The sequence below is a fragment of the Thalassophryne amazonica genome, chromosome 3, assembly GCF_902500255.1.
Source record: "Thalassophryne amazonica chromosome 3, fThaAma1.1, whole genome shotgun sequence".
In the NCBI taxonomy this organism is placed as follows: domain Eukaryota; kingdom Metazoa; phylum Chordata; class Actinopteri; order Batrachoidiformes; family Batrachoididae; genus Thalassophryne; species Thalassophryne amazonica.
This window is the reverse complement of record NC_047105.1, coordinates 123,920,122-124,060,185: the sequence shown is the minus strand read 5'-3', so window position 1 is coordinate 124,060,185 and position 140,064 is coordinate 123,920,122. Positions and strand designations below refer to the sequence as shown.

The following is a 140,064-nucleotide window of genomic DNA, read 5'->3' as shown; positions in this document are numbered from 1 at the left end:
ATATATATATATATATATATATATATATATAATTTTATTTATTTTTTTTTCCATCAGAGTAGAAACAGCGTAGCTTCACCTCCTATCTGACTGAACAAGAATTACTATCATTGCAGAACATTGTATTCAGAAAATCTCTCCTCATTTGGCTATGATGTAAAACTTGGCCTTATCCTGCATGTTGCCATCTGCCAAACGCTTCTTGGGTCTATGCAAACAAAAGTAAACATACAGAGAAATGCATGCAGAAGCAAATACACATAAACGGGCGTGGCAGAGGGCCGCCGAGTATGTTCACCCTGCATGATGACTGAAGCACTTTCTCTCCAAGCGCACATAGAGCCCTTGATCTGAACATTCTCATTTCTCCCCATATCTCCAACATAAAGACACATGCATGCACTCATACAGCTTACCCATCATACCACTGTAAGGATGTAGAGACTGTACTGTTGTCTGGGCCAAGTTGTTCCATCACCAAAAAAACAAGCTTGTCTATAATAACATGCTGCCATTATAGAGACATAGATCTGTAAAGATTTATACACTGAAGAATACTATACTGCCTATGAATGTATGTTAATACAGAATATATGCTGTGTACAAAACAAGTGTTGTCATGTTTCTTTCTAATGAATTTCTGATCTGAGTTTGTGTGTAATTGACAGAGGCATGGGGCAAAATGTCAAGGGTGCACTCACACACTAGGCACTCTGGACCACACTTCATTTGACCACTGTTAGCTCAGTTCTGGCCTGACTGTTATGTGTCGATGCGGGTTGAGGAGCGGACCTGCGTCAGACGGAACCCAGCGCTAAAAATAACCAGAAAGCGGTTCCAATAACAAAAACAATTGATTTATTTCACCCGCTAGTGCACAACAAAGTGTAAAAACTGAAATAGCGTCCTTCTGGTGGAGTGAAGGCTGGCACGCTCTCCAGCGCCCAAAAGGATCGAAGCCCGGCGCTCCTGGACCCACTACCACCGCCAAACACCCCCCAGGTGGACATGACAAACCGACTCTCTGCGAAGCATAGAAGAGGTGAGGTAAGTCAGCAGTTACAACTAATATCCTTCAAAAGACACACACTATCAGCAACACATTCAGGTCTGTATTTTTTTAACTTTATGCAAATGAGCAGCTTCTCACAACAGGTGGAGGATCACTCGTCCGCACGCCACAGCAGTGAGAAGCAAGCTGCACAATTCTCATCTCAAATTCAAGTATACTGCGTAACAAAATACCAAGTTACTATCAACAATTAGTCAAACACTTAATCACCTTTGATGTGTGCTGACAGCATGTGTCCCTCACCCTTCCTTGCTTCACGGGCTCGATGTGTCAAACCCAGGCGCGGTCCTCAGCGTCTCACAAACAAACATCACAAGGTCGAGTTCCCGGCAGTTCTGCTTGAATCACACATGACTTAAATGCAGAACGCCATCCAATTATCTGCTTCAGCTGAAAGTCTTTAGGTTGCATGTGAGCACCATTCACAGGTGCTGCACATGATGTTGATGAGGTGAAGGATTCTTCAGCCAGCACCTTTCTCCACAGACAAATCAGTTCTCATGCCACCTGGAGAGCAAAGAAAAGAAAAGAACACCAAAATATCCAGCCACACCCCCCAACACACAACAGTACCCCCCCTTTAACGGGAAGCCTCCCGGCGACCGAACAGACCAGGCCCGAGAACAGCACCTCCCTCCGGGGTCCTCGTCAGGAAGCAGACAGCACCACGCTCCCAAGGTCCACCACAGACAGCAGGACAGGGCACCGCAGCTGGAAGGCCGGCTGGCATCAACAAAAGCCCCAAGACATTCCCCAGTACAATCCAACACACAGGAAAAAACACAAAACCCACCCAAAACCTCCCCAGGGGACCGTCCCATCAAACCCCGGGAAGAAAAGAAAAACTCCCAAACACAAAAACCCAACACAGCCCCACAAACACAATACAAACATAAATGCATAAAAGAAAAATAACAAACAACCCCCCCAGAATGACCTACAGAGGCCCAACCCCCCCCCCAGAAGGCCTTTACCGCCAGTTCCAGGAGGAACAGCCAGAACCAGAATCCCACAAAGGTCCCCAGGTATACATAGAGCAAACGGCGCCCCCCAGAGGACCGTACCATCAACCCCAGGAGGTACCCACCCCACAACCCCGGAACCCCAGACCCGGCCACACTTGGCTAGTTGGCCCCAAGCCAATTCCCCTCCAGAGGACCGTCCCATCAACCCTGGAGGTGGAACCCGGAAGGAAACAGAACAAAATCAAAATTCAACCCCCGGAGGACTACCAAAAACAACCCCGGGGGGATATAAAACGACCATAAACCCTGTTACCCTCCCCGGCACCCCGAAAGACCCCAGGTCCCTCCCAGAGCCCTTCGGTGGCTCAATTTTGGCGAACGGCTCAAAACATTAAGCCGGGGAAGGGAACAGGAAAAAACCAACCCAGCCCCAACCCCAAGGCGCAGCGGAGAACCGGAAATACGTCCGGTGCCCCAACTCGACCATACCCCAGCCTTCCGGGAGGGGTGGAACTACCTAAATGGCGAACGGCAACAGATCGGCCCACCCCTCCGACTGAGGTATGTCTCCGCTGCACCACACCCCGGCAACACCAATGACGAACGGTACAAAGGCTCAACGAGGCTGGAGTGGAACCGGGCCCTAACCAAACCAAGAAAAACGCCCCTAACACCCCCCCCCCCCCCCCCCCCAGGTGCAGAGGTCTTCTGAGAACGCTCAGCGTGACCAACCTGCACCACCCCACAACCCACAAGACAAACGGTCTTGGGGCAAGTGAGGTTGGGGTTAGGGATGTAGGGAAATAAAAACAACAAAATAAAACGACCCAACAACCCAAACAGAAAATACCTAAAAACACATAAAATTAACAATTAAGTGAGCCCCAGACGGGCTTCTAACCGCCTAACATTCACTCCACCAGACACGCCTTTGACCTCCCCAAACAATTATAACCCTATTTAAAGAAAACAAAACATTAACCCGTACTAGATCTTTTTTTTTTTTTTTTATGTGTGTTTATTTTGCCTGTCCCGAACACCTGGAGATACGTCACCATTATTTTCTTGACGCTTATATGTCGGGCAATACAGTGATCTCGTTTGTCCGAGCTGCATGGGCTCGTCAGCAAGAGGAGCCAGAGGTCCCATCGGAGGAGCCTCAGTGGGGCGAAGAAGAGGCGGCCAGATCTGTGTCGGGAAAGCCCCGAGATGAAAAAACCCGCTCTGATGGGCGTCCTCTCTCGCGTCCACGCTCCCTCATCCGATCATCTAGACGAATCACCACGATATTAGCTCATCTAAATCGTCTGGCTCGTCACGGACTGCCAGCTCGTCTTTTTAATGACTCATTTAAACCCATCTACAAACACGCCCCGTAAAGCTGCGGCATTCCAACCTGACTGAGCAGAAAAAATCCGGAAGTCCACGGAATACTCCGCCGCACTCCACCTCCCCTGCCTGAGATTCAGCAACCGTTGAGCAACGGTATTCGTTTTCACCGGATGGTCAAAAACCAGTCGGAACTCCCGGGAGAAAGCCTTAAAGGATCCTAACAATGGCGAGTTGTTACTCCACAATGCTGTGACCCAAGCTAAGGCGTCACCTCGGAGCAAATTTGTCACATATGACACACGACTCCCATCAGAAGAGAAGGAAGCCGGTCGCTGAGCAAAAACCAGAGAACATTGCATCAAAAACGAAGCACAGGCTTCGACGTCTCCCGCATAAGGCTCCGGATGACAAATAATCGGTTCGGACGCCGAATCTCTGGGTGACGGAGTTATCTGCACCGGTATCGATGATGCCGCAGCTGGAGCAGCAGGAATCGGAACGGCTTGCGCTGCAAGCTCCGTAACACGGGCGTCTGTTTGTTTAATTTGGTTTGCGAGATGCTGTAATTGCTCCCATATTTCTCCAAGTGTTCTGAACTTTTTCGGCAAAAGGAAACCGCCTCTGCCGCTGGCTCCATTATGGAATGACCGGGAACTACTGTTATGTGTCGACGCGGGTTGAGGAGCGGACCTGCGTCAGATGGAACCCAGCGCTAAAAATAACCAGAAAGCGGTTCCAATAACAAAAACAATTGATTTATTTCACCCGCTAGTGCACAACAAAGTGTAAAAACTGAAATAGCGTCCTTCTGGTGGAGTGAAGGCTGGCACGCTCTCCAGCGCCCAAAGGATCGAAGCCGGCGCTCCTGGACCCACTACCACCGCCAACACCCCCCAGGTGGACACGACAAACCGAACTCTCTGCTAAGCATAGAAGAGGTGAGGTAAGTCAGCAGTTACAACTAATATCCTTCAAAAGACACACACTATCAGCAACACATTCAGGTCTGTATTTTTTTAACTTTATGCAAATGAGCAGCTTCTCACAACAGGTGGAGGATCACTCGTCCGCACGCCACAGCAGTGAGAAGCAAGCTGCACAATTCTCATCTCAAATTCAAGTATACTGCGTAACAAAATACCAAGTTACTATCAACAATTAGTCAAACCATTAATCACCTTTGATGTGTGCTGACAGCATGTGTCCCTCACCCTTCCTTGCTTCACGGGCTCGATGTGTCAAACCCAGGCGCGGTCCTCAGCGTCTCACAAACGAACATCACAAGGTCGAGTTCCCGGCAGTTCTGCTTGAATCACACATGACTTAAATGCAGAACGCCATCCAATTATCTGCTTCAGCTGAAAGTCTTTAAGGTTGTATGTGAGCACCATTCACAGGTGCTGCACATGATGTTGATGAGGGTGAAGGATTTTTCAGCCAGCACCTTCTCCACAGACAAATCAGTTCTCATGCCACCTGGAGAGCAAAGAAAAGAAAAGAACACCAAAATATCCAGCCACACCCCCCAACACACAACACTGACTTGCAGTGGTCTAGGGTGCATTACAACTGGACGCAGCCACATGTGTAATATTACACAATTTAATATGATTGTTACTACTTGGATAATACAGTCTTCAAATTCATTCAACAACAGTTCGGTAATGGTATTGATGAATGTAAATCGTGGTCAGCAAGCACAGCCACAAAGTATTTCCTCATCATCTGCTGCCTCCATAAAATCTTGTCAGCATGCAACATGATTGAATAATAAATCCCTTCATCTCATCTGGAATTTCTTTTGGCCTTAACCTCATGTGTTCCAACATGAAACCTTTGACCACATTTGAGCTTGTAAGATATTTTTGCTTGTAAAAATAAATATGTAATTTAAAAATTACATTTTTATATTTAGTCAGCTTGTCTTTGTTTTATGTTAAATTTACTTTAAATAATTTAAATTAAACCTAAACTAAATTTAGACAATGAGATACACATTCAAATGATAGTAATCAGGATAGGTTTAAATTTTTCGCTGCACTAATGGAATATTCAACTGAGACATACAAAATGATCAGTAAAGTCCTCCACGACCAATGCCCGTGTCATCTATATAGCCCTGCTGAGAGACATCAACAGATTTCAGTAAAATCTCCCATTTTCTATGTCTTTCAGCTGCATTTTTATGTAGCCAGCATGCACTGTGTGTGAGTGTGCAGTTTGTGTAAGGTAAAGTACGTGCTGAGGTCTTTTTCATCATCCTTTAAACACAATTTATGCACCATATATCTCCATGAACAGTAAATCACCCAGAGATAGACGTTTCTACTTCTTGCAGCAATAGGAACTAGGTAGTCTGGTTTTGCGAAGATCCAGAGAGGCTGCTCGGGTTTCACCAAGTGCCTGAGTGAGTTTGGGGTGAAGAGGGAACAGAGGCAGGAACACCGGGCTAGAACTGGGATTATAGCAAAATGCAGACCACATGGCACAAGCTTTTTCCCCTCATTCTGTCTCCATCAATATCTTAAACTCACCCCCTACCCCCACCCCATACCTCCCAGCTTTCTAGCTCTTCATGCAATAACTTGGACTTAGCTGGTTCCACTGTACTCCCCCTCAGCATAAAGTGTAACTCTAACCACTCTCTGCTTGCAATGGCAGGGATCTGTCCTTCATTAAGCGACTATGAGGGCCGAGATGAGGAGGGTGCCGGTGGCCACGCTGATTGGGAATGTCTGTGGGCTCGTGGGCTCAGTCTGTCAGTCAGCCAGATGTATAGTCAGTCTGTCAGAGAGCACTTTATGCCTCTTGTGGTTTGACTGGGTTGTGGTTAAGACAAGAGGCTGACAGTCAGGTTTAAAAACTTACTGTATGTGGGAGCCTGTAATTAAAACGCAACAAATATTGGATTTGGGTCGCTGATAGAAATGCTTTATGACTGACACTAAATCACCGATAATTACCATCAGTAGTAGGGATATTTCCAGGGCACAGCGCCCCCTAAAGACGAAGCACATTTACAAAACATGTACAGACTGACTAAAGTGAAGATGTCGCTTGTGTGAGTGATGAAATATCAGTGTTGAAAAAGAAGTTCTGCTTATATCCTACCTGATGATGGGCAGCCATCATTGACAGACGTGAGATGATACCCACTGCTACGTGTGCATTGCATTTAATCAATACTCCATATTAATGAGTACTGAAGTTGAGTCATATCTTCTTATATATAAAAGTCAGATGTATTTGGGTGTGTGGATATGAATGTAGGTACACAAACCCCCCTATGTTCCTCACGGAACCTGCCCCCCCCACCTCACACACTCACACACACATACACTTCCACAAACCCACCACAAACCCTATCCACCCACACATACATAACCCGCTCCCCCAGAGACCAACTAAACCCTAACCCAAACCCCACCACAACTCGCTCCCTTTCAGTCAACAGGATTGTAGGTTATCTGTCATGGTCACAGTTTAGACTCTGCTTAGACTTGGGTTGGCAATCTGGCTCAAGCCAGATTCAACCTGAACTACTTTCTAGCCAGATAGCATTTATACCTGTTTTTCTTATCTGGCTTATCCTACACGCACATCCAAACTCAATCTGTTTCAAGCCAAAAGAGATGTGTCGGAAAGTGAGTGTGTGTGTACGTATGTGTGTATAGATCAAAACATGGGAGCCCTGGTGTGAGTGACACGTGGAAGGGATTTGGCCGCCAGTTTTTCTTGGCAGAAGGCGTTGTAGAGAAAGGTTTTTTGCTGTCCTTGCTGTTGCAGCTGCACTGACTGCCACCACATTGGCTAGCCACATGTTGTGAAAGTGTAGGTACACGGACCCACAACAGGGGGCGTAATGAACGGACAATGGAGAAAGGTGAATAACAAGTTTTACTGTTGTGAAACGAGCACAACGAATACAACAATTAACAATTTGGGGTCGAATCCGCTGGTGTCGTGTGGGCGGGCTCGAAGGTAGGAGACGTCCGTCTCAGTCGAACCGGAACCACCCAGATCTCCTCTGCCACCGAACCCTGGAAATACTGGAACCGCCAAGTCCCGAATTCCCAGGTGGCCACTGCCTCCGCTCGTCGGATCCGGTACTGCTGGCGGGAGAGAGCAACAACACACAGGTGTGGATGCGACAGCACCCAGTAACGGAGAGGGGAAGAGCCGCCTCCACCTCTTGTCAATATATAGCAGGAAGGTGAGTACTTATCCAAGCAATTTAGCTATCAGTAGTCAGCAGTCCTGAAAAGGTTTAACAAGTTTTAGCTGGTTATTCAGTATATGAATGCAGAGAACGTTACCTCAGTCTTAAGGCGATATCTCGGCACTGAGGTGGAGACGCCGTCCTGATGATATACCCCCGGGCTGAGTGGAGTCAGCTGTGTCCAGTAATGGGTGACAGCTGTCACCCTGACTGCTCTCGTACGGCGGCGGCGCCCTCTGGTGCCTGGAGCCCGCACTCCAGGCAGGGCGCCCTCTGGTGGTGGTGGGCCAGCAGTACCTCCTCTTCAGCGGCCCACACAACACCACATTTATGTTCAGACCTCGGCGAATCAAGCTCAGATCTGACTTAACCCACCTCCGAGAGGTGGACAGAAAATAATCCATCTTAATCCAAATGGCACCGGTCAGATTCAGAATAAAACCTATCTGCATGTACAGTTGTATGCAAACATTTGGGCACCCCTGATGATTTTCATGATTTTTTTATAAATCATTGGTTGTTTGGATGAGCAACTTTAGTTAAATATATCATATAGCAGAAAAACAGTGATATTTGAGAAGTGAAATGAAGTTTATAGGATTTACAGAAAGTGTGCAATAATTCTTTAAACAAAATTAGGCAAGTGCATAAATTTGGGCACCCCAACAGAAAAAAATACATCAGTATTTAGTAGATCCTCTTTTTGCAGAAATAACAGCCCCTATATGCTTCCTATAGCTTCCATTGAGAGTCTGGATTCTGGTTGAAGGTATTTTGGACCATTCTTCTTTACAAAACATCTCAGGTTTGTTGGTTTCCGAGCATGGACATCCCGCTTAAAATCACACCACAGATTTTCAATAATATTCAGGTCTGGGGACTGAAATGGCCATTCCAGAACATTGTACTTGTTCCTCTGCATGAATGCCTTAGTAGATTTTGAGCAGTGTTTAGGGTTGTTGTCTTGTTGTAAGATCCAGCCCCGGCGCAATTTCAACTTTGTCACTGATTCTTCAACATTGTTCTCAAGAAACTGCTGATATTGACTGGAATCCATGTGACCCTCAACTTTAACAAGATTCCCAGTACCTGCACTGGCCACACAGCCCCACAGCATGATGCAACCACCTCCAAATTTTACTGCAGGTAGCAAGTGTTTTTTCTTGGAATACTGTGTTCTTTTTCAGCCATGTATATTATGTCCAAAGAACTCAATTTTAGTTTCATACACACACACACACATATATATATATATATATATATATATATATATATATATATATATATATATATATATATATATATATATATATATATATATATATGTTGCACTTGAAAGAACCCATCAAGCTTACACTGGCTGTGGGTTTGCTGCTGGATGTGTGGCTACTTAAACCCCCTTGTAAAAAACTTTTTTTTTAAGTTGGCACCTGCCACTGTGCTATTAAACTCAGTCACTTACACATCATTAAATTATCTTACTTTGGCAGACAGTGTTGTAAAACTAACATGAAACAAACTGTAAATTACGATCTATTGGCTACATCGCGTTTGTTGTCAATTTAACATCTGTTAAATTATCAGTGGAGTTTTGTGAAGCATCTTTCCGTCCTAAATCGAGTTGCCATCATTAGAATGAACAGAAATAGAGATTTAAAACTATATAAATTGATGGCTTATGCTGCTGCTGTGGGAGAGTGGAGAACAGTGTGCATATGGATTTGGAAAGTAAATAGTTTCTTCTCAGTGGTCACTGCATGTTCTGATCTTTAATCATGTCAAGGGAGAACTTAGAACATTAAGCTACTGTGCACCTAGAAAGTATTCACATCACGTCACTTTTTCCACATTTTGTTACGTTACAGCCTTATTCCAAAATGGATGAAATTAATTTTTCCCTAAAAACTCTACTCATAACACTGCATAATGACAACATGATAAAAGATTTTTTTTTTTTTCGCAAATTTATTTTAAAAAATAAAATAAAATGTGCATAGGCATTCACACCCTTTGTTCAACACTTTGTTGGTGCACCTTTGGCAGCAATTACAGCCTCACATCTTCTTGAACATGATGCCACAAGCTTGGTGCACCTATCTTTGGGCAGTTTTGCAGATTCCTATTTGCAGCACCTCTCAAGCTCCATCAGTTTAGATGGGGAGTGTCAGTGCACAGCCATTTTCAGATCTCTCCAGAGATGTTCAATCAGATTCACGTCTGGGCTCTGGCTGGGCCACTCAAGGACATTCACAGAGTTGTCCTGAAGCCACTCCTTTGATATTTTGGCTGTGTGTTTAGGGCCATTGTCCTGCTGAAAGATTAACTGTCACCCCAGTCTGAGGTCAAGAGCGCTCTGGAGCAGTTTTCAACCAGGATGTCTCTGTACATTGCTGCATTCATCTTTCCCTCAATCCTGACTAGTCTCCAGTTCCTGCTGCTGAAAAACATACCCACAGCATGATGCTGCCTCCACCATGCTTCACTGTATGGATGGTGTCTGGTTTCCTCCAAACATGTTTGTTTCTCATGGTCTGAGAATCCTTCAGGTGCCTTTTGGCAAACTCCAGGTAGGCTGCCATGTGCCTTTTACTAAGGAGTGGCTTCAGTCTGGACACGCTACCATACAGGCCTGATTGGTCGATTGCTGAAGAGATGGTTGTCCTTCTGGAAGGTTCTCTTCTTTCCACAGAGGAATGCTGGAGCTCTGACAGAGTGACCTTCAGTTTCTTGGTCACCTCCCTGACTAAGGCCTTTCTTCCCTGATCGCTCAGTTTAGATGGGCGTCCAGCTCTAGGAAGAGTCCTGGTGGATCCGAACTTCTCTCTTTTAAAGGATGATGGATGCCACTGTGCTCATAGGGACCTTCAAAGTAGCAGAAATGTTTCTGTACCCTTCCCCAGATTTGTGCCTCAACACAATCCTGTCTCAGAGGTCTACAGACAATTATTTTTACTACATGTTTGGTTTGTGCTCTGACAAGCACTGATAACTGTGGGACCTTATATGTAGACAAGCATGCCATGTACCTTTCCAAATCATGTCTACCCTGAATTTACCCGAGGTGGACTCCAATTAAGCTGTAGAAACATCTCAAGGTTAATCAGTGGAAACACGATGCACCTGAGCTCAATTTTAACTTCATGGCCAAGGCTGTGAATACTTATCTACATGTAATTCCTTAGTTTTTTTTTTTTTGTTTGTTTGTTTTTTTTAATAAATTTGCAAAAAAACAAAACAAGAACAAAAAAACAGCCTTTTCACATTGTCATTATGGTGTGTGATGTGTGTCAAATTTTGAAGTGGAAGAAAAATGAATTTCATCCATTTTGGAATAAGGCTGTAACGTAACAAAATGTGGAAAAAGTGACGTGCTGTGAATACTTTCTCGATGCACAGTAGCTTGATGTTCTAAGTTCTCCCTTGACATGATTAAAGATCAGAACATGCAGTGACCACTGAGAAGAAACTGTTTACATTCCAAATCCTTATTCAAAATGTTCTGCACTCTCCCACAGCAAACAGCATAAGCCATCTGAATGATAGTCAGTTGCCTTTCATCTGTCCACATACAGGTCTTTCAAATTATACCAGTTGGTGGCAGGATTTCCAGCTACTGAGGCCGTGTGCACTGGCTTCTTTCACATCATTTAAAAAAATATATATATATTTGCCACAGTGCACATTCAGTGCATCAACATATCATACGATCATGCAGGGGTCAAGAAAAAGAATGTTGATCATTTCATATTATTCTGCATTTACTCTATATTTTTTCTAGTATACCCATGATATTTGACCAATATTGGTTTGTTATTGCTGTCTCCTTTCTGTTGCACTTGAAAGAACCCATCAAGCTTACACTGGCTGTGGGTTTGCTGCTGGATGTGTGGCTACTTAAACTCCATGTAAAAAATTATTTTTTTTTTTTAAGTTGGCACCTGCCACTGTGCTATTAAACTCAGTCACCTACACATCATTAAATTATCTTACTTTGGCAGACAGTGTCGTAAAACTAACATGAAACAAACTGTATAAAGTATAAATTATGATCTATCAGCTATGCCGTGTTTGTTGTCAATTTAATATCTGTTAGTGTATCAGTGGAGGTTTGTGAAGCATCTTTCCATCCTAAATCAAGTCGCCATCATTAGGATGAATAGAAATAGAGATTTAAAATTATATGAATCAATTTTTTTTTCCATTATTTTAGTGAAAATAGCTGAACTGGTTTTCTTTGTTTTATATTTTTATCGTCAAAATGAACCCATAAGCTGCAGTAGGCTGTGAGTTGTTCAATTACACAAACTCCCTGTGCCTATGACAGCTGTGATCTTACTGTGGGCCTGTGTGGCGATGCTGTTTCTGTTTGCCATGTTCAGAGTCATTCACAGAATATTCTTTAATGATATAACTCTGGAACATAATTTAAAACCCATTTAGTGATGAAATGAAACCAATAAAGACATTCTATTGTAACTGCATTAAAGCTAAATGCCCACCAGGTGGAGATATTTCTCCATTTCAAGAACCTTGAGTGCAAGCTGCTGTGGGACACACCTATAAACCTGTTGCTTTCAGTCATATATATTATGCTGCATTCTTTCATGGTGTTGCATTTTGAAAACGGTCTTGTGTTTTGTGTATTCCAGCACTTGAATCCACTCCATACTGATCAAATTTCAGAGCTTCACTCTGATAGCAAATCATGTATCTTGACTGCCTTTGGCACACTACATTTGAACTTGAACCCCATGGTCAAGGTCAACCATGCAAATGTATTTAAAAAAAATACTTTTTGGATATCTTTTGCCTTCTCAGCACCAAATTTCTCTTCTAAAGCCTTAATTTGCATTGAACACCGATAACAAATCACTCATTCCAGCTCCCTTGAGCCAACTGCATTTGATCTAGAACCTTAGTGTCGAGGTCACTCATGACAACGAATGGAAAACTGATCCTTCCTTTATTATTTGGCCTTTTTCCACTCATTTTTCACTGTCCACTGCCCTGAAATAGGGGGAGCATTGAAATGGACTCCATGTGTCGGTCTGTGCTTATTTTTTTAATTTGCCACCATGGTGTATCAGCATAATAGGTGCCAGACCTCAGCCAAGTATTGGCTTGTTAACATTAAAAAAGCCATCATATTTTTCACTCACCTTAAATCCAGGCCCCAGGACCCTCTCCATGCCAAAGTCCTGAAAACCCAAAAATTGAGCTTAGAAAAGAGTCCCCTGTATCAGATGGTGTTGAGACTAACGGTTCCTCCACAAACACTTTCAACAACAACAACAACATTGCTGTCAAAGACCTGATCAGAGTCAATCAAATGATAACTCAATGTAAAGAAACCTATTCGGAGCACGGGAAGAAAGAAACCCAAAGTCAAAGTAGATTAAAATGTTATCTGGCCCTAAAAAAGAGTATGAACTGGTAGCATATATGTTTACTGTCAGAGATGGAAAGCAGAGACAAATTCTAACCAAGTACAGGTTGAGTGACCACAAATTACCAATCAAAAGAGGATGACACAAAAAAGAATCATAGCAACCAAAAGAAAACAGTATGTGGTCAATGTTTGACAGGCGAGGTGGAGACAGAGATGCACTTCCTCTTAAAATGTAGAGCATTCAGTGAAATTTTTACAAGTTTGGCTCCAAAAGTTCTAATTATGAAGAGCTAACTGACCTCTCAAAAATTTAAAAATATTCCTCGGAGAAGGAGACCAGGTAGATCTTGCAGCCTAATATGTATCAATATGCCATAACCTGAGGGACAGTGAAGCACACACACACACACACACACACACACACACACATACACAAAACCCTTCTATTTGTCCATTTTTAATCTTTTGATGTTAAGTGTTTATCCATGACTGCTCTGGAAATACAAGTATATATTTGTCATGTCAATGAAGCAATTTGAATTTATATTTGAGAGGGAGAAAATTTGTAATCAATTATGTTCAGCATGCATTTAAAACCAAGTTGGGTCACATTTAAAATGATCATTATATGAGTGATCGTAATGCTGTCAATACTTTGAGCTTTTACTCATATCTTTGGTGACCATCTGGCTCCAATTCACAGTCATGCTCATTTGAAGAAAATATGAATAAATATCTTTGTCAAACAGCAAAGCGTGCTGACGAATGACACAAACAACTGCCTAAATGGACGTCTGCTCCAGCGCGGTGCTGCAGCGCACAGCAGAGAAACCAAACATAAAGGATAAATGTCAGAGTGGGCGGGGTTTACACTGGACTCAGCCTTATTGCTGGACCACTTCAGGAAATGATTCATATACTAAAAACTCCACAACCAAACGTCTGAGTCTGTGCTGTTGTTCTTTCGTCTATGTTCCCATTTTGTTTACAACCCCAATTCCAATAAAGTTGGGACGTTGTGAAAAATGTAAATAAAAACAATAAAATGATTTGCAAATCCTCTTCAACCTATATTCAATTGAATACACCACAAAGACAAGATATTTAATGTTCAAACTGATAAACTTTATTGTTTTGTGCAAATATTTGCTCATTTTGGAATGGATGCCTGCAACACGTTTCAAAAAAGCTGGGACAGTGGTATGTTTACCACTGTGTTACATCACCTTTCCTTCTAACAACACTCAAGAAGCATTTGGGAACTGAGGACACTAACTGTTGAAGCTTTGGAGGTGGAATTCTTTCCCATTCTTGCTTGATGTATGACTTCAGTTGTGCAACAGTCCGGGGTCTCCGTTGTTGTATTTTGCGCTTCATAATGCGTCACACATTTTCAATGGGTGACAGGTCTGGACTGCAGGCAGACCAGTCTAGTACTCACACGCTTTTACTAGAAGCCACGCTGTTGTTTTCCTCTTTTGTCCAGAGGACATGACGTCCATGAGTTTCAAAAACAATTCAGGACGATTTACGACACCTGTGGCATTCACGTGCAGATCTAAGGACTCTCAGCTGGTGCCAATGAAGAAATGAAGAGCTGTATTTAAGCCAGCAGTGATCAGGGCTGAATTGCCGGAGAATACGACCATGTGACGATCGTTTGGGGACGCTGAGGGCCGCTCCAGATTCTGACATTGCGCCTGTGAAGGAGGACGAGGGTGAGAGGCAAACGCGGTCAGCACACATCAGAGGTGATTATTCTGCAAGGCTTATCTATAATTGTAATTTGGCGTTTTTGCGCAGCTATAATTAAATATTGGTGAAAATTGTCTGGTTTGCTCCTCACGGCTGTGGTGCGTGAATTGATTATCCTCCACTAGCTGTGAGCAGCAGCCCTTTTGAACTAAATCTGAAAGCAGACCTGAACGTGTAGCTGATAAGTGTGCCTCTAAATAATATTTCGTGGTAACAGTGTTGAATAACCTCACCTCTGTTCCTCCTTCACAGAGTACAGTCCTGGGAAAAGCCACCTGGGGGGGTGTCGGCGGAATTCCTGAGTCCAAAACGTTTGGGCTCCGATCTATTGAGATGCTGAGAAAGCGCGCCACCTCTTCACCTCACCTGTTTTGTTTAGTATTTCATGTACAGCACTAGGGGAAAAAAATAAAACTTGTTTCTTTTGGAACTGCTTCTGGTTATTTGACGCTGGGTTCAGTCAGACGCTGGATCGCTCCTCAATCCGCGTCCAAACCATAACAGAATTCTCCAGCCATTCCAGTATGGACCCAGCGGCAGAGGCAGTTCCTTTTCAGGAAAAAGTCCAGAAACACCTGGAAATGATTTGGGAGCAAGTAAAGCACCTTTTGATCCAAATTCAGCAGACAGATGCCCGTGTTACGGAGCTAGTAGCGCAGGCAGTTCCGCTTCCTGCGGTTGCAGCTCCGGTTCCATCGAGCCCGGTACAGATAAGTTCGCCGTCCAGAGATTCGGCTCCTGAACCGGTTATATGTCTTCTGGAACCTTATTCGGGAGATGTGGAGACTTGTGCTCCGTTTTTGATGCAGTGTTTTTTAGTTTTTGCTCAGCGACCGGCATCTTTCTCTTCTGAGAGCAGCCGTGTGTCATATGTTACAAATCTGCTGTGAGGGGACGCCCTGGCGTGGGTCACTGCGTTGTGGAGCAATAAATCATCACTGCTAGAATCTTTTGATGAATTTTCCCGTGAGTTCCGTTTGGTTTTTGATCATCCGGTAAAGACAAATACCGTGGTTCAACGATTGCTGAACCTCCGACAGGGGCGGCGAAGCGCAGCTGCTTATTCTGCAGATTTTCGAATTGTTTCTGCACAATCCGGTTGGAACGCTGCCGCTTTGAGGGGGGTGTTTGTAGACGGGTTGAATGATTCCCTGAAAGACGAGCTAGTAGTCTGTGACGAACCGAAGGATTTAAACGAGTTGATATCCTTGGTTATTCATCTAGATGATCGGATTAAGGAGCGTGGACAGGAGAGAGGGCGAACGTCCGAGCGGGGTTTTGTGTCTCGGGGCTTTCCCCGACACAGGTCTGGACCGCCTCTTCTTCGCTCCACTGAGACTCCTCTGACGGGACCTCTAGCTCCTCTAGTGGATGAGCCAATGCAACTCGGAAGGGTTAGAACAGCCATATTGCCCCGGTCAAACGAGTGTCAGGAGACATTACAGTAATATGGCTCCAGGTGTTTTTTGAGAATTATTTTGGATATAATAGGGGAAGTTTTTGTGAACTGATTTTTGTGTACAGCACTTGAGGCAGTTCTGGTGGAGTGAACAGGCTGGCTGATCGGAGTTCGCTTGGGCTCAGGTAAGCGTGGGTTTTTATTATTTATAGTTGTTTAATTTTTGTTAGTGGTGTGGGTCATTTTGTTTTGTTGGTTTTTATTTCCCTGTCCCCTAACCCCAACCTCACACACTTCTGACCGTTCGTCTTTAGTGTTGTGGGGTGGTGCAGGTTGGTTATGCTGGGCATCCCCAAGAAAACCTCTGCACCTGGGGGGGGGTTTTCAGGGCCCTTATTTAGGTTTGGTTAATTCCCAGTTCCACCCCAGCCTCGGTGAGCCTCTGACCATTCGCCATTGGCGTCACTGGGGTGTGGGGCAGTGGGCATATACTTCAGTCAGAGCGGTGGGGCCGATCAGAGCCGTACGCCTTTTCCGCTGTCCACCCCTCCCGGTAGACTGGAGTATAGTCGGAGGGACGACACCGGCCGTATTGCCGGTTTTCCCCTGCCTTTGGGGGTGGGGCTGGGTTACATTTTTCCTGTTGTCTTCCCCGGCTCAGTAGTCCTGAGCCGATTGCCACGACGTGTCTGCCGACAGACTCTGGGGCTGTTCCGGGGTCTTTCGGGGTGCTGGGGAGGTCAACGGGGCTTCCCGTTGTTTTTATTTGCCCCTGGGGTGGTTTTTTGGGGTCCCCTGGGGTTTGGGATTTTTATGTTGTTTATGTTTCCTCCTGTTTTCCACCTCTGGGGTTTGATGGAATGGTCCTCTGGGAGGGAGTTTGACTGTGGGGCCAACTGGCCGTGTTTGGCTGGGGTGGGGGTTTCTGGGTCGTGGGGGTGTCTCCTGGGGTTTGATGGGACGGGCCTCTGGGGGGCGTTTAGGCTCCCGTATATGTCTGGGGATTTCTGGATGGCCCCAGCCATGGTTGTTACTCCCGGAGTTGATGAGAATGTCCTCTGGGGGGAGTTGACCTCTACATGTTGGAGGGAGGGTGTTGCTTTTTTTTTTTTTTTACTGTAGCTTGTGTTATATTGTGTTGTGGGGCTTTGTTGGGTTTTTGGGGTTGTATGTTTTTCGTTTCTTCCTGGGGTTTGATGGGACGGTCCCCTGGGGAGGTGTTGGGGTGGGTGTTGTGTTTTTCTTTGTGTTTTCCCCGGTGTGCTTCCTGGGGTGGTTTGTGGTGTTCTCTGGGGGGGTGGGGGGGGGGGAATGATGGGGGTTTTTTTTCTATGTTTTTGTTTTTATGTTTGGTTGTGTTGGGACTCTTTTGGAGTTGTTTGGGGGGTGTTTTTGTTTTGATGCCAGCCGGCCTTCCAGCCGCATCTCCCGGCCCTGTTGCCTGCTGTGGACTCTGGGGGCGTCGTTGCTGTCCGCCTCCTGCTTTGGACCCCGATGAGAGGGGCTGTTTTTGGGTCAGGTCTGTGCGGTCGCCGGGAGGCTTCCCGTTGACGGGGGGGGTACTGTTGTGTGATGGGGGGCTTGGCTGGGCATTGTTTTGCTGTTTTTGTGTTTATTTTCCTCCCAGGTGGTTTGGGGCTGATCTCTGGGGAGAGTGTGCTGCAGAAGAGTCTCTCACCTCTGTTACAGTGATCTGCTGCACCTGTTGCACTCACGTGCGGCTCTCTATCAGGACGATCTACGACACCTGTGGCATTCACGTGCAGATCTAAGGACTCTCAGCTGGTGCCAATGAAGAAATGAAGAGCTGCATTTAAGCCAGCAGTGATCAGGGCTGAATTGCCGGAGAATACGACCATGTGACGATCGTTTGGGGACGCTGAGGGCCGCTCCAGATTCTGACATTGCGCCTGTGAAGGAGGACGAGGGTGAGAGGCAAACGCGGTCAGCACACATCAGAGGTGATTATTCTGCAAGGCTTATCTGTAATTGTAATTTGGCGTTTTGCGTAGCTATAATTAAATATTGGTGAAAATTGTCTGCTTTGCTCCTCAAGGCTGTGGCGCGTGGATTGATTATCCTCCACTAGCTGTGAGCAGCAGCCCTTTTGAACTAAATCCGAAAGCAGAGCTGAATGTGTAGCTGATAAGTGTGCCTCTAAATAATATTTTGTGGTAACAGTGTTGAATAACCTCATCTCTGTTCCTCCTTCACAGAGTACAGTCCTGGGAAAAGCCACCTGGGGGGGTGTCGGCGGAATTCCTGAGTCCAAAACGTTCAGGCTCTGATCTACTGAGACACTGAGAAAGTGCACCGCCTCTTCACCTCACCAGTTTTGTTTAGTATTTCATGTACAGCTCTAGGGGAAAAAAATAAAACTTGTTTCTTTTGGAACTGTTTCTGGTTATTTGACGCTGGGTTCAGTCAGACGCTGGATCGCTCCTCAATCCGCGTCCAAACTATAACAGTAGGGGAAAAACTACAGAGGATCTTCAGACAGCACAAAATCCCAGTTTACTTTAAACCGGTTAACACCTTGAGACAGAAATTAGTTCACCCTAAGGACAGGATCCCTAGTTACAAACAGAGCAATGTAGTGTATTCTATCAGATGTCAGGAAAACTGTAATGAACACTACATAGGTGAGACTAAGCAACCTTTACACAAAAGGCTATACCAGCACTGCAGAGAGGGCACAAATGGACCTCAGTCTGCAGTTCATCTCCACCTGAAAGACACTAACCACAGGTTTGAGGACAAGGAAGTTAAAATCTTAGCCAGAGAGAAGAAATGGTTTGAGAGAGGTGTCAAGGAAGCATTCTTTGTGAAACAGTTGAAACCCAACCTTAACCGGGGAGGGGGTCTGAGACACGCTTTGTCCCCTGTTTACAATGGGGTACTCAGGTCAAAGCAGTTTCAGTCTTTTGTTCATGGTAATGAGTCATTCACGTCATCAGGAGAGTCATCAAGGGAGCCATCAGGAGAGGCTTCCGTCCCATCATTAGGATGGACAGCTGCCCTGTCATTAGGAGGGTGCTAACTAGAGCACAATAGGTGCTAATTAGAGCTATTGTTTAGTCACTAGCCTATAGCAGTCAGCCTCTCAGTAGGAGGGGTCTGGTTAGGTTTAAAAAAAACTCCAGCTTGGCTTCTTCTGTTTTTTCTTCTCTACAAGAGTCAAGACAGAAGTCAGACTACCAGAGCAAGAATTTTAGCTGAGGAAGCTTCTGCGATTTGAAGCGAAACGTCCTCGCATCAAGCAACCCAGTCCAGTCAAAGATTCAAGCTTCTCTACTATGGAAACCACCTGGACAACTGAGAGCCTACATGGAAATTTGTTGGAAGAGAACATCCCTCTACACATGGACTCCCCAAAACTGACTGACCGTTTCATTGGACCTTACAGGATCATCAAGGTGATCAGCCTTTTCCCGCGGTGAAGCTCAAACTCCCTGCTTCACTGCGGATTCACCCAGTATTCCACGTCTCTCGCATCAAGCCGTATCACATCTCAGCCCTTTGCTCCCCTGGGCCGGTGCCGTCTCCTGCCCGGATCATCCACGGAGAACCAGCCTGGACTGTGAAGAAGCTCCTCGATGTTCGACTGAGGGGTCGGGGTTACCAATATCTGGTAGACTGGGAGGGATATGGCCCAGAAGAATGCTCCTGGGTGAAGTGGAGCTACATTCTGGACCCCACCCTCGTGGCGGACTTCTACCGGGAGCACCCTGACAAGCCGGGGTGGGCGCCAGGAGGCACCCATTGAGGGGGGGGTCCTGTTATGTGGGCTGCCGAAGAGGAGGTACTGCTGGCCCACCACCAGATGGCGCCCTGCCATACTGGCTCCTTTGGGCCTCTGGAGGGCGCACTGGCCTTTTGCTGGCACTCCTGGAGGCACACCTGGAGGCTGTCATCAGCTGTGGTCCATCATCATCACTCATACCATAAAAGCCTGGGAAGAACACCATAACTCTGCCGAGTTATCAGCTTACCTGACAAGTAAACCTACTCAGCCGTTTTGTGCCGTACGCACATTCATTGTTACTGAAGTCTTTGCAGTTGTGACTTATACTTGCAACTTGTAGCTGAGTTTGTGGGAAGTTTGGAGGAGTTGGGGTCTCCACTCCTCACTTCTAACTACTGAGTATAACATTTGACACTGCACGTCCTCCAGTTTTTCCTCTGCACTCTGGGAGTATCTGGACTATTCCTCCAAGAGGATAACTGTGAGTTGCTGACTGTTTGCTGGGTGTACCCACACCCACATTTAACCTTCTTCTGTTACTGCCAGCAGTACCGGTGCGACAGCTTTGTGCGGTGGCCACCAGGGGAACCAGGACTTGGCAGTTCTGGGGTGCTGCAGACCTCTGGCTGGTGGTGGAACCTCGTGGGTCCCGGCTCTTCTCTGGATAGGCGTCTCCTACGCTCGGGCCTGCCCACGTGTCACTTTGTGTTTGATTGGACTCAGCATAATTTGGTTCTGTGTTGCTCCTTTCATAATAAATTATTTGTTGGATATTCTATTGACCATTCATTTTACGCCCCCCCCCCTAACGTGGGTCCGTTCATTCACTTTCCTAACAGAGAGAGCCCTTTGATTTTACTCATCATGAGATTGTTTCCTGTGTGACATCTTGGTCATGACACACCTTTTTACAGGCCAGCAGTTGGGACTGAACTAGCTGATATTAATTTGCACTGACAAGGGGCAGGATTGCTTTCTAATTTCTGATAGATTTCATCTGGTGTCTTGGCTTTCCATGCTTTTTTGCACCTCCCTTTCTTCAGGTGTTCAATAATTTTTTCCTGTGTCATTTCAAATTATTACACATACTTTGTGAATATCTATGGTTTGATTTCTTTGTATATGTGTATCACTTAGGTTGTTACTAACATCTAGTGAAAATTTGGATAACTCTTCTGATCATTCTTTTCAGTCCTCTGGTACTGGCTGGTTTATGTTGAAATGATGTTCTTTCCACTGTCAGATTATGGCCGCAACAGTGTCACTGGAACATTCAGAAGTTTAGAAATCATTCTGTAACCAATGTCATCAATACGTTTTGCAACAATAAGGTTGCAAAGATCTTGAGAGAGCCCTTTGATTTTACTCATCATGAGATTGTTTCCTGTGTGACATCTTGGTCATGATACACCTTTTTACAGGCCAGCAGTTGGGACTGAACTAGCTGATGTTAATTTGCACTGACAAGGGGCAGGATTGCTTTCTAATTCCTGACAGATTTCATCTGGTGTCTTGGCTTTCCATGCTTTTTTGCACCTCCCTTTCTTCAGGTGTTCAATGCTTTTTTCCTGTGTCATTTCAAATTATTACACATACTTTGTGAATATCTATGGTTTGATTTCTTTGTATATGTGGATCACTTGGGTTGTTACTAACATCTAGTGAAAATTTCATGTCAATAACATGTTTATAAATGTATTTACTGAGAAAAATGTCGACATGCATAATACTTATTTTATCCATTGTATTGTATGGTTATGAGGTCAAAATATCAACCAGTGAACCTAAACACTTGCTCATCATTTTTATAATGCTCATTTGTCTTCTCGCCCATTCCTCGGATAAAAATAAAATATCTTGCCTTACCAGCTTGTTTTGAGGAGAGAGCTTAGCCTGGATTACCACAATGTGGGAAAAGCAATCTCCATTATTCAGTTCATAGTTTCTTCTCATTTCAGAATTCAGAAAAAAGTTTTGATCAGTCGGTGCAGGGGCAGAGAGCCTCACAATGCATATTTTCTATTCAACAGGGCATTGACAGTACTGTCGCTGAATTTTTTGTTCTGCATTTTCAAGTCGCTTTTGATACAAGTGTGTGCTAAATGAGTAAATGTAGATGTAATATAAATTCTGGCACAGATGTGTTATAATGTCCCGAAGAATTCAATCCATGTCTTGCAAGCTGCCATTTGCTCACTTGCATGCAGTCTGTATGGAGGACTTGCAGACATGATCTGAAAGGAATGTGAGATTCTTTTCTGATCAGACCCTGACAGGTGTCAGGGATTGCACTGGAGTAACCAACGTCCACAGGCTGATCCTCCTCCCACAATGTTGGACATTTCCAGTGTCTGGATTCTGCTGGAGGATGCCAGGTACTTACTGTGAATCCAGAAAGTATTCATAGCGCTGCACTTTTGCCACATACAACCCCTGGCAAAAATTATGGAATCACCGGCCTGAGAGGATGTTCATTGAGTTGTTTAATTTTGTAGAAAAAAAGCAGATCACAGACATGACACAAAACAAAAGTCATTTCAAATGGCAACTTTCTGGCTTTAAGAAACACTATAAGAAATCAGGAAAAAAAAAAAACTGTGGCAGTCAGTAACGGTTACTTTTTTAGACCAAGCACTTTTTAGACCAACAACTGAATGAACATCCTCCGAGGCCGGTGATTCCATAATTTTTGCCAGGGGTTGTATTGTTATGTTACAGCCTTATTCCGAAATGAATTAAATTCTTTTTTATTTTTTTCCTCACTGATGGGACCCCAAAATTACAATGTGAAATGCTTTTTGAAATGTTTGCAAATTTATTAAAACTAAAAAAATGTAAGAAATCACATGTACATACAGTTGCAGAAGTTTATTTATTTATTTATCCATTTATTGTGGCCATTTTTCAGAGAATATGAATGATAACACAAAACCATTTTTCCACCCATTCGCCCTATTGAGATATCCCATAATCCCTTGCATGCCAGAGAGTTGCTGCAGTCTAAACAACATAGAGAATCCACATGAAGACAATCGCAAATGAACATTATAGTACCAAAATGTACATTTTTTTATGGTTTTCATCATGTGATTGCTGCATAAGACCCTGAAAATTTGCTTTAGCAAATATTCCGTGTCTGCTATGTTTAATTTGAGTGGAATTTAATATAAACGCAAACTGAATTTCAGACATCTTATATATACAGTGGGGAAAATAAGTATTTGACCCCCTGTCAGTTTTGCAGGTTTTCCCACCTACAAAGAATGGAGAGGTCTGTAATTTTTTATCGTAGGTACACTTCAACTTCGCTTTCCCCCAGAACGACATGAACAAGAAGTGATCGTGGCTCACGACAAATCCCACTGAAAATAACAGAGAAACAACCTGAGCTTCTCGAATGTTTACATAAAACAAACACAGTAACAAGGTCTAAAAAACCCATATAATATATTCATGAGAATTTTAGGCACAAAATACAAAGAGTTTTATGTTGTGATGTTAATGCTGTTGTCCGTGTGCAGCAGTTAAAGTGCAGCCTGATCAGAGCATCTCAATTACTCAGTTACTGATATCACGCCAGTGTTGCCAGATGTACGATAATTATCGTATTTGTACGATAATTTTGCGCTCTGTACGATGTACGATCAATAATGGGAAAAAATCCAAAATGTACGATAATTTCAGTTGGTTGCCCAAACACGCATCTCTCTCTGACACCCAGGAATCATTTTGCAAGCGTTGCACTCAGGCGGCATCAAAGACACACCACACACAGCCGCTGCTGCTGGCCGGCCCGGCCATGGCGGGACAAAGTCATTTGAAAGCCCACCCCCTCTCCATACAAAGTAATGAGTTCCCAATTCTCGGCCCTGCCCCCGGGCCCTGCCCCTCCCTGGGCCCGAGACAACTGGCCTGTAATGTTGACTGTTTTGGCTGCACACGCGCACATACGTAGCTTAGCCCACGCCCACCCCCGTTACCATCACATCACTACACACAAAACTTTTGCAGCTAAGCGAGAAGAGAGAAACTGTCAACACAAAGAAAAGTTCCGAAATGAGTTCAGAAAATGAAGAGGAGGGTGAAAGTGGAGGAGAGAAGAGAAAGGCAGAATCTGAAGAGCAACGTCAAAGTAAGCATAGGCCACAGACATATCGGACAGAGTGGGAGAAAGATCCCAAATTTTCTGGATGGCTGAAACCTGTCCCAGGAAATGATGCTAAGGCATATTGCCGCTGTTGCAACCTTCAAATGGTAGCAGAGAGCACAGTTTTGAAAAACCACGAAAAGTCAAAGAAGCATTCAGAAAAAAAGAAACATCTTGCACCGTCTCAGAAGTCGATAGCATGCTGCCTACAAAAACCACCTGCAAAACCAAAATTAGATGAGGCTGTGAAGAGTGCCGAGATCAAACTTGCAGGCTTCATGGCAGAGCACAATGTGGCTATGAGAAATTCCGACCATTTGGTCTTAGTCTTGAAGGACATTTTCAAAGACTCACAAATTGCCCAAAACATGAACCTTGGATGCACGAAAGCGACTGCCATAACAAACCATGTGATTGGCGATTGTTATGCCGAGAGCCTTGCTGAAACTCTGAAAATGAAGAAATTTAGCGTTTTGATTGATGAGTCAACTGACATTGGCAATGTGAAAACACTGTGTGTCGTGGTGCGTTTTTTTGATGAGGGACCACAGAGAATACAGACAAGGTTTTGGAAACTGGTACAGCTCTTATCCAACACAGACGACCACAGACTCGCAAGAGACGGAGCCACTGCAGAACGACTATACACAGAGATGATCAAGTCATTCACGGATGCAGGTGTACCACTCGAAAACATTGTGGGCTTCGGGTCGGATGGCTGCAACACAATGATGGGGAAACATAACTCTGTCTCTAGCCGCCTCAGGAGTGATTTTCCAGGCATCACAGTGCAGCGTTGTGTGTGCCATTCGCTGCACCTTTGTGCAAATGAGGCATGCAAACAGCTCCCTCGCAGGTGTGAGGATTTAGCTAGAGACATTTATGGGTACTTCAGAAACAGCGCAAAACGCATCACACAGCTACGAGAGTTTCAAGACTTCTGCCAAATTCAGCCCCACAAAATGCTCAAGCCCGCACAGACTCGATGGCTGTCACTGAATGACGTGGTGAAACATGTGTCTTCGCAATGGGATGCTCTCCGCCTGTTCTTCACAGATCAGTGGCTTGAGGCCAGACTTACCTCTGTAGAGGCAATCTTCAATTCCCTAAATGACCCGTCTCTGCACCTTTTCTATTATTTCCTCGAGTGGGTGCTACCAAAATTCACAGACCTCAATCAGCACTTTCAGAGTGAAAAAGTGGTAATCACTTCATTGATGAGCAAAGTCTGTGAGACTTACAAAGATCTGTTGCTGACTTTCATGGACAGGGACTATGTGATGCGCACTCCACTGAAAGCCATATCAAAAATGGCCCAAAGGTCACACTTAGCTCAATGTACCTGGGCATTAAAGTAATGCAGCATATGCAGCAGGGAAACATTTCCCCAGCCAACCTGACAGACTCCTTTGTGTGCTGCCAGAATTTCCTTCAGATTGCCTGTGGGGAAATCAAGAAAAGATTCGATTTTGATGATGCCCTCTTAACCCACCTTGCATGCCTGTCTCCTGCCACTGCAAATGATGCAAACGCACGCACTCAGCATCCGTCTCTGCTCCCCCTCATGTAACAGGTGCCACACTTGATTGACACTTCAGAAACTGATCGTCTTCAAGCCATTGATGACCAGTGGAGAAGATTGCCCCTCGTGGGTTTGAGTGAAGATACGAAAGCAATGGATGTGGATGAATTTTGGAATCACGTCTCTAAGGTGGAGGATTTACAGGGGGTTGCCATATTCAGTGAACTGGGAAAGTTTGCCCTGGATGTGCTCGTCTTTCCCCACTCCAATGCATCATGCGAACGAGTTTTTACCAAAGTGAATCAAATCAAAACAAAACCACAAAATGTTTCTTTCTCTTTTTGCTCTGTATGCACCACTCTGCATTTAATCATTAGTGATTGATCTCTGCTCCCCTCCACATGTCTTTTTCCTGGTTCTCTCCCTCAGCCCCAACCAGTCCCAGCAGAAGACTGCCCCTCCCTGAGCCTGGTTCTGCTGGAGGTTTCTTCCTGTTAAAAGGGAGTTTTTCCTTCCCACTGTCGCCAAGTGTTTGCTCACAGGGGGTCGTTTTGACCGTTGGGGTTTTTCCGTAATTATTGTATGGCCTTGCCTTACAATATAAAGCGCCTTGGGGCAACTGTTTGTTGTGATTTGGCGCTATATAAATAAAATTGATTGAAATTGATTGATTGATTCAGAGTGTGTGAGGAATGCTGGTGGGTGTCACGCCTTTCAACCTATGAACACTATGCTGCGGTCCATGACTGCATCCAATCTCTACCGTGACAGAAATATTCCCCAACCAACAACATCTGCACAAGTGGCCATGGCACTAGACGACAACAGCGAACTCGAGGTTGAATTTGACTCTTTCTAGTCTGATAATTAACATGTTTGTGTCCCTTCACAGAAAAAAAAAAAAATCTTTCTACTGGTAGTGGATTTGCTTGTACATTTGCGTTCTTTTTGTGCCATAGTTTTCCCATTGCGACAGGGATACTGTAAATTACTGTTCAAAAATGTGACATAAAATTCTTTGGAAAAAAAAATAAAACGCTAAAATAGCTACGTTGTATGCGTTTTGTTTGTGTACGATAATTTCTCCCAATTTCTCCCAATTTTTTCCCAAGTTTTGGTATGATAGTTGCATATTTCCTTGGCAACACTGATCACTACACACACACACACAACTTTTGAGCCCATGTAAAAATACACTATCTCTGATGGAAGCCATAGAAGATCTACAACTTTTTGCTGACCTCTAATGTTTGTATATAGATGTATCTTCTTGTGTGTGTGTGTGTATGTGAGTGTCTCTCTTCTTTTCTTCTTTTGTTAAGTTACCAGTGCCTTGTAAACCACACTAGAATGTTTCAAATTGTTAAATGCCAAGATGGTTTGTACATTTAATCCTGTTGGAAAAGGAAAGGAAAGGGAAAAAAGCGCCCAACTTCAGTTACAACCAATCAGAATGCCGCTCTCGAGAACAATCCAATCAGAGTGAGGCTTACTAAGGGGGCTTTAGATTCGGCCAATAGTAAAAATGTAAAAATGCGTGTGTGTGTGTTTTGTTTTTTTTTTTATCTATTTCTCATGATAATACTGAGTGAGAACGTTATTGTGGCCTTGCTTTTTGTTCGTTTACTGTTTGTTATTGCATTTGTTGAAATAAAGTTTTGAGCATAGCAGCTAAGTGAAGAGAGAAACCGTCAACACGATAAAAAAGTTAAGTTCCTAAATGAGTTCAGAAAACGAAGAGGAGGGTGAAAGTGGAGGAGAGAAGAGAAAGGCAGAATCTGAAGAGCAACATAAAAAGAGATGTTGTGAATTACTGCTTAAAAATGCGACATAAAATTCTTTGGAAATTAAAAAAAAACGCTAAAATAGCTACGTTGTATGCTTTTTGTTTGTGTGCGATAATTTCTCCCAAAATACAATAATTTTGAGGTTTTGGTACGATAGTTTCATATTTCATATCTGGCAACAATGTATCACGCAGAGCGGCAAACTCTCTGAAGTTTTACAAGATTTTGCAGGATTTTAAACCTCAGTAGGGCAAATGGGTAGTGGTTGAGTGAAGCCACTGATTATCAAACAACTGTTTACTCTTTTTAAATCATAATGACAACAGAAACTACCCAAATGATTTACATACCCCTGTTCATAATATCGTGTGTTTCCCACTTTAACATCAATGACAGCTTGGAGTCTTTTATGGTAGTTGTGGACGAGGCTCTCTGATGGTAAAACTGCCACTGAATATGACTTGGATTTTATTTACATCAATTATGACGGATTGTTTGTTGCTGTGACGCCACTCTGAACTTCACACAGTTGTATACGCTTCTTTTATTTCTGTTTAGCACTCTTCTGGTTATTAATTGTATCTACTCTGAACGTTATTTAACAACAGTCCAGTTGTGAATCGCTAGCAGTTAGCATTTGCTAGCAGTTAGCATTCGCTAGCAGTTAACTTTCGCTAGCTAGGTTGACACCTCCCCTCTCCATTGTTACTTTTTATAGCTGTTTCTTTTCTACCCATTTAATAGTTTGTTTTTCAGTTGAACTGCTGTGAATTTTAAGTAATTTTTACTTCTGTGTAAAATCTTAGGAGCGGCTAGCATTTTCGCTAGTGGATAGCATTTTTGCTAGCGGTTAGCTTGCGTTATTGACCCTTGCGTTTGTGACCCTTGCGTTTGTGACCCTTCTCATCATTTTTTACACTCCTGTTAATTAACTGTTTAGTGTATTTTATAGCTGCTGCTTTTTTTTACCTGTTTAATACTTCTGTTAGTTTTTCAGTGTAACTGCTGTGAAATTTAATTAATTTATCTGCATCTGTGTGAGCCTTAGGAGTGGTTAGCTTATCCATTATTGGTTAGCTCATGTTTGCTTGGCTACATTTTTGAATTTCTTAGTGCACAAAGTATACTACTTATTATACTTCTTAGCTTATTATGCTTCTTAGCGCAGTGGAGTTAGATGTTACAGGCACTCCAGATGAGGTTAGTGTTGGGCCGGCTAGCGAGCTCATTAGCATCAGCTTAGAAACGCCGGCTGTGGAGGACGGCTTTCGGACTGTGACTAGGCGGAGGAAGCCCCGTAGGGCTTGGTGCCCGGTTGTGTTTAACTATGTGTGCAGTCACATAGTTATTCACGTTGGCACCAATGATATCAGGATGAAGCACTCAGAGGTCACAAAATGGGCATAGAGAGGACTTGTGACCTTGCCAGAAAGATGTGTCGGCATTAATTAATGGTCTCTGGTCCGCTCCCCTCCCTGGGTACTGATGAGGCATTTAGCAGGCTGACGCAGTGGCTGGCGCAGTTTTGTAGACAGCAAGGCTTCAGCTTTATTGATAACTGGCCTTCGTTCTGGGGCCACCATGGCTTGCTGATGCCAGATGGCCTCCACCCTACTGGGGAAGGTGCCGCCATCTTGTCTGCGAACATAGATAGAGCTCTACAGGGAGGGTAACATTAGGAATCTACAGCAGGCCACGGAGCAGGTGATTGGAGACCCTGCAAGGCTTATGACAAATGTGGGTGTGGAATCCATTTGCTTAGCGGGAAATTTAGTGCAGAAAATCCACTATGGTGATAGTGCAGTTTATTTGCCAGGGAGGGAATTTCAACAAGTTGAGACTGTGGCCTGCTTCCATAGTCGTGTCCATAAAAATCATAGAGGGATATGCTTTCCAAACTTAATACCATTACTATATTGGATGATGTTGAAATTGAGGATGGCCCAGTGGTTGTTCCAGCAATAGCAAAGATTTCGTGTCTGCTACCTACAACGCGCGTGGAATGTCTTAAACCCAAACCTACTTCTAGGCATCTTATATATGCTACTCTGGAACCACCCCTAAACCCAAACAGTTCAACTGTCAACCCCACTGAGGTCCTTAGACTGGGTCTCATTAACATAAGATCACTGTCCTCAAAATCATTGTTGATCAATGATCTAATTATTGATCATCACTTAGATATGATTGGGCTATGTGAAACCTGGCTTAAACCTACAGCTGTCCTCCCCTTAAATGAGGCCTGCCCACCAGCATATACATTTAGTCACGTCCCTCGTGATGCGAAGCAAGGCGGGGGTGTTGATCTTATTATAAATCTAGGTTTAGCTTATTAGCTGTTGGGGGTTACAGATATCACTCATCTGAGCATCTGATTCTCTGCTCTGCTCAGGATATTACACATTGCCAAGGTCAGAAGAATAAAAATCAGTCGTATTACTTTGTCACTGTATATAGGCCTTTGGTGCATTCATCTCTAACTTGTCAGCAAGTGTAGATAACATTCTGATCGTTGGTGACTTTCACATTCATATAAATAAGCCTTCTGATCCCCTCTGCAAATCATTTATGAAAATTGTGGATGCATTAGGATTTCGCCAAGTTTACAGTTTCGCTGCCGTGTTTAGTGGAACAACAACCTTATATATCACTATGGCGATGGATCAACTCCTCAACTAAGACTGAACTCGAAGCTAGACGGCCTGATGTCTTAGCTTCACATTTGACAAATACCCAGTCAGTAGACAGACTTGTGGATAGTTTAAACTCAGTGCTCAAAACTACACTCGACATGATTGCACCACCTGTGTTAAAACCGTGCTTCCCCCAAATCACAGTCACCTTGGTTCAATGATTATCTGCGTGACCTCAAGCATAAAGCAAGAGGTCTAGAACGGAAATGGCGTCGTTCAAAATTAGAAGTATTTCACCTTGCGTGGCGTGATGCTATCTTAGACTATAAGCATGCATTACTGGCTACAAAGCGGACTTACTACTCTGATTTGATCAAAAAAAACAAGCATAACTCAAAGGTTTTGTTCGAAATGGTGGCAACCACCTGTAGTTCACTCTCCTTTTACAGCACAAGATTTCCTGGATTACTTTGGAAAGAAAATAGAAGACATCAGGTTAAACATATCCCGGCATGCCTTAATCCAGCCACTACACCCTGCTATTGATGTGGGTGCCACTACTGAGGTATTACCTAGATTTACAGAATTTGACAGTATCTCACTAGGCATGCTGACAAAACTCGTTATGTCAACAAAAGCACAACCTGTTTATTTGATCCTATACCAGCAAAACTGTTTAAGGACCTGTGGCCCACTCTTGGGCCGACTGTGCTGGAAATGATTAATCTTTCTTTAACTTCTGGATCTGTTCCTAAATGTTTCAAATCTGCAGTGATTAAACCATTACTTAAGAAACCTAATCTTGACCCTAGTGTATTGACAAACTATCGGCCGATATCAAATCTATCATTTTTCTCTAAAATTCTGGAAAAAGTGGTGTCACGGCAGCTCGTAGACTATCTTACTGAGAATAATCTCTATGAGCCACTGCAGTCTGCTTTTAGAAAATATTCCACAGAGACGGCTCTCACTAAAGTGATGAATGATCTTCTGCTTACAATGGATTTGGACACCACTACGGTTCTGTTGCTGTTAGATCTCAGTGCTGCATTTGATACAGTTGATCATCATATTGTACTTGATGTTGTGTGGGCCGCTGAAGAGGAGGTACTGCTGGCCCACCACCACCAGATGGTGCCCTGCTTGGAGTGCGGGCTTCAAGCACGAGAGGGCGCCGGAGCCACTGGGAGTGACAGCTGTCACTCATCATCAGCACCAGCTGTCACTCATTCAACTCATCACCATCACCATAAAGGCCGGACTGCAACTCCACCTCCTCGCCGAGAAATCAGCTACCTTGGAGGTAATTCTCTGCTAAACCGAAAACACTGACTAATAGTCTGAACTTCTTTGCAGCCGTTTTCCTGTGGGTGTTGCCTTATCTGTGGGATTGGCGTTTGGTGTGATCAGCGACGGCTTCACTTCACACCCCAACCAGATAAGTGGTTAGACAGGAGCTGCACGAGTGTGTGACTGGAGGTGGAGGTGCTCCTTCCCAAAAGAACACAGACTGTGGGATTACTGAGTGTGCGTACTCACACTCACTTGTACTGTTTCTGTTCTCTGCCAGCAGTGCCAGGTCTGACAGCTGGAGACGGTGACCACCTGGGGACCCAGGACTTGGCGGCTCCGGTGTTCTTCAGATCCGTTGGCGGTGAGGGCCGTGTGGGATCTGGCTCGGTTCTGGACGGGTGTCTACTATCCTCAAGCCTGCCCACACGTCACCCAATGTAATTGACTGTAGTTCCAAACTGGTTGTTGTCTGTATTCCGTTGTGCACAATTTACAACATTAAATTGTTACTGTTTGGCTTATCCATTGCCCGTTCTTTCACGCCCCCTGTTGTGGGTCCGTGTTCCTACACTTTCACAACAGGATTTCTCAGCCAGCGTCATGGATCCCGAGGGGCGTCAACCATCGCTTGAACAGCCAATGGAAGAGCGAGGTGCACAGGCGCCAGCAGGAGGCCGTGTTAGGTGAGCTGCAGCACATCTTAACCGCTTTTACTGCTCGGTTGGACTTAGTTACCGAGCAGAGCGTTGTTCTCAATCGAAGGATGGATGCTCTCACCGCCCAGGTGGAAGCGCATGCTCAGGGCGCTGCTGCAGCACCTCCTCCTGCTGACCGAATGCCAGAAACAGACATTCCACTGGTCGTTCAACGAACCCCCCCACCTTCCCCTGAAGCATACATAAGCCCTCCAGAGCCATACGGAGGCTGTGTGGAGATGTGCACGGACTTCTTGATGCAGTGCTCGCTCGTCTTTTCACAGCGTACCGTCATGTACGCGTCAGACGTTAGCCGGGTGGCTTACGTTATAAATTTGCTTCGAGGAGAGGCACGCGCCTGGGCTACGGCACTCTGGGAGCAGAATTCACAGCTCCTAATGATTTACACTGAGTTTGTGAGGGAGTTCCGACAGGTGTTTGACCACCCTCATAGAGGCGAGACCGCTTCAAGCGTGCTGCTGTCGATAAGACAGGGGTGTCGGAGCGCAGCAAAGTATGCAGTTGACTTCCGCATCGCGGCAGCGCGAGCCGGCTGGAATGCTGTTGCTCTCCGTGCCGCCTTTGTAAACGGACTGTCTCTGGTCCTTAAGGAGCACCTGGTGGCGAAGGACGAGCCGCAGGATTTAGACGGACTTATCGACCTGGTTATACGGTTAGACAACCGATTAACAGAACACCGATGGGAGCGAGATGAAGGGCGTGGTCAGGCACAAGCCGTCCCTCTTCCTCCTGGGTCCGAAAGGGAGCCGTCTTCCCCACGCTCCACAGCCAGGGCACTCCATGTGACAACAGCTCCCCCTGCTGACGTTGCTATGGAAATGAGCAGGGCCAAAAGGCAATCAGATCAGAGACAAAGGAGGCTGATCTGTGGGGAGTGTTTTCTCTGCAGCTCAACCGAGCACACACAGAGAGAATGCCCCAAACGGTCAAAACAGCAGCACTCGTCCTTAGAGACTGGGCTAAGGGTGGGTCACAATACCCACGCGGGGAGACCCCGAAAATCTGCACGTATCCCAGTCACGATCCTGAGTGGGGATCTAACCCTTCACGCCCCAGCACTGGTGGACACGGGGTCGGAAGGGAATCTGCTGGATAGCAGATGGGCAAAGGAGGTTGGGCTCCCTCTAGTGGCCTTACCGTCACCATTGTCAGTGTGGGCACTAGATGGCACCCTTCTTCCACTAATCACACACCAGACACAGCCAGTGACATTGGTTGCATCTAGAAATCACAGGGAGGAGATTGTGTTTTATGTAACACCTTCTACCTCCAGAGTGATTTTGGGTTTTCCATGGGTGTTAAAACACAATCCCCGGATTGATTGGCCGTCTGGGGTTGTGGTTCAGTGGAGCGAAACCTGCCACCGGGAGTGTTTAGGATCCTCGGTTCCACCCGGTGTGACAGCTAAGGAGGAAGCTTTAGTTCCCTCAATCTGGCGGCGGTGCCAGCCGAGTACCATGACCTTGCTGACGTCTTCAGCAAAGATCTGGCACTCACGCTGCCCCCGCACCATCCGTACGATTGTGCCATTGATTTGATACCGGGCGCTGAGTACCCGTCCAGCAGGCTGTACAACCTCTCACGTCCGGAACGCGAATCAATGGAGACCTACATCCGGGACTCGTTAGCTGCCGGGTTGATCCGGAACTCCACCTCCCCGATGGGTGCTGTTTCTTTTTTGTGGGCAAGAAGGACGGCGGACTCCGAGTGGAAGACGGCATTTAACACCCCGTTAGGTCACTTTGAGTACCTGGTCATGCTGTTCGGCCTCACCAATGCTCCCGCGACGTTCCAAGCGTTGGTTAATGACGTCTTGCGGGACTTCCTGCATCGGTTTGTCTTCGTATAGGGAGGATTTATCAAGTCAGAATTGGTCAGATGTTTTTGTTGATGATGTTGACAGGTCATGTGATGCTTTCATTTCCATTTTTTCCAGTTTGTATAATAAACACTGTCCATTTGTTGACAAAATATATAGAAATCAATATAGCAACAAACCATGGATAACTAAGGGGCTTCAGAGGGCATGTAAAAAGAAAAACGTACTATATAAACAATTCATAAAACTACGAACTAAGGAAGCTGAAAGTAAGTATAAAACATATAAGAATAAGTTAATCAATATCATGAGACTCAGTAAAAAAATATATTATAATGAGTTACTTGTCAAAAATAGAAATAACATCAAAAACACATGGAACATATTAAATGAAATAGTAAAAAAGAATAGAGTAACTAGAGATTATCCTTCATTTTTTCAGAGTAACAACTACATCACGATTGATAACGACGAGTCTATTGCTGAACACTTTAATGAATACTTCGTTAATGTGGGTAAAAATCTTGCCAGTAAAATTGACTCATCAACTAATAACTTCTGGGTAAATAATTCAACGTTTAACAAATCTGTTTCAATGTTCATTGGTGGTACTCATGAAAGGGAAATACTTGATCTGGTTCATGGTTCAAAAAGTAAGAAATCGACTGATTTTAATAATTTAGGTATGGCTTTATTAAAAAAAAGTTATTGATTGTATAGTAAAACCGTTCAATTATATTTGCAATATGTCACTAAGTACTGGTAAATTTCCTTCTCAAATGAAAATAGCCAAAGTAATTCCTCTGTTTAAAACTGGTGACAAACACACATTTTCTAATTATAGACCTATATCACTCCAAAAGTTTGGAAAAAATATTTGCTAAAAGATTAAATGATTATTTACTGAAACATAACATCATTTGTGAAGAACAATATGGATTCAGAAGGTCTCAAACTACATCACATGCTTTGATGGACTTTGTGGAAAGTATAGCAACTGCAATTGACAATAAACAATACACAATAGGTGTTTTGTTTTGTTTTTTTGATTTACAGAAAGCGTTTGACACAATTAACCATGGAATACTATTAATTAAACTGCAGAAATATGGAATCAGAGGTCTGGCATATGAATGGATAGCTAGTTATTTACAAGGCAGATTTCAGTATGTTCAATTCAATAATACAAATTCTGAACTCAGGGATGTCACATGTGGGGTGCCGCAGGGCTCAGTGCTGGGTCCTTTGTTGTTTATAATCTATATAAATGATATAAGTTGGGTGTCGAGTTCACTGAGATGTGTCCTTTTTGCGGATGATACAACTGTGTTCTGTAGCGGTGAAAATCTTGAACAGCTTCTGGACATAGTGGAGAAAGAACTGGAAAAATTTAAGGTTTGGTTTGATGCTAATAAGTTGTCACTCAACCTTGGGAAAACTAAATGTATTATATTTGGAAATAAACAGGCACCCAAATGTAAAACTTTAACTATAAACAATAAGGAAATTGAGTTAGTAACAGAGAATAAATTTTTAGGTGTTATAATTGATAATAAACTTAGCTGGAAACCACATATAAATTATGTGAAATCAAAATTGTCAAAAACTATACCCATTTTGTATAAAGCCAAAGACCTACTGCCGCAAGAAGGGTTACTTTATATCATTCTCTGATGGTACCATATATGACATATTGTGTTGAGTCATGGGGAAACACTTACAAATCAAATACCAATCCAATATTCCTTTTGCAAAAACGAGCCATACGAATCATCTGCAATAAACAATATCGTGAACCAACTCATTCTCTATTTGTGTCTTTAAATTTATTAAAATTCATAGATTTGGTCGATTACATTACAATTCAAACTTTATTTCGAGCGAAAAACCAAGCCTTACCGAGACATGTCCAGAGTCTGTTCCGATTGAGGGAATCCAGATATAGTTTAAGAGGTTGTGCAATTTTTATGAAACCACCAGTAAGAACAAATGTAAACGGTTTTTGTGTGTCTGTGGTTGGGGTGAGGAAATGGAACAAATGTTCAACAGAGGTTAGAATGAGTAGTATTTTAGTAAGATTTAAGAAACTACTCAAAAAGAACATTATGTCTAAGTATCATAAAGAAGCAAATATAATTTGATTTATATGGAATTTTCAATTTATAAGTGGGACTTATTGTATATTTGAATGTGTGGGTATGTATATGCGTATGTAGATATATAGATATGGGTAGGTGTATATGTATATGTATATAAGTGACTGTGTATATGTATGTATATATTTATGTTTGTATGTTTTATACGTATGTATATAGGTATATATGGCACAGCCCAAGCAGAGGGTCACCCCCAAGAGCCTGGTCTGCTTGAGGTTTCTTCCTTATAGGGAGTTTTTCCTCACCACAGTTGCCTAGTGCTTGCTCTGGGGGTTGGTAAGGTTAGTCCTTACTGGCGTAAAGAGCCTTGATTCGACTTTCTTGTGATCTGGTACTATATAAATATAATTATAAGTGAATAGTATATTGATGTGTATGTCTGTGTCGACATGTAGTAGTGAATTTGTATTTATGTAAATATGACTGATTAGAATTGTTGGACTTGTACTAGCAGGGGTGGGCGCTAATAAGCTTTGCTTCAGCCCACACCCTTTCGGACTCACTAGTTTTGTCTGTGTTTGTTTGTGGAATTGTTCATTTTTTTCTATTTGAATATTTTGTGTGCCAAATAAAAAAACTTTGTCACTTTGTCACTTGTCACTTGTATATCTAGACGATATACTCATCTTTTCTCCGGATCCTGAGACCCATGTCAAGCATGTACGTCAGGTCCTACAGCGGTTGTTGGAGAACCGGCTGTTTGTGAAGGGCGAGAAGTGCGAGTTCCACCGCACTTCTTTGTCCTTCCTGGGGTTCATAATCTCCTCCAACTCCGTCGCCCCTGATCCGGCCAAGGTTGCGGCGGTGAGAGATTGGCCCCAACCAACAAACCGTAGGAAACTGCAACAGTTCCTCGGTTTTGCAAATTTCTACCAGAGGTTCATCAAGGGCTACAGTCAGGTAGTTAGCCCCCTGACAGCCCTGACCTCCACAAAAGTCCCCTTCACCTGGTCGGATCGGTGCGAAGCCGCGTTTAGGGAGTTGAAACGCCGGTTCTCGACTGCACCGGTTCTGGTGCAGCCCGATCCCAATCGTCAGTTTATAGTTGAAGTGGATGCCTCTGACTCAGGGATAGGAGCCGTGCTATCCCAGAGCGGGGAGTCTGACAAGGTTCTCCATCCATGTGCCTACTTTTCCCGCAGGTTGACCCCGGCTGAAAGGAACTATGACGTCGGCAATCGGGAACTTCTTGCGGTGAAGGAGGCTCTTGAGGAGTGGAGACACCTGTTGGAGGGAGCATCGGTACCATTTACGGTTTTCACGGACCATCGGAACCTGGAGTACATTCGGACCGCCAGGCGTCTGAACCCCAGGCAAGCCCGCTGGTCACTGTTCTTCAGGCGTTTTGACTTTCGGATCACTTACCACCCCGGGACAAAGAACCAACGATCTGACACCCTGTCCCGGGTGCATGAAGAGGAGGTCAAGACCGAGCTGTCAGACCCGACGGAAACCATCATCCACCCTCACCTGGGATGTGGAGAAGACCGTCCGGGAGGCCCTGACACGGAGCCCGGACCCGGGGACAGGTCCGAAGGACAAATTGTACGTCCCACCAGAGGCCAGGGCTGCGGTCCTAGACTTCTGTCACTGTTCCAAGCTCTCCTGTCATGCAGGGGTGCGAAGGACCGTGGCAGTGGTCCGGCAGCGCTTCTGGTGGGCGTCTATGGAAGCCGACGTCCAGGAGTATGTCCAGGCCTGCACCACCTGTGCCAGGGGCAAAGCCAACCACCACAAGGCCCAAGGCCTCCTCCAGCCTCTGCCCGTGCCTCATCGCCCCTGGTCTCACATCGGCCTGGACTTTGTCACGGGCCTCCCGCTGTCCCAGGGCATGACTACCGTCCTCATGATAGTGGACCGGTTCTCCAAGGCGGCCCACTTTGTGGCCCTCCTGAAGCTCCCGACGGCCCAGGAGACTGCAGACCTCCTGGTCCACCATGTCGTGCGTCTGCATGGGATTCCATCTGATATTGTCTCAGACTGTGGTCCTCAGTTCTCCTCTCAGGTCTGGAGGAGTTTCTGCAGGGAACTGGGGGCCACCGTGAGTCTCTCGTCCGGGTACCATCCTCAGACGAATGGACAGGCAGAGCGGGCAAACCAGGAATTGGAGCAGGCCCTCTGCTGCGTGACCTCCGCGCACCCGACGGCCTGGAGCAACCATCTGGCCTGGATCGAGTACGCTCATAATAGCCAAGTATCGTCTGCTACCAGCCTCTCCCCGTTTGAGGTATGTTTGGGATACCAGCCCCCATTGTTCCCGCCAGTGGAGGGAGAGGTCGGGGTGCCCTCGGTCCAGGCCCATCTGAGAAGGTGCCGTCGGGTGTGGCGTACCACCCGTTCTGCCCTGCTCAAAGCCCGGACGAGGGCCAAGAACCATGCAGACCACCGGCATGGCCCGGCCCCTACGTATCAGCCTGGGCAGGAGGTTTGGCTTTCCACAAAAGACATTCCCCTGCAAGTGGAATCCCAGAAATTAAAGGACAGATACATTGGACCATTCACCATACTCAAGATCCTCAGTCCAGCCGCAGTGAAGCTGAAGCTGCCAGCTTTGCTGCGGATCCACCTGGTTTTCCATGTGTCATGCATCAAACCTCACCACATTTCACCCCTCTGTACCCCCGGACCGGCGCCGCCTCCTGCCCGGATCATCGACGGGGAGCCGGCTTGGACCGTGCGCCGGCTCCTGGACGTCTGTCGGAAGGGCCGGGGGTTCCAGTATTTGGTGGACTGGGAGGGGTATGGACCCGAAGAACGCTCCTGGGTGAAGAGGAGCTTCATCCTGGACCCGGCCCTCCTGGCCGACTTCTACCGGCGGCACCCGGACAAGCCTGGTCGGGTGCCAGGAGGCGCCTGTTGAGGGGGGGGGGGGTCCTGTTGTGTGGGCCGCTGAAGAGGAGGTACTGCTGGCCCACCACCACCAGACCTGCTTGGAGTGCGGGCTTCAAGCGTGAGAGGGCGCCGGAGCCACTGGGAGTTACAGCTGTCACTCATCATCAGCACCAGCTGTCACTCATTCAACTCATCACCATCACCATAAAGGCCGGACTGCAATTCCACCTCCTCGCCGAGAAATCAGCTACCTTGGAGGTAATTCTCTGCTAAACCGAAAACACTGACTAATAGTCTGAACTTCTTTGCAGCCGTTTTCCTGTGGGTGTTGCCTTATCTGTGGGATTGGCGTTTGGTGTGATCAGCGACGGCTTCGCTTCACACCCCAACCAGATAAGTGGTTAGACAGGAGCTGTGTGACTGGAGGTGGAGGTGCTCCCTCCCAAAAGAACACAGACTGTGGGATTACTGAGTGTGCGTACTCACACTCACCTGTACTGTTTCTGTTCTCTGCCAGCAGTGCCAGGTCTGACAGCTGGAGACGGTGACCACCTGGGGACCCAGGACTTGGCGGCTCTGGTGTTCTTCAGATCCGTTGGCGGTGAGGGCCGTGTGGGATCCGGCTCGGTTCTGGACGGGCATCTCCTATCCTCAAGCCTGCCCACACGTCACCCAACGTAATTGACTGTAGTTCCAAACTGGTTGTTGTCTGTATTCCGTTGTGCACAATTTACAACATTAAATTGTTACTGTTTGGCTTATCCATTGCCCGTTCTTTTACGCCCCTGTTGTGGGTCCGTGTTCCTACACTTTCACAACACTTGATAGGCTAGAAAATAATTTTGGGATTACTGGGAGTGCCCTTGCATGGCTGACGTCATACTTGACCAGTCGTTCTCACTGTGTTTTGTACAGTAACACTACCTCTAACCATAGTGACATGAAATTTGGGGTTCCACAGGGGCTGTCTTAGGCTCCCTGCTTTTCTCGCTTATATAGCAACCCTTGGGCACATATTGCGGCGTTTTGAGATTATCTTTCACTGCTATGCAGATGATACTCAGTTATACATGCCAATAACTGCTGGTAATCTCGTTCACATAAAATCCTTTAGAAGATTGCCTTGCAGCAGTGAGAAGTTGGATGTCCAGAAACTTCCTACTTTTAAACTCTGATAAGACTGAAATGATGGTTCTTGGTCCAGTGAGACATCAGCATCAATTTGACCAGTTAACGCTCAGCCTTGGCTCGTGTGTCATACATCACACTGACAAAGTGAGGGACCTTGGGGTAATTTTTGATCCTTCGTTGTCCTTTGGCCTCCGCATTAGAAATATTACTAAGACTGCTTTCTTCCACCTGTGAAATATAGGGAAGATTTGTCCCATCCTGTCTATGGCTGATGCTGAGACCCTGATCCCTGCATTCATCTCTTCTATTGGACTACTGCAATGTTCTATTTTCTGGTTTACTGCAGTCTAGCATTAGGGGCCCTCCATTGGTTCAAAATGCTAGCAGCCAGACTTTTGACACGAAGCAGAAAGTTCAACCACATTACACCCATTTTGGCATCCCTTCACTGGCTTCCTGTCCCAGTGAGATCAGATTTTAAGGTTCTGCTACTAACCTATAAAATTATTCATGGACTGGCACCCTCCTACCTAGCTAACCTAATTAAACCTTACGTACTGGCCCGGGCTTTACGTTCTCAGGGTGCAGGACTACTTTGTGTCCCTAAGGTGAATAAGAAGTCTGCGGGTCACAGAACTTTCTCTTATCATGCCCCTGTTCTGTGGAATGATCTCCCTGCATCAATAAAACAGTCAGATTCTGTGGAGACTTTCAAGTCCAGACTTAAGACACACTTATTTCCCCTTTCATATGGCTAGCATACTGGTACAGTTTTGTTTTACGCTTTTTACTCTTTTAATTCATCTTATTAGTAATTGGAGCGGGTCGCGGCCATAACTTTACCTAAGTTCTGGGTCGTTTAGTGAAGTTTAGGGCTAGTGGCCGGCGATCACCTTAGTATTTCTCTGTTTTTCTTGTTGTTTAATGCTGACAAATTATACAGTATTTCTTGTCTTTCTGATGCCTGATTCTGTTTTTTCTCTCTGTTTAAGGTGCAGCTCCATCCAGAGATGGGAGTTGTGTTCGTGTTGGCGATCTTCCTGTCCTGTGCGCCAATAGCATTTCTTGTATATTCGTGTGAATTGTTCTGTAAATTGTTCTGTAATTTATGTTTTGTAGCATGGCCCAAGCACAGGGTCACCCCTTTGAGTCTGGTCTGCTTGAGGTTTCTTCCTCAGCGGGAGTTTTTCCTTTCCACTGTTGCTCTGGGGTTGGTAAGGTTAGACCTTACCTGTGTGAAGCGCTTTGAGGCAACTCTGTTGTGATATGGCGCTATAGAAATGAAAATAAATTGAAACTGAAATTGAAAATTATGAAGAAATACGAACAGCATGGCACTCTGTGGTAACTCTGCATGGAGCAGACAGTTCTCAAAAACTGCGTGACTGTGCAAGAAGGAGAAGAGTGAGGAAAGCCACCAAGACAACCCAGAAGAAGTTATAGGCTTACGTGGCTGTGAATAGAGAAATTGTGCACATTGAAACTTTAGCATTTTGCATCACCACTCTTAGTGTAGAGCGGAGAAGGATATTCTTTCACCACAACAGATCACATCTAGGCTAGCACCTCAGATTTACCTTCTGGCAAGTTGTAGCTTAGCTTTCAGATCTTCTTTTATGAAAATCCTCCTCTCTACCACTTCATCATGAAGCTGTATAACTGGTGATACAAAATGCAAAGCTTGCACTGTGCACATTTGAGGGATGAAAACCTGCTTCAGAGCACTCTTGATCTCATACTGGTGCGATGGTTCATCTTTCAGCAGAACAATGACCCTAAGCACACAACCAAGATATCAAAGGAGTGGCTTCATGACAACTCTGTGAATGTCCTTGAGTGGCTGAGCCAGAGCCCAGACCTGAATCTGATTGAACATCTCTGGAGAGATCTGAAAATGGCTGTGCACTGACACTCTGAATCCAATCTAATGGAGATTGAGAGGTGCTGCAAAGAGAAATGGACAACACTGCCCAAAGATAGGCTGCACCAGCTTGTGGCATCATATTCAAGAAAACGTGAGGCTGTAATTGTTGCCAAAGGTGCATAACAAATTACTGAGCAAAGGGTGTGAATATTTATTTTGCAAAATGAAAAAAAAAAACTTTTTTCATTTTGTCATTATGGGGAACTGTTTGTGGAATTTTGAGTGAAAAATAAATTTACTCCATCTTGGAATAAGGCTGTAACATAACAAAATGTGGAAAAAGTAAAGTGGTGTGAATACTTTGCAGAGGCACTGTATGAATGACCAAAACAGCTCAGGGTAGAGAATGTTCCAGTGTTATTGCAGCACACACTCCTATAGTGAGTGGAGATGCTGTTCTCCTAGAGCTGCAAGCCATCATTATTTCCATTGGGAGACAGGCATTATCCAGTCTGGCTGTGATTAATTATTTGTTATCACCTCTCTCTAAAGAAAATGGTGATAACCTGGATTTCAAATACTATACATTGCTCTCTGTGCCTGCATAATGGTTTCAGCTAACCCATTCTGATCATATACATGTGCAAATACATATAACATATCAGCAACTGGTGTTCTGAGCATGTTTTCCTTCAGATATGCAATTGTCTTCATCTTCATTTGATCAGAATGAAATGCATGTTCATAACATATCCAATCAATTCTATAAATGTACGAGTTGTATCTGTAATACCCCTGTCACACTAGGGCACAAAAAACCAACACACACACATTCCAGTAACTTGTGTGTTGGTGTTTACATATAACAAATCAGCCAATTAGTAATGAGCGGTGGCTAATTTTCCCATAATGCCTTTTGGCATCTGTGTATTAATGTTCAAACTTTCAGAATTAGTGCATTATTTTCAAATTAAAATATATGTGTTATATTTTCACTTTGTAAAAATGACAGAGTTGATATTAATCTAGATAAACTATCTGGATACATTTGCTCTATAAACCAAAACCATAAGTCAAACTTGCTTTGCTTCTCATGACTTCTGTCTCACATCTGGACCATTGTATGTTGAATTTAAATGACATTTGTTTTTTTGTTGCAGCCTGGCAGCTAGGTTCCTTCTACTGGGGTAGAGTTGAGCTCACTTCCTCACAGCTGCCTGACTGCTGCAAAATACATAGCAGACAGCAACCAACATGTATAATTTTAGGGTTTATAAATGTTTTTGACCGTTACTAACTATGCCAGCAAAAAACGTTAGCCAACTAAATTAGCGGAACTAAATTTAGCGGAAGCTAATTGGTCCACTGATGGTTTTTGGTGAAAAGCTAATCTGCTAACAAAAAAACTTATCTTTGCTAATTAGTGGATTAGCGGAATGGGCCCACCACTGATCCAGAGACAGTGGGTGCACAGACAGAGACAGAGAGAGGGAGCTTGCAGGGAGATGCTGCATTCACAGTCTCATGTGACAGGTCAGTCAATGCATGTTCTCCGGTCACATGAGCTTGTCTTTAAACTAAATGTAAAGATCCAAATAGTTTGCGCTATTCCTGACCAGTGTGCCAAAAGACATACAGGCCAGGGCATCGAAACATTCAACCATAAGAATCAGCTCATTTCCAGAGAGTGAGAGAAAGGGGTAAAAGAGGAAGGTGCATGCGCGGGGGCGGAATCCAATCCAGGAATTGTCTATTCACAGCACTTGGCCTGCCACAGTGCCTCCCTCAACCCGGTTGCTTTCCACCCAGACCTCGGGTGCCAGCATTGGGGGGTTTCGTGCTTTGTTGTTTTTGTTTTCATTTATTCTGTTTTTATTTTGTTTTGTGGGGGACCCCTAATTGCAAGAATCATTGGTGCTGGCTCTGTACCATGTTCTGGGTATTTGTACACGACTGTACATATGTCTGTCCCGTACGAATGCAGCTCAGATTTCCTGTGGGCACTCCAGTTTCCTCCAACTATCAAAAAAAAAACATGCACATAATAGTCTACACCCTTCTCTGCCCTTGACCAAGGCAGCATCTCCACATGTGGAGTTGGTCCCTAGCGGTGGATTGTGGCTGCCCAGTACTTGCAGTGTTTGGATTGTGGTAAAGTTGGTCTTCTTCATCCTCTCCTTCTTGGAGCTTTGCTAGTCCTCATTGAAAGCAAGAATGAATATTTGTGGTGCTTTTTTTATTTTACAGCCCTTGATGATTTTCTCAAAATTCCCATTTAATTCTTGTATTAATCAAGGTTAACTTTGGGCTTGTACTCTGTTCAGTGATGGGTAGGTGTGGGTCTTCCATAGGGTTGTTGCCACTTCACTGATGTAGTGACCCTTTCTTGGTAAGGTAAACTGTTTATTGAACCTTGACTTGGCAGACAATGGTGTGATCTTTGTGGGGTCAATATGTACACTTGATAAGCTGCATGAGTAGTTTGAACATCGAGTTCTGTAATTGTCTTGTATCTCAGCCAATCAGAAATATACCGGAGTGTGTCAAAATTGTCAAGAGACTCACTTTTCTCAGCAATGACATTCATGTCTCTTTTCTGGAAAAGAAAAGTCTGGGTGTTTGAGATCCTGGTGCTACCTGGACAGATGAGGTCTGGTATGAATATGTAGATGTTGGCCAAAGAGAAAGAGGACTACAACACCTACCTCAGCAGGTCTGATTGCACCATTGAGCAGCCAACCAAGAACAGTAAGATGTGACTCCAACAGAGATATGGAGACCTATGTCAACTTTTTGCCCAATGCCAGAGAATGAACAGCAGCAAAGTTGAGCAGCTAAGCAACGTTCCAGGATGAGGGAGTTAATCCACTGCCATTAAAAGATCACTTATAGAAACAGACAACTGCGCTACAATTGGAATCCACAGTAAGTGAATGAAAGCCAGAGGTTTCCAGAGAAAGTGTTGGTATGTATTTGTTAGTAAGAAGAAGAATTGAGTGAAGGACTTGGCCATGGTTTCCCAAGGAAAATTTATTTAAGCGTTCTTTTCAACATCACGATTGTTGAAACTCTTGTGGCAGCTGCTCTGTTCCCTCTCATTCATCGCTTCCTACACTAAGTTTGCATTTAAATGATTTCTTGTAATTGAAGCAATCATCAAAGCTGAGTGGAGCACTGAGAGGTTTGGTTGCTAACAGTGTCTTAATATGACCAAACTTATCCTTTCAGAAAAGTAGTTGATGAATGCTGGTGTGGTCTACCTTCACATTGACACATCTACACATGTACATCAGGTTACAGGTATTTGGGCACTCGGCTCCCTGTGTGGCAGTGTGTGTGAAGGGTTAATGGTGCAGGTCGGCTGATATTAATGCCACTCTCTTACAGAACCCAGTAGAAGGCTGTCTTTAACCCAGAGACCGGCCCTCCCAGGCTTCTCTCAAACTCCCAGATCTCTTCAGCATACTTCTCATATTAAAAGAAAACAAGTTACACAAATGAGACAGATGGTTCTTGTTTATGATGACAGTTGCAATTCTTTCTCCTCCAGCCCTCCTCCCCTCATCTCCTCTCTCAGCTTTCCTCTGGTGTATCTGCTGTTCTTTTCCGCTGAAGGTCCACACTGGGTAACAGGAGCAGAGCAGATGTGGTTCAAGCTTATGGGTGCTGAAAGCTGGACCCCGGAGCTCCATATCTCACGTGAGTACATATAAAACCAAAGGACCTTCTGACAATTCAAATTTAAATTCAGAACTGTTACTGTAGCCACTACAACTGGGGGTCTGGTCTTCCACACCAGTAGGTGGAGTTGTGAGTCACAGCAGAAGATGATGGGTCAAAGTGATGCAGAAAACATGGGCAGCACTTCTCCAGCTGTGTCCCAATTCAGAGTCAGCATAAACCTAAAGACTGTGTCCCACAAAACTCTTCAGGCTTCAGACTTCCAGAGACAGAGGAGGCCAAACCAACTGCTCTGAAATTAAACAATCTATGGATCTTTTTGTTTTGCATAATTCATTTTGTAGCCCCTACCCCCGTTGCCTCGCAACCTTGACAGCTGCACATTACAGGCTTGCTTAGCGGGTGTAACTTGAAGTTTGGCAAATGTTTTTCAGTACGTTTTTTTTTTCCCTGTCTGCATATATAGTAATGGTAAGTGCCACACTGGCAGAACCATTTATGAACATTAATACCCATATATGCAATTTAATCTTGCAAGACAGAAGGTATGTAGTGCGTGAGTGAATGTGGTGTGTGTGTGACCCCCATCCACCCTTCCCGATCAGCCTACAACATCCTACTCAAAGCCAACCGACAGCTTCTATCAGGAAGGGCTGACCACCAAAACAACACAAAGACAGACAAGAACGAGAGACAAGTGGTGAAGACAATAACTGTGACGTGAGACACTGAGGAGACGGGGCCCCAACCATATGACATACCATGACAAACAACCACACATGAACAAACAGTGACAGCAACAGTCTGTTGTCTAATTAGTGAGCATCCATACCCTAATCCAGAATACCGTAGTGTTAATCCTTTTAAGAGCACCCAAAAACCTAATTGTGGTGACAGCCACAAACACACGACCATTCACACACAGAGACCCAGATCACAGCTAAATATCCGATCACTACTGTGGCTGGTGTGTTGGGCCAAGACAAGAGTACAGGACCTTACTATATGACATGGACCACTCCGGCACATCAGAAGCCACGCGGCCGGCCGCGAGCACCGACGGAAGTGGGTCCAGGATGCAGGGCCCCGGGGGAACCAGGAGAAAAGGGGCAGCGGTAGGACACGGGGGCCAGGAAAGGCAGCCCCCGTAGCCACCAGACAGCACAGCAAACCAACAGGGGAGTGGCCCGACGGCACCGGAACGCAGCCCCCAACAACCCCCCCCCACGGGGTCACAGGGCGCTGCCCCAAACCCGAGAGAAGCACACAGGGCGCCGGCATGGGCCCACCAATAGGGGGAGCCCCAGATCCATGCCACCTGGGCCACGGCACCCGAGGGCGGGACCGAGCGGCGGCAAGGACAGGGAGCAAAGGAGCCACCGCAACCGAATCCAAAGCACAAGGTATGGAACACCGAGCCACACAAGGGTGGGGCCCAGTCCCCAGACAAGAGGCAAGGCCCGACCCCGGGGCCAGGAAGAGCACAAGGCCCCCCAACAGCCAGGCCCACCAGCGCAGCCAGCAGTGCAGTCTGAGAAGTGTGCTGCTGCTGAATTGGGACAAACCTTAGAATCAGGTTCGAACATCAGCCAAAAGTTGTACTGCCCTTGAGAAACAGCTGTTCATCCACGTGGACTACTGGTGGTTGGCTCTCACTGCGGTATTGCATCACTTCCTGTTCCGGAGCACAGCGGTGTTTTTCTGTATCTGTTAGCTGTTTAATCTGCGCAGTTAGATTGATCTAGTTATCTAGATTACGATTTGTTTCCCAGTGTAATCTTTACGTGCCTTAACTAAAGCACTCCTTCTGCTGAATCACCTCTAAATTATTTACACATTATTCACTTTGCGTGTTTTTAGGAATCCGCTAGCTTAGCGTAGCTACTAGCTCTTAGCCGATTTAACATGGCGGCTTCTCCTGTCTCTCCCGCACTTTTCTGCTCTGGGTGTGAAATGTTAGTTATTCCTCGGCCTCCTTTAGCAGTAACGGTACTTGTAATAAGTGTAGCTTATTCGTAGCTTGGAGGCCAGGCTGGGCGAATTGGAGACTCGGCTCCGCACCGTGGAAAATTCTACAGCTAGCCAGGCCCCTGTAGTCGGTGCGGACCAAGGTAGCTTAGCCGCCGTTAGTTACCCCCTGGCAGATCCCGAGCAGCCGGGGAAAGCAGGCTGACTGGGTGACTGTGAGGAGGAAGCGTAGCCCTAAACAGAAGCCCCCGTGTACACCACCAACCCGTTCACATCTCTAACCGTTTTTCCCCACTCGACGACACACCCCGCGAAGATCAAACTCTGGTATTGGCGACTCTGTTTTGCGAAATGTGAAGTTAGCGACACCAGCAACCATAGTCAATTGTCTTCCGGGGGCCAGAGCAGGCGACACTGAAGGAAATTTGAATCTGCTGGCTAAGGCTAAGCGTAAATTTGGTAAGATTGTAATTCACGTCGGCAGTAATGACACCCGGTTACGCCAGTCGGAGGTCACTAAAATTAACATTAAATCGGTGTGTAACTTTGCAAAAACAATGTCAGACTCTGTAGTTTTCTCTGGGCCCCTCCCCAATCAGACCGGGAGTGACATGTTTAGCCGCATGTTCTCCTTGAATTGCTGGCTGTCTGAGTGGTGTCCAAAAAATGAGGTGGGCTTCATAGATAATTGGCAAGCTTCTGGGGAAAACCTGGTCTTGTTAGGAGAGACGGCATCCATCCCACTTGGATGGAGCAGCTCTCATTTCTAGAAATCTGGCCAATTTTCTTAAATCCTCCAAACCGTGACTATCCAGGGTTGGGACCAGGAAGCAGAGTTGTAGTCTTACACACCTCTCTGCAGCTTCTCTCCCCCTGCCATCCCCTCATTACCCCATCCCCATAGAGACGGTGCCTGCTCCCAGACTACCAATAACCAGCAAAAATCTATTTAAGCATAAAAATTCAAAAAGAAAAAATAATATAGCACCTTCAACTGCACCACAGACTAAAACAGTTAAATGTGGTCTATTAAACATTAGGTCTCTCTCTTCTAAGTCCCTGTTGGTAAATGATATAATAATTGATCAACATATTGATTTATTCTGCCTTACAGAAACCTGGTTACAGCAGGATGAATATGTTAGTTTAAATGAGTCAACACCCCCAAGTCACACTAACTGTCAGAATGCTCGTAGCACGGGCCGGGGCGGAGGATTAGCAGCAATCTTCCATTCCAGCTTATTAATTAATCAAAAACCCAGACAGAGATTTAATTCATTTGAAAGCTTGACTCTTAGTCTTGTCCATCCAAATTGGAAGTCCCAAAAACCAGTTTTATTTGTTATTATCTATCGTCCACCTGGTCGTTACTGTGAGTTTCTCTGTGAATTTTCAGACCTTTTGTCTGACTTAGTGCTTAGCTCAGATAAGATAATTATAGTGGGCGATTTTAACATCCACACAGATGCTGAGAATGACAGCCTCAACACTGCATTAATCTATTATTAGACCTCTATTGGCTTTGCTCAAAAAGTAAATGAGTCCACCCACCACTTTAATCATATCTTAGATCTTGTTCTGACTTATGGTATGGAAATAGAAGACTTAACAGTATTCCCTGAAAACTCCCTTCTGTCTGATCATTTCTTAATAACATTTACATTTACTCTGATGGACTACCCAGCAGTGGGGAATAAGTTTCATTACACTAGAAGTCTTTCAGAAAGCGCTGTAACTAGGTTTAAGGATATGATTCCTTCTTTATGTTCTCTAATGCCATATACCAACACAGTGCAGAGTAGCTACCTAAACTCTGTAAGTGAGATAGAGTATCTCGTCAATAGTTTACATCCTCATTGAAGACAACTTTGGATGCTGTAGCTCCTCTAAAACAGAGAGCTTTAAATCAGAAGTGCCTGACTCCGTGGTATAACTCACAAACTCGTAGCTTAAAGCAGATAACCTGTAAGTTGGAGAGGAAATGGCGTCTCACTAATTTAGAAGATCTTCACTTAGCCTGGAAAAAGAGTCTGTTGCTCTATAAAAAAGCCCTCCGTAAAGCTAGGACATCTTTCTACTCATCACTAATTGAAGAAAATAAGAACAACCCCAGGTTTCTTTTCAGCACTGTAGCCAGGCTGACAAAGAGTCAGAGCTCTATTGAGCCGAGTATTCCTTTAACTTTAACTAGTAATGACTTCATGACTTTCTTTGCTAATAAAATTTTAACTATTAGAGAAAAAATTACTCATAACCATCCCAAAGACATATCATTATCTTTGGCTGCTTTCAGTGATGCCGGTATTTGGTTAGACTCTTTCTCTCCGATTGTTCTGTCTGAGTTAATTTCATTAGTTATTTCATCCAAACCATCAACATGTTTATTAGACCCCATTCCTACCAGGCTGCTCAAGGAAGCCCTACCATTATTTAATGCTTCGATCTTAAATATGATCAATCTATCTTTGTTAGTTGGCTATGTACCACAGGCTTTTAAGGTGGCAGTAATTAAACCATTACTTAAAAAGTCATCACTTGACCCAGCTATCTTAGCTAATTATAGGCCAATCTCCAACCTTCCTTTTCTCTCAAAAATTCTTGAAAGGGTAGTTGTAAAACAGCTAACTGATCATCTGCAGAGGAATGGTCTATTTGAAGAGTTTCAGTCAGGTTTTAGAATTCATCATAGTACAGAAACAGCATTAGTGAAGGTTACAAATGATCTTCTTATGGCCTCGGACAGTGGACTCATCTCTGTGCTTGTTCTGTTAGACCTCAGTGCTGCTTTTGATACTGTTGACCATAAAATTTTATTACAGAGATTAGAGCATGCCATAGGTATTAAAGGCACTGCGCTGCGGTGGTTTGAATCATATTTGTCTAATAGATTACAATTTGTTCATGTAAATGGGGAATCTTCTTCAAAGACTAAAGTTAATTATGGAGTTCCACAAGGTTCTGTGCTAGGACCAATTTTATTCACTTTATACATGCTTCCCTTAGGCAGTATTATTAGACGGTATTGCTTAAATTTCATTGTTACGCAGATGATACCCAGCTTTATCTATCCATGAAGCCAGAGGACACACACCAATTAGCTAAACTGCAGGATTGTCTTACAGACATAAAGACATGGATGACCTCTAATTTCCTGCTTTTAAACTCAGATAAAACTGAAGTTATTGTACTTGGCCCCACAAATCTTAGAAACATGGTGTCTAACCAGATCCTTACTCTGGATGGCATTACCCTGACCTCTAGTAATACTGTGAGAAATCTTGGAGTCATTTTTGATCAGGATATGTCACTCAAAGCGCATATTAAACAAATATGTAGGACTGCTTTTTTTGCATTTACGCAATATTTCTAAAATCAGAAAGGTCTTGTCTCAGAGTGATGCTGAAAAACTAATTCATGCATTTATTTCCTCTAGGCTGGACTATTGTAATCATTATTATCAGGTTGTCCTAAAAGTTCCCTAAAAAAGCCTTCAGTTAATTCAAATGCTGCAGCTAGAGTACTGACGGGGACTAGAAGGAGAGAGCATATCTCACCCCTCTTGGCCTCTCTTCGTTGGCTTCCTGTTAATTCTAGAATAATTTAAAATTCTTCTTCTTACTTATAAGGTTTTGAATAATCAGTCCATCTTATCTTATGGACCTCGTAGTACCATATCACCCCCAATAGAGCGCTTCGCTCTCAGACTGCAGGCTTACTTTGTAGTTCCTAGGGTTTTAAGAGTAGAATGGGAGGCAGAGCCTTCAGCTTTCAGGCTCCTCTCCTGTGGAACCAGCTCCCAATTCAGATCAGGGAGACAGACACCCTCTCTACTTTTAAGATTAGTCTTAAAACTTTCCTTTTGCTAAAGCTTATAGTTTAGGGGCTGGATCAGGTGACCCGAACCATCCCTTATTTATGCTGCTATAGAACGTAGACTGCTGGGGGGTTCCCATGATGCACTGTTTCTTTCTCTTTTTGCTCTGTATGCACCACTCTGCATTTAATCATTAGTGATCGATCTCTGCTCCCCTCCACAGCATGTCTTTTTCCTGGTTCTCTCCCTCAGCCCCAACCAGTCCCAGCAGAAGACTGCCCCTCCCTGAAGCCTGGTTCTGCTGGAGGTTTCTTCCTGTTAAAGGGAGTTTTTCCTTCCCACTGTAGCCAAGTGCTTGCTCACAGGGGGTCGTTTTGACCGTTGGGGTTTTACATAATTATTGTATGGCCTTGCCTTACAATATAAAGCGCCTTGGGGCAACTGTTTGTTGTGATTTGGCGCTATATAAAAAAAAATTGATTGATTGATTGGACACATACGAGGTCTCTTAGATAATAAACCGACCCTTTTATTTTTTTTTTAACTATATGGATTTGAATGACATGCGATTACACCAATCATGCTTGAACCCTCGTGCGCATGCGTGAGTTTTTTCACGCGTGTCGGTGACGTCATTCCCTGTGGGCAGGCCTTGAGTGAGATGTGGTCCCGCCCTCTCGGCTGAATTCCTTTGTTTCACACGCTGCTCGAGACGGCGCGCGTTGCTTTATCAAAATTTTTTCTGGACCTGTGAGGAATATCCGAGTGGACACTATTCGAGAAATTAAGCTGGTTTTCTGTGAAAAGTTTAACGGCTGATGAGAGATTATGGGGTGTTTCTGTCGGTGTAAGGACTTCCACGGAGCGGGACGTCCTGCAGCGCTTCCAGGCGCTGTCGTTGGCCTGTTTCGAGCTGAAAACATCCTAATTTAAGGCTTAATTCACCCAGGACATCGTGAGAGAACAGAGAAGATTCAGAAGAGGCCGGCATGAGGAATTTATGCGGACATTCCACTGTTTAAGGACATTTTTTTAATGAAAGACGTGCACGCCAATTCGCCGAGTTGTTTCCGTGACGACTCGGCAAATCTGTGTGCGCCGCGACAGGAAAAACACCTCCGTGTTGAAAACCATTTGTAGAATTCAGGCAGCTTTAATGGCTTTTCAACAAGTGAGTAACTGAGAAATTGTTAACAGCTTGGGCATGTTCCAACTTGCCCGTTAAGATTTCCAACGGAGGTGTTTTTCCTGCCGCGACCCCCCGCGTGCGGGTCAAATAATAAGGTCGGAGTACTTTTCTAATAGACCCTCGTATTGTTAACAACCAAAGTGGACTGGCACACTCATTTGAGTTTTTAAAAGATCACTTGTCTGATGGGCAGTGACCACTGTGGGGGACCCTGTCCATGAACAGATGGTCCAATAAAAGGCACATGAAGGGGCCAGAGGGTGTGTGTTTTCAAGAGAAACAAAAACCTTTAAATGCCATCACTATGGCCTGAATTTAACTTGTAGCTGTAGCTTGATGTGTGATGTCATCAGCCAGTTGTTGCTTCATGTTCTGATCCACTGGTACCTGTGCAGACTGCCTTGGTGCAGGTCAAAGACCAAGAAATACCAAGAAATCCACATGCACATATACAGTCCATGCAAAAACCATTCACAGCACTTCACTTTTTCCACATTTTGTTATACCTTATTCCAAAATGGAGTCAATTAATTGTTCCCCTCAAAATTCTACTCACAACACCCCACAATGACAACATGAAAAAGTTTTTTTATTTAATTTTTGCAAAAAAAAATTTTTAAAAATAAAAATACCTAAGAAATTGCATAAGAATTTGCACCCTTTGCTTAATACTTTGTTGATACACCTTTGGCAGCCTCAAGTCTTCTTGAATATGATGCCACAAGTTTGGCCACCTATCTTTGGGCAGTTTTGTCCATTCCTCTTTGCAGCACCTCTCAAGCTCCATTAGTTGGATGGGGAGCGTCAGTGCACAACCATTTACAGATCTTTCCAGGGATGTTCAGTCAGATTCAGGTCTGGGCTCTGGCTGGGCCACTCAAGGACATTTGCAGCATTGTCCTGAAGCCACTCTTTTGATACCTTGCCTGTGTGATTAGGGCAGTGGTTTCCAAGAGGGTGCAGGTTTTCTCTGCATCACTGACTCCAGCAATTGATTTCACTGATGAACATCACTTGAGATATGATGAGTTCATTAGTGAAATCACCTGCTGTCTTTGGACACCAATGGTTTAGGGTCATTGTCCTTCTGAAAGATGAACAGTCGCCCCAGTCTGAGGGCAAGAGCGCTCCGGAGCAGGTTTCATCCACAATGTCTCTGCATTCATCTTTCCCTCAATCCTGACTAGTCTCCCAGTTCCTGCCACTGAAAAATATCCCCACAGCATGATGCTGCCACCACCATGCCTCACTGTAGGGATGGTGCCTGGTTTCCTCCAAACATGATGCCTGGAATTCACACCAAAGAGTTTAATCTTTGTCTTATCAGACCAGAGAATTTTGTTGCTCATGGTCTGAGAGTCCTTCAGGTGCCTTTTGGCAAAGTCCAGATGTGCTGCCATGTGCCTTTTACTAAGGAGTGGTGTCTGTCTGGCTACTCTACCATACAGGCCTGATTCATTGGTGTAGAGATGGTAGTCCTTCTTGAAGGTTCTCCTCTCCAGAAAGGAATGCTGGAGCTCTGACAGAGTGGCCATTTGCTTCACACCTGCTCTCAGTGGGTGTTGGATGAGATTCATGGACAGGATTTCAAGGCACAGGAGGGGATTGGAGGGTGTCCAGTTTGGTGAACTCAAAATTACATTCTGTTCTTTGCGGATGATGTGGTTCTGTAAGTTCTGACAGTGACCACTGCAAGAATGTGCAGGAACCAGCCTGACAAGGCAAATATTGCCATAATCTGACACAATCTGGAGGAAAAAAGGCATGGTTAGCAGTGTCACAACGCATCTGGATCACCTTGTCCACACCTACATGATAGCATCCAAAGCGCATGTAGACAACAGGTAGATGACCTAATGTCCAAACATCTGGATGGCAAACACGGGACTGGAGTGCTGTGTTCCTCATGCGCACATGAGCTGATCCAGGTGCACTTGTTTTCCGCTTCAGCCATAAATAAATCTCTCTGCATCATATGATTGAATCTTGAGTGCTCCTTGATTCACCTGTCTCATTTTCTGCTGACATCATTAAAGAAATTCTGCAACAATGAGACATCGTGGAGCAATAATTAAATGTCTGAAATCAGAGACTGGGGCTTTTGTTGTTTGTTGTAATAGCCAGCATGAGCATATTCATGGGCTGTACGTCCTTTGTGCTCAGCCGTGATGCCCCAACAGATCCCAATATGTGCGTCTCTGTTAAGCATGGAGACATTTATTCCTAAAGATACAAGCACAAGGTAAACCATTAACTCTTTATAAAAGCCCACCATTTACAATGTTTTGTGTTTTGTTTTAATCCTCTATATGAGGAAGCTACAGCATCTCTAACAAGACTATAGATGGGTCAACTGCCATCTACTAGATGGCAGTATGAATAGCGCTGAATCACAACTTATCAAACAGAATTTTCTGCTTTGCAAATGCCTTTTTTTTTACAAATGAAAAAAATACATATTTTACAAATACACATTTATTTGTAAAAACCATCACACACATTACAGTAACTTGTGTGTTGGTTTTACATATAATGAATCAACCAATCAGTGATAAGCGGAGGCTCATTATCCCTTAATGACTTTTGGCACCAGTGTGTGTTAATATTCAAACCTTCAGAATTAGTGCATTATTTTAAAATTAAAAGATATGTGTTATATTTTCACTTTGTAAAAATGACAGAGTTGACATTAATGCAGTTAAACTATCTGGATTAATTTGGTTTATAAATCAAAACCATAAGTCAAACCTGCTTTCCTTTTCAGGAATTCTGCGTCACATCTGGACCATTGTATGACTCTTCCTTACAGCAGTGGGCAGGGTGCACAAAGACAGAGACGGTGACTCATTGGTTTTGGTGTTGGGTTTGTGATCATCTTTAATTCTAAACAGAAGCGTTGGTGGTGCTTAAACTCAAAACCAGCTTGTCAGGAGCTGAGAGTGTACCGGAGACAATACTCAAACTTAGCAGTTAGCGGTTAGCTGTAATGTCAGCTAAAGTTTTAAGTGGTTTATTGGTTTAGCTTTATAAAAGTTAACTTTTCAGTTAGTGGATTAGCGGTTATCACAGTGAACATTTTGGTTAACTGTGCCCACCACTGTATATATATGTGTGTGTGTGTGTGTGTGTGTGTGTGTGTGTGTGGTGTGTGTGTGTGTGTGTGGTGTGTGTGTGTGTGTGTGTGTGTGTGTGTGTGTGTGTGTGTGTGTGTGTGTGTGTGTGTGTGTGTGTGTGTAAGTGTGTATATATAAACACTCACTGGCCACTTTATGAGGTACACCTGTTTGCTTGTTAACATAAATAGCTAGTAAATAGATAGTCAATCACATGGGAGCAACTTAATGCATTTAGGCATCTAGACATGAAGAGGACGACTTGCTGAAGTTCAAACGGAGCATCAGAATGAGAAAGAAATGGGATTTAAGTGATGCTGAACGTGGCGTGGTTGTTGGTGCCAGGCAAGCTGGTCTGAGTATTTCAGAAGCTGCGGATCTACTGGGATTTTCATACACAACCATCTCTGGGGTTGACAGCCAACCAATGGACAGCATTAATGGACATATTTTGACTTATGAGTAACTTACAAGAAGCGTGTGTCAACAATCACATAACTTACCTACAACTTATGAGACATACGCTGGCATGCATCGAAAACATTGTGCATGCCCAAAATTTTTGAGGTACTCTGCGTATTACGCCGTGTATTGGCGTGCCTCAATGTGCTCTTAACTTTTACACAACTTACCCATATCTTATTAGACGTAAGCAAGCGTTAAGGTGTGACAGGGGTGTTAGGGTGAAAATGTATCCTTAAAAAAAGCCTCAAGGAACTTCTCATATGTTGAACTCTCAAGTTGTCACATTCAGTAAAATAAGCAAAATGAACAAGCTACTAGGCAAAAAGAAAAAATTTAGATGAAACAGATGAGTGAACAGAGACAGACATACCCTGCCGCCAGTCACATAAGCATGCGCAGGTCCAACTCCAAACAGAATTCTTACTTCACTCACATATCTTCAATCACTTACTCAAATTAAGGGTCACGGGGGGGTAGCTGGAGCCTATCCCAGCAGTCATAGGGTGCAAGGCGGGGTACACCCTGGACAGGACACCAGTCTGTCACATGGCCACATACAGACAAATACATTCACACCCGCACGCACACCTACGAACAATTTAAAGTTTCCGATCCATCTAACCTACGAGTTCTGTTAGAAAAGTATCCGACCTTATTATTATTTTTAAAAACCATATGAATTTGAATCACGTGTGATTGCGTCAGACAAGCTTGAACCCTCGTGCGCATGCGTGAGTTTTTTCATGCCTGTCGGTTACGTCATTCGCCTGTGAGCAGGCTTTGAGTGAGGTGTGGTCCACCTCTCTCATCTATTTTTTATTGCGAATAAATGTCTGAACGATTTGGAGCTTTGCTGCATCAATTTTTTTCCAGAAACTGTGAGAGACCTCCAGGTGGACACAGTTCGAAAAATTAATATGGCTTTCAGGGACGATTTTATGGGGATTAAACAGATTACTGGGTGTTACTGCCGCTTTAAGGACGGCCCACAACTGCTGAGAGCGCAGCGCACTCCCAGCCCCCATCAACAGGCTGACACCCCGCTGGAACAACCAGATCATTTCCAACGTGAAAGTTTTGTTGATCCGGGACCTCGTCTGACTTTCACAAAAAGGCAGAAGATGTGGACATCAGCACTTTTTCTGGCACATTCCACCATTACAGGAGTTATTTCATGGAAAGAAAAGCAGAGGGACACGCCATGGAGCCATTCATTACGCGGGACAAAACCACCTCGGTGTTGGTCTCTCAGGACAGCTTTCAGGTGGATTTCAGACGGATTCCGGTTGCTTTCCAGTCGTGTGAATAGCCGATTGTGATTGTGCATGAGCTGGACATGCCAGAACATGTCCTGTGAGGCTTCATCACGGCGTTGCTTTGCGCCGAGCGGCTGCACCGCGACACGCAGTGGAGCAGCTTCTCTACAAAAACTCCTGTAACAGTGAAATGTGCCGTTCATTTTTAAACTGGACACTGTCTTGATCCGGTATGTCATCTGACTAGCACAGGAATTGTGAAAAGACGTGGACATCAGCACTTTTTCCGGCACATTCCACCATTACAGGAGTTTTTTTCATGGAAAGAAAAGCAGAGGGACATGTTCTGGCATGTCCAGCTCATGCACAATCACAATCGGATATTCACACGACTGGAAAGCAACCGGAATCTGTCTGAAATCCACCTGAAAGCTGTCCTGAGAGACCAACACCGAGGTGGTTTTGTCCTGCGTAATAAACGGCTCCGTGGCACGTCCCTCCGCTTTTCTTTCCATGAAAAAACTCCTGTAACGGTGGAATGTGCCGGAAAAAGTGCTGATGTCCACATCTTCTGCCTTTTTGTGAAAGTCAGACGAGGTCCCAGATCAACAAAGCTTTCACGTTGGAAATGATCTGGTTGTTCCAGCGGGGTGTCAGCCTGTCGATGGGGGCTGGGAGCACCCCGCGCTCTCAGCAGTTGTGGGCCGTCCTTAAAGCGGCAGTAATACCCCGTAATCTGTTTAATCCCCATAAAATCGTCCCTGAAAGCCATATTAATTTTTCGAACGGTGTCCACCTGGAGGTCTCTCACAGTTTCTGGGAAAAAATTGATGCAGCAAAGATCCAAATCGTTCAGACATTTATTTGCAAAAAAATAGACGAGAGGGGTGGATCACACCTCACTCAAAGCCTGCTCACAGGCGAATGACGCAACCGACAGGCATGAAAGAACTCACGCATGCGCACGAGGGTTCAAGCTTGTCTGATGCAATCACACGTGATTCAAATCCATATGGTTTTTTAAAAAAAATAATAAGGTTGGATACTTTTCTAACAGACCTCGTACATGTCTTTGGATGTGGGAGCAAGCCGGAGCACCTGGAGGAAACCCACACACAAACACAGGGAAAACATGCAAACTTCACACAGAAGGGCCACAGGTGGGAATCGATTCCATGACCTTCTTGCTGTGAGGCAACAGTGTTAACCACTAACCCACCGTGCTGCCTGAATTCTGACTTGTAAATGTGTTTTAAATGTCGGAATTTTTAGCAGTGAGACAGTCACCAATAGAATAATGTATGATGCTGAGTTGTCACATGACTCATAAACATGCTTTTGCAGATATTTAAAATGTAATAACAGGGTGGACATTCAAGTAAAACCTTGTATTTGGTTAAACACATCTGAGATGTGGACAGACCAGGGAGGGGGACATTAAGAAGGAGTGAAAGTACACATTGTTGATGGGGGCTTTAGGGGCTGCAGCTGCTTATTACAGCTGTGTCTATCATCATGGAGATCTGAGATGAACTGCAGAGAACTTTCCCTTCCCACCTGGATACATGTGTGCATGCGGGTGAAAGTGGTGAACGTGTGTGTGTGTTACATGTATCTCTTGGATAAAGCAACCTGCCGTGTCCAAACAATCCTCCCAGTGACCAGTGGTGGTGTCACATGATGGAAGCTTAGACTGTCAAATACACAGTGGAAGCACCTAAAACACACAGCTACCTCACATTAGCGGGAACATGTGGATAGATTTTGATTAATTGTCTCTATATCAGCCAAGGACAGAATAGGCCAAAACAAAGGTATTCTTGTCATCTCTTTCATGTGAAACTCAAATGATGATGTGGGATAAAAAACTGCGCTGAGATTTTTAGCTTCATCACTATGATGAATGATATATGCATCCAACGACAATTTTAACTAATCCTGGTGTCTGTGGGCTTAGGGGCGTGCAATATGAAGAATTTCGATCATGAACAATTAAAATCTCTGACCAGTCTCCCTTCACAAAGAGATTGGCAGAAATACGCTGCAGTGCGTAGTGTTCTACACAGATAGGTCCACCCTTCTTATTAGCGTAACAGTCATCTAGTGGAAGTGTTAATATTATGCTATTAACTGTGTCAAGAGATGTAGCAAGAGGGTGGCAGAGCCATAACACAGGAGTAACATGGCAGCAACTTCAAACCAAAAATGGATGAGTGGAAAATGTACATTACATTATTCTGAAGAGACATAGACAGACAGGACAAAAGGCAGCAAACAGAACAACATAGCTGTGTTGTTGGTTTCAATATGACAGAGTGGGCTGTTTATGCTGTGTTTACACATAACAATGACAAGTCACGAATGCCATGAAGTACACATTCTTGGCCACTGATCATGAATATGATGATTTGAGGAAGAGGCGTCAGGTGTCCTCAGGAACTGCTGCAACCTGTTACCACGCATAATGATTACGATTAATGGCACGTGTTGTTGGCAAATTATCAGGAACCATTATGCATGGTCAAGAATAAGGATGGTCAAGAATAAGATTCTTGCTGCCTGCGATACGCTTACTGAGTCTGCGGGCTCGGTAAGCGCCGCAGCGGGTCACTCACACAGCCCCCCTGTCTGCTGTGCCGAGCTGCATCCAACTCCAGCAATAGGTCCAGAGACTACGCTCATTGTTTTGATGCGCAGCGCCCGCTGCATGGTCTTGGTAACCGCAGCCGCAGAGCTCCTTGGCCATGGCTTGGATTCTTTGTGGGTCCCGCATCCGTACCCCCGGAGGCAGTGAGCGAAGGGAGAGCACGCGCATTGTGTTCTGCGTGCATTTATCATTTATAGGTATATGATAAAATCGTTATCAAGTTGTTCACCAAATGAATATGGCTTTTTACACCCTTCAGAAAACCATACACCCTGAGGCTGAATCATTAACGAGTAAAATCTAAACTACATTCACTGAAATACAAATTTTTGCCTATGCAGGGGTCCATTTCAGCCACATTCTTTTGGCTGTCACTGAAAAAGTGGGTGTCACTGATGTGACAGAGGAGAAACATAAGTTTACCGCCAGGTACAAAAACAGTTTAGGTCTCTGTGACTAGTTCTTCTGGACACTGGGGAGTGAATTTATTAATAACTCCTTAGTTTAAGACTCTTTAAGCCATGAAGTGATTTATAATTGATGATGTGGTTGGATTGAGTGACAACTCATGTGTCATCACGTCGCCGTGTCGATTGTTTGTCATTTCGAGAATTTTATTACAAATATCTGTAATAATATGGCTTGTGGTTAAATGTCCAAGTGACTTATCTAAGACATCTGTGCTGTAGTAAGTAAAATGATCATGTGATTTAGCTTTGGACGCTAATGGCATCAGCCTTTTTAGCATTTTTAACTGGCTCGATCTGGCCCCATTAATCCATGATTACTCAGGAAATAAATGGGTCATAATTAATTTGTAATGCCCACACCAAAGCAAACCATTATGAGAATCGCCGCGTCCCCAAAAATGTGATTTAATAAAGAGCCAAACTGAGGTTAGCCTGTTAGCTTAGCTAGTTCAGACTCGAAGATAGCTTGCTTGACCTTCATTTGACCCACCCAGCTCATACACGGTGTCACCCATGCTTCACGTCTTTATCCAGATAAGGGTTGGGGATGACCAAGACAGAGTCAGCACTGCCAATATGGCAACACCCAAACCAGCAACGTTTGGGCTTCAAAACTGCTCTTCTGGGTCTCTATAGAAAACGTATGGGTGAAGTCACAGGTATGACCTGTCTGACACAGCGGCTGTGTGCTCCACGGGACACAACCATGTGGTCTGTGGGTGCAAGATGGAGTGTGAGGCATTGCAAGAGTCTGATTGGTTTATTTTGTGTTTGGCCAAACATGCCCTTGACTAATTGAGAGGATCAGTACAATCAGTTTGTGCTCGAGTTTGCCCTCACATGCAAATCGTGAAAATGAGCCAGAAACGTTACAAAGCCACTTTGAATTTTAGACCCAGCTCTCCAGATGGAGGACAGTGTGGGACCTGGTTAGTACTTGGATGGAAGACCTCTTTGGAACACCAGCGGCTGTGTGTGTTTCTCCAGGTAAAACTGGAGTTGCGTCAGGAAGGGCATCCGGGGTAAAACTAGTGCCAGCTATCCATGTGGATCTGGCTGACGACCCCGAACACAAAACAGGAGCAGCCAAATGGACAACAACTCCAGATCCTCAAGCTAGGGCTTTCAGACATTGTTGAAGATTTGATGCTCAATGTGTTTGCAGAACTGCAAGTAAAAAGAGTGTAAAGAATATCACAAAGTGAAATTGAAAAAAAAAAAGTAATGCAGCCCACTGAAGATGTTTAGGGAGGCTAGAGGGTGATTAAATCAGAGGACAAAAAACTGAGACTAATTTGTTCTACATGATGAAGACCAATGGCAGCCAGGTGGTGTCTCTGTAAATATCTGTGTGCGCACACACACACACACAAGCAGAGAGGAATGCCCTCAGTTCAGCCTGTGTGATAATTAATGACTATCAGCGTCTCTTTAGCAGAAGAAGGTGCTGACAGCGCTGTAGAAACACTGGGAATGTGAATGCCTCACAGGATGGATGAGGGTGGAGGAAGGCGGTGGGTGTCTGTCACTCAGTGATCCAGGTCATCAAATTTGCGATATCACCCGCATTTGATGCCATTTCACAAATTCCTGTGTGAACGATGTGTTAAAGTTACACAGATATCTGATTATTATTCATCAAACATAATAGCATACACACTCTCTCTCTCTACATATATATTCTTGTATCTCACGAGGGTTGGTTTACAAGTATAGGGCAGATTTATATATATATATATAACATTAAATATCGTCTTTGTGGTATATTCAATTGAATATAGGTTGAAGAGGATTTGCAAATCATTGTATTCTGTTTTTATTTACATTTTATACAACATCCCAACTTCATTGGAATTGGGGTTGTATATTACAAATATATGTATATATATACAGTAGTGTTCAGAATAATAGTAGTGCTATGTGACTAAAAAGATTAATCCAGGTTTTGAGTATATTTCTTATTGTTACATGGGAAACAAGGTACCAGTCGATTCAGTAGGTTCTCACAAATCTAACAAGACCAAGCATTTATGATATGCACACTCTTAAGGCTATGAAATTGGGCTATTAATAAAAAAAAAAGTAGAAAAGGGGGTGTTCACAATAATAGTAGCATCTGCTGTTGACGCTGCAAACTCAAAACTATTATGTTCAAACTACTTTTTTAGCAATCCTGTGAATCACTAAACTAGTATTGAGTTGTATAACCACAGTTTTTCATGATTTCTTCACATCTGCGAGGCATTGTTTTGTTGGGTTAGGGTTAGGGTTAACCCTTATGTGTAAACACAGCATTGCAGGTAATGGTTCAATTAGGATAATTCACTCGTTTTTCATAAAAAAAAAAAATACATGTTCAAACTTTTTTTAATGTTTCACCACTTTATTACATTCAAAAGTCCAACATATAAAACACAATAGTTTTACATAAGATTGAAACCTAACAGGGACATTTTAAGTAAAAAAATGTGGACCTTAACATACAGGCGGAATGCACTGGCCTGTTCAGACTCTAATTAAAGTGCCAGCCGCTACTACATAGCAAGTAAAGTGTGATGCTTGCTACCTAACCTGAGTAGCACGTGACCTGTAAAATAAGGGCTCCAGTCAGCAGGTCATGATTCTAATATATAATGCTGACTGTGTGTGTGTTCGTGCACATGCATTTTCACCCTAAGGGCCCCACTGACCTCCCCCCTTGGTGCCCCCAGTCACAGTACTTTCTGGCAAATTGTAGCTGAACTATCAGTCTTCTTTTTAAGAAAATTCTCCTCAACACCACTTCATCAGGAAGTTCAGATGATCGATGTGTTCAATTTCAAATCTGAGGCAAACATTTTTCTTCTTCTTCTAAGGTAGGTTAGAACTTTTTTGTGGTACACAGCACCAACTACTGTACAGGAGGGGGCTAGCAGTCAATATGTGTCACTGATTTCAAAATGCAGCTCTTTTCAACCAGACGTGTGGTGCTGTGACATCTCAACCATCTGTGTCCAATCAGATTTCAGGGGCGTCCAATATGCAACCTTGGCCTATAGCTCCACCCATGCCAGGAAGTGTTTGACATTTCCTGTTTCACTGTGGGGTCAAAATTTGGCACTTCCTGTTTCATTCTGAACTTGCCACCAAATTCCCAGGAGATTCCACTAGATGTCTGTCAATCCAGCAAGTGTTTGACATTTCCTGTTTCACCATGGACTCAAAATTTATCCCTTCATGTTTGGGACTCCCTGTACCATGAGTGAGCTTCACGCTGCTGTGTGTTGCTTCTATCATATAAGGTTGACCGTGTGTATGTGTGTTCGTGCAGGTGCACTTTCAACCTAAGGGCCCCAGTGACATCCCCTTTGGTGCCCCAGTCACTATACCAAGTTTGGTATTGATTACTTAATTACTGTGGCTGTGCATAGATATAAGGCTGACCGTGTGTATGTGTATTCGCACATGTGCGCTTTCAACCTAAGGATTCCCGTGACCTCCCCCTTGGTGCTCCCAGTCACCATACCAAGTTTGGTGTTGACTGCTTAATTTCTGTGGCTTGCCAGGATTGTCTCAAGGCACAAAGCTGGGGAAGGGTACAGAAACATTTGTGCTGCTTTGAAGGTCCCAATGAGAATAGTGACCTCCATCATCCATAAATGGAAGAAGCTCAGATCCACCACTCTTCCTACATCTGGCTGCGCTCTAAAGTGAGCATCCGGGGGAGAAAGCTATAGTCAGGGCCATGACCAAGAACCTGATGGTCACTCTGTCAGCATTCCAGCATTCCTGTATGGAGAGAGGACCTTCCAGAAGGGCAACCATTTCTTCAGAAATCCAACAATCAGGCCTGTATGGTAGAAAAGCCAGACGGACACCACTCCTTAGTAAAAGGCACATGGCTGCCCACCTGGAGTTTGCGAAAAGGCACCTGAAGGACTCTCAGACTATGAGAAACAAAATTCTCTAGTCTGATGAGACAAAGATTGAACTCTTTGGCGTGAATGCCAGGCATCATGTTATGAGGAAACCAGGCACCATCCCTACAGTGAGGCATGGTGGTGGCAGCATCATGCTGTGGGGATGTTTTTCAGTGGCAGGAACTGGGACACTAAGGATGAGGGAAAGATTAATGCAGCAATGTACAGAGACATCCTGGATGAAAACCTGCTCCAGAGCGCTCTTGACCTGAGACTGGGGTGATGGTTTGTCTTTCAGCAGGCCAGTGACCCCGAAACACCACAGCCAGGCAGTGTTGCCACAGTTGGTTTGAAAAAGTAATCCAATTACTGATTATGCCTTGAAAAAGTTAGTTTCTTTTTTGATTATTCAATTTTAAAAGTAACAGATGACTTGTTACTTTATTAACTTTAAGAAGCTGTCGACAACCCCCCTGCCACCTCACCATGAAAAATGATAACCAGTTTTGCCAATACTCACTTTATTGGAAGTGCATTTTTAACAGTAATGTAAACAATGTATGTCCTGACATTTTAATTGGAACTTTAATACTATTTCCTGAAAAAAAAAGTTTTTGTGAAACATGAAATAAAGTCAGTCTTTATTGACTTCAATGAACATAAATACTTGTTTTAGAAAAAGTAAAAGACAGTCTTTCTTAACCTCATATTTAACTGTTGTCAGCACTATAATGGCAAAACGTACGATTTACTACATTATTTATGAATGTAACAAATACATTCTTTCTGCCATTTTTCCAACATTTAAATTCTTTCTAAATATTTTAGTTGTTCAAATTATTATTATAAGTAGTAGTAGTACTTGTATCAAAAAATGTCTTCAAAAGTGGACCTTTGATCTCGGGGTGTTGTGGGGGACCACATCCCTCCCCCTTGATGCTTGTGGCGCCATATACAAGAAGACTTTGAAGCTGTAATTGCTGACAAAGGTGCATCAACAAAGCATTGAGCAAAGGGTGTGAATACTTATGCACACGTGATTTCTTAGGGTTTTTTTTAATTTATTTTAAGAAATTTGCAAAAAATATATTAAAAAATGTTATTATGGGGTTCTGTGAGTAAATTTTTGAGGGGAACAAAATGAATTTACTTTATTTTGGAATAAGGCTGTAACATAACAAAATGTGGAAAAAGTGAAGCACTGTGAATACTTCCTGGATGCACCGTACATTATATTCTCCCCACTTTCACCAGGGGTATGATGTGAAATGACCGTAGAAATATGCGGTGCACCATGCAAAAATCCTAGCTGGCATACGGACAGCTATCAGTCCACAGCCGACACATACAGGTACGGTTGCCACCTTTCAGAAATGAAAATAAAGGACGCCCACCACAGCTCCTCAGGGCTGTACCACAACCCAAGGAGTGGTATATTTAGTTTTGAAAAAAGCATGTAGTCATACTTAAAGTTTTAAGTGCTTTATTAACACGAAACTCCTAATGTTAAACTGTGCAGTCACTTAAGTGTGCAATAATAAACATAGATATTGAGGTAAACAGGCCAATAATTTTAATCTTTAAAGTGAGGACATTTTTACTTTAAGAGGAATTAAAAAAAAAATACTTGTTTGCCTGCAGTTTGCCTTGTACCCATTGCCACTAACACTGTCAAGCCAGGGGTCCGACACCTCCCACTCACATCTGTACATTTGCAAATGTTTTTGTTTCTTTGGATGTGGTGGAGTTTCTGGTGTAGACATGCCAAGCAACCCGGCAACCCATGACAGGACCAGAAAGGTGGGCACACGGAGATGCACACGTGACAGACAGTATCTCACGTCGGGCCCTCACTACAGGACCTGACACGAGGTATGGAGATACATTGGCAGCCCTTAATATTTCCTGTGTTTTATTTTGTTCATTATTCAGTTTTGATGAGTGTGTGAGGGACATTTATGAAAATACGGAACAATTTACATCCCATATTGATTCAATACGGAATGCAACAATTAACTGTCAAATAAAGGACAATTGTGTATTTTAAGGGACGGGTGGCAAACCTACATACAGTTGATGCTGAGAAACTGTTAATAGTGTGAAAACAATAAGTTATCAGACTGATGTGCACATCAGCAACACACTTATAAGCAATTAACACACCCACGTGTTTGCAGTTATGTGGGAGGACATAAAAGCACGCGCTAAGTGATGAGGAAAATGGTATTAACAATGTGTTAGCGTTGTTATAGGACATTGCAAATGGTGCAATCCGACGTGAGCGTATATTCAGGGAACACAAGGATTTACTTGCAAATGATGATAATTGACTCACATAAGCTGATTCTGATTACTAAGGCCAGTGTTACTGAAATTGCGTGCAGAACTGCGGCCGGCCCAGAGCGCAACACGACGAGGAGCCAGGGGTTGTCTGTGCCCACACAAGTGCTGACCATGCTGCACTTCCTGGCCACAGGGGCAATCCAGTGGTAGCTGGCGATTGGTCAGGACTGTGCCAGTCAATCTTGCACCGAGCCATACCAGCTGTGTGGAACGCAATCATCCAAATGTCATCCAGGTACATCACATTCCAACATTAAAGCGCAATTTGCAGTGAGAGCCGGTGTTGCAGACTGAACGGTCCGCCCCTAAAAATTGGTCCGCCATGCCTCCACTGCGCATGCGTCATTTCGGAGCTCAGCAGCTCATCTGAGACAGTCTCTTCACCCAAAGTGATCAAATGGATTAATGGGATTGTTAACCATCAGATGACAAAGTTAAACCCCTTAAATCATTCTAAAGTCAATTTTAAGCAGAAACGAGGCGATACTTGATGATGCTTTGAAATGACCAAAATGCAGTGAATGCATCAGCTAGCAGCTCGTGTATCTGTGGCGCTCTGCTTCCTCCGATTTTTTTATGATGAAATAATGCTGAATTTATATGGAAATGATTGTTGTACAAAAGTTTCAGATATCTGTTGCTGAGATAGATGATGACTGGAATGCACTTTTAGACAGAAATGAGGTGATAAGCGGTGAACCGCAGCTAACGATGCATGTGCAGTGAAGGCAGGGTGGACCGATTTTTAGGGAGAGCAGTTCGGTTGGCAACACTGGTTTCCCTAATGTAATTGGAGCTACATATTAGTATAAAGGGGCCATCACATGATCAGTTTGTTTTGGTTGATGGGTGGCTGTGTGGGTAAAATGTTTATTCATGTAATTGTTCTGAACAAAAAACCAGCACGGGCACATTTGGGCATGTGCACATTCAAACATGTTTTTCGTTACTATTAATGTGTTTTCTTTTTGTTGATGTTGAAATTAGAGCTGCAGATTCTTAACAGACTCCTGATTGTTTCCCTTGTTCAGTATTTGTCAATAAACATGTAAAGTTGTGAATGCCACAGATGGCCACGGCACAACTCATTTAGTTTAACTTACATGTGTGTGCGCTGCTTTGAGCTCACAATGGCTACGGCCTCTTTCACACACATTTTCACATTTCATGTTTATTCCATTTGCAAGAGTACCAAATAAACTATCCCTGCGTGTCTCCACGTCATGTCCAGTCATCTGTGCTTACACTTGGTATACATTCTTTTGTGTGCTCATCTTGACTGATATGACTGAATGGGGATTCCCAGCTCCCAAAGCCTACTTTGATGCATTTGCATATTAAAATAGGGGTGTGGAAAGGGAGGAACTTGGTGCACATGCATGTGCGCTCAATTCCACGTTGATTGGGGTGTACAAATGGAGTGTGCTTGGATCCATGCGTACGCACACTTTGATACATCTGAATTTCTTGGTCCTTAAGCCAGTTACTGGGTTTTGGCATAAGCCATATTTCAGTAGGAAATCTATGCAAGTCTTTGTACATGAGGCCCCAGATCATTATCTTGTCCATGGTCGTTTTGTAAAAATCAGTACCATGCAGAATTTTTTTTTTTTTAATAGCTCCAGTAAAAATAATGCCAAATATAATTATTTTGTAAATCAGTGATTCAACACCTCTGCAAGTGACTGGATCAGCCACTGAGGTTGCGTCTGTGGTCTTGCTGTACACGTAATTCCAAGTGGCAATTTTGGGCTTGACCAACATTTCTCAACATTGCACCCAGTGAATCAAAACTTAACATTCTCAAGAGATGTCTTCAGAATGCAAAATATGGAGAACCACACCCAACTTTTTCTGGGTCATGCTCAAAACTTCTCAATCTCAGTGCCCACCTTATTTATTTTCAACATATGCCAGTGTATGACTCATACCTCCCGCATATGCAGGACATACGTTGTAGAGAACTTATGCGATTGTTGACACTCACTCATCTTCAACTGGTTTTCCGGGTTCGGGTCGTGGGGCAACAGCTCCAGCGGGGGATCCCAGACTTCCCTTTCCCGTGGCACATTGGACCTGGTCAGCTTGCGGATCAGCAGCTCGGTGGATTTCTGGTAGTGGCGGATTTCTGAGCCACGGTGCCGCGCCTGTAACGGTGGGGTTTCTTCACACCGCCGGTAGCCAGAGCTCTCTTCCGAGCGGCTTTGGATTTAGATTTAAGGGCGGTCAACTTTGTTACATTGTCATTAAATTCGCTATCCGGTACAACATACGGATCCCCTGAACCAACTGCTACACATCGATCACAACAAACAGCTTCATCTCGAGGGTTTAAAGCCTCGTAATAAGCTTTCATTCTATTTTCTTTCACGCGCCACCCGCGTAGTAAATAAACGATGGAGACAGCAGTCATTATCTATTAAAGTACCCAAGTTTCCTGAAAGCAACATCATGTGAGGACTGATTGCTCTCCTGTCACTCACAATTCCACGCCCCTCTCAATCAAAGCCACGCCCTCCCATGCCAGAACGGGGCCAAAAGTTTGAAACTGAAAAAATAAGATCTGAAAGTGAAAAAAAAAAGATCTGAAGGTGAAAAAAAGAAATATGAATGAAAAAAAATGATAAAAAAAGAGAGCTGAATCAAAAATGTATTTAAACTGAAAAATATATATCTTACACATTTTTATTTTGATAATACTTTTTAAATGATTGTAAAATTCAAGAACATTGAATTTTCAGTTTCAAAATTTATTTTTTCAATCTTTATTTTCAGATTACAAAACTTTTGGCCTTGATTTAGCTCCATAGACATCTGCCTCTATTTTTGTGTAGCAGCTTCACTGTTCCACAAAGTAACGACACAAACAGGACCTCATATTTGGACAGATGCTGCCCCCTGCTGGCTCCATATCTCATGACGGGTACCATCTGCTAAAATGTGAAACACCCACCAGTGTTATAATGAAAGTTGAAGAAACACCCAACTCGCTCGCAGAGAACGCTGCCACATCAAATCAATTTTATTTATATAGCGCCAAATCACAACAGTTGCCCCAACGCACCTTATATTATAAGGCAAGGCCATGCAATAATTACGGAAAAACCCCAATGGTCAAAACGACCCCCTGTGAGCAAGCACTTGGCAACAGTGGGAAGGAAAAACTCCCTTTTAACAGGAAGAAACCTCCAGCAGAACCAGGCTCAGGGAGGGGCAGTCTTCTGCTGGGACTGGTTGGGGCTGAGGGAGAGAACCAGGAAAAAGACATGCTGTGGAGGGGAGCAGAGATCAATCACTAATGATTAAATGCAGAGTGGTGCATACAGAGCAAAAAGAGAAAGAAACAGTGCATCATGGGAACGCCACAGCAGTCTACGTCTATAGCAGCATAACTAAGGGATGGTTCAGGGTCACCTGATCCAGCCCTAACTATAAGCTTTAGCAAAAAGGAAAGTTTTAAGCCTAATCTTAAAAGTAGAGAGGGTGTCTGTCTCCCTGATCTGAATTGGGAGCTGGTTCCACAGGAGAGGAGCCTGAAAGCTGAAGGCTCTGCCTCCCATTCTACTTACAAACCCTAGGAACTACAAGTAAGCCTGCAGTCTGAGAGCAAAGCGCTCTATTGGGGTGATATGGTACTATGAGGTCCCTAACATAAGATGGGACCTGATTATTCAAAACCTTATAAGTAAGAAGAAGAATTTTAAATTCTATTCTAGAATTAACAGGAAGCCAATGAAGAGAGGCCAATATGGGTGAGATATGCTCTCCTTCTAGTCCCTGTTAGCACTCTAGCTGCAGCATTTTGAATTAACTGAAGGCTTTTCAGGGAACTTTTAGGACCTGATAATAATGAATTACAATAGTCCAGCCTAGAGGAAATAAATGCATGAATTAGTTTTTCAGCATCTCTGAGACCTTTCTAATTTTAGAGATATTGCGCAAATGCAAAAAAGCAGTCCTACATATTTGTTTAATATGCGCATTGAATGACATATCCTGATCAAAAATGACTCCAAGATTTCTCACAGTATTACTAGAGGTCAGGGTAATGCCATCCACAGTAAGGATCTGGTTAGACACCATGTTTCTAAGATTTGTGGGGCCAAGCACAATAACTTCAGTTTTATCTGAGTTTAAAAGCAGGAAATTAGAGGTCATCCATGTCTTTATGTCTGTAAGACAATCCTGCAGTTTAGCTAATTGGTGTGTGTCCTCTGGCTTCATGGATAGATAAAGCTGGGTATCATCTGCGTAACAATGAAAATTTAAGCAATGCCGTCTAATAACACTGCTTAAGGGAAACATGTATAAAGTGAATAAAATTGGTCCTAGCACAGAACCTTGTGGAACTCCATAATTAACCTTAGTCTGTGAAGAAGATTCCCCATTTACATGAACAAATTGTAATCTATTAGATAAATATGATTCAAACCACTGCAGTGCAGTGCCTTTAATACCGATGGCATGCTCTAATCTCTGTAATAAAATTTTATGGTCAACAGTATCAAAAGCAGCACTGAGGTCTAACAGAACAAGCACAGAGATGAGTCCACTGTCTGAGGCCATAAGAAGATCATTTGTAACCTTCACTAATGCTGTTTCTGTACTATGATGAATTCTAAAACCTGACAAACTCTTCAAATAGACCATTTCTCTGCAGATGATCAGTTAGCTGTTTTACAACTACCCTTTCAAGAATTTGAGAGAAAAGGTAGGTTGGAGATTGGCCTATAATTAGCTAAGATAGCTGGGTTAAGTGATGGCTTTTTAAGTAATGGTTTAATTACTGCCACCTTATAAGCCTGTGGTACATAGTCAACTAAAAAAGATAGATTGATCATATTCAAGATCGAAGCATTAATTAATGGTAGGGCTTCCTTGAGCAGCCTGGTAGGAATGGGGTCTAACAGACATGTTGATGGTTTGGAGGAAGTAACTAATGAAAATAACTCAGAACAATCGGAGAGAAAGAGTCTAACCAAATACCGGCATCACTGAAAGCAGCCAAAGATAACGATACATTTTTGGGATGGTTATGAGTAATTTTTTCTCAAATAGTTACAATTTTATTAGCAAAGAAAGTCATGAAGTCATTACTAGTTAAAGTTAATGGAATACTCAGCTCAATAGAGCTCTGACTCTTTGTCAGCCTGGCTACAGTGCTGAAAAGAAACCTGGGGTTGTTCTTATTTTCTTCAATTAGTGATGAGTAGTAAGATGTCCTAGCTTTACGGAGGGCTTTTTTATAGAGCAACAGACTCTTTTTCCAGGCTAAGTGAAGATCTTCTAAATTAGTGAGACGCCATTTCCTCTCCAACTTACGGGTTATCTGCTTTAAGCTGCGAGTTTGTGTTATACCACGGAGTCAGGCACTTCTGATTTAATGCTCTTTTTCAGAGGAGCTACAGCATCCAAAGTTGTCTTCAATACGGATGTAAAACTACTGACGAGATACTCTATCTCACAGAGTTTAGGTAGCTACTCTGCACTGTGTTGGTATATGGCATTAGAGAACATAAAGACGGAATCATATCCTTAAACCTAGTTACAGCGCTTTCCGAAAGACTTCTAGTGTAATGTAACTTATTCCCCACTGTTGGGTAGTCCATCAGAGTAAATTTAAATGTTATTAAGAAATGATAAGACACTAGGGAGTTTTCAGGGAATACTGTTAAGTCTTCAATTTCCATACCATAAGTCAGAACAAGATCTTTCATAACTTTCATATCTTTCTTTCACTATTTCATAACATTTCATAACTATTTAAGAACTCACAGTTGTGACAGTTTTGTGTCCAATTATTCTGTTAAACACTGGAACCAAATCATAATCATGAGAAGACATCAAAGGCAATTATGGTATTAAGTTTATTTAATTTTTTTAAGAATGCATATACAAAGAACAAAGACTTTAGAACAAAGCATTTTGTTTTTCACCAAAACAACAACAGGTTATAATAATTATACTGACTTGGGCTGGACTTCAACCCAACTAAGCCGCCAGTAAATAAAAACAGAACCAGCCAATCACGTACAACCCCTGGCGATAATTATGGAATCACCGGACTCAAGAGGATGTTCATTCAGTTGTTTAATTTTGTAGAAAAAAAATCAGATCACAGACATGACACAAAACTAAAGTCATTTCAAATGGCAACTTTCTGGCTTTAAGAAACACTATAAGAAATCAAGAAAAAAAGATTGTGGCAATCAGTAACGGTTACTTTTTTAGACCAAGCAGAGGAAACAAATATGGACTCAGTCAATTCTGAGGAATAAATTATGGAATCGGCCTGTAAATTTTCATCCCCAAAACTAACATCTGCATCAAACTAGATCTGCTCATTAGTCTGCATCTAAAAAGGAGTGATCACACCTTGGAGAGCTGTTGCACCAAGTGGACTGACATGAATCATGGCTCCAACACGAGAGATGTCAATTGAAACAAAGGAGAGGATTATCAAACTCTTAAAAGAGGGTAAATCATCACGCAATGTTGCAAAAGATGTTGGTTGTTCACAGCCAGCTATGTCTAAACTCTGGACCAAATACAAACATGGGAAGGTTGTTAAAGGCAAACATACTGGTAGACCAAGGAAGACATCAAAGCGTCAAGACAGAAAACATAAAGCAATATGTCTCAAAAATTGAAAAATGCACAACAAAACAAATGAGAAACGAATGGGAGGAAACTGGAGTCAACGTCTGTGACCGAACTGTAAGAAACCGCCTAAAGGAAATGGGATTTACATACAGAAAAGCTAAACGAAAGCCATCATTAACACCTAAACAGAAAAAAACAAGGTTACAATGGGCTAAGGAAAAGCAATCGTGGACTGTGGATGACTGGATGAAAGTCATATTCAGTGATGAATCTCGAATCTGCATTGGGCAAGGTGATGATGCTGGAACTTTTGTTTGGTGCCGTTCCAATGGGATTTATAAAGATGACTGCCTGAAGAGAACATGTAAATTTCCACAGTCATTGATGATATGGGGCTGCATGTCAGGTTAAGGCACTGGGGAGATGGCTGTCATTACATCATCAATAAATGCACAAGTTTACGTTGATATTTTGGACAATTGAAAGGATGTTTGGGGATGATGAAATCATTTTTCAAGATGATAATGCATCTTGCCATAGAACAAAAACTGTGAAAACATTCCTTGCAAAAAGACACATAGGGTCAATTTCATCGCATAGGGTCAATGTCAACGAGCAGATCTGATTTGATGCAGGTGTTAGTTTTGGGGATGAAAATTTACAGGGTGATTCCATAATTTATTCCTCAGAATTGAGTGATTCCATATTTTTTTCCTCTGATTGGTCTAAAAAAAGTAACCATTACTAACTGCCACAATCTTTTTTTCTTGATTTCTTACAGTGTTTCTTAAAGCCAGAAAGTTACCATTTGTAATGACTTTAGTTTTGTGTCATGTCTGTGATCTGCTTTTTTTCTACAAAATTAAACAACTGAATGAACATCCTCCGAGGCTGGTGAGTCCATAATTTTTGCCAGGGGTTGTACCATCTTCACCAAACAGTCTAAATGCCATTGGAGGTCATGTGTTTTTGTCACCAATTCAACAAAATCAAACAGATTTTTCTTGGTGGAACTGGATGGTCAGAGTTCAGATGAATTCCGACTTTGCGACATGAAATGAGTTCAACTATATATTTTTTAATATATTTTTATATATAACAACAACAACAACAACAAAAAAAGAAACAAAGAGCACAAAAAAATGGGGAAAAGATTTTGGTAAAAACCTCAGGAGCATACATCCAAGTTGTGTTTCAGCTGAGATCAGAGTTTCATGGGTTATCACTCAGAACAGAGACCAAGGCTTGTGTGCCCACGGCCTGAAACGACAGGATAGACTGAACAGGATGAAGACCCAACAACTCACAGAATTCTGGTGGAGCCAAAACACGTAACTACAAATAGAGCCGCCAGTGCACACCAACATCAGCTTTCAGGAGATGTCTGTGCTGCAGCTGTTCCAACCATGAGCTCAAACTGGGTCCTCCTTTAGCCTCCCTTGGTCCCTGACAATCCATGAACAATACCTGGCTTGTTTTGCTAACACTGTTTAAGTTCCCTGCGTTTACAAGGCCGATTCCTGACCTAGCACTACTGGATGCTTCAGCTCCTCAAGTCATGAACGTCTTCATCAAACAATTCGCGACAAGGTGGATTTATCATTTCCCCTGCGTTGGGCTGTGTTGCTGTGAAATTGTGTGTTCAGACCTCGACATTTTCCTCAGTGGTTGAGAGCGAGTCTTTGTGGAATGTGGAATAAATATCCCAGACGTGAGTTTGAGAAGCAAAGGGTTGCTGGCAAACAAAAACTAAACACTACTCTGTTAGCATTTCTTCTGGTAGTGCTGGGAAAACAGGCAACCGGTGTGCTCATCTGCAGAGGGATCAGAACCACTTGACACTGGCTGGGGTAAGCTAACTGACCCGGACGTCTGAAAGTTAAAACCGGCCTAAACCATGACTAGATTAAAGTGGATGTGATGTAATATCAATTCTACCTGTGTGTTAGTCTGGTATGTGGCTCCCTGTCTGAGCAGGTGCAACCTTGCCCGTTTATTCTGTCCCAAAGCAATGACGCTTCTTACTTATTGCAGAGAATTGTGTGAAACTTGGTAGGCTGTCTTCTGTCTCATTGCCCCCTATGGGGGACTACGCCATCACCACCCTTAGCAGAGTAAGGGAAAGGGTAGATGAAAAGGGTCGGGAAATGTGTGGATTTATGTGTGTAGATGTGTAAAAGTGTGTGCTTTGAAAAAGGGCGGAGCCTCTCATAGCAACATGCATTTGCGTTTCTTCTTGGGCTCTGGGGGCTCCAATGCAGCCAAGATCGCCTCGTCGAAGACGTTCTTTAGACCTTTCTGTGAAAACAAACAAACAAACACATTCAATGACAGGAACAAGGTGACAGACAAACTCACTAACGACACAAAACATGAGGTGCAAACTGAAAATAACAGTGTTGTGTTCTACAGGTGGTTAACAATCACAGTCCAAGTTAGGTTTTTTTGGACAGCAACAACAACAAACCAAACAACTTGAGCTGCTAGTGCACGTACAGGCGCTGGCTCCTTTGCTGTAACCTTTAAATATTAACTTCTTAATCTGACGTAGTTGTACTTCCCAGAACTGTCCAGCAGGTGGCAGACAGGTCTATAGTATAAAGTAACTGCTACACGTTAACCATCATCGAATCAGTTCCTTGTCATTAACTACCCTTTAAACATCAGTTAGTAAGCAATCCAGAAGATCAAAGGAAAACAAACAAGGAACCCATAAATAATGCAACTTCTACTTCTCCCCACTGTAACCCAAGTGTTGTTTATCAATCAAAACACAGCAATCCTACTTCCTTTGCGTTGCACTTTCAACACCAGATGGGATTGTTTTGAAATATTTGTTTCACTAACTAATCTACAATATTTGGCCTTTGAGATTGACAGACACGAGCAAGAGCATATGGAGTCATGAGGTTGCTGGATTGATACCACTGCATGTCTTTCAGGTCATGGTGCTTCCTGTCTTACTGTGTGGTTGTGAGACTTGGATGCTAAACAGTGACCAAAGGCAACAACTGGATGTCTTCAGTACTTTTTGGACCAGTCACCAGAGAACAGGGTTATGATGATAGTTGAAAATGTACAAAAGCACGCCCCCTGGCAGAAAAGCACTGTGAGGGCACCAACAAACACTCCATCCTTGCAACTCATTCGGTGGTAACCCATTAGATTGTGTGATCTGCAGTGTTTGTTTGCATGAAGAACGAGACATACCGTATGTGATGGCCGTCACAATCTGTGACCCAACAATGTAAGTTCTTTTTTAATTCAAGTGAGTAAATAAATAAACTACAGCGCAAACTTCAGTCAACACTAGTTTCTAATTCCACAAAAATTTTACTGTGGAAAAATTTGCATGCTCAAATCTCTGTTATGGCATAAATTGTCGCCGCAACGATATCTGCCAACATTCATGGCACCAGCACATAATGTCGCCAGCACATATCGTCCCCAGCGCCAATATATACCGACAATTAAGGCAAATATCGTCGCTGGCTGTCAGAGCAAGAAGTAAAACGTAAAGATTATGATGATTATGATATTGATCATCATGGTGATCATACTCGTATATACTACTCAAAGTCAAACCCTTTCACCCCCTCCCCCAAATGAATTTAATGGGTTATCATCATTCAGACTATTTAACATCTTTATTCACCCAAATAAATAATGAAGGACCTGATTTGTCGTGATGTGTAACTATGAATTGTTTTTTTCTCACTCTCTCGCTCTCTCTCTCTCACACACACACACACACACACACTACATCCGCTAAGGATGTAATAAAATCGCAGGCATTTATTTATTTATTTATTTGTATTCCCCCAAATAAATAATGAGGGACACCCACCCACACACACTTACTCACTCTCATTACTTCCATCAAGGACATAATAAAATTGTCAGCATTTATCAATTTATTTATCTGTGTTCCCCAAATAAATAATGAGGGACACACACACACACACTTGCTCGCTCTCATTACTTCCATCAAGGACATAATAAAATTGTTGGCATTTATCAATTTATTTGTCTGTATTTCCCAAATAAATAATGAGGGACACGCACACACACACACACACACGCTCGCTCTCATTACATCCACCAAGGACTCAATAAAATCATCAGCATTTATTTAATTATAAATGGACTGCATTTATATAGCACTTTTCCATCTGGATCAGATGCTCAAAGCGCTTTATAATAATGTCTCACATTCACGCTGATGTCAGGCTGCTGCCATGCAAGGCATCCCCTACACACCGGGAGCAACTAGGGCATTAAGGACCTTGCCCAAGGGCCCTTAGTGATTTTCTGATCAGGCTGGGATTCGAACTGAGGATCCTCTGGTCTCAAGCCCAACGCTTTAACCATCACCTCCCCCAATGGTCTGTATTCCCCCAAATAAAGGATGAAGGTCATGGTGTTTAACTATGAATCCTCTCTCTCTCTCTCTCTCTCTCATTACATCCGTCAAGCATGTAATAAAATCGTCTGCATTTATTGATTTATTTATTTGTACTCCCCCAAATAAATAATGGAGGACCTGTCTCATATCTGCTGTCAAGTCACATCATCATGAATGTTTCATTTTGAGTTTGTGATAAAGCATCAAAGTTGTCATTCACTTCGTTTTTGTTAGTTTTGGTTTTGTTTCAGTCTTTTATGCACTCTAGACTCACAGGCTTTCAGTGATGGGAGAAGTGCCAGCTCATTCATACATTTTTTCTCGACCATTGTGACTCGAAAAAGGTCACACTTTTTTCCTTCGTTCAGCTATGTGTGCCGTGTGATCAGGTCTTAACTTTGACTTGTTTTTTCCCTCCCACCCACCCACCCACCCACTCTACGTCCACCAAGGATGCAATAAAATCAATGGCATTTATTTATTTATCTGTATTCCCCCAAATAATGAAGGACATGATTTGTTGTGATGTTTAACTTTGAATTGTTTTTTCCTCTCTCTCTCTCACACACATACTCACTTGCTCACTCACTCAGTGGATATTTGATTTTTTTTAACATTTAAAAGCCCTTTTGATCTATATTTTGTATTATATTTTAGCCGCTTCTAACAATTTTTTTCCAAGATAAAAATTTGTGGAACTGGAAAGTAGTGGTGATGGAGGTTTGCGTTCTAGCATGGTGCTCTAGTTTGTACAGTAGTGTCTAGAATAATAGTAGTGCTATGTGACTAAAAAGATTAATCCAGGTTTTGAGTATATTTCTTATTGTTACATGGGAAACAAGGTACCAGTAGATTCAGTAGATTCTCACAAATCCAACAGACCAAGCATTCATGATATGCACACTCTTAAGGCTATGAAATTGGGCTATTAGTAAAAAAAAAGTAGAAAAGGGGGTGTTCACAATAATAGTAGTGTGGCATTCAGTCTGAGTTTGTTAATTTTATGGAACAAACAGGTGTGAATCAGGTGTCCCCTATTTAAGGATGAAGCCAGCACCTGTTGAACATGCTTTTCTCTTTGAAAGCCTGAGGAAAATGGGATGTTCAAGACATTGTTCAGAAGAACAGCGTAGTTTGATTAAAACGTTAACTGGAGAGGGGAAAACGTATACGCTGGTGCAAAAAATTATAGGCTGTTCATCTACAATGATCTCCAATGCTTTAAAATGGACAAAAAACCAGACGTGTGGAAGAAAACGGAAAACAACCATCAAAATGGATAGAAGAATAACCAGAATGGCAAAGGCTCACGCACTGATCAGCTCCAGGATGATCAAAGACAGTCTGGAGTTACCTGTAAGTGCTGTGACAGTTAGAAGATGCTTGTGTGAAGCTAATTTATTTGCAAGAATCCCCCGCAAAGTCCCGCTGTTAAATAAAAGACGTGCAGAAGAGGTTACAATTTGCCAAAGAACACATCAACTGGCCTAAAGAGAAATGAAGGAATATTTTGTGGACTGATGAGGGTAAAATTGTTCTTTTTGGGTCCAAGGGCCGCAGACAGTTTGTGAGATGACCCCAAACTCTGAATTCAAGCCACAGTTCACAGTGAAGACAGTGAAGCATGGTGGTGCAAGCATCATGATATGGGCATGTTTCTCCTACTATGGTGTTGGGCCTATATATCGCATACCAGGTATCATGGATCAGTTTGGATATGTCAAAATACTTGAAGAGGTCATGTTGCCTTATGCTGAAGAGGACATACCCTTGAAATGGGTGTTTCAACAAGACAATGACCCCAAGCATACTAGTAAACGAGCAAAATCTTGGTTCGAAACCAACAAAATTAATGCCTCGCAAATGTGAAGAAATCATGAAAAACTGTGGTTATACAACTAAATACTAGTTTAGTGATTCACAGGATTGCTAAAAAAGCAGTTTGGACATAATAGTTTTGAGTTTGTAGCATCAACAGCAGATGCTACTATTATTGTGAACACTCCCTTTTCTACTTTTTTTTTTACTAATAGCCCAATTTCATAGCCTTAAGAGTGTGCATATCATGAATGCTTGGTCTTATTGGATTTGTGATAATCTACTGAATCTAATGGTACCTTGTTTCCCATGTAACAATAAGAAATATACTCAAAACCTGGATTAATCTTTTTAGTCACATAGCACTACTATTATTCTGAACACTACTGTATTTTGGCTATCATCTGTGATAATGAACGTGCGGTTTAGTAAGGATGTACAAACCCAATAATCAAATAATGTAGAATTTAAGTAGCATCCGTGTTCACTTGTCACTTATCTCTTGTATCGCTGGGAATGGTTAGCGAAGGTAATGCAAGAATAGAGGTACGTGAATTTTAACAGTCCTTTGTGTCTGTCCTCAGCTGCAGATTCAATATGGATCCAAGCGAGCAGACAAGAGGATGAAAAGCTGGTGTGTCTTTTGCAACAGTAAAACACATACTCAGCAAGAGCCATCTTTACCAAAAGCATCATCTTTTGTTTAAAATAAGGTTCCTCTTGAACGGGTTTTGGCCAGTGTCATCAATGAACGCTTGCAGACAGACTTACCTGACATGCAGTGTGATAAAGTGCTTTATATCAAATAGCCGCAGATAGATATTTTGTCCACCACTGACACTTTCTCGTGCTTTCTTTTGCTGTGATCTCTTGCAAGAAAAACGAGCCCCAATGTCACCAAAACTGTGAAAAGGGTTTTTGCAGAGCATGGAGTACCAAAGATTGTTCAGTGTGACCATGGCTCTGAGTTCAAAGGAAAAGTGGCCAGACTTCTTCAACGGAGGGGCATAAAAGTCATCAGAAGCAGAGCACATCACCCACAGTCAGAGCGCAAATTTGAAAGGTCACATAGGTGAACAGCAAGATTCACTTCAAGATGATATGATAACACGAGAGCTTCCGCTGGGCCAGGAATCTCTTTGAGAGCCAAGAAGCTATCAACCATGTTCCTAAAGAAGTGCTTGGGAACAGGTCACCCACTAAAGTATATGCAAACAGAGGCAACGTCTCATTATGTCAAGAAGTCAGAGAAGCATTCCAATGTTCAAGCCAGTGCACGACGGAAGGGAAGTGAAGCAGTTCACAGCTTCTCAAAAACAGTGAACCCACAATCAACGTAGAGAAATGATCATTTTTCCAATACACACCCTCAAAAAAAAAAAAAAAAAAGCTGCTCCAGCTTTAACGCTAACTGAAGAACCAACAAGGTTCTTCAGTTTTTCACAGTTATGAATTTTTGAAAAAATTTGTTCAATGTTAAATACAGGGATTTTTTTTTTCCAATTTTCCAAGATTTTTCCTGACTTTGACCTTTGATCAGTTCTTGCCTATCAGGATATGAATCTTCATTCAAAATTTCATAATGATATCGTATAAAACACTGTGGGCTTCAGACCATTCACAAACAGACATACATACAAACAAACGGGCACAAAAACATCATCTCCTCCAACTTCGCTGACAGATGTAACTGACACTGATTCCCATATGTGATCAGTTTCTGCAAATACCTATGTTGACAAATTTCAAAATTGAAATGGTCTCAGATACCATGTTGTCATGTCTCAGGAGCCATTTTTATGGTCCCCGAGACAATGGGACATCATTAATTTTGAGGCCTGTTTGTGTGACATACCAGCAGTGACAACAACAAGCTTGTCATTCTGTGAACAACACATTTGGCTCAATCTGACTGGTTGCCTGAAAAGGTGCTGCACTGATGTCACAATGCCTTTCAGAAAAGTTCAGGGATTTTTCAACTTAAAGCCCTCAGTCAGGCAGTAGCAAAATCAAATCAATCAATCAATCAATTAATCAATAAAAAAATCGGCTTTTAAAAACAAAAAAGTAGTTGGTGCAGCAGCAAGAAAAAAATGCAACGTGCTCTGAAAACATTTTGCTGAGTGTGGCGGGCTTTTTTTCTTCCTGGAGGCAGCTGCATACACTCCATTCTCATGTCGAGAAACTGAAAGAAGATGCCATCACTCAGGGGAAAAAATTAAATATGACAACACTGGGCCATACAGAGCTTAGCAAACTGTTGCTGGCAAGAACAGCTGTTCAACCGTGGGTGGAGGAAACAGGAAATTACATCAGCAGCTGTGAAGCAGGAAGGAAGAAGAACAACAGGGTTCACAGGGGTGCACGTCACCTCCATCAACACTATTGTTCTGAGTGAGACTTGCTTCAATGTTCAGCAGGAGTTGGTTCACATTTCTTTACTCCCTTCTCATCTTCCACCTCACAATAAATGCTGCACACCTCACCATGAATGACTACAAACAACTAACAGTACGTATTCACTGACTGAATCTGAGGAAATTTTCAGTCTCTGTTGTACGCACACATAGCTGCTGTTTTGGAGGAATACAAATGTATGATGAAGAACAGACACATGCAACTGCATGTCATCGGGAGAAGAACTCCTGACAATATTATGACACCAACACGACACTGGCAGGTGAATTTTCAGAAAGAGTTGTGAATTATCGTCTTCTAATTCTTCGTTTTAAAAAAATTCTTTCGGCTTCTCCCCTTTTCCTGTTGTGATCACCACTGTAACTCACAACACAACTCCACACTACATGAAGAACGGGCAAGGATGGACCTGAACTGGGAACTTTCCTCTCTCAAAACAAGCACAGTAAAAGCTTTGTCTATAGACATGTCTGTTCTGCCCCTCACCTTAGCATCAGCTAAGAGGTGTTAAAGGTGTTGTCACACAGTACCAAACTGAGTAAACTGATTAGGAACGAACCAAAATAATTTGTATGGTAACAAATACCGCTCTCACCGTCGGTCTCTGGTGGAACTGGAGCTCTGATGGACAGATAATGTCACGTTTCCACTGGTAACACAGAGAGCTCAAGAGAATGATTTTCCCGGTTTCAAGACATAGGAGGTCTATTAGAAAAGTATCCGACCTTATTATTTTTTTCAAAAACCATATGGATTTGAATCACGTGTGATTGCGTCAGACAAGCTTGAACCCTCGTGCGCATGCGTGAGTTTTTCCACGCCTGTCGGTTGCGTCATTCGCCTGTGAGCAGGCTTTGAGTGAGGAGTGGTCCAGCCCCCTCGTCGTTGTTTCATTGCCAGGAAATGGCGGAATGATTTGGGCTTTTTTTCCCCATCAGAATTTTTTCAGAAACTGTTAGAGACTGGCAGCTGGAAACCATTATAAAAATTTATCTGGCTTTCGGTGAAAATGTTACGGGCTTGGGAGAGAATAAGGAGTGTTACTGTCGCTTTAAGGAAGGCCCCCAGTGGCTGAGGGGCGCGCCGCGCTCCGAAACTGCCATCGACAGGCTGAACGACCATTTAATTTCTAAACGGATGGCTGTCTGGATCCGTGACCATCGTGTGCCATTTCTCTGGTTATCACAAGAGCTGGACATCAACCATTTTCCAGCAGATTTCACTTTTAACAAGAGATTTTGTCATGGAAAGCTGAGCGGAGGCTTTGCGCATCACGATGGATTCGCTACTGGATCGAGACAAAACCACCTCCGTTTTGCTCTCACAGGACGGCTTTGAGATGGTGTTCAGACAGCTGTCGGTGGTTTGTCCATCGAGTGATTATCTGAGAAATTGTGGATGTGCCTGGACATGCCAGAACATGTCCTGTCAGGCTTCATCACGGCGCTGCTGTGGGCCATGCGGCACCGCCGCGACGCGCGAAGCCTTTGCTCCTCTTTCCATGACAAAAACTCCTGTAACAGTGGAATGTGCCGTTCATTTCCAAACTGGACGCTGTGTTTTATCCGGGACGTCGTCTGACTAGCACAGGAATTGTGAAAAGACGTAAAAAGAAGGTAGAGCATCAGACATGATGGATTTTTGTTCTCTCTGTTCTTCAGTTTTCAATTTGAGACTTAGATAGCGTACTTTGGTTCGCACCTTCAATAGATGGATCAGAATTATGAAGTTTTTCTACTTCAAAATGCAAGGTGGGTGAACCAAAGTTGAATGTGACAAAATTCTCTGAATCCTCATCCTCAGCAGGAGGGTCTGTAGAAGGCTCTTGATTACTTCTTTCCCGATGAGTTCCCGGTCAACGGACAGTTAAATATTCAGAAGATGACAGGTTCTCACTACTGTCTGTAAAAAATTCACATGGAAGGAGGAGGTCACGGTGCAAAGTCTGCATAGGTCCATTACCACTTTCGGGTTTTACTTTATAAACTGGCAAATCTCCAGCTCGATGGACCACGATATAAACCACTTCTTCCCATTTATCGAACAACTTATGTTTCCCGTGAAGGCGGACATTTCGCACCAACACACGATCTCCTGGTTCCAGTGATGGTATCACATGTTTATCAAAACGAGCTTTATGCCGGTCAGCAAATTTCGCAGCATTGCTAGCAGCAATTTTGAAGCTTGATTCCAATCTTAATTTCAGAGACTTGACATACTGAGAATGATTTTGTCTGGCTTCATGCACAGGAAGGTTAAAAGCTATGTCCACAGACAACCGAGGTGTTCTACCAAACATTAGTTCATACTGGGTGTATCCCGTAACCTCGTTCTTAGTACAGTTATATGCGTGGACCAGCGGTTTTACATGATCTTTCCATGTGCTCTTCTGTTTCTGTTCCAATGTTCCCAACATTGCCAGCAGTGTGTGATTAAAACGCTCCACTGGATTCCCTTGAGGATGATATGACGTCGTCCTACTTTTCTGAATTCCTGCAACTTCACAAAGTTCTTTGATTAATTTTGACTCAAAATCTTGTCCTTGGTCGGTATAGATCCGCTCCGGGATGCCATTGTAAACGATGTAATTTTCCCACAGACATTTTGCAACAGTTCTTGCTTTTTGATTGGGTGTGGGTATGGCAATGGCAAATTTTGTAAAGTGGTCAGTAAGGAGTAAGATATCTCGAGTGCTGCTGGAATCAGGTTCAAGGCTAAGGAAATCCATACACAGGAGCTGAAGTGGTCGTGATGTTTTAATAGTAACAAGTGGTGCAGCTCTCTCCGGCAAAGCCTTTCGGCAAACACATCGGCCACAAGTCTTAATTTTCCTCTCCACATCCTTTGCCGTTTTGGGCCAAAAGACTCTTGTACGCACAAGATCAAGTGTACATTCAATTCCCATATGGCCCATGTCATTGTGGAGACTTTTCAAGACCAAGGCTCGCAGTTCTTTTGGGAGAATGAGTTGATATAAGAGATTGTCATTGTCTCGTCTCCGCCGGTACAATTGATGTCAAGTGCTGGAATGAGTGGGAGCTAGTGGAGGTCTTCAGAACCGAAATAGTCAGAAATGATATCAGTTGTCGTTGACTGGGATTCAAAAAGAGTGAGACCTGGTTGATCTTGGTCATCTGGACAAACAGCCCGAACAAGGTGACTCTGGCAGATGGCACTTACGATCTCTTGTGAGACAGCAGTGGAATCCGCTGTGTGGCGGGAAACAAATTGGTTGATGAATTCATGGTCTTGTAAAGATTGATCAGAGGAACACGGGTGAGGGCGTCGAGAGAGAGCATCTTTGTCATAGTTTTGTTTACCAGCCTGATAAAGCAGCTTGAAGGAGTATGTGGATAAAGCAGCCAACCAGCGATGTCCAGTCGCATCCAGTTTAGCTGTTGTGAGAATGTACGTCAGCGGATTGCTGTCAGTCACTACCGCAAACTCAGCTCTGTACAAATAATCCTGGAATTTCTCGGTGACACTCCATTTAAGGGCGAGAAATTCCAGTTTATGGGCTGGGTAATGACTCTCACTCTGCGATAGTCCACGGCTAGCGTAGGCTATAACCCTCAAATTCCCTTCTTGCTCCTGATACAAGGCAGCACCAAGTCCCATCACACTAGCATCCGTATGGAGAATATATGGGCGAGAGGGGTCTGCAAAACCAAGAACTGGGGCAGTGATAAGCTTTCCGATTAACGTTTCAAATGCATTTTAACAAGTTTGAGTCCATCTCTCACCAAACGGCTGATTCAAACTGTAAGTAGATAATTTGTGAAGCTTCCGATTTTTTGACTTGCGAACAGATGGATAACCACGAGTCAAATCATTCAATGGTTTAGCTGTAATGGAATAGTCGACGATAATATCCTGCAAATCCCAAGAATGATCGGAGTTGATTCAATGTTTGTGGAATTGGGCAGGTTTTGATGGTATTTATTTTCTCTGGATCTGTTTTCACTCCTTTTTCCGAAACAATGTGGCCCAAATAACGAACAGATGTTTGAAAGAAACAGCATTTCGCTGGGGACAACTTCAGCCCATACTCTCTCAAGCGGTTGAGGACTCTCAACAGCCTTTGCTCATGCTCCTCCAGTGTCTCAGAAAAAATTATTAAATCATCGAGGAACACCAGTACTTCCTTCAGATGGAGATCCCCCATACACCGTTCCATCAAACGCTGAAATGTACTTGGTGCATTGGTAACACCCTGGGGCATCTGGTTAAACTCCCAGAAGACAAGGGGAGTGACAAAAGCGGTCTTTGGCTTATCTTCCTCTTCCATCTGGCTCTGGTAATAGCCAGACTTCAGGTCAAGTACCGAAAACCACTTTGAACCAGTTAGAGCTGAAAATGATTCTTCCAAGTTAGGTAACGAGTAGGCGTCTTTAATTGTCTGAAGATTTAACTTGCGATAATCGATGCACAGTCGGACGTCACCATTTTTCTTTCTCACCACCACAAGAGGAGAAGCAAAGGGAGACGATGATTCCCTTATTACTCCAGCTTCCAGAAGCTCACGCAAATGACGTCGGACAGCTTCAATGTCTTGTGGATGGATTGGCCGGGCGCGTTGTTTGAATGGTGTATTGTCATGAAGTGGGATACGGTGTTTAACAGCCGTTGTGCAGCCAAAGTCCAGGTCATGATGGGAAAAGACCTCCGAAATATCATTCAACTTTTCCGTGACCCTCTTCTTCCATTCAAACGGCAATGGGGATTCACCAAAATTAAAATTCTAACTAGATGGTGTTTTTGTAACCGATGAATGGGTCACACGCTGTTCAGATAAAATACAATAATGAGTTGTAAGATCTGTGATGACACTGTGCGGTGGAATGTAGGTGTCTTGCTCAGACTTGTTGGAAATAACCACTGGAACCTTGTGCGGCGATAGAGCTGGGAGAGTAATGAGACAACTGCTGACGAACATACTGCCAGGCAGGGCAGAGGCAGGATGTTGTAGGAGGACACTTAAGCTGGACAATGAGGGAGGGACCTTTGCAGAGCCTTCGATGACAACAGTGCGGCCGGCCAGAACACACACCGGGACTTTGCTTTGGAGCCTCACAACTCCCACGTCGCCATTGTCCTTCTGCTGCAACAGCTGGAGTATCTTCAACACAGCTCCATAACCATGAGCACTTGGCTGGAATGCTAAATGTTTATTAAGATACTGCTCATACAGTGGCTCCAAAGTATTCATGCCAACGAGAATGCTGTTGGGACAATTAGGATGTGTGTCTGGAACCACTAATGCTAGTGTGGCTATTTCAAATTCATCACCAACAAAGTCTTTGGGAAATTTAACAGGAATTTCAACAAAGCCAAGATATGGGACTGTTTGACCTGCAGCGCCTTCAATTTGTAGGAGATCTTGAAGAGGCTGAATCGGTTGCTCATAAAGATGTTCATTATAAAATGACACAGGTACAGTAGTGACTTGTGAACCTGTGTCAAGCAGGCATCGGTGAGTATGACCTGCAATCTCCACTTCTGCTGTGCACCTTGACCAAACTAACCCACGAGGCAACTTTATAGTTGATCCAGGATGGATTTGTTGGTCTGCACAGTGAATAATCTTTGCGGGACGATATGGGTCCAGCACAGCTCCTGTATGTCCCACTACAGGAACTGGATTTAGTTTAAATGTTCAGTGGAGTTTGGATTGTGTTTCTGCCACTTCTGTTTCTTTTCACTGAACTGTTTTCATTTTTCATGTGCTGGATTAGGACTGTTTTCACACTGAGGTCTAATATGTCCATCTTCTCCACAACGGAAACAGAACCCAGGCTTTGGGCTGGAGGGTGAAGCATTTTTATTTGGAGCAGTTCTTTGTTTATATTGTGGCTTTTCAACTGAAGCACGGGAATGGTGAGGCTGGGAAGCGGTTAGAGCAGCAAGTTGTTTTTGTATGTCAGCCATTTGCTTTGTGAGGGACAACAGAGTTGCAGAAACTCCTTTCTCCTCTTCAACTGCGAACTGGGCCTGAGCAGTCACTCTCTGCTTAGATGTTCCCAGGTGTTGCTTCATCCTGAGAGCTTTATTTGCTTCACGGTCTTCCTCAGTTCTTAACAGGAGCAGCAGGTCAGCAAATGAAGGCGGGTTTGTTCTTTTCTGCTTGAGCTGGAGCTCAGAGATAAGACCGTTATCCCAGCATCCCCTGCAAAATTGACTAAGCAAATTCTTGTTCACCTCACTGGGCTTCACACCTCCTTGCTTGACAGCCAGATTCAGGGCTACTTGCAGTCATTGTAAATAAACAGATGATTTTTCACCTAAATCTTGCAGTGTGTCCATAAACTTCACAAAAAGCTCCTCTCCATCCTGTACAGTCCCATAGGCTGAATCAAGATGTTGTATGTACATCTCTGCAGGCAAGTCCTGACTGAGGTGCTTTACAATATCAGCTGCTGGTGGCAAAAGGCTGTCAAGGATGAGCCTGGCTCTTTGAAGTTCAGAAATGGCTGGATCCTTTAAACTCAGATCCACACCGGAGCGCCACGTGTCATAATCCACCTCATGCGGCGGTCTAGGAACTCTTCCAGAAAACATACGCAGTCTGAGATGCACGGATGTTAATATCATCACTTTTCATTACATGCTCCACAACATATTTTTGAATTTGTGGCAGAGTCAAATCAGCAGAGGTTAGATTTATTGCATGTCTTTCTGTTGCACTTGTACCCAAATATGTTGGAGGTAAAGGTGCGGAAGAAGCAGCAGCCATTTTGTTTTCCAGTGAAGTGAGATCTTTATCTTTGGCGTCTTCAGCTTTTCCAGTGTGGAGCTCAGCCACAGCTTCATTGATTTGGGTCATCAGTACTTGTAAAACTTCTGAAAAACCTTGACCAGACAATTTTGCTACTTGCTTTAAGTCAGCTAAATAAGTCTTAGTCTTTGAGCACCCAATAGCAGCATAAATTTTAGACAAATTTTTAATGCAATATTCATTATCTTTAGGCTTAAATTTATATGGCAGAATAGGACCCAGTGATTCAAAAGCTGAACCAGTTTTAAACTCAACAATCATCATATTATGAAATTCAGAATCTGGTGAGTTTATCGGTAAAGAACGCTCAATGGCACCAAACTGAAGGAGAAAAACTTCAACTTCATCAGCATCATATTTTGGAACGCCGCTGACCAACACTGCATTTGGTATTTTTATACCTAGAGACTCCAACAAGTCCATGTTTAAAAATTGGTGAGCCTGAATGTAACCACAATTTACTTCACTGCAATCAACCTCCTGGCTGGCTAATCGCTACGTTTTCTCTTATGTAGCAGATATGATTATATAATGCTACAGGGGAAACAGGAAATGGAAAAATTTAATAGAACTGATAGGCCAATTATTATTATTGAGAGTGCAAGAATATATTTACAATATTTACAATTCTGCAGATATTATACTAACAAACATTGAATAGTTCAGACATGTTACCCAGGTTTCACACAGCTCTTTCATTACCAAGTGCACTGGTGTTATAGTTCATTCGTAGATCACAAAATATCTTCCACCACAATATCATCAACAGCAATACAAAATAAAGTTCACTGCATTTTCCAATAAATCCGCCATTTTGAACCAAGGATCCTCTAGTTTGAAGCCTAACACTTAAACTTCTTATTAACATAGAATCTTTAAGGCAAACTGTCACATAACTATCCATTTCCATTCCTCTTTCTCCCAGTAGATCTATTTTAAGCTCTCAGTTCATCATTGTTTCCTGCCTCTATTCAACATTCATTTTGAATCCTTTGAAACCCATTTCGAACAATGTTCAGGAGTCCACATGAAAGAGAACGTGTTATGTGTTGTACTGCCTCTTACGGAACACTGACACCTGCTGGACGGTTCAGTAAAATTATGAACTCCATATTTAAAGACTGCAGTCAGTGTAGGGTCTGTAGATAAAAAGGAGTCAAACTGAAGATGCAGTTTATGCTGCTGAAGATGGGGTTTGAGTCATTTCAGCCACATTCACAGGTGAAAATGTGTAGCTGTCAATCTTTATTCTGCAATACATAATATCTTTACTTCAGATTCCTGCTGCTTGTCTGTGTTTTGCATTGCCTATTAAATGTTATGTGTACGCATCTTTCATACACACACATGCTGCCTACACGAATACTTAGCCCAATAAATTAACACGTTTCCAAGAGTTGTGACAAAGCAAAATGAGAAAAAGTTAGATTTGCCCCCCCAAAAGCCATACACGGAGATATTACTGATACCATTCCTAAATGAGACTACCTTCAACTAACATGGAATAGCCCAGACTCAGTAAAGTTTTAGGAATATGCATCATTAAATCACTACTGAAATGGTCTTAAAAATAATAATTATTAATTAATTTAAAATAAACTCAGTGTAAGCCAGGTTTAACAAAGTCACACCACTGCAAACATGTAGTGAGCACATTATGAGGCACACAGCGTTCTGTTGTTTGAGCTCACCACATAGAATTAACAAACACTTTAAACAGCAGCAACTGTGAAGACAGAATCATATTCTATTTTACTACTCAATCAATTTGCACAGCTTGAAACTTTCTTAAACAAGTAACTTCTGTTAGCATTTTCATCTTTCTTCAGTTGTGTGCATTAAACCGTAGTCATTTTGTATCTCTAAACACGTCGTGTATTTATGTTTTACCTGTGTGAGAGCTGAACACTCCACATACTTCACAGCCTTAAGCTCTCGTGCCAGCTTCTCAGCCGCCTCAGGAGTGATGGGTTTCTGCTTGTTCTTGGCCAGTTTCTCTATAGTGGATGGGTCGTCCCGAAGGTCAATCTGAGTCCCAACTAGTAGGAAAGGTGTCTTTGGACAGTGGTGGGTGATCTCTGGAACCCACTGCACGCACACAAAATCAACATGCTGTCTGTTGTAAGCTCAAAACTGTTTCTTTCTAAAGCAGCTAAATGTAGGCCTGGGCGATATATCAGTTTTATCGATTAATTTTAGTTTTTTGCTGTGGACGATTTCAAAAAAAAAAAAAAAATTTCCCCCTCCTCTTGCTACAACACACTTTTGGTCCCCAGGAGCTTCTGTAGCTTCACCCTGGTCCCGTTTCCTTCACACAACAACATGGCCATCGCTAACGAAGAGCGAGTTTGTTCCCAAGAAAGTAACAGTATCGTCAGTGGTTTGGGATTGCTGCGACAAGTGACTGCACGCTGCAAAGTTTGTCTAATGCCCATTGCAGCAAAAGGCAGCAGCACAACAAACTTATTCCAGCATCTAAAACAGAGGCATCCAGTCGAGTGGGAGAAATGCTGCTCTTTACAAGGGGAGCATAATCAATCAATCAATCAATTTTTTTATATAGCGCCAAATCACAACAAACAGTTGCCCCAAGGCGCTTTATATTGTAAGGCAAGGCCATACAATAATTATGTAAAACCCCAACGGTTAAAACGACCCCCTGTGAGCAAGCACTTGGCTACAGTGGGAAGGAAAAACTCCCTTTTAACAGGAAGAAACCTCCACCAGAACCAGGCTCAGGGAGGGGCAGTCTTCTGCTGGGACTGGTTGGGGCTGAGGGAGAGAACCAGGAAAAAGACATACTGTGGAGGGGAGCAGAGATCGATCACTAATGATTAAATGCAGAGTGGTGCATACAGAGCAAAAAGAGAAAGAAACAGTGCATCATGGGAACGCCACAGCAGTCTACGTCTATAGCAGCATAACTAAGGGATGGTTCAGGGTCACCTGATCCAGCCCTAACTATAAGCTTTAGCAAAAAGGAAAGTTTTAAGCCTAATCTTAAAAGTAGAGAGGGTGTCTGTCTCCCTGATCTGAATTGGGAGCTGGTTCCACAGGAGAGGAGCCTGAAAGCTGAAGGCTCTGCCTCCCATTCTAATCTTACAAACCCTAGGAACTACAAGTAAGCCTGCAGTCTGAGAGCGAAGCGCTCTATTGGGGTGATATGGTACTACGAGGTCCCTAAGATAAGATGGGACCTGATTATTCAAAACCTTATAAGTAAGAAGAAGAATTTTAAATTCTATTCTAGAATTAACAGGAAGCCAATGAAGAGAGGCCAATATGGGTGAGATATGCTCTCTCCTTCTAGTCCCCGTCAGTACTCTAGCTGCAGCATTTGAATTAACTGAAGGCTTTTTAGGGAACTTTTAGGACAACCTGATAATAATGAATTACAATAGTCCAGCCTAGAGGAAATAAATGCATGAATTAGTTTTTCAGCATCACTCTGAGGCAAGACCTTTCTGATTTTAGAGATATTGCGTAAATGCAAAAAAGCAGTCCTACATATTTGTTTAATATGCCCTTTGAATGACATATCCTGATCAAAAATGACTCCAAGATTTCTCACAGTATTACTAGAGGTCAGGGTAATGCCATCCAGAGTAAGGATCTGGTTAGACACCATGTTTCTAAGATTTGTGGGGCCAAGGTACAATAACTTCAGTTTTATCTGAGTTTAAAAGCAGGAAATTAGAGGTCATCCATGTCTTTATGTCTGTAAGACAGTCCTGCAGTTTAGCTAATTGGTGTGTGTCCTCTGGCTTCATGGAAAGATAAAGCTGGGTATCATCTGCGTAAGAATGAAAATTTAAGCAATACCGTCTAATAATACTGCCTAAGGGAAGCATGTATAAAGTGAATAAAATTGGTCCTAGCACAGAACCTTGTGGAACTCCATAATTAACTTTAGTCTGTGAAGAAGATTCCCCATTTACATGAACAAATTGTAATCTATTAGACAAATATGATTCAAACCACCGCAGCGCAGTGCCTTTAATACCTATGGCATGCTCTAATCTCTGTAATAAAATTTTATGGTCAACAGTATCAAAAGCAGCACTGAGGTCTAAACAGAACAAGCACAGAGATGAGTCCACTGTCCGAGGCCATAAGAAGATCATTTGTAACCTTCACTAATGCTGTTTCTGTACTATGATGAATTCTAAAACCTGACTGAAACTCTTCAAATAGACCATTCCTCTGCAGATGATCAGTTAGCTGTTTTACAACTACCCTTTCAAGAATTTTTGAGAGAAAAGGAAGGTTGGAGATTGGCCTATAATTAGCTAAGATAGCTGGGTCAAGTGATGGCTTTTTACGTAATGGTTTAATTACTGCCACCTTAAAAGCCTGTGGTACATAGCCAACTAACAAAGATAGATTGATCATATTTAAGATGGAAGCATTAAATAATGGTAGGGCTTCCTTGAGCAGCCTGGTAGGAATGGGGTCTAATAAACATGTTGATGGTTTGGATGAAGTAACTAATGAAAATAACTCAGACAGAACAATCGGAGAGAAAGAGTCTAACCAAATACCGGCATCACTGAAAGCAGCCAAAGATAACGATACGTCTTTGGGATGGTTATGAGTAATTTTTTCTCTAATAGTTAAAATTTTGTTAGCAAAGAAAGTCATGAAGTCATTACTAGTTAAAGTTAATGGAATACTCAGCTCAATAGAGCTCTGACTCTGTCAGCCTGGCTACAGTGCTGAAAAGAAACCTGGGGTTGTTCTTATTTTCTTCAATTAGTGATGAGTACAAAGATGTCCTAGCTTTACGGAGGGCTTTTTTATAGAGCAACAGACTCTTTTCCAGGCTAAGTGAAGATCTTCTAAATTAGTGAGACGCCCTTTCCTCTCCAACTTACGGGTTATCTGCTTTAAGCTACGAGTTTGTGAGTTATACCACGGAGTCAGGCACTTCTGATTTAAAGCTCTCTTTTTTAGAGGAGCTACAGCATCCAAAGTTGTCTTCAATGAGGATGTAAAACTATTGACGAGATACTCTATCTCACTTACAGAGTTTAGGTAGCTACTCTGCACTGTGTTGGTATATGGCATTAGAGAACATAAAGAAGGAATCATATCCTTAAACCTAGTTACAGCGCTTTCTGAAAGACGTCTAGTGTAATGAAACTTATTCCCCACTGCTGGTAGTCCATCAGAGTAAATGTAAATGTTATTAAGAAATGATCAGACAGAAGGGAGTTTTCAGGGAATACTGTTAAGTCTTCTATTTCCATACCATAAGTCAGAACAAGATCTAAGATATGATTAAAGTGGTGGGTGGACTCATTTACTTTTTGAGCAAAGCCAATAGAGGTCTAATAATAGATTAAATGCAGTGTTGAGGCTGTCATTCTCAGCATCTGTGTGGATGTTAAAATCGCCCACTATAATTATCTTATCTGAGCTAAGCACTAAGTCAGACAAAAGGTCTGAAAATTCACAGAGAAACTCACAGTAACGACCAGGTGGACGATAGATAATAACAAATAAAACTGGTTTTTGGGACTTCCAATTTGGATGGACAAGACTAAGAGTCAAGCTTTCAAATGAATTAAAGCTCTGTCTGGGTTTTTGATTAATTAATAAGCTGGAATGGAAGATTGCTGCTAATCCTCCGCCCCGGCCCGTGCTACGAGCATTCTGACAGTTAGTGTGACTCGGGGGTGTTGACTCATTTAAACTAACATATTCATCCTGCTGTAACCAGTTTCTGTAAGGCAGAATAAATCAATATGTTGATCAATTATTATATCATTTACCAACAGGGACTTAGAAGAGAGAGACCTAATGTTTAATAGACCACATTTAACTGTTTTAGTCTGTGGTGCAGTTGAAGGTGCTATATTATTTTTCTTTTTGAATTTTTATGCTTAAATAGATTTTGCTGGTTATTGGTAGTCTGGAAGCAGGCACCGTCTCTACGGGGATGGGGTAATGAGGGGATGGCAGGGGGAGAGAAGCTGCAGAGAGGTGTGTAAGACTACAACTCTGCTTCCTGGTCCCAACCCTGGATAGTCACGGTTTGGAGGATTTAAGAAAATTGGCCAGATTTCTAGAAATGAGAGCTGCTCCATCCAAAGTGGGATGGATGCCATCTCTCCTACAAGACCAGGTTTTCCCCAGAAGCTTTGCCAATTATCTATGAAGCCCACCTCATTTTTGGACACCACTCAGACAGCCAGCAATTCAAGGAGAACATGCGGCTAAACATGTCACTCCCGGTCTGATTGGGGAGGGGCCCAGAGAAAACTACAGAGTCCGACATTGTTTTTGCAAAGTTACACACCGATTTAATGTTAATTTTAGTGACCTCCGATTGGCGTAACCGGGTGTCATTACTGCCGACGTGAATTACAATCTTACCAAATTTACGCTTAGCCTTAGCCAGCAGTTTCAAATTTACTTCAATGTCGCCTGCTCTGGCCCCCGGAAGACAACTGACTATGGTTGCTGGTGTCGCTAACTTCACATTTCGCAAAACAGAGTCGCCAATAACCAGAGTTTGATCCTCGGCGGGTGTGTCGTCAAGTGGGGAAAAACGGTTAGAGATGTGAACGGGTTGGCGGTGTACACGGGGCTTCTGTTTAGGGCTACGCTTCCTCCTCACAGTCACCCAGTCAGCCTGCTTTCCCGGCTGCTCGGGATCTGCCAGGGGGTAACTAACGGCGGCTAAGCTACCTTGGTCCGCACCGACTACAGGGGCCTGGCTAGCTGTAGAATTTTCCACGGTGCGGAGCCGAGTCTCCAATTCGCCCAGCCTGGCCTCCAAAGCTACGAATAAGCTACACTTATTACAAGTACCGTTACTGCTAAAGGAGGCCGAAGAATAACTAAACATTTCACACCCAGAGCAGAAAAGTGCGGGAGCGACAGGAGAAGCCGCCATGCTAAATCGGCTAAGAGCTAGTAGCTACGCTAAGCTAGCGGATTCCTAAAAACATGCAAAGTGAATAATGTGTAAATAATTTAGAGGTGATTCAGCAGAAGGAGTGCTTTAGTTAAGGCACGTAAAGATTACACTGGGAAACAAATCGTAATCTAGATAACTAGATCAATCTAACTGCGCAGATTAAACAGCTAACAGATACAGAAAAACACCGCTGTGCTCCGGAACAGGAAGTGATACAATACCGCAGTGAGAGGTATTGTATCAAACAAACTTCTGCTAAAAAGCAGCTTATGGCCCATTTACATGAGTATGCCTTTGCTTCACGCAATAGCACAAACTATGTTGTGATGACCCCACCCACTGTGTTCACAGCTGGATGCCGTTCTTTGTTCTACCGGCTGCCACGTGCTATGCGCTGGACGCTGTATATAAAATTATTTTGTGGCAGAATAATCATTTTTTTCTGCAAATTGGCAGCTGAAAAAGGCTCTAATCACTTCCTGAATCACAAAGGAGGCTGCAGTCAGGGCTGTTCACGTGCACACGCGCACCTAGGAAGCTGCAGAAAGCATTTTGAGCCGTCTAAAAAGGTAATAATTTTTCTTGTTTACATTGTCACGGCTTCATAAAACAGTTGCATGTTCTTTCCTTCTTGTCTGCAGCTGTTAAAGTATTTATTTTTATGTTTATAACAAATTTAACTTCTTGTTATAATCCTTTAGATGAGCTGCGCTCTGATGCAATCCGCTGACATCACCACTCGCTCTGTTCACTGCTTGTTTACTCCACTTGACAAGCTGCACGTAGTGTTGCAGATTAGATCGCACCAAATAGCACGACATTTGTTTACCCTCCAGCATGACACAGCACGACACAGGTTGTGATGTGTCGTGAAGCAAAGGCATGCTTGTGTAAATGCCCCTTTACTGTGGTGGAATCATTTACCCAAGTGTATTTTTTAAAACAAAAGTAGGGGTTACTTTTAAGTTTTTGCTAAAATAAAAGCAAAACTTGTTTTGAGTTCTCTCTCTCATTTGTACAATTTCAATTTATTTTCATTTATATAGCACCAAATCACAACAAAGTTGCCTCAAGGCGAGTCACACAAGTAAGGTCCAACCTTACCAACCAATTTGTACCAGTTGTTTTCTTTAAAAAGAAGGGGGGAAAAAAATCGAAAGTCAAATTTTTTCTGAGAAAATCAGATTTTATTTTTAGTCCATATTGCCCAGCCCTAGCTGCAGGTTAGCTGTGTTTTTAAATGATCTTTTTAGCCACAGTCAGAATGTTCAGGATCAAACAAAGTTAAAAAACCTTTCCTATAAAGCAATTTAGATAGTTGTGATATTACCACAGACTGTATTCATACACAGACCCGAACCACTCTGCCTCTAACAAAAATGAATTCAATTTTATCAGCTTAATCACAACTAAAGCTGCCTCAAGGCACCTTACACCGAACAGTTCAGCATAAAATTTAAAATAAATAAGGAAAAATTAAAAAATTCAAATACATAATTAAAAGCACAAGTAAAAGAATAAAACAGATAAAAAAATAAAAGATTCATAAGAAAGAGAGTAAAAATTGGTTTTAAGTCTTGACTTAAAACTGTCCAAGGACTCCGACTGCCTCACGGCAGTCAAAGTTAAATTAAGCAACACATTTGATGGAACAACTGGAACAGAAACTTCTTAGATGAGCCACTCAGACAATTAACCACACTCTCATGAGCGCCACTAGCTTAGCTTATGACAAGCTAAAAGTGGACGCACTCATTTTTGGACGAACAACTGTCCAGTTTCTGGGTATTCTGTGTTAGTGCGCGGTTGACATACTTGATGAATTCCTGCGCAAAAAGTAGTTCCCAGATAATTGTGATATATTCCTGTGAGATAATGAGTATATCTCATCTAAATCAATTCTAAAATTTACCAGTAATAAAATCATAAAGATAACTGAAGTTTTAAGAATGGCTGTAATAAATATTTAAGAAAGTCAAAGTTTATGAGCAACTTCACCTGTTATTGCCGAAGAACAATGTAAACATTGACACGATGGAGTTTGATGCGGAAGAGTTCAGAAAAATTATTGGAATGTTTTGATTATCATTTACAGTTGGCGATGAATGACTTGGGTGTTAACTTCGTGTTAAAGTCAGAACAAGAAGAGACACATTCTGGGAAGAGACACATTCTGTGTGTTGTCGCTCCAATGAGAGCATCACACTGAACAGGGTGGCGAAAGTAGTCCGGTGAGCTCAATCAGTGGGCGCGAGCTATCCCACAATGCTAAAATAGCAGAGATGTCGCTCCAATGAGTGCGGCACTCTGAGCAGGGTGACAATTAACAACACAGCTAGCCATAATTACACATATTTGTAATAAGATGCTCAGAAAGGACACACAGTAATCCATAACAACTATCACCAACCTGTCACTCAAAGTGGCCATGTCCGTAATTATGCATAGTTTTATTCAGTATTTATTAAAACTTCTTAAACTTTTGCATTATTAAAAATATTCATCCCCTGTACAGTTGTCATGGTGGAGGAAACTAGCTTTTGAAACCAAAACCATTTGTTGTACAAGGCTGTATTTCTGATGGGTATTTCTGTTGGATATTACAACAGTGATGAAAGAGGGCCATGGAAAAAAACCTAAAAATGTTTGGCAAGGGCCAGAGGCACGAAGCCCCTGGCAGGGGATCTGGGGGTTCTTCCCCAGAAAAATTTGAAATCTCAGATGCATTCTGGTGCATTTTCAGGTCTACTTACCCACCAAAAAAAAAAAAAAATATTTTTTGTTGGTTCATGTCATTTTTTTCCACCACAGTCTTTTCACACAACTTGTATTGTGCTACCAGCCTTTAACAACAACAAAAAAACAAAAACAAAAAAAAAAAACACTGTGGCTCAAAAAAGGAAATGACAATTCAAAGATCTCAAAAATAATCATTCTCAGTACTCAAATAGAACACAAGAAGTATTTATGGCACATTAATGCATCACTTTGTTAAACCGTCTCTCACTTCTGAGTTTCCCTAGTTTTGGCAGGAGCTTTGGAGCTATTGATAATATTTCTTTTGAAATTCTTGGCCACCTTATGTACAGATGTCTGGGTTTTCAGTTTTCCCTGCGAAAACCCCAGTTCCTGTCTGTGTTCATCTTTCTGTTCATTGGCTTTTGCCAAAATCTTTTTTAAAATACAAATATTGCTTATATTTATTCCCTTTTTGTTTCATGTAAAAACAAAGATGAGGGCTCCAGGAAAATAATTGCTTATCTGGCTAGACCCTGACTTAAATATTTTAAAAAGTACATTAATGCCAACATTTTTTTTCTTATGCATAATTTAATCTGTATTTAACCAGGTTAGTCCCATTGAGGTTGAGACCTCTTTTGCAATGGAGACTTGGACAATTACAAACTTTCCAATTTACCTAACCTGTCTGTCTTTAAATGTTAGTGATAATCAAATAAAAATATCTTCTTACCTCCCTGTTTGTTCTCCTGAGAGTTAAACTTTCATCTGTATGCTAACAGCATAAGCATCGTTAGCAGCTGTGGGCAGTTTCACTCGTTAGTTCCACTTAATGTATGAAATTATTGGTAAAAAAAACGCAGCTCATAACTTTAAAGTCCACAACAAAGTAAATCGTTAGGAGAATCACTGTGCAGTCCCCAAAAATATGCTTTAATAAACACCTGACTCCCCACCCCCACACCCAAAATAACCCTTCTTTCGAGATTATTGGCAGCTTGCAAACCAACACGGCACACTACTGCCACCAACACTTTGGGTGTGGAACTGAATGAATGGATTCTGACGTATATCAAAAATAACACGGAAACATTTATTAGTAAAAACCCGGATTTCCGGGAATTTAGGGAAAACTGTCATCACTATACACAACGAGGTAGTTAGGGCCTGTGATTTAACTAAAATCCTAAAAGACAAGAAAAACTAAAATGGGTTTCATTGTGACAGGATACAGCAAAAATTAAATAAATGGGAACAAAGTAAGTTACCTTTTCCTTAACATTTTCAAAGGAAGAGGGGGACACGACTGAGAAACAAACTAGGAAGACGTCTGTCTGTGGATAACTCAGAGGTCGTAACCTGTCGTAGTCTTCCTGACCTGTCAAAAACACAAACCACATAATTAACCCACAATTTCATCAATTTAATGCCACTGGAACAATGGTCAGTGTAATCAATGTCATAAAGGGCAACAGTCTCTCTCTCTCTCTCTCACACACACACTTAACAAAAATACCTTGTACACAAACAAACAAAACTCATAGACAAAGTAGTTAAAAGAAAAAAGAAAAAAACAAAAACAATGTACAAAGTGCCCAAAAGGTGTAGGCAGAAGCAACGGTTATCAACACCTACAGCCCTCCGTACAGTCAAATTAAACCAGGCTATGTGCCTGATCATGAACGATCATTTCCAAACAAAATGTGATGTGAAGTCACATATTTCCCAAACAGCTCCTATTACGGGCTAGTTACCGCCATACATTTTCAGTTGTAAGGATTCAAGCGTAGCAGTTTCTTCATACAACACACAAACTCATCCTGTTCCATCAGATACATATCCAAAGAACATCATATCTTTATATAAATATTTGAACCGGTTAATATTTGGACATCGTTTGAGTTCCTCATGTAGATCATTCCATTTTTGGGGGGCCACAAATGGAGACACAGAAGCATTTCCTGGTCATCCAAGCACCCACAATTTTGAAATGATACAAACTCCTTAAATTACATATTCCTTCTCTTGGTGCAAAGAAATCTTGAATTTGAAATGGCAATTGCATATTTTTCTCTTTGTACATCAATTGAACAGTCTTGAACATTATCAGATCATAGAGTTTTAATATTTTCGATTTAATGAACAATGGGTTGGTATGAACATGATACCCTGCATTGTGAATTATTCTTAATGCTCTTTTTTGAAGGATGAATAATGGTTGCACTGTAGCTTTATAGTTATTGTCCCAGACGTCTGCACAATAAGTCAGGTAAGGTGCAATCAATGTGCAAAACAGAGTATGCAGGGATTTGCCATCAAGAATGTGTTTAGCCTTATTTAAAACTGCAATACTTTTTGATACTTTCTTTTGACTATCTTGAATGTGATCTTTCCAGTTGATTCTTTCATCAATAATCAACTGGAGTCAACAGTCCTGAAAATACAGGATATTTCTCAAGCCAAAATACCGCTAATGAATACCTGATAAATTAAGACTACTTCCCAGCTCTTGATTGACTGAGCACACTTAACTACAGTACAGTTAATTAACTGTGGGTGAAGCAAGAAGAGTTGGGAAAACAAGCAGGAGTGGTACCTTCCAGGAGTTGGAGATCCTTGTTATTTTCACCTTGAAGTGGAAGTGCGCAATACACTTAGTTCCTTTTGTTTAAAAAGTCTCATTCAATGTCTTTTAAAAAAAGTGCAATTTACTCAGATGCATCTTACTCGACTGATCCCCATTTTACAAAGTAAAAATACAACAACACTGACAAGGTAGGACAATTGCTCACGGTAAGTGCACAATCAGGTGTTACCATTTTAATAATGCAATGTTACCAACCTATATCTCATAAAACAATGCCATTAGGGACATTAAAAGCTATTGCTAAGGACCCTTGGGCATACCTTTATCTGTGCCCTGTTTTTACAGTTTGGAAATGCATAAAAAAACCTCAAAAATGGTGAATATATGGTGAAAAAAATGCACTTTTTTGCATGTTACCTCGTTTCATGTGAAATTTGCTCATTATGTAAAAGCTGATATTTATCCTCTCGAACCTTTCAAAGAACTACACCAATCAGTGACATTCCCAGTATTTCTCTGGTCATGACACAAGTAACGGAATCAAAATATCTTCACTTGGAGCCAAGCAGCAGTCATTTGAGTAAAATAATAGGTTTGTAACCAGAATCCAAATTTGTCAATTCATTTGAGAAAACACTATGTTCTAAACATAAATCCTTTGATTTCATAATTCCTGTTTATTAGATTTGACACCTAAATGGATCCCCTACAAAACAGTGCTAGTAATTTGTTTCAGTTTTATTGCCGGAACTTCTGGGAAATTCACATAATCAGGGATGTGGATGTCCCCCAAAATATTGTAGTCTCCGTAGTAGCATACTCACAGAGAGGCAACACTAGGTGCAGGAATGATACCAATATATTTCACTAGAGTGTCATTGTCTCAACTATGATCTAGAAATTGGAAGCGATATATTTATTTTTAGTACCTCAAGAATGACAATTTGTGCCAAATGTAGTCTCCATAGAGCCTTGTAGTCTCCGTAGTAGTAGCTCTATACTAGAATCACTTGTAAAACTATGATGGAGGTTTTACATCAGAAATTTTGGTCCAGTCTTTTGACTCACATTATAGGACACAGAAATAACACCATTTCCAATGCTTTGGTGTGTAACTTTTTGGAATAAAAGAGTTCTTCACAAACCTAATGTAGTCCCCGTAGTACCTGTTTTTGTTCACAAGGATCAAGCACTCGGTCTGTCACCGAAGAAAATCTAAATGGTATTTGCTCATGAAATTCTGCATGAAGATCCCTTGGGATGTTATCATTGTGAAACAAACTATTAAGCATTATAATGAATTTCATTTTTCGCCAAAAGTGAAACACTAGTGGTACACCTGATTGTGCAATTACCGTCAGGAAAAGCATGTTCCAGGTGGCCAGCCACATGAGCCACCTCAGGTTTGGACCTGGGCACCACCATGCAGTGGATGGTCACATCGCAGACCCTTGGTGTCCTCCCATTATTTCTTCTTTTCAGGAGATGAGATTACAAACATTTATTTTTTGTTTGCAATTGTCCTGGATCAAGATGAAGATCCAGGCTTTCAATGACTTCCTGATATCGGGCATCAAAAGTATCTGCAAGCAGCAAAATTTGTCAACTTGTATAGACATTCACTTCTCTTTGCGGTGACATTCATGTCTCTGGTTCCTTGACTTTTGAGATCAGGAGACATCTGGGAAGAAGTCATGAGAACTGAGCTGATGGTGAACTGAGGTCACTGGACAGAGGTGTTCAGCAATGTCAATATCTTTGCAGCAGAACACAGGTTAAAGGCTTGAGGTTCCTGGTGCCCCCTGGCTTACTATGTGGTTGTGAGACTTGGACTCTCTTGAGTAATCGAAGGCGATGACTGGATGTCTTTGGCACAAGGTCTTTTTGGAAAATCCTGGGATACCACTGGAATGCCATGTGGTGGAACACTGTGGGCATGATCATGCACACAGGCAGCACAGTGGATTAGTGGTTAGCACTACTGCCTCGCAACAAAAAGGTCAGAGGTTTGCTTCTGAACTGGTCCTTTATGTTTGGCGTTTGCATGTTTTCCCTGTATTTGAGTGGGTTCCCTCCAGATGCTCTGGCTTTTTCCCACTTCCACAGACATGCACAATAGGTTAATTGATGACTCCAAATTGACTGTAGGTGTGTGAGAGAGTGTGAATGTGTTTGTCTGCCTATGTGCTACCAGTTTGATAGAGTGGTGCCCTGTCCAGGGTGTAGCCTTGCCCAGTGATCGATGGGATAGGCTCTCCAGCCCACCAGCGACCCTGAACTGGAATAAGTGGGTTTAGAACATGGATGGTTGATCCAGTACACAGCTGCCCCAGTGTTGAGGACCTGGGCGGATGGAAGCGGTCAAGAGGACACCCACATGTCACTGGGCCGTGGCAGACAGATTGTTACTCTTGAGATGTTGGAAAAGACTAGTTGTCTATCAGGGCGGTTGCCCTCCAGGACCCAAGGGGGTTCTGTATTGTGGATGCAGAAAAATGCAGGAACAGTGCATGTTCCTGGACTTGACTAGAAAAGGCCAAATTGGGTTTTATTTATAATTGATATTTGACATTGACAATTACTTGCAATGTCAAGTGACTGAATGCAAGACAACCTAATAAACAGAGGTCAGAATTAAACATACCTGCTGTATCAAAGAGACCCAAAGTGTAGGGCTCACCACCAATCATTACAGTTACAGCATAGTTATCAAACACCTGTAACACACAACCAAGAACAACGGTTATCGCTGAAATCAACCTTTCTATAATGTACTGTATGCATTTTGGCAACACAAAACAGTGATGTTCCCGGAGGGCGTGGAGTGCAGATTTTCCACCTGGATTTCCTCAAAACAGGCATTATTAAATCTGCTGGGCAATCTGTTGATACATAGATCAAAACTGGGTATATAATTAAACGAGGTACATCCCATATGACCAAATCTATTAAAGGCATTTTTATTTCTTTTAAACTGATCAGTATGGGACAAATTAAACACTGTTCACTAAAAAAGTGCACGTTTACTCCAGTGTTACCCCTGCCATAATATTACAGTGTCCCCCTCCTCCCTTGAAGGTCAAGTTAATTTTATTTTCTATATAGTGCCAGATCACAACAGAAGTCATTGAAGGTTACCTTTCATGTAGAACAGGTCTATACCTTGTCCTTTTATTAAACAAACTAAATAGCCTGATGTTATTTAACTTATTTACAAAACAGCATGTCATTACTGTCACTACATGGTTGCATGTTTGCAATTCTCCTCTGCTTTCTGCATCGTGTATGGCGGAGTTCTGCCCCGATGCGCACACACAGTGAATCAACACCAAGGGGTGGGGGGTGGTGGTGGTATGTCAGACTGTGACAGACAAACCAACTGCCCAACAAATGCTGGATTCTGAAACATCAGAGATGTTTTGTGTTGCAAACTGCGTACTAATTACTTTCATCATGCGGATCATGGTAGTTGGGTTCACCCCTTAAGTATGGTCTTTTAAGTCATGTCTAACAAACACACACACGTCCACACTTACCGTAGGTACGTACTCAGAGGGAAACTTGTTTGTGGTGTAAGAGATGAGCAGACAGGTTTTACCGACTGCACCATCTCCAACTACAACACACTTGATGGTCTGCATAGCTGTCTTTTACAGTCCTCACTATTCATTCAAGATCTGGAGCACAAGTAGAAAAACAAGGAATAAGAACAATGTCAATCATTGAGCATGTTGACTGGTATCTGAATATGTAAATTCACAGCATTAGCACAAACACAATTATGTGGCAAATATAAAGTACTTGCCTTCTAAACACTACAACAAATTGAACAGATTAAAATTGCAATTCTGGAGTGAATGGTAATGAAAGCCATCAGAGGGCCAATGAACACCCTGCACGCTTTACACACGTTTTGTTTATTTATTTATTTTTTTGACTGTGTATGACTTCATCATAGGACTTTTGTGTGACTTTTGTTTGAAGTCATACCATTCATCATCTATACCCGCTTCCTCCAATGCAACCTGCCATGTATGGCATGTATACATCAGTATGCAACCTGCCATACATCACCTGTGTTGATGTATGGCAACCTGACATCAACATATTTGCGTCAATCATAGAGATGGACATTTTGGTCACTAGACTGGTGGAACTCCATGAAATTCCCACATGCCTGATTAAAGCATTTGAAGGTATTTCTGTTGCAAATGCCACAGGGGTCTAAAACAACTGTGTAAGTACTAAGTGATTATGGCAGGAGAATGTCTGAAAACACCCATAGCTCATTTGCGATATTTAACATTAAACCTTAAACACATGAAAACATAAAAGGTAGATAAAACTAACTTTATACTTTTTTCCCCCAACTCTGCTCTTTGAAACTTAAAACCTTGATTAAAAACTTCCTGAATCTTAATTTTTCTATTTTTATTGACCTAACAAACATGGTTGTATGCTGAAGCTCGTTAATGTGCTCTGGTGATTAAACAGGAGCAGCCAATGCTGACAAAAGTAGCAAATTTTAGGTTTCGTCAGGGTTTGTAAATGGTTGCAAAACACTGCAAAAACATTTTTAGGGCTGCAAACAGCATTTCTTGTTTGTGAACCTATTTTTTTTTTTTTGCAAACATTTGTAAAACTGTTTTAAGCATTTGTAAATGGCTGTAAATTAGCACTAGTACCTCACAGCAAGAAGGTCGTGGGATTGCTTCCTGCCCTTTCTGTGTGGAGGTTGCATGTTCTCCCAGTGTCTGTGACTACGTTTACATGCAGCCAATAACCCTTTCATAACCAGAATATTAGCAATAACCCGGTTGCGCACGACCATGTAAACACCCGCAAAAACCCAAATATGCTCATATTCCAGTTTTTAAAAACCCAAATAAGACCCCTGGGTTACTCCTTTTCTAACCCGAATATCAGGTCATATAAACGCGCATCGGGATAACCCCATAGAAAGGAACATTATTTTGTGTTCTGCGCATGTCCTATCCGCTAAAAATCTTGGTCTTTTGAGAACGGCAACTACTTGTATGCGGCGTGTGCAACCCACCGGACACCACAGAAGCAGAGGTAAACAGCGCATTGTGTTCTGCGTCCTTATCAGGCGGGCCGGTCACTGCACCGGTTGGCATCACTGCGATTGCTCTCGCTGCCTCCGATGCGCTTACTGAGTCTGCGGGCTTGGTAAACGCCGCAGCGGACCACTCACACCGCCCCCCTCTCTGCTGTGTGGAGCTGCGCCAACTCTGGCAACAGGTCCAAAGACTACACTCGCTGTTTTGCTGCGGAGCGCTCTGGCAGCCCGCAAGGATAGATTTCTTGTTGAAAAATCCACAGCGCCGCAGGGTCTCGGTATACCGCAGCCGCAGAGCTCCGTGGCCATGACTTGGATTCTTTGCGGGTTCCGCAGCCGTACCCCCAGAGGCAGTGAGTGAAGGGAGAGCACGCCCATTGTGTTCTGCGTGTGTCTGTCTATAATCTTCTTGCACAGAAGAGAAAAGGAGAGAAAAGTGAGAAAATGTTAATGCCTGTTTCAGAAAAGTGTATAAAGTGTGTAGTGAGGGGTTTTACAGCCTTAAAACATCTATTATAATTGTAAAAACTAACACTGACTACTTTGCGGATTTCGCCTATTGCGGGTTACCTTTAGAACGTAACTCCCGCGATAAAAGAGGGACCACTGTACTTCATTAGTATCGTGAAATACACTCAACAAAAATATAAACGCAACACTTTTGATTTTGCTCCCATTTTGTATGAGATGAACTCAAAGATCTAAAACTTTTTCCACATACACAATATCACCATTTCCCTCAAATATTGTTCACAAACCAGTCGAAATCTGTGATAGTGAGCACTTCTCCTTTGCTGAGATAATCCATCCCACCTCACCTGTGCACTAATCATGGTGTCTAATCAGCATCTTGATATGGCACACCTGTGAGGTGGGATGGATTATCTCAGCAAAGGAGAAGTGCTCACTATCACAGATTTAGACTGGTTTGTGAACAATATTTCAGGGAAATGGTGATATTGTGTATGTGGAAAAGGTTTTAGATCTTTGAGTTCATCTCATACAAAATGGGAGCAAAACCAAAAGTGTTGCGTTTATATTTTTGTTGAGTGTACATGAATATAATGTCTTTTATTGACAGTAGAAAGTACCGAGATAGTGACATTTACAAGAAGGTGGCCGAAAAGTTACGCAAAGCAGGATCTGCACGAACGCCAGACTAAATCAAGCACCGGTGGAAGACGTGCGTCGCTGTTTAGATGGGGATATTCCAAATGATACCAGTGACCATGTATACAGGAGTAACTCTGTCTGCTTAAGCATGTAAACAGGTTATTCCTAATGATTCAGAAACTGGAATATTGACCTTAAACCGAATATTAACGGCATGTAAACGTAGTCTGTGTGGGTTTCCTCCGGGCACTCCAGTTTCTTCCCACAACCAAAATACATGCTTATTTAGGTCCCCAGGTGCCGGAGTGCGGCTCTCCTCTGCTCCAAGTGGTTGGATTGTGTGCAACTGTGATTAGGATGGGTTAAATACAGAGGACAAATTTTGTTGTATGTATGTTTGTACAATGACAATAAAGGCTCTATTCTATTCTCTCTAACCAAAACAGTGTACCTTTTCTCCTCCTTTTTCCTTAATTTTTTCCTTCTCTTCTGCAGCAGGATAGCTGCAGCAGCAGCCAGACAAATGCAATTCTTCCTCATGCTGATCTTATTCCTGACATAAATTCAGTTCCATATTCTGGAAATCCATCTTCTATATAGTTTGTACAGGCAAAGTCTTCTGAGCTCTGCCTTCCACAGTGGTCAAGAGAAATCTAAATGCTGGAGAGGGTTTGATTCACCTGACATTAGGGCTGCAGCTATCGATTATTTTAGTAATCGAGTATTCTATCGATTGTTCTGGTGATTAATTGAGTAATCAGATAAAAAGTACTTTTGCGTTTTTAAACAACATCAACTGTCCAGGGCTCTTCCTAAGCAATGGCACAATGTCGCTGCGCCATCACACAGATTGTCAAATTTAGTGTATCCCTTTCTGTTTTCCTGGGTAATTATTTTGTCACTTCTTTACAAGTTCTGGATCTTTCCCAGTGTCAGGAGCTCATCCAAAGTCAGGCCAAAGTCTTGACATTTTGCTGAAAGGGCGATGGGATGTTGCTTTGTTTTTGTTTTCCCTAACTTGTAAAAATGAACCATTTTTAAGTTTTTTTTTTTAGCCCTTTCTCTGCTCTTCAGCAGGTGCATTTCGGCTGGGGGTTGAACATGCAAGCTTCACAGTCACTTTTTTTATTATTATTATTTCATTTAAATTACCGTGTTTGTGAAGCGTTGTGTGTTGCCCAAAAAAGCAAAAATTAAAAAACGAAACACTCAGTGCGAGTCTGAACAAGACACAGAAGAAAGAGTGGACTTTTGCTGAGAGGATCTTTCAGAAACTGTTTGTCAGTGTGGCCAGGGACGGAGCTTTGACTCGTGAGGGGAGTGTTGAGAGCCCTTCACACCGAGCAGAGAGAGACAGCAGCCGGCCGCCGGGCGAACAGCCACTCCCCACATAGAGCGGAGAGCAGGCAGCGGATGAAACAGTGTTTTTTTTTTTCAAACAGAAAAACACACTGCTTTGCTTTAAATGCGCAGTAAACTATTTCAGATGATCAGCGTGGACCGTCTTTTTCCTAAAAGGCTTTATTTCACCCTGTGTGCCTAACCGTTTCAGCCCTACCTGACATTCACCTGATATTTTACCAGGAATTGGCAAAACACCATAAATGTACCCAAAAGTTTCAAACAATGTTGCTAAAGCCCCTTTCACACCAGGGCTGCTTCGAGTTGCTTCATGTGGTGTCATGACGATGCAGTAATGTCTGCGTCAGGTGTGCACAGCAGGGGGGCAGAGAGGAGGTGAGGATGCAGCCTGCAGGTCCTCTGCACAGAGAAATCAGAGTGCACATTTTGGCTGCAGCCAGACTGTGCACTCTGATTTCTCTTCTCGTTGATATTTGTTCTTGTGCTGGTCTGCGCACTGAGTTCTGTTATAGTTTATTGTTCTTCTTTTGACCGCAAGCTCTGTGCATGTGCACGAACCATCTGTGAGTGAATGTGGAGATGCCTAGAGTTATACTTGATGTGGAGATGTCCTGTCTCTGGCAATCAGTCTGTGAGCAGGACTTATGTCCTTTCTTGTCCTTTATCAAACATAGTGATGAGAGAGTTTGAGGGGAGAGTGAGGAACTGCAACAGCCACAGTTTTTTTTTTTTCTTTTAATGGTTCACATGTGCACACGCAAATGAATCGTCCGTGAGTGGACTGGAGATGTCTGGTCTTTTTACTGGATGTGGACATGTACTGTCTCTGGCAATCAGTCTGTGAGCAGGACTTTTATGGACTTTATTTAAACACATTTTTGAGAAAAGAGCGAGTAGGTGCAGCTGCAGTCAGGCTGCAATCAGCATTTTTTTTCTGTGATCTTTTTGAGCGTATAGTTTTTGCTGCATTGTGTACACGGTATAAAAACAATCCTGCATGATTTATATTTCGGGAACAATGGAACACAGCAGGAAACATAAACTGGCGTTGGGTAAATTAAACATGTTTAATTTCTGGCGTCCGATTCGTTTTGTCCTTTGGGTCCCTCGCGTTGTTGTGGCATTGAGCTACATCGTCCCAGCACTTGGTTGCATCCATGTGGCGTCGTCATGACGCCGCATGACGCAACTTGAAGTGGGCCCAGTGTGAAAGGGGCTTAACATATGCTAATTGTCGCAAGTGTTCACCCATTGTTATTGGCCAACACTTTCCCAAACTTTTGTGCTGATGTTGCGAATTGAGGCTAAACATCGCTAATGACTGAGGCAAACCCTGATTTTTGCAGCGCTTGTCTACATTCGCAGCTCCAAGATACTAGCCATAGAGCAAAGGTCCACTGTTGACAGAAGTATGACCTCTTAGAAAACTAACTTTGTTTTCATATTAAAATGATTTCATAGCCAGTTGTATGCAAAAGAAAAGGAAACTACAAGCATTTAATAACTCACTCATGCAGCGAACAGGAGAAAGAAAAAAAAAGTCATGAGCATTAATCCCTTCATTGTAATAATAAAAAAACCTGTAACTCTACACCGAGATGTTTACTATTCTTCACCTAATGTATAGAAAGCCCATAGCAACTCATTAAGAGGAAAAGTCTGCGTTTTAATGGTGCTACGCAGTTGGACCATAGCACACAGACTCAGTGCAGTGTGTGAAGGCGATTTCTTCATTTCAGGGTTCAATTTAGGGTTTGGGAATTTGGAGTCCTTGGAAATCCCTGGGGTAAAATAAATAAATCAAACAATTCTTATGTTCAAATGCAATGTATAATTGAATACAACCCCAGAGCTTCTGAGAATTTTTTTCCAGGCATGGTGGTACAAGGGATTAAAGCAAAAAATAAATAAATGAATAAATCTTGTGACTTTTACAGCCAAATCATAAAGTGTTCACTATCTCCCTTTATAGAAACCCTTTGCGATCACATCCTAGGATTTAAAGTAAAACAAGGTGGAAACAGCTAAAACAACAATCAGAATAAACAGCAATCTTTTAAATTACAAAAGATTAAATACAAGCGATGTTTCTTTTCCTGGTCAAAAAAGGATAAGCACAAATTCCAAAAATGAATTGATTTTCTCTTCATATTTAGAATAGGCTAATAAAAAACCCACTGGTAAATGGAAAAAATAAAAATAATGCAATGCTAAAATACCCTAGGCTGTATGAGCATGTAATCAATGAAGGAATTTGTAAAAAAGAATGTGACCTTTTGACCCCTTAGAATATGTCAAGGTTAAAGGCATGTAGGTTAGGTGAATTGGAAACTTTATAATTGTCCAGGCCTCCCTTGCAAAAGAGATTTCGATCTCAATGGGACTAACCTGGTCAAACAAAGGTTAAATAAAAAAAAGTTACCCGTCTTTGAACTTGTCCAAGGTCTGTGTCCCAAGAATGCTCCCAGTGAATTTGAAGACCCTGGCAGCAATAGGACTGGACATATGCTGAGCACACACAGAGGGACAGACGGACAGACGGGTACAAAGTCTTTGCAATACCCGAAGTGAGTGTTGGCCTCACTTCATCTGAATTCGGGGTGTCTTTGTGAAGCTTAGGCTAGCAGCTGGCGACCACCTCAGTTATTATATGAGCATCTGATGCAAATGTAAAAGCACTATATAAAGGCAGTCCATTTACCATTTAGTATTCTCTCCACTTTCCTGTCAATTTACTGCTGGTGAATTCATACTTTAGGTGTAGTTTTTCCAGCCTACTGATTGTGCTCTTTGTCCCACTGTCCAAGGTACTGATGACGTCTCACAATGTTGACAGCTTCACACCACAGGACACTGGACTAACCACAAGATGCCATGCCTGACACAGATGCAGCGCACTGCAGTCTGCATTTGGAATTAATTTTACCGCGGTGACAGGCCCATTGACAGCATGATGGAGGAACACCAACCCTGCACCGCAGGGTGTTGGAAGACCACCTGCCTGCAGCGCAAATGGTTGCATGGTCATCTCAATAATAGCACTTTGTTTAGATGTTGCTTTGGTTTCCTGTTTTCTATTTATTCTACTGTGAGAATAACCTAAGCAGTGGGTCACCCCTCTGAGTCTGGTTTGCTTTAGGTTTCTTCCTCAATATCAGAGGGAGTTTTTCCTTACTACTGTGGCCTGTGTGCTTGCTCTAAAGGTTGGGTAAGGTTAGACCTTACTCATGTGAAGCGTCTTGAAGCATCTTTGTTGTGATTTGGCACGATATAAATTAAATAAATTGAAAGTGATACCCAATGGATATGTTTTGGCCTCAGGTAAAAGTGACCTGTTTTCTCTTATTCCAGACATCTAAGTAGAGTGAGGTAAAAAAAATTTGAAACTGCTGGAATGTGAGTACCAATGTTGGGGAGGCTGTGGGCAGGGATTACCCTCCCACAGGTCGGGGGTGGGGGGACCTTTCCTGGGAAAAAGTTTTTGAAAGCAGTAATCAAAGTGGTGAAAAACAAAAAAAAGGTGAAACACAAAATTATTAGGGGGGTCTGGGGACATGGTCCACCCCCCCCCCCCAGAAACTTTGAATTCTAGAAGCTCTGAGATGCAATCTGGGGTTATTCTACACAACAGGGCTGAAACAATTAGTCGAGTAACTTGAATAATTCGATTACAAAAAATGTTCGAGGCAAATTCTGTGCCTCGAAGCTTCGTTTAACGTTGTAGTACATATGCCATGCCTGTGAGTGGTGCTGTAACGTCCCCAGAAAAACAAACAGAAGAAGACTAGAACATGCATGAGCCGTGTAAGTGCTAATCAGAACAGAATAAAGCCATTTAGAAGAAAAACAGTCCATGCTGATCATCTGAAATAGTTTACTGCGCATTTAAAGTGAAGCAGTGTGTTTGTTTCTAAAACAAAACACCGTTTCGTCCGCTGCCTGCTCTCCGCTCTACGTGGGGAGTGGCTATTTCCATGGCGGCCGGTGGCTGCCTCTCTCTGCCCGGTGTGAGCGGCTCAGCACTGCCCTCACAGCTCTGTCCCGGCCACACTGGCAAACAGTCTCTGGAAGAAGTCCACTCTTCCTTCTGTATTTTGCTCAGACGCGCACTGAGTGTTTCACTTTTTAGTTTTCGCTTTTTTTGGGCAACACACAACACTTCACAAACGGTAACTCAAATAAAATAATAATAACAACAATTTAATTAAAAAAACCTGACTGCGAGGCTTGCATGTTCAACCTCCAACTGAAATGCATTGACTGAATCACAGAGCAAAAGGGATTAAAAAAAAAAGTCACGCAGGGACCCAGTTCACCAACCTTAAAAAAAAAACACTTAAAATGGTTCAATTTTACAAGTTAAGGTAAAGAAAAAACAGAAAGCTACATCCCATCACCATTTCAGCAAAATGTCAAGACTTTGGCTGGGCTCCTGACACCAGGAAACATCCAAAACTTGTAAAGATGTGAAAAAATAAATGATTACCTAGGAAAACACAAAGGGATACACTAAATTTGACAATCTCCGTGATGAGGCAGCGACACTGTGCCATTGCTTAGGGAGAGCCTGGACTGTTGATGTTGTTAAAAACGCAAAAGTACTTTTTATTCGATTACTCGATTAATCGCCAGAATAATCAATAGAATACTCGATTACTAAAATAATCGATAGCTGCAGCCCTACTACACAATAAATTGTAGTGAGTGCAGTACCCATTTTGGTGAGAAAAAAAAAAAGTTTCTTATTCAAAATCACTCCTCTAGCAGCATTCTCACAAGGATTTACACAAGGAGGAGAAAATGTGGACAAATGAGCTTTTGACTTTCCCAATCACCGAATAGCCTGCAAATCAAGAGCGCAAAAGGAATGAAAGAGGAACAAAATGAAACTGAAACTAAGTTGATCTCGACACTTTAAATGAAACGCGCCTGGAGCCACTGCTGAAGCAGTGTGTGTCTGCATCCTGCGTTCCAGGACTCAGCACTGGGATGGAGCTCTGTAGCGCCTGAGTCCTGGAGAACCTGCAAAGAGAAGCGTGCAATCCGACCCACTGTGGAGATCTGTGTGCACTTCGGTGGATCCACCTGCTCTGGTTGCTCGTCCAGAACAAAGCAGTTATCATCTCATTCATCATCATTTTTTTTTTTTTTTTTGCATTACAGAAACGTGCTCCATTCTCAAAATGGTAAAGAAAACGGTACTCAGGTTTCCAGATGGACAGCAGGAAGGTTTCCAGATGGACAGCAGGATGCACTGCTTCCTTGTCAGGACTGGGGACATCAGACATCAACTTCAGTCATTCTGCCCCCCCCCCCCCCCCCCCCCAAAGAACTAGAAAATATTGCCACTTAAAGTCACAAGCAAACTTAAAACTTTCCGTCTCTTGTTTCAGCGTTGAGCACGGGACAGAGAGAGAGAGAGAGAGAGAGAGAGAGAGAGAGAGAGAGAGAGAGAGAGAGAGAGAGAGAGAGAGAGAGAGCTGTCTCGTTGCCTTTTTTTTCCCCAAAAACCTGGTGTTTCTTAGGACTGGGTGCTGCGGCTGTGTGATCAAGCAGTCAGTGACACGCACACGCGTGGGTTCAGTTTGCACAAACCAAGGCGCAGTTCGCAGACGACACGAAATATTACATCCTCTGCAACAAGGCTGATCTCTCTCCAGCAAAGCCCCACCGCTGCGAACAAATACACAGCGATCAAGGATCACCTCCTCAAAACTTTTGAACTGTCAGACGCTGACAGGGCCAGCAGGCTCTTCTGGGCTGGAGGACAGCAAGCCCTTCAGAGTTCATGGACAGAATGCTGCACACCGGCCGGACGTTTTGTGCAGCAACTCTCTCCTCAGGTGTGCACAGCGCTGGAACAACACCGTGATCACGGACTGCTGTACGCTGGCGGTGCAGCTTGACAAATTCTTCCTGGCCGGCCAGGCGTAACAACAGCTGTACAGCAGCCCCACACCACAGGGGTCGAAATACATTTTTTAACCTACTTGCACTGGTGCTAGAAAAAAAAAATTACTTGCACAACCAAAAGTTACTTTAGTCACTTTCACACCGGACCCACTTCGAGTTGCTTCTGAAATTATACTGTTTTTGCTATCTCTTCAAGAGACACTGAAACAAGAATTGTGCTGAACAATACCTTACTGTTAGCAAAATATTTTATACATACATGTAAATGTAAGAAAGTAAAGCCCATTTTCACATTTTTTAAAAAACAAATGCAAGATAACTATGTTAAATCCCTGAAACAGATGACATGTAAAAATGCACTCTCTGATGGAAGCCATAGAAGATCTACAACTTTTGCTGACCTCTGTTTGTATATGGATGCATATCTTTTTTTTGTGTGTGTGTGCGTGTCTCTGTGTGTGCGAAGGATGTATCCTCCCTTTTTTCCTGTCTCTCTCTTTTTTTCTTCTTTTGTTAAGTTACCAGTGCCTTGTAAACCGCACTAGAATAGGGATGGGTATCGAGAACCGGTTCGTTTCGGGTATCATTAAGAAATGATTCAATCCACCAACATCAAGCTTTTTGCTTAACGATTCTGTTATCGGTCCTTCAGAGTGGCCGTTGTTTTGGGGGGGTGTTTGTCAGGAAATCATCATTTCTCTACATTGATTACAGACCCTGCAGCGGGTCTGTAATCAACTTTTCTGCAGCGCGGCTTTGCTTTGAACCTTGAACCAATCGAAACAGTGATTCGCAGATTGAAGCAGTGCTTCAATCATTGCTTCATTTCTTTCGCTTAATTTCCCCCCGCTAAAACCCTAAAGAGCATATGTCTGAGTATTATTTACCTTTTTTATGTTAAACCGACCTGTTATGGTCTTCTGAAACAGTTGACAGATGTATTTTATAACTTAAAAACGGGGAGCGAGGCTAACACATTAGCATGTCTATGGCATTTTCAATGTTAAAAGTTAGCATTAAGCAGTTGCAGCTGTCATCACGTTCAGGTGCATTTGTTTTCAAATTGTAATATTTTTTAAATTTATTTTTGTTTATATATTAATAATCTAATGATTATTATATACAATATATACTTACTATATATAATTTTAAAGAGAGAAAAAGAACCTGAATAGAAACACAACAGAAAATATAAAACCAACAATGAACATACATAAATAAATACATATATACATACAGAAATAAATAAGTGTTTCCTGTGAACACCCAGTGACTCTTACACCTCCACTTCATCCCCATCCTATTTAACTTTAATGACAGTTTGTTTTGGTCAAACCATATTTTCAATGTGTTAATTTCTTCAGTGGTTTCCTCCAGAACTATCTGCCTTGCTAGAAAACTGCTGCATCCTTGTAAGAGCAGAATACTACTGGAATTAATTTGAATAAGGAAAGTTGGGTTTTTTATCACTAAATGGATGCTGCACTCACTGCAGTTTATTGTCTGGAATAGTCCCAGATTGCATTTCAGAGTTTCTAGAATTCAAGCATTTTCGTGCGGGTGGTGTTGGGGGGTAATTTTGGGTTTCAGCTTTTTTTGTTTTTCAGCACTTTCATCCCTGAATGTGTCAATCGTGAGTCACTTTTGTGCTGATTAAAGTCACTAACTGGGACTCCTGTCTTGTTGCGAGAAAGAAACGAGAATCATCCTCCGTTCTGTTCACACAGCTCCAAACGCTGCGCGGCTCTCTGCCGAGTCAAGTTAGAAAAATAGAGTCCAGTCAGAATTAATAACTTCAAAGCGAAACACTGTTTTATTTTTATTTATGTCCAGAGATCAAGGATACAGTGACCAATTCCATATTTATTTACTTTAAGACTCAATGAAATACATAGAAAACCTGTAAAGCCTACTTTTAGTACAAAATTCAAAAGAGGTATCGATAAGGGAATCAATAAGGAATCGGATTGATAAGCAGAATCGATAATGGCATCGATAGATAAAATCTTATCAATACCCATCCCTACACTAGAATGTTTCAAACTGTTAAATGCCATGATGTTTTGTACATTTAATTCATTAAAAAAAAAAAAAAAAAAGTTGCTTCTTCATGTGGCATCATGATGACGCAGGAATTTCTGCGTCAGGTTCCTGCAGCAGGGGGCAGAGAGGAGGTGAGAACGCAGCCTGAAGGTTCTCTGCACAGAGAAGTCTTCTAGTTCATATTTATTCTTGTGCTGAGCTGCAGGTCTGCGCTCTGAGTTCAGTTATAGTTTATCTTTCCTCCTGTGACCGCGAAATGCGCGTGCGTGTGCGCAAACGAACCGTCCGTGAGTAAACGTGGAGATGTCTGGAGTTATACTTCATGTGGACATGTCCTGTCTCTGGCAATCAGTCTGTGAGCAGGACTTATGTCCTTTTTTTTTTTTTAAACACAGTTTGAGCAGAGAGCGAGGAACTAACAGCCTGCACCCAGACAGTTTTTTTTTTCACGTGCGCGTGCAAACGAATCGTCACAGCAACTCGCTCCGTGTTTGAGAGTCATAAAACGCAGGGAAGATGACGACAACACACTAGAAATTGTCACAACTACGTCAACTACTGGAACCGTCAACAACAAATTTATTAGTCGACGAGTCGTTTATTTTATTTAAGTCTTTGTTTTTCTCTGAACTCATAGTTTTAGGCAGTGAGCTGCCCTGCCGTCATTTGGACATTCAAATTTTGGGAAAGATGGCTGATTAAAACAGTGGCCATCTTGTTCAAAGCCACCTAAAATGCGCAGTTTACCGACGGAGCTGTCGGTGTGTATGTGTGCACACACGTGCTGAGTCAACCGGCTGCAGACTGTGAGCGAGGGAGGGAGATTCTTGAACGGAGGCATGAGACGTTATTCTGCTGAGAACCATCAGTGCACTTGAGACAGTGAGAGCGGAGCAGAGAGAGAGGACTTTAACCCGAGAGAACATGTTAAAAAAAAAAAACCCACACACAACAAAACCAAACCGTGGAGCTGCCTTTACTTCTCTTTCCACTTTCTCTACCCACGCGGTTCTGATGGCACCGACCTGTTCACACCATGTGCGTGTCGTATATTGAATTTATGAGATCGTGAGATGAAATAAACGGTCAAATATCCTTAAAACATGAGAATATATAAATGAATTGAGCAAAAATTACGCATACACAGGTTTAAAAAAAACCCTGATGTGGAGAAGCTGTGCAGTGATGTTCAGAGGCACAGATCACAAAAAGCTGAGAACTCTGAACTTTAACAGCTGTTATTTTCCAAAGGTATGTATTTATTCAATCTTAAGCTTAATGTAGTGTTCAAGCACAAAACGTGACTGATGAGGAGAAAGAAAAATGACTTAAAAATGACTTCATCACACTAAAATGAACTAGAGTCAGAATAAAAATACAAGCTGCTAATTTTTGTTATTTTTCAAAGTTATTATAAGCTGCAGCTATATGTTTTATTAATTTCAAAGTGAGTTACCTCTTATTTTATTCTGATTTATTTATACAAAAAATATGGGGAGCCAAATCAGCCTGCATTGTTTTGTTCAGTTTATATCAAAGTTTTCCTGCACATGTCTGTTTTTTCCTTCTTTATAAGAGTTTGGTGTTTGCATTTGCTCCACAAAGTTTTAAAACACAATAAAATGTTCACACTTTTCTTTATAGCAGTTCTATAATTTCAGAAATGCAACAGAAACAACCACAAATCAGAAAAAGTTGGGACTATATGTAAAATGAAGATGAAAATAAAAATGTTGCACTATTCCCAGTTTCTCCACTCACAGAAGCCAAACGTTCTTCCTGAGTTATGTCTTGGTGGGTTCCCTCACTTGTCTCCTTCCAGCATGGACGTTTAGTTTTTGAGAACTGCCTACCTGACACAGATTTACTATGAAGTACCACTGTTTGTATTTCTGAATGATTGATGTAAATGAAGTCTAAGAAATAGTCACTGATTTGGAAATGTTCATGTTTTCATCCCCAGATGTTTCTCGGAAAATGCTGCAGGCCTTACTTTAGGAAATTATGTATGATCCAACTAGTCGACTAATCGCAAAAATAATCGTTGACTAGTCGATTATCAAAATAGTCATTTGTGGCAGCCCTACAAATAACTGGAGCTGCAGGAGCTCCAGTTTGAGGACCTCCTGTCCCGTTCGCACGCGCACATGTAAACAAAGAAAAGAAAAGAAAAAAACTGGCTGCCGCTGCGGGTTCCTCGCACTCTCTCCCCTCAAACTCTGTCATCATTGTGTTATAAACCAGTCACCATTTGTTTTATTATACATCTGTGTAGTTAATAAATAAAATAATCTTCACGGACAATTCGTTCATGCGCACACGTGAAAAAAAAAACTGTCTGCCGCTGCTGCTGCTGCTCTCCCCTGACACATCAGAGGAGGAGTTTTAAGGTCAATATAAGACTGACTTTTGGTTGTGCAAGTAACTTTTTTTTGGTGCAAGTATTTTTTTTGTTACTATCATCAGTGCAAGTAGGGTAAAAAATGTATTTCAAACCCTGGGCACACAAAAACAAATCCACTACGCTGTAAGCCATCTAGATGCATGAACAGCTGTTAGGATGAAAAGCGAGACTAATATCAGATTTTTTTCGCTGCACTGAGGAAGTACACAGTCTGTGTTGTTTTTCTGTGTTGTTGTTTTTTTTCGTATTTTTTTGGACGTACAGGAAGTCAGTGCATGGCATCAAGGGCTACTGCTATGAGGTATAAAAACAAAACACCCCTCGCGTGGGGAGCAATACGACTGGATCTACTTCACTGGGGATGGTGGACGGATCCCCTTCACCCCCGGCTTTTCGAAAACGAATCATCTTGTTTTACATATTTTTTTAAAAATCCAGTACTTTTCTGAGGTATAAAAACAAAACACCCCTCGTCTGGGGAGCAACATGAGCGGAGGATCCAGTTTGTTGGGGATGTCGGAAGGATCACCTGAGCCGGAGGTGAAGGTGAACTGCAGTCCACTTTCAAGTTTAGACAGAAAACGCCACCAACTTATGACAAAAATTGATGCTTTGTATGAATTACAGGGATCGACATTGCCATTTGCCCATTGTCCTGGTGGTGATTTGGCCCACTTTCAGGCCACTATAATTTATAACAAAATGATGGCCCACTCAGGCCACTATTTTAACATTTTTTTTTCAGTAGCAAAGTCTAAGTCATTCTTCACATCTCCATCTCATCAGACTTTAGCAAGTCCGCCATGTTTGTTTTTGTTTCGCACATTCCCACAGTCGTGTGCATGCTCCTCTGAGGAAACGAAATTTTAGGTCAAAGAAATGTATATTTGTCCATATGTGGAGTGTGCACTGATCAGGGTTATTCAAGAGAATACAGTTCAGTGTAATTTCCCCTGCTTTTTTAGAGTATTGTCTGAACAGCTTTTCTCCTTGTCCTGTGCAATCAGACAACCATTAATATTGAGCCCTGCTGATACAACAGTTCAACTATGCATTAAGACAATGCTCAGAGATCAAAGAGGGTGAGTGCAGCCACAATAACAACTCTAGTTTTAATCCACACATTTGTGTTTGTAGGTTAACAGGCAATTTAAGGAGCAAATCCAGCCTGCATGATATGAGTTAGACCTGCAATGTGGGCTATCAGTGTTCAATATATGACTTGCGATAAAAGAACAAACACTGATGACTCTAGGGATGTGAATCGTACAACAACTCATGATTCAATTCGATTCCGATTCTTGGTGTGATGGTTCGATTCAGAATAGATTTTCGATTCAAAGAGCTCTGAGAAATGGTTATATTACTTGTTTATGTTTAAGAAAATGCAGCTTTACAAGGTTAATCAAGTGATTCTAGATGTAAATTTACTTATCTGCTTTGCTCGTTCGGAGTTGCCTGGCAGTTTAGCGAAGCGCTGGCCAGTAGTCGGCTCTTTTAGTTCCGGGTGATAGCGTAGCATGTGGGCTTGCGGATTTGAGGTGTTTCCGAAGTACTTGACTTTCATTTTGCAGATTTTGCACACTGCATAAGTCATGTCAAGCTCCTTCTTACGCAGCAAATAATAAAATCCAAAATGCGCCCAAACATTTGCCTTCAGCAAAGACGGTGCTGGCTGAATTAGCTCTTCATCCGCCATGCTAAACTGAACTCTGCAGCTCACGAGTGTTTGAAGCACGGCAGACCACCCCCCTCGTGCGGGCGCTGTAGTATGGAAGCTGTTGCCTGACAAACAGTACACACAGCAAGTAAGCAAGAAAATGTAAAAAAAAAGCTTTTTAAAAATCGATTCTTGGACATTTTGGATCGATTCAGAATCCCCAGACATCAGTTTGACAAAAGCACAAATGTTGTTCTGTCAGTTTCCCTACTCTACTCACTGTAAAAACATCAACTGTCAAGCCCCATTCACACCGGCCTGTGTAGCGCTGCACTGTGCTGAGTATCTAATATGCACAAATGGCTGCGTATGTTGCGCGCAGGGGAGGAAGCTTGTCTAGCCTCCTCTTCTTCTGTGGTTTAGAGGCTTCAAAGCCAGCAAAGTTCAGCAGAGTCCTGCAGGATGCATAAAATCTAGCAATGCAACACAGTGTTACGTAGACTTGCATACAGTAGCATAGTGTTGCATAGACTTGCGCCGAATGACCGCGAAAAAATTCAACGTTTAATTTTTTTCCATCCATTTGGCGGACCGCTTTGCATCCCTCAGTGTTTTGCCATGTAGGGCTGCATAAGCTCGGTGTAATCGGTACACATTATGCAACTCCACGTTGGCCTGGTGTGAAAAGAGCTTCAGCACTTCTGTGTCAAATCTTACTGTGCATGTCATGGGGTGTGCAAACAAACTTTTTTCTCATTCACTGCACCCTAGGCAGTCTTTTGTGACGTGTTTGTTGTGCATATCACAGTAGCAATGAAAATGTGATTAACTGTGCAGCTCTATTTGATTACATCCACATTTGTGTATAAAATGCACAGGGCTTGTGTAGACCAATCACAAATCTATGTTTGTAATGAAAAAGAACAGTCCTGACGTAGAATCAAAACGTGACAATGCAGCACAGCTACAAGGCATAGTACAACCCCTGGCAAAAATTATGGAATCACCAGCCTCGGAGGATGTTCATTCAGTTGTTTAATTTTGTAGAAAAAAAAGCAGATCACAGACATAACACAAAGCTAAAGTCATTTCAAATGGCAACTTTCTGGCTTTAAGAAACACTATAAGAAATCAGGAAAAAAAATTGTGGCAGTCAGTAACGGTTACTTTTTTAGACCAAGCAGAGGGGAAAAAATATGGAATCACTCAATTCTGAGGAAAAAATTATGGAATCATGAAAACAAAAGAACGCTCCAACACATCACTAGTATTTTGTTGCACCACCTCTGGCTTTTATAACAGCTTGCAGTCTCTGAGGCATGGACTTAATGAGTGACAAACAGTACTCTTCATCAATCTGGCTCCAACTTTCTCTGATTGCTGTTGCCAGATCAGCTTTGCAGGTTGGAGCCTTGTCATGGACCATTTTCTTCAACTTCCACCAAAGATTTTCAATTGGATTAAGATACGGACTATTTGCAGGCCATGACATTGATACTATGTGTCTTTTTGCAAGGAATGTTTTCACAGTTTTTGCTCTATGGCAAGATGCATTATCATCTTGAAAAATGATTTCATCATCCCCAAACATCCTTTCAATTGATGGGATAAGAAAAGTGTCCAAAATATCAACATAAACTTGTGCATTTATTGATGTAATGACAGCCATCTCCTCGACGACCACGTTCACAGCGCGTAGTGACGTCACAATGGAGGGCCACTGTTCAATATTTTCAATACCCCAAAATTATTCAGCCTCAAAACTCTTGTCACTACGATGGAGTACTGTGGCCACAAAGGCATTGTTCATTTTATTTACCGGTATTTTGGATTTCAAGAAGTTGAACTGTCAAGATTTAAGTTTAAACTGAAGAATCAAATCAAAATGTCAAAAATAAAAATGATATAAATTTCAACAAAGTTGAAATGTCAAGAATTCAAAATATCAAGATTGACACTTTTTAAATCTAAAAACATAAGCACAATGACACATGGATTGTGTAAATGAGCTATGAAATAAGTACTTCAGTGCCTTTACCTGACATGCAGCCCCATATCATCAATGACTGTGGACATTTACATGTTCTCTTCAGGCAGTCATCTTTATAAATCTCATTGGAACGGCACCAAACAAAAGTTCCAGCATCATCATCTTGCCCAATGAAGATTCGAGATTCATCACTGAATATGACTTTCATCCAGTCATCCACAGTCCACGACTGCTTTTTCTTAGCCCATTGTAACCTTGTTTTTTTCTGTTTAGGTGTTAATGATGGCTTTCGTTTAGCTTTTCTGTATACTGCTTTAAGTTTTCTGTCTTGACGCTTTGATGTCTTCCTTGGTCTACCAGTATGTTTGCCTTTAACAACCTTCCCATGTTTGTATTTGGTCCAGAGTTTAGACACAGCTGACTGAACAACCAACATCTTTTGCAACATTGCGTGATGATTTACCCTCTTTTAAGAGTTTGATAATCCTCTCCTTTGTTTCAATTGACATCTCTCGCGTTGGAGCCATGATTCATGTCAGTCCACTTGGTGCAACAGCTCTCCAAGATGTGATCACTCCTTTTTAGATGCAGACTAACGAGCAGATCTGATTTGATGCAGGTGTTAGTTTTGGGGATGAAAATTTACAGGGTGATTCCATAATTTATTCCTCAGAATTGAGTGAGTCCATATTTTTTCCCTCTGCTTGGTCTAAAAAAGTAACTGTTACTGACTGCCACAATTATTTTTCCTGATTTCTTATAGTGTTTCTTAAAGCCAGAAAGTTGCCATTTGAAATGACTTTAGTTTTGTGTCATGTCTGTGATCTGCTTTTTTTTTCTACAAAATTAAACAACTGAATGAACATCCTCTGAGGCTGGTGATTCCATAATTATTGCCAGGGGGTGTAATATCACACCAGATTAAGCCACATTTCCTCAGATTCTTTTAAACCTTAAAGACAGACTAATCACATTATGATAAATAAACATTGCAGTTTGAGATCATTCTGTGCCATAATCCAAGACGTATGATGTAATATAACTAAACTATAATACACGATTTGACTAATCAGAGCAGGTTGTGATCAACAACCTGTAGAAGTTATTGTCCAACTACAACTGAGAAATTACAGTAGTGTTAACTTGGATTAAATGACATTAGCTGGTCTAGTCGGCCTCAATCATTTCTTGGCGACTACATATCTTTAGTAGAAAATACACCCAATACAAGCATGACACTGTACTTTTATGGCTATAATCATGGCACGTCATTACCACTGTAATGAAATATTAAATTGCACACCTTACGTTTTTATTGAACAAATTAGCTAGTGTATATTTGTGCTTCTCCCCACTGGATTTAACAGGCCAAGCGCTTTCAAACGTGGGTACAGTTAATCACTACGACAAATACAAACAACCCACATAAATATATACTCGTAGTCCTGGTCTTCATGGCAGGCTGAAATAAACTACGGCTAAATTATTAGCATGCTAACTAGCGAAGCTATCCTTAGCAGATGCTGTATATCAAATTTGATATTTATCGATCACGCAAAGTGCCTGCTACGTCACGAACAGTATTACTAACACAACCTAAGCGTGGCACAGATAAACTATGTATTTAAAATAAACGTCTGTACCGTGAGCTATTTCTGTCGTTCCACCGGGCGTTGTCAATTTGGAGCGAGGGGCTTCCCAGTCAACACAACAGGGACAAGCTACGTACTACGTCACGTCGACCACGTTCGCAGCGCGTAGTGACGTCACAATGGAGGGCCACTGTTCAATATTTTCGATACCCCAAAATTATTCAGCCTCAAAACTCTTGTCACTACGATGGAGTACTGTGGCCACAAAGGCATTGTTCATTTTATTTACCGGTATTTTGGATTTCAAGAAGTTGAACTGTCAAGATTTAAGTTTAAACTGAAGAATCAAATCAAAATGTCAAGAATAAAAATGATATAAATTTCAACAAAGTTGAAATGTCAAGAATTCAAAATATCAAGATTGACACTTTTTAAATCTAAAAACATAAGCACAATGACACATGGATTGTGTAAATGAGCTATGAAATAAGTACTTCAGATGTTTCATTAACAAGGAAATTATTTTAGCACAAACACAATGTGGTAATAAATATGACATTAGATTGTGCTAAAAGTAGTCTGTTATGAAGACTAAACTTGGAAGAAGTGGACATTTCTACTTTATTCTCAAGATATTTCAATTTATCCTTGAAATGCAAGGCTATAAAATAAGTCCTTTGTATTTTTTCTTAACATGGCCCTTCAGCTTCAAAAACATCCATCAGGCAAGGCAGCTTTTGTGCTTACAGGTCATCTCACCAGCAGCACCTGGTGTTTAACAACACTAAATTCCCCACTGGACAAGTAGAAACCAGGGTATGCGAGAATCATCTTCCAGTGCCAATACTCCGCTGTAGACAGGTTTTGCATGGTCTGGCCCTGGTCCAGCCTGAAGACTTGCTGTACACCTTTGGGTAGTAACACAAGTCCATATTCCCAGGTTGTTTATAATTTTGATATGCTTAGATTCTAAAGGCATGAATGTCACCACTAATTAAAACTCAAGTCCCACTTTCATACATATTGGTGAAGGTTAAGTCCACAAAGTCAATGAAAGCCTGGACCTTGGTCTTGGTTAGAGACACCTGTAAGCTGAGACACTACAAACCCCTTAACTTCTTGAGAGCCTCAACCACGGAATCAAGATTCTGAAAAGACATCATCTACTATTTTAAGGGCAGTGAAACCTTTAGAAGAAACAGATGTACATAAGTCACGGACATTCATGCAAACACTGAACAGATGCCAGAACATGTTCTTGATATACTCGACAGGTTCAGAAAATACCTGTGAAGACAAACAAAACCTAGTTTACAATGGTAGCAATAAAGTAAGGTTTGAAATGATATTTCTGTGTAGGCTCTCAGCTGTCCAGGTGGTTTCCATAGTAGAGAAGCTTGAATCTTCGACTGGACTGGGTTGCTTGACGCGAGGACGTTTCGCTTCAAATCGCAGAAGCTTCCTCAGCTAAATTCTTGCTCTGGTGGTCTGACTTCTATCTTGACTCTTGTAGAGAAGAATAATCAAGAAAATGAATGTTTGAAATGATACCTAGATCTCTCAAAATTTAATCAACTATTGTCTGACCAAAGAAAAATGTCAACCTGTGCCCCACTGTTAGCCAGCATAGATAAATTTTCTATTTGCAGTGAACATTGTTACACACTGTCTGCCACTAGATGGCAGTGGAGATCAGTGTCACAAACTGCAGGTTTTATTCCCCCTCAATATATTGACACCAGTGGTATGGGGAGGAAAAACAAAATTTATTTTGCAAAGGACCCACTTGCTAAAATGATTATTACAATATCCATGTTATATCAAAACAACCACACTTAACAGCATCTGCATGAAACAACATGAGGAAACATTTTCATAGAAAAGCGTAGCTGGAAGCATCACTGTCGTCTAGGTGGACACACTCTGCAGCAATGTAATGTTGTCTCCTTTCAACATGACCCTCCCTGGGAGAACAGAGAAAGAAAAACAAAAAAATGGAGAAACCCAAGTTACCCATGTAACAATGGAAAGAGGCGCACAGCCACAGCTCATTTACATTACCAGGAGAAGGCCAGCACACCACCACCATCATGTAATTAACTCATTTTTGGTGTATCTGCCAAAAATATTGTATCAGATGCTACACTACAAAAACAATATAAAATAAAAATACACTATCACTTATCTGATAGACATTTTGTGCTGAACCTAACCGCTCAGTCTTTAGCTGCAACAACTGTGAACAAAATCTTCCTTACTTGGGGTACGTTGTACCCAAATGGAGACACTTCAGCTGTATTTTGACCAAAACACAAAGTGCAGTTCTTTGACTGGCCACTTGAGGCTGGCTCCCACAGAAGCTCATTTTAAAAGTGATGAAAGTGGGCCATGGGGGAATTATTTTTTTTGGGGGGGGGGGGGGGGGGGGGGAGCCCCTGGCAGGAGGTCTGGGGGTTCTCCCTCAGAAAAAATTGAAATCTCAGATCCATTCTGATGCATTTTCAGGTCTATTTATCCACCAAAAAATTCTCCAAAAACTTTTTGTTGGGTCAGGTCAAGTTTTCCACCCCAGTCTTTTCACAGAATTTGTATTGTGCTACCAGCCTTTAATCCAAAAAACATACACTGGTGATCAGAAGAGTGCATAGTAAAGGAAATGACAATTCAAAGAACTTAAAAAAAAAAAAAAAAAAAGATTCTTTAGAAATCTTTGATGTTCATCTATAAATTAAAACCATAACTTATCTGTTGTTGTTGAGATAAGTTTCTTCATTAACATTATAAGGAACCTTGGGCATTTATTTTTAGACAAAATAGCATAAAAAGTAATGTGTACAAGTTATTTAAAGTTGAGAATTTTCTTGTAGTTACAGCAGTCACAATTAAAAACTGTAGCTTTATTTATTAAAAACAAAAATAGGTTGAACAATTTACAAATACAAATTTACAAATTGATTTAACTTCCTGCAGCTAAAAGGTAACAGGAGTTGATCAAATTCAGCAGAGCACCGTCACGTATTATTTTGAATTACTTGCGATTATGACTCGCAGACAGAGTTACACGCTCATCTGTATGCTAACGACATTAGCATTTTTAGCAGCTGGGAGCTTCACCTGTTAGCTCCACTTAATGTACGTATGTTTACTGGAGGAAAAATGCAGCTCATAACGTTTAATGTCCACAACAAAGTAAACCATTAGGAGAACCACTGCACAGTCCCCACAGATATGACTTAATAAACTCCCAAACCCAAAACAAAACAACCCTTCTTTGGAGATCATTGGTGGCTTGCAAACCAACACAGCACACTAACTGTTTGGGTGTGGAACTGAACAAATAGACTGAAAAACTCTGATATAAACAATAAATAGAAACTAAAGAAGTGTTAATACAGCATTAAAATCCAAGTTGCTCTTACCCAGGGGCTTTCTGTTCTTGGTCTTCATGTGGACTTCCTCAGCATCATCTAGTACCAGATTCATGTATTCATCAAAACCCTGACAGATGAAATGTGAGGCAAATATTAGGTTCATATAAACTTTTGAAGAAACATATTTCTTTTGTTACACTGACTCAATAAAATAATAAAATTATGAAGCTATTTTGACATTTGCAGTCACTGTGTGGTCATCACAGTGACTCTCAAATAACAGATTATCTTTTATTTTGGTCAGCCTGAGAAATAAGAGAAAATGACACGCCTCCTCCCCACCAGAACATAGCAAATAACTTACAATGATGCAGCCTTCTATCCGCATGTTCACCTGTTCATACAGCCAGACCTGAATCCGTGAGCGCTACAATCAATTAAAAACAGAAGCGATTAAAAATTCAGGGTATTCAGAGATCAGGTGTGTACACACACATACACATAAAAAGACTGAATACTTACATTCTGCAGATACCTGAAAATAAGGTTCTGATGTATACGGTCAAGGAAATTGAATTTATCAAATGTAAACATTTTTTACAAAATGAATGCCTGCAAGTGCATCTTCAGATACTGATGATTTTTCTTGATCATATTCTGGATTAGTGTCTCACTGACAAGCACTTGAGTCACTGGGACAATCAACAGGATAAGTCACCATGCACCTCTGCTGGATGCACTTTGCCAGTTGCTTGTAAACAAGGCGTGTAACTTGAGGTAATTTTCAATCAATCAACATCTATTTATAGAGTGTTTTACAGCACAACTGGCGTCCAGAGCGCTTAACAAATTCACAAAAATAAAACACAGAATAAAATTTTAAAACAGCACATAAAAAACAGAACATGTCACCTCGCCACTAGGTGTTAAAAGCCTTTTTTAAATAAACAAGTCTTTAACTTAGATTTAAAAAGTGCTAAGTCAGGAATAGTACATAACTCAATAGGTAGCTTGTTCCACATTCTGGGGCCAGCTACCGTGAAAGCATGATCACCCCAGCGTTTATATCTTGACCTCGGAACATCTAAGTAAAGCTGGCCAGATGCCCGTAATGTCCTACTGTAAGTGCGCAAAGTTAATATTTCAGACAAGTAGGGAGGTGCAAGGCCATAAACAGCTTTAAAAACAAACATTAAAATTTTTAAATCAATTCTAAAACGAACGAAAAGCCAGAGGAGTGAGTACAGGACAGGCGTAATATGCTCACATCTAAAAGTATTTGTTAAAAGATGAGCAGCAGCATTCTGCACCAGTTGCAGACATGCAAGAGAAGACTGATTAATGCCAGAATAAAGTGCATTACAATAATCAAGTCTGGAGCTCATGAAAGCATGAATGGCTGTCTCAAGATCAGGTCTACTGAGGAAGTGCTTTATTTTAGCCAAAAGACGAAGCTGGAAAAAACCTGCTTTGACAACAGAGTTTATCTGTTGATTGAACCTCAAACAGCTGTCAAATATCACACCCAAGTTCTTGACAGGTGGTTTTACATAATTAGTCAGAACACCAAAATTTGGTGTTATCACATTTGATATGCCAGAGCGTTCAAACACCATGATCTCCGTTTTACCATCATTCAAGTAAAGGAAGTTTTGGGACAGCCACTGCTTTACATCACGAATACAATTAAATAATGATGACAGTGAATCACTCCCATTCGTCCTCATACGCAGACAGATTTGCAGATCATCCACATAGCAATGAAAGGACAGGTTGTGCTGGGTTATAACTGACCCCAGTGGCAGAATGTATAAAGAAAATAGAATAGACCCAAGAACAGAACCCTGTGGCACTCCACAACACAGAGGAGCAGTTGATGAGGCGAGGTCCCCAATCATAACAGAAAAGCTTCTGTCAGCTAAATATGATCTAAACCACTTAAGTGCAGTACCCTGAATACCAATAAAATGTTTTAACCGGGAAACAAGTACTGTGTGATCCACAGTATCAAAGGCTGCTGTGAGGTCCACCAGAACCAGCACAGCAGGATTCCTTGCATCCACCGACAAAGTGATGTCATTATGAACTTTTAAAAAGTGTCGACTCAGTGCTGTGTCGCGATCTAAACCCGGATTGGAATTTTTGAAGGATGTGATTGTCTTCTAAAAATGACTAACTGTGAAAAGACAACCTTTTCTAAAACCTTAGACAGATTATTAGATCCATTGCAGTGCAGATGTGGACAATTCTGCATCAATTCACAAATGTCAATAATCAATTTTATAAATGTTAACTGCAGGGGTGCCGGCCACCATTAAGCATTTTTCCACATTCCTTGTATAAATAAACCTGTATTTTTATTTTTACTGGAGTACATTTCTGATCCAGAAATATCCTTCAGCACATTTGCCTTACGGCTTCATTACAGCCACATCATGACCACACAGTCTGTCTGTCTGGGGGACACGGCACAGAGCAGCAAATCATCTGCATATGTACGTTCAGTGCAGCATGCGAATAGGTCGAAGCTCTGAGGTTTGTTTTGCATTTGTGAATCTGACCACAATTTCTAGGAGGATGCTGCATGCTTAATGCCACAGAACTAAAATCTAAATCTGATGTCTCAGATGCCAAGTAACCTTGCAAATTACTCATCATCATTATCTCATCTTCAGCCGCTTTTCTGGGTTCGGGTAACGGGGGCAACAGCTCCAGCAGGGGACCTCAAACTTCCCTTTCCCGTGCCACAATGACCACCTCTGACTGGGGGACCCCGAGGCATTCACAGGCCAGTGTGGAGATATAATCTCTCCACCTAGTCCTGGGTCAGATGGACGTGCCTGGAACACCTCCCTAGGGAGGCACTCAGGAAGCATCCTTACCAGATGCCCAAACCACCTCAGCTGGCTCCTTTCAACGCGAAGGAGCAGCGACTCTACTCCGAGCTCCCCACGGATGACCGAACGTCTCACACTATCTCTAAGGGGGACACCAGCCATCCTCCTGAGGAAGCCCATTTCGGCCACTTGTATCCGCGATCTAGTTCTTTCAGTCATGACCCAACCCTCATGACCATAGGTGAGAGTAGGAATGAAGATTGATCAGTAGATCAAGAGCTTTGCCTTTTGGCTCAGCTCCCTTTTGGTCATAACAGTACGGTAGAGTGAATGCAATACCGCCCCTGCTGCACCGATTCTCCGGCCAATCTCATGCTCCATCGTCCACTCACTCGTGAACAAGACCCCGAGGTATTTGAACTCCTTCACTTGGGGCAAGGCCAAATTCCCTAACCGGAGTAGGCAATCCATCGGTTCCCTGCTTAGAAACCACTGCCTCAGATTTAGAGGTGCTGATCCTCATCCCAGCTGATTCAAACTCGGCTGCAAACCGATCCAGTGAGTGTTGGAGGTCACCGGCTGATGAAGCCAACAGGACCACATCATCTGCAAAAAGCAGTGATGAGACCCTGAGTCCATCAAACCGGAAACCCTCCTCCCCCCAACTACGCCTCGATATCCTGTCCATGAATATCATAAACAGGATCAGTGACAAGGCGCAGCCCTGGCGGAGGCCAACCTCCACCGGAAACGAGTCTGACTTCGGGTGCTCAGCACATTGCAAATTACTTTACCGGAAATGATTTAGGGTAAGACTGGGCATACACTGCACGATATTTTCAATCGTTGTACTTGGCTACAGCTCAAACTGTGCGACAAAACCGCAGGGTTTAAAAGTTCAGAGCGCACGATTCATGTTCTCACACTGTACGGCCCAATGCTCTGATGCGATCTGACTGCTCACACTGTACATTCAAAAACCACATGCCGGGCTCGTGTTTCCAGAAGCAAAACGTACGTAAACAGAAGGTTTTTTTCTTTTTAAAGTAGACCTGCATTGAAATAAATGCAGTCAGATCTTTGGACCAAAAACTGACATATTTACACATAAGATCGTTCTGAATGTAGTAAAGTAAATCTGCAAGCCCAGATCTGTCATTCAACGGAGAAATCTTCATTTAAAAATTACAAATTTACAGCTAAAACTTAGCCCTCCGCAAAACTGTCATCACATCCGGGACGCTGCCGAGACGTCAGGGAAAAGACCCTATCCCAGCATGCATTGCGCGCGACAACTGTAATTTGTGGATTTACGTCAGTTTGCATCTGCACCTTTTTCTTGTCTTATACGGAAGGATGTACTTTTTTTAAAACTTCATAATGTCTTGCGGCACGTTTGGTGAGTACACATTTCTTTTATTTGTGCTTGAAAATTATTTTGGGGGACTTTTTCATAAGCCCATTTGATTGAGTGGTGTCGCATTGAAAATCTACTGTCTTTCGCCTCCGGTGTTACCGTCGAGGGGTACGCAGGCGAGACCCACAAAGAATCCAAGTCATTAAAAAGATATAAACCTCTCTCAGCGGCCACGGAGCTCTGCGGCTCCGATTACCGAGATGTGCGGCACTGCAGAAAGTCTGTCCTTGCAGCAACAGGTGTCACCGGCCGCTCCGCATCAAAACAGCGAGCGTAGTCTCTGGACTTTTGCCAAGTTGAAATAAATGATCAAATCAAATCAAAAGTTGGCTGCACCTCCATTCAGTAGACAGGGAGATGGTGCCGGCTGCACAGCAGACTCGGGGGCGATGCGAGTGGCCTGCTTCAGCGTTTATCGAGCATGCAGACTCAGTAAGCGCATCGTAGGCAGAGAACGAGGTGTCGGGGAAGAACGTCGCCCGCTGTCGATGTCGCCGCTGATCTGAGCATGCAGAGCTGTATCTCACATTCATTGCTTACTTTTGGATGCTGAAACCAGGATGTGTATAACAGTAACATTAGTAACAGATAAAATCAATTTCAATGCAGGATCGGACTGAAGGCGCGAGCGCTCCGTCTTCTGCCGGACGTCACTGCAATGTCCCGGATGTACAAACAGTTTTCGCCGAGGGCCAAATTTTAGCTGCAAATTTGTCATTTTTAAATGATTTCTCCGCTGAATTACAAATTTGGGCTTGCAGATTTACTTTACTGCATTCATAAGGGTCTTAAAAAAATTATTTACATTTTCATGCCTATCAGCGCGCACAGTGAGTGAAATCAGGTGGGGGGAGACTGAATGCATATGCGCACGCACACAGCAGACAGCAACATGATTCATGAGAGGATGGTAAAAAAGAAAACAAACATTCATAACAGGTGTTGCTACTTACACTGTTGTATAAATAAACTATATTTCATACGGAGTCTTACAGCTGTGCAAGGTGTAGCAACTTACTCCCTCATCTGTCGTAAATCCCGTTGTCTGCTGTGTGCGTATATACGTTCAGTCTCCCCCCACCTGATTCCACTCACTGTGCGCGCTGATAGGCATGAACTTTAATATGATATTAGGTTATTGCGAGGGAAAGTAAAAAAATCAAAACAAAAAAAAAAACAAGACTTCCACAAATCCCCCTGGAGATGTCACCAGTCCAAAGTACTCATTTACAGCTGGGTGGAATGAGAATGCAGATTAAGCATCTTGTCGAAGAACACAGACAGGTGGCATGAGAGGGATGCAAACCCAGGTATACATACTGGCAGGCCAGATGCTTACCCACGCCTCCAAAAATTCCAGTACCTGCTTTACAAGGGCTGTTTCACAGTTAGGGTATACAAGTATATGTCACCAGCACAAAAAAAATCAAAGTGGTTATTTGGTCAAGTAATGCATCCATATCTAACTGCTGATTGGGATACTTAAATGCCCATTTCCCTCAAATATTGTTCACAAACCAGTCCAAATCTGTGATAGTGAGCACTTCTCCTTTGCTGAGATAATCCATCCCACCTCACAGGTGTGCCATATCAAGATGCTGATTAGACACCATGATTAGTGCACAGGTGTGCCTTAGACTGCCCACAATAAAAGGCCACTCTGAAAGGTGCAGTTTTATCACACAGCACAATGCCACAGATGTTGCAAGATTTGAGGGAGCGTGCAAATGGCATGCTGACAGCAGGAATGTCAACCAGAGCTGTTGCTCGTGTATTGAATGTTCATTTCTCTACCATAAGCCATCTCCAAAGGCGTTTCAGAGAATGTGGCAGTACATCCAACCAGCCTCACAACCGCAGACCACGTGTAACCACACCAGCCCAGGACCTCCACATCCAGCATGTTCACATCCAAGATCGTCTGTGACCAGCCACTTGGACAGCTGCTGAAACAATCGGTTTGCATAACCAAAGAATTTCTGCACAAACTGTCAGAAACCGTCTCAGGGAAGCTCATCTGCATGCTCGTCGTCCTCATCAGGGTCTCGAACTGACTCCAGTTCGTCGTCGTAACCGACTTGAGTGGGCAAATGCTCACATTCGCTGGCGTTTGGCACGTTGGAGAGGTGTTCTCTTCACGGATGAATCCCGGTTCACACTGTCCAGGGCAGATGGCAGACAGCTTGTGTGGCGTCGTGTCGGTGAGCGGTTTTCTGATCGAGTGGCCCATGGTGGCGGTGGGGTTATGTTATGGGCAGGCGTCTGTTATGGACGAAGAACACAGGTGCATTTTATTGATGGCATTTTGAATGCACAGAGATACCGTGACAAGATCCTGAGGCCCACTGTTGTGCCATACATCCAAGAACATCACCTCATGTTGCAGCAGGATAATGCACGGCCCCATGTTGCAAGGATCTGTACACAATTCTTGGAAGCTGAAAATGTCCCAGTTCTTGCATGGCCGGCATACTCACCGGACATGTCACCCACTGAGCATGTTTGGGATGCTCTGGACCGGCGTATACGACAGCGTGTACCAGTTCCTGCCAATATCCAGCAACTTCACACAGCCATTGAAGAGGAGTGGACCAACATTCCACAGGCCACAATTGACAACCTGATCAACTCTATGCAAAGGAGATGTGCTGCACTGCATGAGGCAAATGGTGGTCACACCAGACACTGACTGGTATCCCCCCCAATAAAACAAAACTACACCTTTCACAGTGGCCTTTTATTGTGGACAGTCTAAGGCACACCTGTGTACTAATCATGGTGTCTAATCAGCATCTTGGTATGGCAAACCTGTGAGGTGGGATGGATTATCTCAGCAAAGGAGAAGTGCTCACTATCACAGATTTGGACTGGTTTGTGAACAATATTTGAGGGAAATGGTGATATTGTGTATGTGGAAAAAGTTTTAGATCTTTGAGTTCATCTCATACAAAATGGGAGCAAAACCAAAAGTGTTGCGTTTATATTTTTGTTGAGTGTACTATCTACTAAAAACAGTTGATAAGTATGTACTCCGAGTATACAGCTGCTCTTGTGTTTCTGAATTCTCAAACAGTGATGGACTACAAGCATTTCTGGAGAGTACAGTTTTTGACAGATGGAGAGTTACACCCCAATATTAAAGACATCTGAGTGAATCAGGTACACATTCTTTTGTGGCATCACAGATAATGATTACCTCTTTCAAACAAAAATTATTATTCACGTAACACTGATGCTTGAGTTTGAAATGCACTCTATTTCCAAAGAGCACATTTTTGACAGACATTTTATTTTTGAATGCCTGTTTCAAGTAATTTTCCCACTGGGTAATGGGGGGGTTAGATGGTTATACAGTAGGCTTTGATAGGGAAATTATTCCATTTAGTGGTTACCTACGAAATAAATAACACAACCCCTGGCAAAAATTATGGAATCACCGGCCTTGGAGGATGTTCATTCAGTTGTTTAATTTTGTAGAAAAAAAGCAGATCACAGACATGACACAAAACTAAAGTAATTTCAAATGGCAACTTTCTGGCTTTAAGAAACACTATAAGAAATCAAGAAAAAAGATTGTGGCAGTCAGTAACGGTTACTTTTTAGACCAAGCAGAGGAAAAAAATATGGATTCACTCAATTCTGAGGAATAAATTATGGAATCACCCTGTAAATTTTCATCCCCAAAACTAACACCTGCATGAAATCACATCTGCTCGTTAGTCTGCATCTAAAAAGGAGTGATCACACCTTGGAGAGCTGTTGCACCAAGTGGACTGACATGAATCATGGCTCCAACGCGAGAGATGTCAATTGAAACAAAGGAGAGGATTATCAAACTCTTAAAAGAGGGTAAATCATCACGCAATGTTGCAAAAGATGTTGGTTGTTCACAGTCAGCTGTGTCTAAACTGTGGACCAAATACAAACAACATGGGAAGGTTGTTAAAGGCAAACATACTGGTAGACCAAGGAAGACATCAAAGCGTCAAGACAGAAAACTTAAAGCAATATGTCTCAAAATATGAAAATGCACAACAAAACAAATGAGGAACGAATGACAGGAAACTGGAATCAACGTCTGTGACCGGACTGTACGATACCGCCTAAAGGAAATGGGATTTACATACAGAAAAGCTAAACAAAAGCCATCATTAACACTTAAACAGAAAAAAAACAAGGTTACAATGGGCTAAGGAAAAGCAATCGTGGACTGTGGATGACTGGATGAAAGTCATATTCAGTGATGAATCTCGGATCTGCATTGGGCAAGGTGACGATGCTGGAACTTTTGTTTGGTGATTTATAAAGATGACTGCCTGAAGAGAACATGTAAATTTTCACAGTCGTTGATGATATGGGGCTGCATGTCAGATAAAGGCACTGGGGAGATGGCTGTCATTACATCATCAATAAATGCACAAGTTTACGTTGATATTTTGGACAAGTGAAAGGATGTTTGGGGATGATGAAATCATTTTTCAAGATGATAATGCATCTTGCCATAAAGCAAAAACTGTGAAAACATTCCTTACAAAAAGACACATAGGGTCAATGTCATGACATAGGGTCAATGTCATGACATAGGGTCAATGTCAACCAGCAGATGTGATTTGATGCAGGTGTTAGTTTTGGGGATGAAAATTTACAGGGTGATTCCATAATTTATTCCTCAGAATTGAGTGAGTTTTGTGTCATGTCTGTGATCTGCTTTTTTTCTACAAAATTAAACAACTGAATGAACATCCTCCGAGGCCGGTGATTCCATAATTTTTGCCAGGGGTTGTAGTTCTGACAGTCCGTCAAAATTAGACATCATGGAAATAGATATTTTGGTAAAAACTGGTATAATTAAGAGTTCTGCTTGTAAAGACTTTGGAATATCCAACCAAATGACTATTGCTGCTGACAGACCAGTGGATAATTGTTTTAGAGAGCATTGCTGCACAAATGCTCATGATGCCACCATTGTTGAAAGCCCAAATCAGCTGATGCAGAATGCGACGTTTGTCACACACCTACCACTAAGCCAACGTACCGCCTGTTCTGTCGGTATTTTAAAACTAAAACATGTATAAATAACTAGCTGAATGAGCGAAACCTCTTGAGCAAGTTGCTTAAGTGTTTTGATCATTTCTTTATTCTGTATGTTTAATTTAATTTCAGATGTACCTGTTTGTTTTTATAATGAATTTTTTTCTTGTTGATCATAGCATTCTTGTTGAAAGCTAGGCTTAAATTCGTAATACTCCACTTCGATCTGCCAGTGTCCTTTTAGATGGTGAACATGCCTTATTTGTATGCTCATGAAAAAAAAAACACTAAAGCTTTTTATTTCCGCCAAACTTCCTGTTTTTGCGCATGCGCAGATAGCAAATCTACGAGGTAATCTCAGTACGTAACACCGAAACGCGCAGAACAGAAAACCAAAATTTACTTCCCCGCCCTCTTGTGTAGTTACTGATGAACACTACAGCAAAATTAGCAAAAATTACCTTACAAAGTCACTATAATGTGCGCTTCTCAACATACTGTTTTGACAAAAATACACACGCGTCAGTTACGCGCTTTTCTACAAATGAACGCGATTTGTATCCACACAGTAAGGAAGGAAAAAAATAAATAAAAACACGAACTCCGTTGATGAAATTTTGTTCTCGGCTCCCACAAGCAAAGAGCGAAGCTAGCTATCCGCTAACCTTACTAACACTATGAACTATAAAGCGGGTTTTACAACAGAAAGGATACGATGGGCTGGACCATAACCTTTTGAACCTTCTGTCCTTGTCCTCTGTACGCCATCCTTCCAACTCAGTACCACAAATGGATCAACAAAAACTTATAGTAACGTGCACGAAACAAAGGGCTCACGTTGAGTCAATGGCGGGCGGATTGACGTCAGCAGTAGTACCGGTTTAAAGTTCAGTCCGTGTGTACTCTCGCGCCTCAAGAGGCAGGGAGATGTTATTACACGACGTGTATAACAAGTACAGTGCTTTCAGAAAGTATTCACAGAGCTTAACTTTTTCGACATTTTATGTTACAGCTGTATTCAAAAATGGTTGTAATTAATTTTTCCCGTATTCACAGCCTTTTCCATGAATCTCAAAATTGAACTCAGGTGCATCCCGTCTCCAATGATCATCCTTGAGATGTTTCTACAGCTTAAACCCGGGGTAAAATCAGAATTAAATTTATTGCCAATTAAGTTTGCACATACAAGGAATTTGATCTGGTGTTACTGGTGCATAAACAATAAGAAAAGAAAAGAAAAAAAAAGAAAAACACTTGTGTAAGAAGTAAAAGAGTCTTTCTGGGGGAAAAAAAAAGGAAGTCTCCTGCCCAACATCACAAGAAGCTGATACTGGATCAGCTGTACAGGATACACACCACTTACAGCCACTTTAAACAAAGACCTGTATACATAAAACGTCCCCCACTTCACATTGCATGTCAGAGCACAAACCAAGCATGAAGCCAAAGGAATTGACTGTAGACCTCAGAGACAGGAGTGTCTCAAGGCAGAAATCTGGGAAAGGGTACAAAAACCTTTCTGCTGCTTTGAAGGTCCTAAGGAGCACAGTGGCCTCCATCATCTGTAAATAGAAGAAGTGTGGATCCACCAGGACTCTTCCTAGAGCTGGCCACCCGTCGAAACTGAACGATCACGGAAGAAGGACCTAAGTCAGGGAGGTGACCAAGAACCTGATGGCATTCCGCTGTGGAGACAGGAGAGCCTTCCAGAAGGACAACCATCTCTACAGCAATCCACCAATCATGCCTTTATGGTAGAGTGGCCAGACGGAAGCCATTCATTCATTAGTAAAAAGGCACCTGAAGGACTCTTAGCCCATGAGAAACAAAATTCTCTGGTCTGATGAGACAAATATTAAAGTTTTTGGCACCATGTTTGGAGGAAACCAGGCACTATGCCTATAGTGAAGCATGGTGGTGGCAGCATCATGCTGTGGGGATGTTTTTTAGTGGCAGGAACTGGGAGATGAGAGAAAGATGAATGCAGAAATGTACAGAGACATCCTGGATGAAAACCTGCTCCAGAGCGCTCTTGACCTCAAACTGGGGTGACAGATCATCTTTCAGCAGGAAAATGATCCTAAGCACACAGCCAAGATATCAAAGGATTGGCTTCAGGACAACTCTGTGAATGTCCTTGAGTGGTCCAGCCTGATGGAGCTTGAGAAGTGCTACTAAGATGAATGGGCAAAACTGCCCAAAGATAGATGTACCAAGCTTGTGGTATCATATTCAAGAAGACTTGAGGCTGTAATTGCTGACAAAGGTGCATCAACAAAGTTTGAGCAACAGATGTGAATACTTACAGTGAGGCAAGGATTTGATCCACTGTTAATTTTGCAAGTTTTCACACTCACACACAACGGAGAGGGCTGTAATTTTTATCATAGGTACACTTCAACTGTGAGAAACAGAATCTAAAGAAAAAAATCAAAACCACGTTGCTTGATTTTTAAAGAATTAATTTGCATTTTATTGCATGAAGCAAGTACTTGATCACCTACCAACCAGCAAGAATTCTGGCTCTCACAGACCTGTTAGTTTTTCTTTAAGAAGCCCTCCTTTTCTGTAGTCTTTACCTGTATTAATTGCACCTCTTTGAACTTGTTACCTGTATAAAAGACACCTGTCCACACACTCAGTCAATCACACTCCAGCCTATCCACCATGACCAAGATCAAAGAGCTGTCTAAGGACACCAGAGACAAAGTTATAGACCTGCACAAGGCTGGGATGGACTACAGGACAACAGGCAAGCAACTTGGTCAGAAGGCAACGACTGCTGGCATAATTATTAGAAAATGGGAGAAATACAAGATGACTGTCAATCTTCCTCGGTCTGGGACTCCATGCCAGATCTTGCCTCATGGGGTAAAGATAATTCTGAGAAAGCCCAGAACTACATGGGAGGACCTGGTCAATGACTTGCTAAGGCCAACACATGTCCAGGCCCATTTGAGGTTCACCAGTGATCATCTGGATGATGCAGAGAAGGCATGTGGTTCTCAAGACCAGGCACCTAAGTGGTTCTACTCTACTCTTTTCTACTCTCCTATTTTACTCTTCCCTTTTAGATATTTAGATATACCTTTGTATACTGGCATAGTTCCACCTTAGAATTGGAATATAAGATACACTGAAAAAAATGCTGCTTTGGAACAACTTAAAAAAATTGATGTAATTTGTTAAAGCTAATTTTTGTTAGTTTCTCACAATGTATATTTATGATTTTTGTAAAGTGATTCCAGCAGATTTAAACTGGAAACCACAATTTTCCATTAGACCAATGTAAATAAGTACTTTGAATGAAGTGCACTGTGTTTCACTTTTTTCAGTGTATACCTTACTGAAATTTCATGT

The 140,064-nt window shown here is 42.5% G+C and overlaps 2 protein-coding genes across 2 annotated transcripts; both read right to left on the bottom strand.

The window, feature by feature from the left end:
- Positions 1 to 72,474: 72,474 nt before the first annotated feature.
- On the bottom strand, positions 72,475 to 124,198 carry LOC117507540 (cell division control protein 42 homolog). The gene is made up of 7 exons (XM_034167406.1): positions 124,100 to 124,198; positions 104,428 to 104,568; positions 103,536 to 103,608; positions 99,573 to 99,682; positions 90,531 to 90,728; positions 74,150 to 75,522; positions 72,475 to 72,660 (listed from the first exon to the last, which is right to left on the bottom strand). The coding sequence occupies exons 2-6, from the start codon at positions 104,530 to 104,532 to the stop codon at positions 75,433 to 75,435; spliced, it is 576 nt and encodes a 191-aa protein (XP_034023297.1). The 5' UTR covers positions 104,533 to 104,568; positions 124,100 to 124,198; the 3' UTR covers positions 72,475 to 72,660; positions 74,150 to 75,432.
- A 1,642-nt stretch (positions 124,199 to 125,840) lies between these two features.
- Positions 125,841 to 137,575, bottom strand: snrpe (small nuclear ribonucleoprotein polypeptide E). The gene is made up of 5 exons (XM_034167407.1): positions 137,419 to 137,575; positions 127,942 to 127,968; positions 127,784 to 127,846; positions 127,468 to 127,546; positions 125,841 to 126,012 (listed from the first exon to the last, which is right to left on the bottom strand). Exons 1-5 carry the CDS (start codon positions 137,470 to 137,472, stop codon positions 125,957 to 125,959), a joined length of 279 nt encoding a protein of 92 aa, XP_034023298.1. The 5' UTR covers positions 137,473 to 137,575; the 3' UTR covers positions 125,841 to 125,956.
- Between the last annotated feature and the right edge of the window lie 2,489 nt (positions 137,576 to 140,064).

Coding starts and splice junctions, on each gene's coding strand:
- LOC117507540 (XM_034167406.1), bottom strand. CDS start 104,532: ATGCAGACCATCAAGTGTGTTGTAGTTGGAGATGGTGCAGTCGGTAAA. Junction 90,729..99,572: donor TTGAAAATGTTAAGGAAAAG/GTAACTTACTTT, acceptor GTGTGCGTGCAG/TGGGTTCCAGAGATCACCCA. Junction 75,523..90,530: donor AGTGTTCAGCTCTCACACAG/GTAAAACATAAA, acceptor TTGTTTTCACAG/AAAGGTCTAAAGAACGTCTT.
- snrpe (XM_034167407.1), bottom strand. CDS start 137,472: ATGGCGTACAGAGGACAAGGACAGAAGGTTCAAAAGGTTATGGTCCAG. Junction 127,547..127,783: donor GGATAGAAGGCTGCATCATT/GTAAGTTATTTG, acceptor TTCATCTGTCAG/GGTTTTGATGAATACATGAA. Junction 126,013..127,467: donor CAAGAACAGAAAGCCCCTGG/GTAAGAGCAACT, acceptor CTGTTCTCCCAG/GGAGGGTCATGTTGAAAGGA.